The sequence below is a fragment of the Elaeis guineensis genome, chromosome 1, assembly GCF_000442705.2.
Source record: "Elaeis guineensis isolate ETL-2024a chromosome 1, EG11, whole genome shotgun sequence".
Taxonomy (NCBI): Eukaryota; Viridiplantae; Streptophyta; class Magnoliopsida; order Arecales; family Arecaceae; genus Elaeis; species Elaeis guineensis.
Genome location: NC_025993.2, coordinates 171170730 through 171314908, shown reverse-complemented (window position 1 = coordinate 171314908; position 144179 = coordinate 171170730). Strand labels below are relative to the sequence as shown.

Here is a 144179-nt window from a genome sequence, read left to right as displayed (position 1 = left end):
AGCTTGATCCATCCAAGGTCATGCAAATGAAGGTACATCTAGTCTATTTTTAATTAATTGATGATGGATGAATTTAAGATTATCAGCCTTCAATTCTGTTAAATTAGTTATCAATTTTTGATTGTGCTGATTTGTAAAGATACGTATGATTATTTCATCCTGATAAGTGATGAGATTTGCTAAATTACATGACCCAAATATGCTTGAGAAAATATCCTTTGCATTGATATTTAAAGAGATTACAAAAATAAAAACCCATATCAAGTTTACATATTTCAAAAAAGAAAAAGAAGAAAAAAACAAGAAGACTTGTATCAGGTCGGTACATCCCAAGAAGAAAAAAAACTTCTATTGAATGATCACCGATGCGTCAGAGCTCTTCTTAGTTGATTCCTTCTTGGGTTACTTCGGCTTTTCGATGTCAGTGATAGCAGGCTCCGTGGTTGGGGTGGGCTCTGGTTTCTTGCCGACCTCGAGTAGTTCAGTCTTCGCTGAGGGTACCATAGATATGGGCTCCACAGTGATGGCTTCTGTTGCATTCACCTCGGTAGAAGACTGACCCGATTCCTTTGCTAGCTTCTCTGCCGCTTTGGGAGATGATTCAAGATCTCCCTTCATGCCCATCTCGATGGTCACCTTTGGAGTGACCTTAAAAATGTCTACCTTGGGATATAACTTCTTGATCTGATTGCGGCACTGACTGAAGGCGTAGTCATACGCACCCTCTGAGCTTTCAGACACTTCATCCTCGAACTCCTCGAAAGCCTTGTATAGTTATACTGCCTTGGCTATCTTGTCTTATTTTTTCTTGATTTATCTTTTCAAAGCCTTGATGGCCTTCTCGTGAGCTTCATTGGCCTTTTCCACCTCTTTAAGCTTCAGTTCCAGTTCTTTATTTTTCACAGTAATAGTGTGCAGGTCAAAGATTTTCTTCTCCTGCTCATTTAGTTTTCACTGAAGGTCCAACAAGTTTTGGTTCTTCTCCTTCAAGATCTTCAGCTTCTCCTCGAGTTGATGTTTGAGTCCGACAGCGAACTCGGACTCCTTTCTCTTCTCCTCTTGGAGGATGATTAAATTGGCATCCATGACCTCTTTATTCTTAAGTAGATAGACAATATTCTCATACATGACTTTAAAGTCAACGATGACCCGCAGGACAAAAGATTCAGTTCGGTCATTCATCAAAGTAAAAAAAAAGGAGAAAAAAAATGTTAACATGCATGAGTTGCTTAAATCCATGGTTGAGGATCTCCTCTGGTTTATTCTTGCAACGTGCCTCCAGATCGACGGTTGACATTATTGATTTGAGGAGATCTCAGTCTAATCGAGGTTGCTCCAAGAGTGATATTCTTATTACAGCATCCCCCTCAGCCGAATTTGATGGGGCCCCAGAGACTGTAGTCAGTTTGTACCCGAGATCTTTGGAAGGCAGTCTAGGCTGGGCATTATTATTCTTGATCCTCACCATGATGGGTTGGCGAGGTGGTTCCAGTGATAGTGCCCAAAGAGAGTTCTACGATCTCCAGGAGGCTTCACTTCTCCCCGAGGTGGCTGGGAAGGAGTTGCCAATGAAGATCGGGATGGCACCAAGGCAGGAAGAGATTCTGCACCCTTGACTCTTTTTAGCATGGGGACAATAGCGGACGATTTTGGTTGGTCCTTCCTTTTCCTTTCCCCCATCTTTATCTGATTGAACCTCATTTCTGTATTAGATATACACTTCAGAACATTGAAAATAAAAAAAAGGAGAAGATAAAAAGTAAAACACTTTGCTTTTCCCCCAAGGAGAGTACAGACTGATGCCGGCATCATACAATACTTGATCATTTATCAAAGAAGAAAGCTTGGGTATTTTGATAGTGATCAGGGTTGAATGAGCTATGATGTGTCTTAAATTTATCGCAAGCACATGGTGTGCAATGTAGCACATCCGATGAGTATAGATCGATCCCATGAGGAATTGAATTTTAAACTGTATTCAAATACTTACTCAGACAAGTTTTTAAAGAAAAAAAAGAGATTGATTGTTGAATTACGAACGACCAAAATAATAAACTAATCAATTATAAATGTAAATTATCTCAAAGATCTAAGACTTTTGAATCCACCAGACCAATAAATTAGAAAGCCTTTGTATGGTTTCTCTTATAATGTCTCTTGATTAAGGTGTAAAATATGAACAAGCATGAATCATGAAGAGATTTAACTTAACTATGATCTATTAAATATTTTATTTTCACCCTAATTAAGAGACTCTTCCTTTCTTCACTTCTCTTGTGTTGTCCAAATATAGGCTATGAAGGGATTCTGACCCAACTATAACCCATCAAGATTTTCATAAGAAAGAGAAAAAATAGTTTAAAAAATTATGAGCCTTCTACTAATCATCCACTTTTGCATCAAATCAAGTATGGACTATGAAAAAATTCTGACCCAACAATAGCCCATCAAGTCTCTTGGCAAGAGAGATGAAGGGAGAAGGATTTTAAAAATTCAAAGTTCGAAAAGAGAGATTCAATGGAGAAGGCTTCTATTCATGATATAGCTTCATCGCAAATCCCAGAGAGATTGTTTAGCCAGACATAGTTGATTTAAAGTTCGAATAAAATAAAATCTAATTCTACTTGCTGAAATTTAACTTGTAAAAATTAAAAATTACAGAATTAAAAGATGCAAAAATTTAAACTATCCTATTATAAAAATTAAAATTACAAAAATTAAATAGAAAGAGAACAACTAATTTATTACTGAATAAAAATTTTGATACAAAAATTTTTAACTTCTAAATCATTAACAAGGCTTGGAGTTAGAACAAAAATAAAATTTCTTATAGAATCTAGCTCCTCTCTCTCTCTTGGCTTGTGGCCAATCTTCCTCTGACTGACTCTCCTTCTCGTGTGTTGGAAAAGTAGAAGAAAATGAGAACAAGGTGGCTAAAAAGTTTAAAAGATGAGCCCTGCCTGTCACACAGACCCACTATAAGAATTATGGAGTGGAAAGAGATATCACTAGAGTAAAGATATTGGCCTTTATTTATAGGTGTTAGGATGGAAAGAATTTTTTATTTTGCCGATATAGGATTAAAAAAAATAGAAGAATGTCTCTCGTTCAAAATATCGGAATCCCGATTGATTTTGGTTTGAAATCCTTCTAAACTTGATAAGATCTGTTTCCAGCTTTTACGATCATGCATCAAGCCGCATCAGCATCCGCATGCCGTTTAGCATCCGTGTGCCTGTTCACTTCACCATGGAGTCCTACATAGCACGTCCAGCCATATCCACATGCGTTAAGGACCAAAATCATTCGTTTAAAGACTCAGGCAACCATTCCATCAATGAAGCCCACCAAAAACTCTCCCTAAGCCATTAAGATATTGCTTTTTACATGGCTCACCTACCTTTTTATGGACCACGTGGTCCATGGTGGACCACTAGCTTGTAAATTGGATTGAATTTACTTTGGGCTTAGAATTTAAATTCATTTTAACTCTATTTTCGATTCCATTTAATCTTTTTAAGTCTACAGATCGGGCTCTTCATGTTGGTGCACTTTTTTCTGTAAAATATACGAAGAAGTATCAATTTTAAAAGAATAAAGATAATTTAATCCATAAATTAATATTTTTATAGGTAAATTTATGCACTTATCACACCCCCCAACTTATCTATTGCTAGTCCCTTAGCAATGCAATATATATAATTAATTATTTTTTTAATAATATTTTATTAAGATCCTCTTTTACAAAAGTAGATCTAGGATTGAAAGTCAAAGAGTTTAGCAAGTATCACTAACTAAATATTGAGTTTTAAAAATAAATTATAGTTAGCACAATTAGATACTTTCTTAGAATACATCAAAAGATCTACAGCACTTGTGTTTGTGATAACCAACTCAGCATTTGAGTGCTAGCTTGTAAAGGACAAATATATCTTCCCTTATCACATTATTTTGATTAATTTTCTATACACTCTCAAATAAAGTTCATGAACTAAGATAGCTTTCATACTGCCTTCTTTTTTTTTTTTTTTTTTTAGTGCTGAGTATCCTGACCTTCCCTTCACCGTTTGATGCAAACTTTCACACTTGATTTAGGTGTAGAAATCTGGTTACTAAGCTTAAGACAATTCACATATACTCTGTATTTTATATTTTTATTTTAGGTAGATGGCTCTTTTCTCAAATTAAAATTTTTAATTGAAATGTATATCAATCATCAATTTTAAGTGATAATTGAGTCCTTAGTTGGCCTTTTAATCAGCACCTATTTTGTCTTGTCAGTGTACATGTGCAATTAGAAGTGCTAATAGGCTTTAGGTAATTTAAGTAAGTTGCTAAAAGTCTGTCCACTAATCTACTTCTTAACTCGCTACAGTCATTAGTAAATATTTTTAAATTATTATTATTTTTTTTCTAATCTTTTTTTGCTTAAGATTTTGTTTATTCAATTTTTTTTAAAAAAAAAATTTAAAAGATTTTTTTTTACCCTCTAACTTAAATATTATTATTTCTAATGGAGGAAAGATAATGCAATGCAAGAAAAAAAAAGATATCACCTGATGAATATATATTTTTTGTTGAAGATAATTTGGTGCGATGTTGGCTTGAAAATCAAAGATTGGTATCTTTGTTTATTCAATAGAAAGGATATTAGTTTAAAAAAAAAATTTTGGATTGTCTCTCAGAAGTGCTAAGTTTAATATCTTCAGTCAGACAAAATATTTCAAGCAATTTAATCGTGATAAGTTGGCTTATAGAGAATCATGGCTTCATCAATAGATTCTTTGTGTAGTTCCAAGAACAGTTTTAATCTTTGATCATTAACTTTAAACACAGTATCATTACTTGAATTTTTAATTTTTGTAGCTCCATATAGGAAGATTTTTTTAACTAGAAATGGTTCTGTCTATCTAGACCTAAGCTTAGAGAACTTTTTGTCCAGGAGTAAAAGATTTTCTCATAATTGCTTGATCATAAAAAACTTTAGTTCATTCCTTGTACATCCTAGTATTCTCGTAAGCTTCATTTATAAGTTCTTCTAATTCATTAATTTGAAGCTTCCTATGAGTTTCGACTACGTCCAAATTCATATTTAAATTTTTAAGGGCCCACATGACTTTGTGCTCTAGCTCAACAAGCAAGTGATAATATTTTTCAAATACAATCCTATAGGGAGACATTCCTAGGTTGATCTTGAAAGCGGTTCGATATGCCCATAATGCATCAACTAATTTCAAGGACCAATCCTTTCTATTGGCATTAATAGTTTTCTCTAGGATTTGTTTGATCTGTCTGTTGGACACTTCTACTTGTCAACTAGTCTGAGGGTGATAAGGTGTGGCCAACTTATGGGTGATATTATATTTTTTCATTAATATGGCAAAAGATCGATTGCAAAAGTATGTTTTCAATCACTAATGATTGTTCTAGGAGTGCCAAAATGAGAGAAAATATTTTTTTAAAAAGTTTTATGATCACTTTGCTATCAGCAGATCTACAGAGAATAGTTTTTACCTACTTTGAAACATAGTTGACAGCTATTAAAATATATTTATTTTTAAATAAATTTGAAAATGGACCCATGAAATCGATCTCCCATACATCAAAAATTTCAACCACTAAGATTGGATTGAGAGGCATCATGTTTCTCTTGGTGATTCACTCCATTTGTTGGCATCGAGCACAACTTCTACAATACTCGTATGCATCCTTAAATAAATTGGGCCAATAAAATTCATATTGGAGAACTTTGACAGCTATTTTCTTGGACATAAGTGACCACCACATGCTTGATCATGACAGAAAGATAAAATATTTCTAACCTCATTGTCTGGGATACACCTTCTAATGATTTGATCAGGACACTGCTTAAAGAGGTATGGATCATCCCAAATGAAATACTTCACTTGGACAAAGAATTTATGTCTGTCTTGAGTGGTCCAGTGAGAAGAAACTTTATCAATGGCTAAATATTGATAATATCGGCATACTATGGTTCAGTAGACACAGACATGAGCTACTCATCAGGAAAAAGTTTATTGATGGATGGTTCATCAGATGGTACGACTATAATTTGAGACAAATGATCCACTACTGCATTCTCTGTTTCTTTTTTGCCCCTGATTTCTAGGTCAAATTCTTGAAGGAGTAAAATCGATCGTATCAACCGCACCTTGACGTCTTTTTTTGCTAAGAGATATCTAATGACTGAGTGGTCAGTATAGACAATAGTGTGTGACCCAACTAAATAGGACCTAAATTTTTCTAGGGCAAAGACAATGACAAGAAACTCCTTTTCAGTAGTAGTATAATTAAGTTGCGCATCATTTAAGATTTTGCTTGCATAGTAAATAACTCTAGGCAACTTATTAATTTTTTGATCTAAAACTACGCCCACGGCATGATCGGACGCATCACACATAAGTTCAAAAGATTCAGACCAGACAGGAGGGTGAATGATGGGAGTTGAAATGAGTGCCTTTTTAAGAAATTCAAAAGACTCTAGACACTCAGGAGTGAATTCAAACTTTATTTCTTTTGCTAAGAGATTTGTTAATGGACGAGCCACTTTGCTAAAATTGACAATAAATTTTTTATAAAATCCAGCATGTCCTAAAAATGAAAAGATTTTTTTGACAGACTTGGGTGGTGGAAGACTTGCAATCAGGTCTACTTTGACTTTATCCACTTCAATTTTTTTTTGAAACTATATGGCCAAGAACTATCTATTCTCTAACCATGAATTGATATTTTTTCAGTTAAGAACTAAGTGCTTCTCTTTACATCTTTCTAAGACTAATCTTAGATGCTCTAAGCATTTTGAAAAAGTAGGGTCAAAGACAGAAAAGTCATCCATGAAAATTTTTAAAAATCGTTCAACCACATCCGAAAAAATACTGATCATGCATCTCTAAAAGGTTGCCGGTGCATTACATAATCCAAAAGACATATGCCTATAAGCAAAAGTTTCAAATAGACAAGTGAATGTAGTCTTTTTCTAATCCTTGGGAGCTACGAAGATCTGATTATAGCTGAAGTATCCATCGAGAAAACAATAGAACTATTATCCGATTAATTTTTCTAATATTTGATCAATAAATGATAGTGAAAAGTGATCTTTTCTTGTTGCAGCATTCAATTTTTTATAGTCTATACAGACTCTCCATTCTATTTGGATTCTAGTTGGGATAAGTTCGTTTGCTTCATTCTGGACCACTGTTATCTCTGACTTTTTGTGTACCACTTGTACAGGGCTTACCCACGAGCTATTAGAGATGAGGTAAATAATTTTATTATTATGTAGCTTTAGGATTTCTTTTTTGACTACATCCTTCAGGGCTGGGTTAAGTCGTCTCTGAGCATCTCTAATTGGTTTGGCCTCTTCCTCTAGGTGTATCTTGTATTAAACTATGGAAGGGCTTATTCTCTTAATATCAACCATGGTCCAGTCTATCGCTTCACGATTCTCTCTCAGAATTACTAACAACTCTCTCTCTTATCTAGGATTTAGGTCAAATGCGATAATTACCGACAAGATTTTCTCTGGACCTAAATATACATAATCAGAGGCTCTTATCTCTGGCTATTTCTATTGTCTATAGAAATTTCATTAATTTTCTTAGGTTCATTGATTGACCAGAAACTAGACTCGAAATTGACTTCCTCATCGCTAATGTCAATGGGTTTATAAATTTTTTCTTGAATTATATTTACATCAGCATGTTGGATGGATTCCTGTTCTAGATTGAATATATTCAGCTGAATGATCATATTTTTGAAAGATAGCTTCATAAGTCCATTCCGACAGTTAATTTCAACATTTGCAGTAGCTAAGAATGGTCTTCCTAAAATAACTGGGATATGATCCTTAGGATTCGATCTCTAAGATGATAAAATCAATAGGAAAGATAAAATTATCAATCTTGATTAAAACATCCTTTACCATTCTCTTAGAAATCTTAAGAGATCTATCTGCTAATTGTAACGTGATCTTTATTGGTAGAAATTCTCCTAATCCTAGTTACTTATAAACTAAAAATAAAAAAATATTTACATTAGCTCCTAAATCTAGCAAGGCTTTCTCAATATGAGTCTCTCCAATATCACATAAAATTATCGGAGATCCTGAATCCTTATATTTTATTGGCACATGATTAGATAAGTACGAGCTCACACTTGTCGTTAAAAATACTCTCTTGGGTACATTGGTGGTTCTTTTCTTGATATAAAGATCTTTTAAAAATTTAACATAGGTCGAAACTTGTTTAATCATATCTAGAAGAGGAATATTAACCTGGACTTGCTTAAACACCTCTAAAATTTTATCCAAATATTTTAATTTTTTATTGAATCTTAGTCGATTTGAAAAAGGAGCTCTAAGAATTATGAATTTTGGACTTGGTGTACTATCAGTTTCAGGAGCTTAAGTTTGTAAGATAGGTTATTCATAAGGTGACTTAGCAAATAAGTTCTCTCTGTCATTAGATATACTTACATTATTGTCCACTTATTTTCTAGATCTTAATGTGTGAATAGCATTCACATAATTGACTTGGTTTTCTTGTTGGGGTCATGGACTATTTTGATTTCTCGGATTAGGTTCGGGTTGGCTAGGTAGCGTGCCTCGTTCTCACTCACTCATGGCAGAGGCTAGTTGACCTACTTGCATTTTCAAATAGAAAATGACTTCGATGTTAGTGTTTATGAGTTGGCCCGTGGTTTGCATGAAATTGCTCAGTGTGGCATTGGTGTCAATACTGAATTTGGCTAGAATTTCTAAATTTTTCTCTAGAGAACTAAGTTTCTTCTCATTATTATTGAAGCCTGGTGGATTGTTCATCACAGGATTAGGCCTTGGATTTTGTTGGTTGAAGCTAGGACCATCTATATTTTGATTTTATGATCATGAAAAGTTTGGATGACTCTTCCATCCTGAATTATATGTGGGTGCATAAGGATTATTCACGGATCTCTGGTATGTGGCATTTACCTGAACACATCCATTTTCTACTGAGTTCATCAGGAAGGGACATTCTTCAAGGACATGGTCGGTTGCACTACATGCGTTGCACATGGGTGCAGAAATTTGATTTATATTGGTTGGTCTCTGTAACTCTAAAGCCTCTAACCTACGTGCTAAAGTTACAATTTTAGCCTTTGCAGCTAGAAAATTTTGAATTTGGTGTATTCCTCCTCTTGAAGGTGTTGGTCTCTCAGGTTTCTTAGTTGTTTCTCATTATAAATTCTTCTCAGCTAGGTCTTCTAGAAATTGTCAGGCTTCAGTGTGTTCCTTATACATGAATTGATCCTAGCACATGGACTCTAGCATGGTTTTAGAATTTGAATCTATCCCTTCATAAATTATCTGACATAGCCTCCAAGTTTTTATTTCATGGTGTGGGTATTGGGTCAAGAGGTTCTTAAAGCGATCGAAGTATTTTCAGAATGATTCTCCAGCTAGTTGGTAAAATTAGTTTATCTCATTTCTAATCCTAACTATTTTGTGATGGAAAAAAAACTTTTTTAAGAATACTCTTACAAAACCCTCTCAGGTTGTGACAGATTGGTTTAGAAGACTATAGAGCCATTTTTTAGCATTATCCTTAAGGGCAAAATTGATCAGTCTTAACTTAACCTCGTCTTCTGACAGTTGTTGCAGCCTCATGATTGCACAAATTTCTTCAAACTCTCTAATGAATATGAATGCATTCTCTATTCCTGTGAATTTTGGAAGCATGTTGATAATTTGATGTTTAATTTCAAAGTTATTTGCAGTGGGTTGGAATAACTTGATGCAAAAAGGTTGGACAGAACTGACTGAATAACATAGATCCTTAAGGGTTTGGGGTTGATTGGATTCTCCCATTGTAGAAGTTTTTGGGTTTGAAACAGGAATCTAATTAATCAAAAATCGACACCCTTCTCCACGAAGGAAGTGAACAAAATTTTTTTTTTATTTTTTTTCAATCAAGTTTTCAATCAAAAGAAGAGAAAAGAAAAGTCCTAACTAAGGTGTTCCTAATTCTAGACAGCTCCTAACTGTCAAAGTTGCCTTCGAGCACTCCAAGTTCGAAATCGGCTAACCGAATTAGCCAAGTGTATGATTGGTGAAAGATTCTCCATACTTTCACAACAGATCTAATTAGATAACCATCTTTCTTCGAAACGTAGTTCTTGAACTACTTTCGTAGACACCGATAGGTTAACCAACTGGAACCCGATCTAACTCTTGGGTTTTCTTGTCCTAATGAGCTCAGATATCCCTAAGGCGGGTATCTAATTAATTTTATTTAAGGATTAGATTATGTAGATGCAAGGAAGTGATTTGTGGACTAAGAAAGGATGATCAAATCTCTATCTTATCTAATTAATAGGTAATACCCTTAAGATATATTATGAAAATATAATGCAAAAAATGCAAAGTGACCAAACAAAGTGGAAGATTTTTAAAGTTTAGGTACTTCTTTATATTAGTTAAATCTTATGCGATTAGTATTTTTTTTATGTTAATCTAATTACAGAAACTAAAGTAAATATTGAGTTTTGGATTAGTGAGTTATGAAAGAAATAAAAAGATTCAACTAATAGAATTTAAATCAGCTAATAAGAAAAGGAAACTTATGCAGTCTAAATATAATGAGAGAAATCTAATCTATATTAAAGATAAAAAATTAACTAAGCAAATAAAATAAAAATTAAAGGAGAAATCTAAAAATTAAAAGTAATAAATTTTTTTTTGATGCAAATCAAAATTTATCCTAGGACAACCATACAACGTAACTTCTTGTTACGTCAGGGCAACCTTATGTTAAGACAGATTTTGATTTGGCTAAAATAACTAAAATAAGATAGAAAAGAATTACTAAAACTAAAACTAAAAGTATGAAGAATAAGAATTTGAAATACAATTTAAACATGCCAAATTCTTCAGCAACGGCATCAAAAATTTGATGTGTCTTAAATTTACCGCAAGCGCACGGTGTGCAATGTAGTATGTCCGATGAGTACGGATCGATCCCATGAAGAATTGAGTTTTAAATTGTATTCAAATATTTACTTAGACAAGCTTTAAAAAAAAAGAAGAGAGATTGATTGTTGAATTATGAACGACCAAAATAATAAACTAATCAATTATAAATATAAATTGTCTCAAAAATCTAGGGTTTTTGAATCTACTAGACCAATAAATTAGAAAGCTTTCATATGGTTTCTCTTATAATTTTTCTTGATTAAGGTGTAAAACATAAACAAGCATGGACCATGAAAAGATTTAACTCAACTATGATGCATCAAGCATTTTATTTTCACCCTAATTAAGAGACTCTTCTTTTCTTCACTTCTCTTATGTTGTCCAAGTATAGGCTATGAAGGGATTCTGATCCAACTATAACCTATCAAGATTTTCATAAGAAAAGAAAAGAAATAGTTTAGAAAATTGTGAGCCTTCTACTAATCATCAACTTTTGCACCAAATCAAGTATGGACTATGAAGAAATTCTGACCCAATGATAGCCCATCAAGTCTCTTGACAAGAGAGATGAAGGGAGAAGGACTTTGAAAATTAAAAGTTCGAAAAGAGAGATTCAATGGAGAAGGCTTCTATTCATGATCTAGTTTCATCGTAAATTCCAAAGGGATTGCTTAACCAGACATAGTTGATTTGAAGTCCAAATAAAATAAAATCTAATTCTACTTGCTAGAATTTAACTGGTAAAAATTTAAATTTTATAGAATTAAAAGATGTAGAAATTTAAACTATCCTATTGTAAAAATTAAAATTATAGAAATTAAATAGAAAGAGAACAACTAATTTATTGCTGAATAAAAATTCTAATACAAAAATTTTTAACTCCTAAACCATTAACAAGATTTAGAGTTAGAACAGAAAATAAAATTTCTTACAGAATTTAGCTCTTCTCCCTCTTTTGGCTTGTGGCCAATCTCTTCCTGGCTGACTCTCCTTCTCGTGTGTTGGAAGGGTGAAAGAAAGTGAGAACAAGGTGGCTAAAAAATTTAAAAGATGATTCCTGCCTATCACACAGATCCTCTATAAGAATTATAAAGTGGAGAGAGATATCTCCAGAGTAAAAATATTGATCTTTATTTATAGGTGTTAGGATGGAAAAATTTTCTGTTTTGCTGATATGAGATTAAAAAAAAATAGAAGGATGTCTCTCGTTCAAAACATTGGAATTTCGATTGATTTTGGTTTGAAATCCTTCTCAACTAGATCAGATCCGTTTCTGCTTTTACGATCGTGCATCAAGCCACATCAGCATCCGCACGTCGTTCAGCATCCGTGTGCCTGTTCACTTCATCATGGATTCCTGCATCGCACATCCAGCCACGTCCATGTGCGTCAAGGACTAAAATCATTCGTTTAAAGACCGAGGCAACCATTCTATCAGTGAAGCCCACCAAAAACTCTCTCTGAGCCATTAGGATATTGCTTTTCACATGGCTTACCCACCTTTTTATGGACCACGTGGTTCATGATGGACCACTAGCTTGTAAATTGGATCAGATTTACTTTCGACTTAGAATTTAAATTTATTTTAATTTTATTTTTTATCTCATTTAATTTTTTTTAAGCCTGCAGATCGGGCTCTTTATTTTGATATTTTTTTTGTAAAATATATGAAGAAACATCTATTTTAAAAGAATAAAGATAATTTGATCTATAAATTAATGTTTCTATGGATAAATTTATGTATTTATCAAGCCACCTCATCTCCGAAAAAAATTTCATCATGAAAATTATGTTTGGTGTCTGGACGCCCTCAGAAAATTCTAAAACCCCATGGAATGGGAGCCCAGACAAAAAAAAAATGGCCTTTCCAACCTTGAATGGAAGAGGAAAGGCTAGGTCCAAATTTACAGTCCTTCCAAAATGAGAAGTACCATCAGTTTTTCTCATTCGGATGCCTTTTCAAAAGGACTAAAGATCTGAAAACAAAGAGATCCTAAGGTCTATATGAAGGAAATTGCACATGATGATGAATACTATAATCATCCTCATTGTATTTAGAGTTATTTGAGTGGGTGGACCCTATAGAAATCAAATACATTACAAAAAATGGGGTGCAATGAAAATCATAGGTCGGACCGAAGAGATTCATCATACAAGGCTATGCAGTCTTCGGAAGGTTTAGATATCCGACCTTCCAGATCTGATACTATCATTTTATATTCATCGGGTATGTCGTATTTATCCTTAAGGATCGTGAAATTCTCCTCGATCAAAGTAGATCTCTCTATTTCTGGATCGAGATAGTCCGTGAGACCACGCATAGAATATTCTGCATTGTGATCCAAATTTTTCTCACCTAACAAGCCAATTTCAGGGTCCTCTCGGAATGGATTTTCTACCTCTATGGCTGGTGGGGACTGGTTCAACCTAACCTGTGGGTCAGCAATGGTCTCCTTCCTTTTTCTACTTCTATTGGACATATTTTTTGAAAGAAAAATATAGAGAAAAAATAAAAAGACTCAAAAGAGTAAGAGGGGTTACCCTATGAGTGAAAGAGAATAAGGCTGAAAAAGAGCGAATGAGGGAGGATTGGTACCTAAAAGAGAAACAGATGAAATCCTCCCAGGAAGATGAATGGTGGACTTCTCTCCTCCCACTCTGATGAAACTCCTCACTATCTCCGACAACCATTCGATACTGAGAAACTTTTGAAAATATTTCGGCATCACCTTCGCATGGTGATAGAAAAAATAAATAGTGACTGAGGGGCAAAAGCCTTTTATAGGCGATCCGACGATTTGGATTAGCTGATCTCCTTGTCAATTTGTGACACCTGGTGCTAATCCAATACTCGGTCAGATGGTGGTTAAGTGCACCTCCCTCTAGATTCTATCACGACAGACTGATCCATGCCTAAGCTGATAAACCAATCAGACATTGATAGTTGTCACACTCTTATTTGATATTTTTAAATTGCCTATCCAAGCAATGATGAGGAAAAATTGGGCGGATTATTTCTTTAAAGGTCAAGTCCCTTCATTTTCAATCAAACAATTAATTTTTATGCTCTCAAGATGCGGCATATTTATTCCAAGTGGTGACGACATTAGCTTAAAAAATTTTGAGATAAAACATGGAGATAAGATCTCGTAACTAGTGAAAATTGAAATGAAAATTCAAATACAAAGATAAGATCTTCTGATCAATTAAAAATCGAGTCAAAAGCTAAGTATGGAGATAAGATCTCTTAATCGATAAAAATCGAAACAAAAATTTAAATACCAAGATAAGATCTTCTGGTCGGTTAAAAATTAAGCCAAAAGTCAAGTATGGAGATAAGATCTCCTAACCAATGAAAATCAGAATGAAAATTCAAGTATAAAGATAAGATCTTTTGATCGATTAAAAATCGAGCCAAAAGCTAAAGAGATAAGATCTCCTAATCAGTAAAAATCAAAATAAAAATTTAAATAAGGAGATAAGATCTCCTAGTCGGTGAAAAATTGATCTGAAAGTCAAATGCTAAGATAAGATCTTCTGATTGATGAAAATCGACAAAAATTTAAGAGTGAAAATAAGATTTTCTGATCAGCAAATAACTGAATCAAGAGGCAAACATGGAGATGGAGTCTCTTAGACGGTAGATAACCGAGTTAGAAGTGGCTAATTCAGAAATTAGATATCCCGACTGATAAAATCTGATCTCTATAGCAAATGCTTCCCATATTGGTGAAGATCCTACTTTATGAAAATACTCTTACTTTCTAGTCTGATCAAAAAATTATCACCTCGAACATAGAAAGTGGGGACAAAATGTTGGTACATTAAACCAATCTCGAGATACGTGATGTCATCGTATGAGATCAAAGAAATATCAATCTTAAAGCATTAGATCCCAACATATCAATCTTTCTGTAAGTAGATTCAGCTTGATATTTTATCGGACTGAATAAAAGGCATTCTTATGTATTCTATTCGAACGTCTCAACTAATAGAAATGTTCAGGTCAAGTATCTACCGACTTGAACCTTGATATCTTTATCCGAGATGAATGTTATGGCATCTCTATTTCATCCCGATCATCTACCATGGTGAACCATTATTGTGATGAACTTAACTATTTTGCAAATGACATGGTGATTTCTTCAATCAGACCACAACTGATCACGATCTCATGTCCAGCTCATATGCATAGCTATACATCAGCTCATTTACAGGTAGCTTTCTAACCATCTAACAAAATTTTCTAATGGCCTAACAAACTCTGGAATGGCCTTCTCAATTCTTCTATAAATAGAGGGTCAGGGATCCTTCATCTGTAGGTTTTACTCTCAAAAACTTGGAGAAACTCTGTCAGTAGAAAATTAAGACAGACTTTTGGCTCCTATCCAATTCTCCTCTAATTTCATTCAATTTCTCTTGCTCTTTCACTCTTTTTCATCCCTGTTTTCAAAATTCGAACTGACTTAAGCATCGGAGGATTAAGAACCAGAGGATCTCTATTCGATTTTTTAACTGATTTTATAAATTGAAAGAGTTTTCGTCAGATCGTGAGGATTGCTCCAGCCCAATCTCATCCAAGTCGATTCACTCTACTCCATATTTCAAGCCCTGCAGCAATAGTTTCAATGGAAAAATCATTCTCTCTAAGAAGGACAGTTGGATCTATGACACCTCACTTCAAGTTGTATTCCCAAACCTCTTCAAATTTCATAGAAACAAAAATGGATTGGTTGCTGATTGTTTTAATGTTAGAAATTCTTCTTCAAATCTCGAATTACCTACTCAACCATCCCAAGATGTTAGAATGCAATTCATTCAACTCTCTCATCTTCTAGACTAGGTAAAGGTAAACTTGCATGAAGATAAGGCAGTGTGAAAAATTGATAGAAAAGATGACTTCTCCACTAGATATATTTATCAATTCCTCTATACTAGAGGAGTTAGATGTTAGTTTGGTTCTTCTATATGGTGTTCGATCAGCGATAAGAAAGATTTCTTTGAAACCACCCCAAACAAATCTCTCTAACAAAGGTAAAAGAAGAGAGTGGATTTTCGAAAGTAGGGCTTGAGTCCCATTCTTTCTCTTTATTTATTAAGTAAAAAAGGAGGTACACATCCTCTCTATTTATAATGGTGATATATAGCCTTGCTTAATTTAGTCGAATTCCTCTTCTTAGATTCTTGAAAAGCTTACACCCTTGCACAATTGGGTCGAATTTAATTTTCTAATTCTAGAGAGTCTCTGATATCTAAAATAGATATATCTAGTATAAATAATATAGAAAAAAACTAAAACTCTTGAAAAGGTATATCTTGACTTTTGCATCAATTACACTTTTTATCATTCCATCAGATCTTCTCATATTGGAAGTTACGCACAGCTAAAATCTTATCTAAAAGTGAAATTTTTAGTTTGACCATCATGTTTTGGATCCCAAATTAAAGAATTTGGGCTTGATTGCTACGAGCATCACCCTCCATTGTAGATTTGAAAAATTACTTGATTTAAAAAAAAATCATCAAAATTAAATATCGTGTGACTAAGTTATAATCTCTAAAAATTTAACATACGATTCAATTTTTTAATATGATAAATCTTGCTCCTGGATCTTATCCAGCTCTATCTATAGTAGCCAAAATAATGCACATCGAGTTTACGGATCCTTCTAGATCATCTGGAGTCTTGATGTGTCTGTAGAATGCAAATGTTTTCTCAGGCTCTCAATGGAAGAAAAAAAATTAAATCTCACAGTTTTGATTAGAAAAGAGACTAGTACAGAGCATAGGAGGTTGTATTTTATGTCATCAAATACAAGCATTAGTGGATCATTTATTCTCTTCTTGCTCTCTTTTCTCTATCATTTGGAAAGAGATATGCTACTCTCTTGGAGGGTTTTATGCTTAAATGTCCTTTTGGAACCTTTATATGGAACGGAGGCTCAGAAATTTTTCAAGACAATTTCAGCCTATTATTTTTATATTGTTTGTGGAGAGAAATGCTCAGATTTTTCTTAATAAGGAATAGTCCATCATTTGTATTGCTTATGCTGGTTTTCAAAATTTTAAAGAGTGGTCTATTCTTTGCGGTCAAAAAACAGCTATAAGATATTAGGAGAATTTAGAACAAAATCAAGAACATACCTTACTCTCTTCCTATTGTTTGATTTGCATTGGGTTCTTATTGTTCAACCCTTTATCTCTCTAATTAATCTTGTTCTCTCTTCTAACATATAAATTCTTTTATCTTTTTTAATAAAAACTGGGTGGCTCCTTTTAGCCTCCCTTTATTATCAAAAAAGGAAGAAGAAAAAAAGACTTTTGTAGCAGTGCTTTCTATGATGGTGCCTCACAATCGACCATATTCTCTTAGCTTGCAATTTTGCCTCTTGGTTTTGGTCATTCCTCAATGATGTCACCGGCGCTACATTTCCTCCTGATGATCTTTATTCTGCTTGGTACTCGGAGAGTTTTCCTCTTTTTATGAAGCCAGCTATTCTGAAGCTTTTAGTGGCTTTTAACTAGAGCTGTTGGACTAAGATGAATCCTCTCATCTTCCTCCACAAAAAGCTCCACTTTGGCTGTTGTCAAGAAAGATCTGAAACTATTCTCTTGATTTTTTTTTTTTTTTGGATACAAAAGGAGATTGCCAGAGGAGTCCCCATAATTTATTCAAAGCATAGAATATTTACAAGCGTGAGAAGCTCTGAAACTATTCTCTGGTTGGTCTATTCTGTGCCTTCATAAAGAACTCCATGGCTTCTCTACTCTTCCCCTGCTGTCAACTTGAAGTCTGACTTGCTTACTCCCAGGCTAATCATCTTTGAAGCTTCTACTACCGCCTGTAAGTTGTATCCTTTTGAGCTTTCATATTTCATCCTACTGTAACTCCGTAATCATCCATTTTTCTTCCCAGCTATCTAATTCTTTTATCTGAATCAATAAATTCAGGTGGTCCATAACCTCCTCTTTCATCAAAACATAAAAGAATTATTTCACAGGAACAGATGTTACCAAGCACAGCGCTTGTGGTACGCAGACCTAGCGGAAGTGAGGAAATGATGCCTCACGAAATTGAACCCCTCCTTCTCACCAAAGAGACCAAAAAAAAAAAATGGTATTATCCGAACCAAAAGTTGATGGTCAGACACTTTCAGGAGGCTTCCTTCTGGCATACTCTCTGGCTGCAATCCACAAGTCAGATTTCACGGGCACCACAAGTTCGGGCTGTATCTTTCACGAGAAACAGTGATTGATCTTCTTTCATAGCATCAACCATTAGTTTTTTCGTGAGAAAGAATGATTGATCTTCTTTTGTGATCCCAACCGCTGGATTATGCATTATACGGATTGCAAAATGCTCTAACTGCTGTCTTGATCTTGAAATGGCCATCCAATGATGAATGTTATGAAGGATGGTGAATCATTCAAACACAACCTGAACCTAATTACATGAGGACTGCTTAGCACACACTTTACGGCATTCAGCAATATACTATTTTACTTAATGTGAGTACTTCATGTGGCCTTCACATGTCATCAGAAGGATATAAGTTTTGAAGTTGATAAAAGCTGGTGCCTTTGGGTATTAGCTCGCTATCATTCTCCTTTAAAAAAAAAATAAAATAAAAACGACCAATGGCAATACAAAGTACAAAACCCTGCATTAGAAATATAGGATTTGTATCCTCTGCATACCATGGAGATCTCAAAGCATTCCAAATTCCATCACTCATCTACCTGTATCGATCTCAAAGTAACCAGCACACCATCCAATGATGGATTTGTCGGAAGGAAGATGAATAAAACAAACCCCAACCCCATTAAAAAGGATGGAAGCTCAAGATTCAACCCAATGCAACCTCAATCTACCTACATCCTCCAATGGCATAAGATATAGTTTCTTCCAACGCAAATCTAATCCATCAATTCAACCCAGACCTTTCCATGCCCAAGGAAAAAGTAATGTTTCGGATCATGAGAAATTGATTGAATATCGGATCAGAATTCCCTCCAGTTGGTACAGAGCCTGGAGAGGTCCAGTCTCTGAACTCAAGACCATCTGATTATTACTTGGGCCTCTCGTGATGATACAAGAGCTGGTACATTAAAAACACATCTCCAGATATAAAATGGGGGGTTAAAGATTGGACCTTTAACATCAGAAGGAAGGGATATGACAGAAAGCCCATTGTGAGACACTATATCTAGAATTTGGATAAATCCGTCTTCGAGTCACATCTATGTGTCCTGAAATGTTCAAATAATTGTATTCTGGAGGCAATGAAGACAAGGTTGTGAATCCTCTAAAAACAAGCGGATATAATTCAGGTTGGGCCTACCGCCACTTTGGCTCTCTCTCTCTCTCTCTTTTTCCGTCTCGAGGTAGACTAGTGATCACGATACTATTCATCCTTTCCAGGTTCAATAGCCTCAAAATTTAAAAAGAAGGAAACAAAAGAACATGGCTGGCGGAGTGGACGAGAGAACCATAAGGATAAAGGATACGAGCTTCTTGATGGAAGATTTGTCCCACATCAACGCCAGAAGAAGGTCGAATAAGAACAAGTGTCAAGATGAACGAAAGCCAACCAAGGCTTATAAATGGGAAGACTGCTTTGGCCATGGCCTTCTGGATTCCGCCAAGGACTCGAAAGATTGATGCAAGCCGCCAAACTGGGCTTAGCCGGCCGGGGCCACAAAAAATACCTTGACTTTCCAGTTGTTCTCCTCCCTCTCTCTCTCTCTCTTTCCCCCTTTTTTTTTTTTTTCCTTTCTTTTATTAAAAAAAAAGCTCTTTTCTCTTTTCTCGTCACTCATTTAATCAGAGACCGGTCGTTTCTATCATTTTTGTTTTTTCTCTTTTATTCCACTGCATATGGACAGAGGTGTTTATGTTCTTTTCCTTTTTTTTTTTTTTTCCCCTTCGTCACCCGTTTAGTAAGAGATCCTACACTTTCCCTATATGACCTTGGGATAACCAGGACTGAACAGAGACGAATCCACTTTTTATTAATTTTTCTCATCGCCTTGGACCGTCCATATAGCCTTTGTTTCTCCTCTGTTTTATTTTCTGTGTGAAGACACCTCAGTTTCAAAAGAATAGCATGAGCTATTTATTTGCTATAGAGAAGACAAAGAATAGGTTAACATATTTCTTCCACCTGTAGAAGGAGACAAGATCTAATATATGCATGCATATATTTTAAGGTAAATAATTTACTTTTTTAAAAGGAAGATGGAACTGGAATGTGCCAACTTCCCAAGTTGATGAAGCCTTTCATGAAGATTGAATCGTCCTTATCAACATCTGAAGATCAGATATACTAGAGAAATAGCTACCTCTTTTTATCTCCAAACATAAAAGAAAAGACACTTGGACAATAATAATTGTGTGCAAATTAGAGGATTTTTCAGTTGCCTTATTTCTCTAGATAATTCTTTTATTTTATTTTATGTATTTGCTATTGATTCTTTCTCTTAACGAGAAATAAAGTTTATCTAATAAAACAACAAATGAGAAATCTTAGAGAACCAAGTGTATCTATTAATAACGTTGATTATTTCTGAAAAAATACTGATAAGATAGATTAAAAATTTGAATTACATAGATTACATCTACTTGTCAAATGTTCTTTGTTGAAGCAGTCATCTGTATCTAGATTTCTTTTTATGGTAATTTACAAGCAATCATATAGGTCATGAACAAGAGAAACTTATGTGCTCTACTTCGTGTTTTCTTGGAGTCAGGAAACTTAAATCACCTATCATCTACAGTAGAGGTGGTTTCCAATTGATCAATAGTGTGTGATTGACTAAAGAGAAACGTGAATGGGAGAGGATTCGGCCTCCACTACATTATTTTTTAAAAAATAAAGGAATAAAGGCAAAATAAAAGAGAAGACAAGATTCGATGATATAGTCAACAGATTCGAGGTGCTATTTAACAAAGTTGTGTACAGATAAAAGCAAAGGTTTTCTTAGCTGTAAACAAATAGAGGACTACTGTTAGATTAATGTAAAGGCATCTGTCTCTGTTCACATGGGTTCAAATGGATACATTAGATTTTTCACCATCCTCTGGTGCCGGTGCATGCTAAGATATTCTCTTACGGTATGCATACAATGAAGAGGAGTGTTAAATAGGAGTGTATTCAATCTAAGCCGAACCAAATAGTTAAAGACTCGAGCTTGGCCCGATTCAATATTTAGTAAATTGTTGAATGTATTGGAATCCTAGGTCTATATCAAAATTGATGTAAAATAATTTTGATGCGATGAATGTGAATTACATGTGACATGTTTATTTAAATGGATTGGAATGAAAAGTGAGCCCATGAGGCATTAACATATCAAATGGTTTAATGCATGTGGATAGAAAGTCCACTCACAAATTTTGATTTTTCAGAAAATGATAAATAAATTTTAATAGCTTTGGACTCCATTTAGTAATCCGGTTCGAATTTAATTTACACATCGAGCAAATTTACTCGTGACATACATATCTTTGTAAATATAAATAGAAAATTAATGACTCTCTTTTTTTTGGGGGTGAATATCACTGGCTCTATTGAAAAAAGAGGGATTATAAGTGATTGTATGAGGGTAGCTAAAATAACAACGCTCTTTTTTTTTTTTTTGGGTGTAAAATACGAACTCTATTGAAAAGAGAGGGATTAGAAGTGGCTGCATGGGGATAACTAAAATAAAAACCTTGCCTACAGGTTTTGCTAACCCTTCAAAGGAGGGGGGAGAGGAAAGGGAGCCTGGGGGTTGAGTAAAATTCAATTATGGGAATAAAGGGCGAGGAAAGCCTCAATCAAACTCCACGAATCTTGTTTTAACAAAAAAAAAACTCCACCAATCTTGAAAGATTTTGAAGATTTTGACACCGAATTCGAAGAAGATGCTCGGACCCTCTTCACTTTCCGGTTGTACCGGACAGAGTCTACTTTCCATTCACGGCTATTATGATTTTGAATAGTCTTGTCACGTATCATCGCATTCTTCATATGTGATGCGCTTGCAAAGGTAAAATTTTTTATTTTAAAAATAATATATATTAATTTATATTTTTTAGTCTATAAATTATTTTGTATAAATCTGATTCAAACAAAAAAATAAAATAAATAAATAAATAAATAAAATTTTTATTTATATAAAAAAATTAGAGAACTTGATAGGACAGAAAAAATATTCTCTTATGATAAAAAAAATCTTAATCATTTGAAGCTCATGGTATGATAATATTTTTATAATATTTTTAAAAATTTATTATATATATAAATAAAAATTTAAGTCTCCGACGACATATAAATATTAAAATAATAAATTATTATTAAAATTTATTATTATTAAAATTTTAATAATAACCATGCTAGCGTTTGAATTTTTGTTTAGTCATTGTTAAAATTTATTATTTAATATAAATAAAAATAATAATTTATTAATATATTTTATTTAATATAATTTATTATATTATTTAAATATATTTTAAAAATAAGTAAAAAAATTATACCTGTACGTTGTAACATGGTGGTGTGTTTTTTAGACTTCGGAGGGTGCGGACTCGCTCACGTATCCGTTTGATGTTTTCTGCCTTGTAATCACAGTCGTGTCAAAACATGCTCCCCTTCGGTCTCAAGTTGGACTGGGAGTATCTGACGCCCAGCGGTAGGTGGGCGGAGAATGGGATTCCGCGATGTGACGCATTTGACGCCCTCCGCAGACAGGACCTGGACCACGTTCTGCGTAGACCAGTAAAATTCTACTGCAGATAACACGCCACATAACCCTTGTATTTCACGAATTCCCGATTGCACGTTCTCCATCGTCCACGTTCTTCGACATTTGCGCCGGTCTACGTAGGCGTGGTCCAGGCAAAAATTTCTCCAATCCCGGGCGATGGGACGCGGTTGACGCCCCACGCTGTCGGGATTCCGCCGATGTCCCTCCATGTTGGGCAGCATCTCACTCCCGGTACTCTCACCGCACTCCGACACTTCTTTGTAATTTGGAAACGCCTAGAGCTTTTAGGGATTCTCCCTCTTTTGTTGGCATCCACCCAAGTGATCTCCGGCTGGCATCATTTGTCCTCTTCCTTCTTGGCTTGCGTGGAGGACTGGGGACTCAGCCCCTTGGTCTCTATCTCTTCGTTTTTTCCCTTGCCTCACCTCTCACCAAGGCTGCCAAAAGTAAAATTATATTAAAAATATTGATGACTCAACATATAAAATAATTTTCCATAAAATGAAACAAATTCATCCTTCCAATCCCTATTATTTAATAATATAATATAAATATATTATATAATATGATAATATAATATAATGATTATATTAGATAATATATATATACACACTAAAATATAATATAATATAATATTTATAATACAATATTAACGTTAACATTGTAGGAAGTTAAAGGTCTAAGTGGATTTTTTTTTCTCTGATAAGAGAGAGAATAAGGAAAGACATTTAAACCAAACAATATCGGATTTGAATTTATATTGTATATAAGTTCTTATGTATAAATTATAATTGGCATAAATATAATCCTAAGAGTGACTAGATGAATTAATTGAGCTAATCCGACTGACCTCTCACTGCATTTACCACTTATTTTAAGGATAAACAGTTGAATCCTCAAGCCTTAAAGACAGGCTGAATAACTAAATTGAAAAAAAAAAAAATATAGTATATGTTATTCTGTCTCGTTGATTTTATTTTATTTTGTAGCCAATAATTGATTTTATTTTGTTCTTAGTCAATTAAAAAATAATCTTTGCCTGTAATTTTTGTCCATGTACATATAGGAAAAAAAAGATTGGAAGAATAAAAAAACTTTGTTCTCTGTATAGTTAATCAAGCTCTTCCCTAAAAATAGTTATTTGGCAGCATTTGATTATAAAATAAGATAGCACTAAGGCTTGAAACGAGCTCTATATGTGCCAAAAAAAATTTATATCGGATATATATAAGTGAAAAATAGTCATGTTTGTTCAACTTGTTTATGCCATAGGTACTTTTTTTTCTAAAAAAATATTAAGATTTGTTGGTACAATAGCCAAACAAAAATATTAGACTAATGAATTAGTCGGTTTCAAATTAACCAAGTATTCACATCAACTCTTTACTGGTGACTCAATGTCGAGAATTGACCGATATCCCGACAAAGAGATGTTTCTACATATTAATTATACAAGAAGCCAAGGAGCCCAATATTAGGATCATATTATCACTGAAGACCTTCTATTGACGTCGGAGCTCCTACCATGAAGTTTCATGAAGTTTTAAAGGAAGACTCTAAACGGCTAGATAGACTCTTTATCAAGATTTGGGTCAGAAGACCACTAACCATAAGTTTGGATATAACCCAATCTTGAGAATAATATCTCAAAATATGTTCAATTGATTTTCAACCATTACAAAGATCTACCTCATAATGTCATCGACCATCGACCCACTTGACAAATGGTTTAGTCTAACCAGACCTCTTAAAGTATCGGGATAGTTTCTCTCTAATTTTGCCTATGTAGGTGGATTACCTCATCTAACACCTACAGATAATGTGCATAACCGACATTTTAGATAATGCGCCCATGAATACTATATGAAACTAATGCCCATGACCTTCAGATCAGTAAACGTTGATTTTCCGATTCTGTTATCGCATTCGCAAGTAACATTTGACTACTCCTCTATATATATATAAAAAAAAGGAGATCCTCAAATATGTAAAAGAAGTAAAAAAAATATTCTTTTTCATTCTCTCTTTTTTTTATTATTTTTAAATTTTGAGTTAAGTATCAGAAGGTCTTCTGTCAAAAATTTTTTTGATGAATATAATTTTTTTTTTAAACCTTCAAATAAGAGCTCCAACCGACCACCACAGTATTGATTCGGAGTCTTGTAGCAACAAACATAGTATTTACTGTTTTCAAGAGGCCTCCAAAGAATTGATTTGGATAGCTATTTGTAGTTTTTTTTTTTTTTTGGTAGAACAATAGCTATTTGTAGTTTATTCCCGCTCGGTTGACCCTGTTTCCGTTATGAAGAATAGAACTCGTTCTAAATGCAGTCACAGCTAACATTACCGCGCTAACACATGTAATTACAAGGAACTCTCACAACGATCTACTTTTGGAAAACGTCATCACGTGCCTCATGGTCCTAAAATGTCATCTGTGGTCCTAATTCTTTTTTCTAAAAGAGGGAGAAATGTGAGGTTGTTCTTTCATCCCCTATATTCTCTCTCCGCCCTCAATTTTTTCCTTTTTTTTTTTTTTTGGATGGCGTAACTTGAGACCGCCCTTCGCCGTTTCCGTCTTCACAGAGTCAGTGTCACGACTTACGTGAATTTTTTGGACGCTAATGGTCCTTTTCACCTGCAGAACATGTCTAATAGCGTGCCTCGCGGAGGTCGGTCTTTTAAAGGTTTATACTCGCGGCTATTCTCGTCCATCAGTTCAGATTTTGCTATCCAATTTAACGTGGACCGCGGACCATCATAAATATGCATCGGGTCGGACGGATGAAACTAACGTTGGGGACTCGGAAATCATGCGAGAAATAAGCGTCCGTGGAGGTGTTCAAAGCGTACACATGGCGGTATGCCACGTGCCACGTTTTAGTCATCTCCGCTTTTGCAGTTAAATAAGACACGCGTCATAATCTCGTTGACCAAGCAGCGCATCCGGCTGTCTCAGCGGAGCCACACGAAGTTTCACGAGGACAGATTCGAAAGAATCCCTTTACCAGCTCGCTCCACACTCCGCGATTCGAGGCCGGAGGATTCTCAGCGGAAACACGTTTCCGAGAAAATTTCGCGGCTATTTATTAATTAATTATTTCGACTTTGCTACAGGAAACGTTTCCCGAACGGATCCCAAGGTGTCACGGGCGTAGCGGGAACCTTTTCCGTTTAGGGCTAGCGGGCTAAGGGCTTACGTAACGCCGAACCAGTGCTATAAATAGCGGGCACAGCTGGCCAAGTCGCTCGCCCGCGGCTTCGAATTCGTCCAGAGACGTCTCCTTTTTAAATCCCCTCTGTTCGCTTCCGAGTTCTCTTGCATCCATCTCTCGCTAGGGTTTCCGAGTTCTTCTGCGGCCCTCGCTCTCTTAATCTTGTTCTATTTCTTTGCAAGATTGTTGGAGCCTTTGGGTCTTCGCCGCCGCCTTCGAGGCAGAGCGTTTTGTCATTGAATAGTATGTTTCCTCGTCTATTATTCTCTGTTCGTTGGTTTCTTTTTTTCTCTTTTTGTGATGAGATACGTTGGAGGTATGATGGATTGATTGATTTCATATTGTCTTTCCGGGAATAATCGCATATGATTTAGATCTCGTTTGGTTTTCTTTTTCTTTCCTTTTTTTTTTTTGTTGTTTGAAGTAATCTCGTTTGGCTTTCGGCTTATGTTGTTTTTCTTTTTGATTCTTTTTTGATTCTTTCTGTTTGATCTTTGAATAAGGACGAGAACTGGTTTTCTTCTAGGTTTTCGATTTGGTTACAGATCTGTTCTTTAATGCGTGTTTGTGTCTCGTATATCCGTTTTGTGATGGATGTAGGTGTTGAACAGATGGCCGTTATTGATGGATGCGGTGATTTTTCTTTTTAATCTTTAGGAAAGTAAATCTTGGTGTTCTTGTTGATAGTTTCCGGTAACTTTTTCTTTTTCTTTTTCTTTTTTCCCTTCTAAATCTGATACCTCCTTTACGCTTGTTGGCATTAAACAAAACTATAGCTTTGTTGTTTTTTTCACCTTTGATGCTCTTCTTTATTTACAGTTCGATTTTTCTGCAGTTTTTGTTTGATGTAGATCTGGTTGTATAGGGAATAATCTTTGTTTTTATTTGCTTCAATAAATGATCCTATATGGTCGGTGTTCTCTTTGCGTTTCCTCTGCTCTTAGATCCTACGAATCCCTTGTGTTTTTTTTTTTCCCTTTTTTTTTTGTTTTTTTTCGTTTTATTGTCAGCTTTATTCCTCTCGGTTTTCCTATATTTTCTGGTACTTTCTTTTTTAATTTTTTTCTCTAGAATTAGCGGTACACGATAGGATAGCCCCTGTTTTCGGTGGATATGTTGACTACTTTTCATTCTTGTTTGTATTCCCACACACACACAGATACATATAAATATCATGTATGTTTGTATATGTTCTCTGGATCTCCATGTTTTGTTTTTTCTATAAGTTTTTCTCTATCTTTTTTATTGTTTGATAGGGTATTTTCCCTTTCTTTTTCTTTTTGGTTAGATTAAAACATGATCTGGGCCGTATAAAATTTGTTTCTTGTATGTGTCTATTAGTTTTGTGATTATTTCAGCAGATATGTCTTACCAACATTGATATTTTGCAACTGCTTTTTTTGGTTAATATTTGTTGCGGACAAGGGCTCGGTCCATCATGTGACCCATGGGCTTCACGGTTTTGTCCGTGCCTCATGTGAGAAGGATTTTTTCTCATAAGTGCGAGTCTTTCTTGACTCACAATTAATGCGGGCCTATTGGTGCCCTCCACGTTATTAGAACAACCACAACAGAACCCTCTAGTCAAGGGTTGCGGACAAGGGCTCGGCATGATTTTGTCTTTTAAAAGATGACTCACAATCTATTGGTGCCCCCCACATTATTAGAACTACAATAGAGTTTCTCAGTCAAGGGTTGCGGACAAAGGCCTGGTCCGTTACGTGAGGTGTTTTCCGTTTTGGTCCATGGGCATCGCTATTTTATCTTTTAAAAGATGCCTCACGTGAAAAAAAATTTTCTGCACGAGTTTTCCTTGACTCACAATCAATGTTGGACTATTGGTGCCCTCCACATTATTAGAACCACAACAATATTCATTAAATTGGTGAGACTAACCTGTTTTTTTTATGGTGCTACAGGAGGTGTGGATGTTTTAATGGAGTCCAAAGGTGGCAAGAAGAAGTCTAGCAGTAGTAGTTCATTACAGTACGAAGTTCCGCTCGGCTACAGCATTGAAGACGTTCGACCGCACGGTGGGATCAAGAAGTTCCAGTCTGCTGCATACTCCAACGTAAGCAGAAGAGAACTCAAATGTTCAATTTTCTGCCTATCTATTTCCTTTCATTGGTGTACTGGCTACTAATATGTTGTTCTTTTGATCTGTTGCAGTGCGTGAGGAAGCCATCTTGATATCCTTGTGGATGCCTTCTTCAGTAGAGTAGGTTTTTCCAAAGTTCTTGTTTTGAATTCTGCTTTAAACCAACTTCTCTGGCTAGCTGCTTTCTAATAAGCCAACCTCACTCTCAGTCTCCCTCCTTGTCTTCCTTCCTTCTCCTCCATCAACCACTCACATTCTGATGCTTGATTCAATGGCAATCTTGCCGGTTGATTCCCCAGACCCTCCCCTGGTCTCACCAATTGGGTTTGAGGGCTATGAGAAGCGCCTTGAGATCACTTTCTCTGAGGCGCCCGTCTTTGTGGATCCCCAAGGCCGGGGCCTGCGTGCCCTATCACGGGCCCAGATTGACTCTATGCTGGATCTGGCACGGTGCACTATCGTGTCTCAGCTCTCAAACAAGGACTTTGATTCTTATGTCCTCTCTGAATCGAGCCTTTTTGTGTATCCATATAAGATAATCCTGAAGACCTGTGGGACAACGAAGCTCCTCCTGTCCATTCCTAGGATCCTCGAGCTGGCTGAGGAGCTTTCGCTCTCTCTTCTGTCTGCAAAGTACTCCCGTGGGACCTTTATCTTTCCTGGTGCCCAGCCATCGCCCCACCGCAGCTTCTCGGAGGAGGTTGCATTCCTTAATCAGTTCTTTGGTGGCCTCAGTTCGGGTGGTAAGGCTTATGTGATAGGTGATCCAGCAGTGCCCAACCGTAAGTGGCATATATATTATGCCACCCAGAAGCCTGAGCTGCCCATGGTTACTCTTGAAATGTGCATGACTGGACTGAACACTGAGCGGGCATCGATCTTCTTCAAAAATTCAGTGGATGGACATTCCTCTTCTGCCAAGGAGATGACAAAGCTCGCTGGAATTTCTGATATCATCCCTGAAATGGAGATATGCGACTTTGAATTTGATCCCTGTGGGTACTCAATGAATGGGATCCATGGCCCTTCTCTGTCCACAATCCATGTGACCCCTGAGGAAGGTTTCAGCTATGCTAGTTATGAAGCCATGGGGTTCAACCCTGGCTCATTGGCGTACAGGGACTTGATTGAGAAAGTTCTCAGGTGTTTTGGCCCTTCAGAGTTCTCTGTTGCAGTTACCATCTTTGGCGGGCGCGGGCTAGCGGGCACGTGGGGGAAGAAGGTGGAATTAGATGGCTATGCCTGTAATGATCTGGTGGAGCAGGACCTGCCAGGTGGTGCTCTGTTGATCTACCAGAGCTTTTCTGCTTCTGCTGTTACTGCTGTGTCGCCAAGATCCATCCTGCATTTCTGGGAAGGAAATGATGTGGAGAAAGCTGGCAATGATAAGAAGATGATATACTTTTGAGAAGGCGAGGAGGTGATGGAGGAGGAAGATGGGAAAGATAAGGAGATGTTCTGAGAGGATGGTTATGGTAGTGAATGCAAGCTTTCTAAAATTTAGTTGTCGTGTGTTCTTGTGTTCCTGTTAGGCTTTTAGTGAAGCAGCCAGCCAGTCTATTTGTGTTTGCTTCTGTTATTATATGTGGTATTTGAGTCTCTCTGTGGTATGCGACTTTTTAAGTGTTGGAGTCTGAACAAGAGCTCTGGGTGGCTTGCTCTGTCTGCCACAATGAGCGGTCTGGTTAGAGTTTAAAGGTTTTGGTTTGGTGATGTTTGATGTGGTACTCTCTGAACCTTAATAAATTTATAGAGCTTGAATAAAATACTTTTGAGGTTGGTTACTTCTGGTGTGCCGCTTATGTTAGCTGCCACTCTTATCCTTAGATAGATATGGTAGCTTTTTGTTATATTTCTGGTGGTGGTGGTTACATGCGAGCTTCAGGTGATACAATGATTGTGTTTTTTTCCCTCGTGTTAAATGATTTTGACCTGATTGGTCTGTTTACTGTTTGCTGGGGCCTTTTGTTCGTTCTTAATGAGCACAAATGTATTTTTTTTTCTTCTTTCCAAGTGGTGGCCCTTTTTAGCCATGGCATCTTCTGTGCCGTGTACCTTTTCTTTCCCATCCTGGTTTAGTTACGCCTTTGATTGCGATGCTGTATGTGCTGTTTAGTGTGAACGGCAGGTTGTTGGAACCTATTCTTTAGTTCCCGTGAAAGGCTGCTGCAATCAGTATCATGTGGACGAATACTTACCATTTGGTTGTGGAGAAAGAGAACTGCTGCAAACAGCTATGCTGTTGAGAAATAGAAAGAGAGAACAAAGAAAATGAAGGAAAAAAGAAGAGAAGAAGAAGATGACAATGTATAGATATTATCGGGCAGTGGGATTTGGTTGAACTAGAATCAACTTGCAACTAATCAACCAATCTAAGGCTAATCCTTGTCTGGTGCTCTTTAGATCCTTGCTTCCCAGTCAAACCTTCTCGCCCCACTAGATTATCAGTAGCATGATAGAATTCTTGAAAAATCCTTCAATGCCTTCTTCTCTGTCTGCTTCTCCGGCTTGCTTGCACCAGGCCTCTGGTGTGACAATCCATGGATGACCATCCTCAAGATCATAGGCTCTCGCACATTTTGCTCAAGCTTGTTAGGTACATCCTCTAAAGCCAGTTTGGACTTCTGCCGGGATTGCCTAGCTTTCTTTTCCATCTTCAACCTTCCAAAATGTCTTTTCGTTGTTTTTTCATCTGTCCATGTCCCTCAGAGCATTCACGAACCTTTCAATGCCCACATAATGCTAATCTTCAGCCCAACCACCTCCCATCCCATGTAAAATTTCTGTCTTTGCATCTGTCATAGAACTTATTCATGCTTGCCATTTATGTTCTTATGGACTAATTCATATACGTTCATACATACATATGCAGACACTCATATATGTATTTTTATATACTATCTACATTCCCACAGTCATTTCGACTCAACATATTCGACAGACTGATGGAAGAGGTAGCAAATATTCCAAACTGTAAGATTGAAAGTGGATGAGAGGCAGCAGTAGTTGGAACATCATTAGTTTCTAAAGTATGTAAGCTAGGTGTTTATTGAAACCATAGATTCCAGAATGAGTTGTTTACTGAGAATGGGTCATCAAAGCCTAATCTGCATACAAGGGAAGGCCTCTGCTCATCTTCGTGACATGCAGACATTACTATAGCTGGATTTGAATAAACATGTGGTACACCGAATGGGTACAGGCATGCTAACCCCATCAGATAGAGGGGAGCACCAGTGCATGGATGAGCAGCTGATTGAGCTGGGTAGGTGCACATAGTAAAATTTAAACTAGAAAAATAAATAGTTGAGTGAAGCAGACAGCCCCATGTACATTATGTGCTGCATTGACAGGCAAACAGTCATCGGATGCACAAAAATCACATATTTAGTTACATTTCCACATAAAAGACCAAGTATTGATCAGGCCCGAATACAGTGTGTTGTACCTGTCTTTTACATCCAGGAGCAGCTGCCATCTCTGTGCAAATCTGATGTATGATGTATGATCTACTGTGTTCACGTACTACAGACCTGTAGTCTTACTTGATGACAGACATCTTCCCTTCTTTTTCAGTTCAGACCCCACTTATTTTAGTACAAACATCATTACTTTAATATGTAGATTATGCAAGGATATCTAACTCTACATCGGATGATATCTTCCCGCTAATTAGTTGATTATTTACATACTAAACTTTCAATGCTTGACATGTATAACTTCAACATTGTCTGTCGTGATCACTGCCATTCTAGTGCGTGTGCAACAGGTCTTGATGTTCAGAGGATTCTACTCTCTTTGAAATAGTTCAATCAATTTTTTATTTTAAATTATGTTTCTAAAGATTCAACTATTTGCATATCCCTTCCCCATAACCTAGTTTGATCTACTAGTGCTAGTTGGTGTCTATAATCCTTGTACACAACTATCATTATGTGTGCGGCATGCGTTCACCACACCGCATGCCAAGACATTCAGGGATATACACATGTCCTTTCACTGCAAAGTGTACCTCTCGAGCATTGATACATGTATTCCTACCTTTGTTTCTATGGGCTTGTGCACCATGGTGTTGGCAAGTAGTTATGTCCAAACTCTTAGGAATTGGATAAAAAAACTCTTGGACCATGTTGACTCGTCAACACATGCGCACCCACATAATTTTTTTGTGCTTCTGTACAACATGTAGCATTGTTTTTGATTGTGGATACAAGTGTAGATGAGTAGTTTGTTTGCATTAGAATAAAATTTTTAACATCTAATCTGTTGCCGCTAAATCACGATGGATGATACGTCCGGAGATCAATCAGACGTCTAAAGAATATGGGTTGTTCGCAAGGATCCTACAAAAAATATCCACGTGTTGGAATGCGCCTAACAAAGAACCTTTTAATGATTAAGTTAGCCGAAATTTAAGAAACAATTGGAAGAAAAAATCATAGGAGAGGATTAGAAAAAGCTTCCCCTTGGTCCTCCTCTCACCTCTCTTTATATAGAGTTATCTCACAAATTTCGCCTCATAGGGCATAGAAGTTATGGTATTGGTAGAGATTGTAGTGGATAGTTAATATCCTCCTGATCATATCATCGTGAGCCGTTAATATCACCATGATCATGTCATCATAGATGGTTAATGCACCTTTTACGTTCCATAACTGCATCCATGATCCTAATTTTTCCGAATCATCAGTTATAGAACGAGGTTGGCCGGAATCTAAGTGCCCAGTTGCTTGAATACTGAGATCAATCTTGGTTTCTTGCAGCTAACTGCATAGCATGTTTCCATTTTGGGCCATTAATTAGTCGGTTCTTAAGTCGGTGTTTCTGTGAAACTTTTATAGTTGAAGAGTTATCGGCCTGTTCCCGAGTATTCCTATCAGGAATTATCCAAGGTCAAAATTCCGAGTAGACACCTCAACATAACCAAAAAAAGGTGGAAAACTCTTTCTCTAGAAATTCTTATGATAGTTTTGGCTATCAAAAAAAAAAAATTTCTAAGGCTGTTACGATTATTTTGTTTCTATAAGGCACTGTTCTTCCATGTTTGAATTGGGCTTCTAAACTTCTGTTAGCTGGTTAATAGGAAATTAACAGCTGTCCTGGAGAAGGATATTGTGATCATGAAATCTGTGAAACAAATCTATGAACAGGCACACACAGTACCTAATTAATAGTGAAAGATACGAACAATAGGGTCTTAATAAAATGATGACTTACAGTGCCTATAACAATGATGGTCCATATTCTCTCTAGAGGTTCTTCTGATAATTTTAAGAGAATTAGTTGCATTTTCTAAACAAAGAGAACACATGTCATTGGTTAATAAATCATAATCATTACCAACAAGCTTTGACAATCAAAAACTTTTCTTTTGGATTTCTTTTTCATTGTTTATAGATACTGAGACTGGATTCGTGATCACATCAGCCTTTTAGTTTCTATTTGCAAATTCGGTTCTTTTTTTTCCGTTGTATTCCTCTGTCTATGTAAAAGGGTGGATTCCACAAATTTGAACCATCATGTTCTCAAATAGTGTAACACTATAATCAGACTAGCTTAAAACTACCAACAATTTGTTGAATTAAAAATCTAAAGCATGGGGGCAGAAGAAGAAAGAGTTCGTGTTTTGTTGAAAGGTTCACCGATACACAAAATGATGTACATAAGCTTGATAGAAAATCGTTCAGAACATGCCAAGGGCCTCTTCTCAGCTTCATCTCATCTTAGCTCGCATACATGGATTTCTCATATAAGTTTCAAGAGGTGTAGAACTGTTGTGCATGGTTTAGAACTAAGGGATCATGGAGAATGGCGAAAGGTTTCATGAAAAGAGGGTCATTAATGAGGTGGAATGGGTGGCGAACAACAATAAGCTGGAGATAAGATGAGTGGTTCACAAAGTATGAAGTAGGAATTTGAACTTGGTGGCACGATAATGGAGAATGGGAGGGATAATTACTGCAGTAAATGTGGGGACGATGAATACATCTGCTAAGAATTGCTCTGCAGGCAAAATTAGCCGCCCTTATGGTACCACTTACTATAACTAAAATAAGCCAAGTTACCAGCTACATGACTGCATGACCGGCTGACTGCATGGCTGATAGATATCCAATAATGCATTTCGACAATTCTAAAGCTTCGCATACCATCGCAATCTTAAGTTCGGAGGTGTGATACTTGCTTGGACTAAGATAACTTAATGAATAAAACCTTGTTTTTTTTCCTTTTTGACCTTGAAAAAATGACTGCTATTGGAAGCATCACACGCAATGCAACAGTAGGGTGGGAAATTGTACGTCGCGCTGCTGGATTAGATTTCTAAAGAAGTTCTTAGAGAATATATCAGTTTTGGTTATGAAAGTATAATCTACCACTTCATCCTCGATGAATACGGAATATGATGTTTCTGATTTAGGGAAGAGACTCACTTCTTTGGTGCAAGTAAAGGTCCGAAGGATTTGAAGCAGGCAGGATGTAAATTCATCAACAAATGTTGTTGGAATGTTTCTACCTCCATCCCAACACATTGGATGGAAGATATTGGACTCAAATCAGAAAATCTTAGCTTTGCAATTAGCTTTTATCAAATTTTGGCTTCACATCAAGCTCTAACTGATTTGGCAATAATTTCTCCAGATATCAAGAGAGGGGTTGATGTTGTAATATGTACTTTCCATATATGGCATCTCACGGATGATGGAATTTAGTAGCAGTCGATCTAGCAAATGATCATGGTGTTTGTAAAATGGCATGCTACCTATGTAAATCGGACATTAAATCAGCCAAAAATAGTGGAAGAAAAAACTCGGGAGAGATAATGTTACTCAAGGGACAAGAAAGCCAACAATAATTTCGGCTTCTTTCACAAAGAAGCTCCAAGTTTCTCCAAGACATCTTTCCTTATCAAAAAAAATTCTCTCTTATTTTTCATGCAACTCCTTCCTGTTATAAGATAAAAATATCACCATCTCTCACTAAAAGACAAAAACATCTATATCCAACTTCAACTAAAAAAAGCTTAACCTAACGTAATTTGGACTAAGAATCTTGATGAGACTAGTATTAAAAACAAATTCTAAATAAAATAAGGATTTAGCAATGAATCTCAATAGTATTTTTTATTTTTGGGGCGTGTGTGTGGTGACATGAGGATTATAGTGAGGCTAAAAGAAAGCTCAGGAGTTAAATGTTCTCATCAGGATTTAGCAGGTTTGATTATTAGAATGGATTTTGTCTATGGAAGTGGAAGGTGCAGCTTGACTGTAGCTACTGCCTACTGTTTGAGTTGGGTGTCATTTTAAGAACTAGGTTTTTGTGGGCGCATATTTTGCTTCCCGTTATAATCCTTTCTCTGCTCATATCATTTATCTCAAAGTTCGAGTCTCAGAAAAATCAATGATTTTAAATATAACTGGGAAGAACTCATAGCATGCAAAGCCGACAAATTGGATAATTTGTGCATATCAGAAGGATGATAACCAAATTGGAGGCTTGGTAATGCAGAACTGACATCTGAGGAACAGGCTGCTGCATGATAAATTCTCAGAACAATCAGTTGGAGACCTTTTTTGGCGAAACTCGCGTTAATGGAAGATTAGTGCAGGTGTCGATATCGGCAGTGGACCTTAGCACTGCAGCTAGATGCTATGGGTGGGGCATCACAATCTTTTCAGTCTGGGTTGATAACGCCGAGATTAAATTGATTTAGGTTAAGGAGACCAACAAAACAAAAACCTATGTGTATGCTTCAAACACATGCATAACCACTAAAAATAGCAAACCCTTTTTTGGTTACTACAATGAGATAAACTCTCTTAGACCCTCTGAACCCATTGTATCACACAAGAGGGCTTGCCAGGTCTGGAAGGAAATTAGAATCCCAAAATCGAATATTCTCTATTGCAGCTCCACAGCCTGCAGGACATCCCTTCCCTGATCATCTCCAACGACAAAATCGGCTCCGGCATGGTCAGCTTGTGCACAGATCCATGGAAATGGACCTTAATATATCCGGGTTCTGGGGGTTTGCTGGGAGAATCACGGCAAAGTTATTCTTGGATCATGGTGAATGTTTTGGGTCGGCACATATGCATACAAACTTCTAAATCCGTATTATTAAAAAAAGAAAAAATATAGCCAAATTAAAACTTCTTGATTTTAAATGTTCAGGGTTCCCTCTCTTTCTGTTAACTCATGCATAATGCATGGGTTCTGCACAATCTCTCTCTCTCTGTAGAAACGATCCTCTGGACTGTTAAGAGGCTCCAACTGATTCTATGGTAAATATTTTAAAAGGTTCCTTTCCATATGTTTGACTGCTAGAAATGCCTAACAATGCTATATCTTCCATATATAAATGCTTTGTTTAGGTGATCCCATTTTCCTGTTTTCTATATAAGCAGGGGTATATACTAAATCAGAGCATGTTTCTTTCAAAAAAATATTCATTAATTTGGTTTGGCCAACATATGAAGATGACAAGGATGGGTATCTGATCATAGAACACGCACATCTCCACCACCCTCCCTCCCTCCCTCCTAGTCTTCAAATGTGGCCTAGTTAGAGATCAGAGGAACATTGGAGATTGGAATAGTCCTCCAGATAAATTGGTGGTCTAAGCTCTATCATGAAGCTTTGCAGCAGACCACTCTTCTTTAGTTGAGGTAATGCGTTTGTTGTCTCGGTAGTTTTGACAAGTTCTAGGGGCATTTGGGGCCTCTGTAGAAGATATTTAAGTACACATTGGATGTCTGTTTCCATGACAGGAAGTCTTGACGTGGTGGGCTCGAGGCAAAAAATGAAGATTTAACATGTATACAACCGATAACAGTCAACAGTTTCGTTAAGCACGGCACAATTCGACCGAAAATGGCCTCATTGTAGATCTACCGACCAAGGATGGCAATGCTTAAACTACCATTGTAGACCGAGTTAGTTCATTTGTTTAATAAAATGATCAGATTTCCATCTGAATTTTTGATCTGTTTAATTAATAAACAGATTTTTCTTTTTTCTTTTTTTTTTTGTCTATATCCGATCTTATCCATATCTCATCCGATCCAATTGTCGTGCCACCCCTACTATTGAGGCTGTATCAGATTAGCTGAGCCATTATGTGCTAGCCAAGTTCACAGGGCTGCAACAGCCTTCCAACAGCAACATGGCACAAATTGCACTTGCTGCAAAGTGAAAGCTTTATTTCCACAACAGCAAGGCCTTTGCGATCGGCGTCACGCACAGCGAGGTTTTGTTTCTTAGTTTCCAATTTTTTTTTTTTTAAATGTAGCTGGTTCAAAAAGTTTACACACTTGAGATGCACATCAACTGATCAAACCACCAGCGCCACACCCACAAGATCACCTGGAACAATTGAAATCACGGGGCTCAGATCTCCCAGCAACCAAGAAATTTCCCGTCCTCTGATCAAAGTGAAAAAGCTTCATCTCCGCAACAGCCTTCCACCTTATTAGCCAGCGGATATAAAAAAAGACAACCCAATCCATCCTATTACACACTAATATATCAGACAGGGTAGATTAAAAAAAAAATTATGTACACATCTCCACTTGTCGCCATTGGTTGCAAAAGTAAAAAAATCTGCGCTCACCTCTACTATATTCGACTCTTCTGGTCACTGAGGACAAGAGGATGGCATGTATGGTGGTGTTAGTGGTGATAGGAGATGATAGTTCACCATCCCCATGATATGGTCTGTAGGCCTGGAGTGGAGGCAGACCTCCTTGTCCCCTATACATCCTAGTCTTGTTCCAACATGGAGGCTGGGCCTCCATCAGAATTTGTTGCATGGTGGCCAAATGTAGCAGCCAAGCTACAACAGACAAGAGAAAAAAAGAAAGAAAGGAAGGGAAGGAGACGACATGCCAAACAAAGCATCCAATCTACGATGCAAAATGCAAGCAAGGGAAAGGAGATGTTGAAGCGAAGCCAAAACCAACGAAAGCCGTACCCCATCTTACCTTCCCATTCCCACACAGCATCACCATCAACCATTCCATTCCATTTATGTGACAACATGCCCGCATCTCATTCACATGAACAAACCAACGCTAGGGAACAAAAGGGGAAGACAAAGTAGAATTTAAAAACAAAAATAAAGCCAAAAGCTACCAAAAATATATATGTGAAATGTAGACAAGAAAACAAAATAGATTTTGAAAAAAGAAAAGAAAAAAAAGGGTGATTGAGCCTATTACGCCAATATCCCACTTCCACAAGCGAACATACACGTCAAAACAACAACAAAACCTCGTCATCTTGTGTATGTAGCCTTCCACCACCACCACCACCTCCACCACCACCAGCAGCCCACCATCATCTCCTCCTTTGCCACCGCCACCGTTGTCGACGCCTTGGCGCCTTCTCTCGTGCCGAGGGAAGCAAATGCCTTAACTTGAAGACCAAAGCTTTCTTCCACTCTTTCTCTAGCTTGGCCGTAGAGGCCGGCCTCCCTTTTTGGGGAGGAGACCCCTTCTCCCCTGTTCCTTTCTCTTCACTCTTCTCATTCTCCTGGAGAGAAAAAGAAATAAAAGCAAGGGCAGTAAGTCTCTCACCCTTTTTTCCCCTCTTTTATAACTCTTTAATATTTTACCAACCCCAGATTAACTGTACTTGTTCCAACTTCCCCCTCTCCTCACCTCTCGTCTCTTCCCCCACTCTTCTCTCCATCCCACACGCAACAGCTCCCCAACCTGAAATATTTGTACCCAGACACCTCAAAATGACGGGAATGTCCCTCCAGCCAGCTTCGACGAGATGATAGAGTGGCCAAGAAGTGCAGCTTTGAGCCGAGGGCAATTCGGGGACGCGGACACCAAGAAACGTACTCCCCCGGGTTTCACGTATCCATAGTGGAAGCTCCGGGCCACTCCTCCATGACTTAAAGAGCGGCACACCACCACTGAGAGCCGCTGAGGACTCAAATAAAATAAAACAAAATTAAAAAAAAAGTTGCAGCAAAACAAGGAATTAAAGGGACTCGGGGCTCCTCTCCTTTCCCATTCTCCTTCGTCATTCCATTAATGAGAAGGAAGGGAGGGGGAGGCGAGTATTTAATGGCCCCATTAATTTTGGTGACATTTACTATTAAATTATAGGGTCATTTTGATCCTATTTTATGCCATACTTTACAATATTTTAATATTTGGAAAAAAAAATTATAATCGAAAACGACCTGGGGGCAAGAGTTCTCAATGTATGTAGCAGCGCTGCTGCAGCCGCTGCCGCTCCCATGTGCCTGCCCTCTGGCGACCAGAAACCAACAACGCTACGAAGAGATCTCCCCCCATACGGGACCACTACACGTCACCCCCCCTCACCATGATTACCAAATTACCCTTCGAGACCGTAACAGCGGTAAGGGCAATCTGGTCATTTGGGATGGTGAGCAGCTTCGTAGGGCAACACCTGCTGGTCTTCAGGGACACTGGGGGTTTAAATATAGAAACAAAGACCATGGAAGAGGGCAGTTGGTGGGAGCCGGATGAGATGGATATGGGAGCGTGTGAACAAGTGTTTTTGAGGCTGAAGCTTGGAATCGAGCTTCGAAACCACTACCATGGACCAGACATGGAATGTTTGAGGAAACGGTCAAGTTTTTTAACTTATATATTTTCGGAAACAAATACAGATAGGAGCCAAACAAGAGTGGTTTAAAACAAAATCCAACGGTTCCTAATGCATCTTCACTAGAATGAAGGGATCAGCCAAGACAGGATCTAACCTGGATCCTTGTTATTTATTTTTTTTAAGCAGTAAAAGAGGGGATCTTTTGGGAAGAAGGATATGGCTGTTTCATGAGAAGAGGAGCACAGAAATCTAGGAAAGCTGAGAGGAGAAAGGAGGAGGAGGGGCTTAAAGGAGGAACACTGATAGATTGATAGATAGAGATAGCCTGCTTACCTTTCTTCCTTGTAATCCTTTTTTTTTACTTCTTCTCTGCTTGTTTGCCTCCCTGCAGAATAGACCAACTCCACTCCCGTCGAGAATATGTCTCAGAACTCTTTGGACCGATCGAAGCGGCGCTCTCAACCCCCTCGATTAATCGTACTCCCGCCCAAACCCCAACCCTCCTTTGTACCGTTGCTTTCCCTCTCTATTCCACAGGGGGAAGCAGGCAGAGAGAGAGAGAGAGAAGGGGGGTCGGAGTGCTCTTGTTTTTTTTTTTTTTGAAGGAGACGAGCTCTCGAAATGCGAGAGTGGGGGGTCTTTTTCTCTGGGAACGGTGTGACGGCTCTTACCGTGGAGCGGGGTTGGGGGGAGTGAGGGTAAAAATGTCAAGAAAAGATGACATCTTTTGATATTTTATCTGGGAAAAAAACTTAAATAGGTGGCGTTGAATGGCCAGTAATAAATGAGACTGGACGTTGGTACTAATCGCATATATGCCACTGAGGCAGTGGAGCTGCGACAGTTTATTAACTGGAGGCTGGAGCCGTCGCAGTCTTTGTTAAAAATGACCGTTTGACCGAGATCCCGTCACCGCCAAGTAGATTTACCTGGACCTGGTTGCTGCTTACCACGTACACCAGTGGTGCACTCTTCTCCACGTAGTGTATCGGGTGAGTTGATGTGCTTCGTACCGCTTAGGCAGTTATGCGTTGCGCTTCCATGTCTGGTCCTCAGCGGCGGGGTTCCCCAATCAGCAGTGACTCTACTGTTCGCTGTTCGGATAAATACAGTATTCAGTTTTTACCGGTTTTAAGAAGTAAAAAAAAAAATACAGCCTTCCATTCTGACTTGGCAGGCTGGAATTGGAGGATAAGGTAGGACCCGGTTTAGATGCGGATATTCACGTGCACCGCCAGGGCCGACCTGCTGCATATGACCTCGAGTCAGCCACGTCAAACCGCAGCGACACACACCCTACACTGGTTGCACAAAGTTACTGTGTATCACGCAAATCAACTCGTCTTTTTTTTTTTTCCAGACTAAGCATCAAAACAAAAGTATGAAATCTAAAATTTATAAAAAATAAGATGGTTAGCATGATACTATGATGTATACAATATAGCATATAATTTCTTCAATAATACTGCTGTATCAACTTGTTAAATTATCTTTTGATTATCTAATTATTGAAACATGCTCATAATTGCTTGAAGATAGCTTCAGTTTGCTTTCTTGGAAGCCGGGTCAACATATTTTTGTTTAGGTCATGCCTTAAATTTTTTCTCAATCCAATATTTTTTGGGAGATATGAAGAAAAACCCACCACATGATATTTATCCAGATCTTCATATTTTAGTTAAGATGTGTGCCATATTTTTGCCATATATATTTCTGTCAACCTTATTTTTATCATTTGATATAGTGTGCTTTCATATGAATAAAGTAAAAAACTGTGTTGCATTGCGAAATATAACTTCAAGGGTATGTATATTTCTGCGTGTGTGTGTGTGTTTGGGGGGGGTGTGGGGGGTGTTAATTTGGTGGGCAGAGGTGTTGTTGGTGGAGCCGCACATATATTTTAGAAACTGTATAAATATGATGCATATTTAAAATAAGGAATTATTAAACAAGAGTTTAAAAGATTGAAAGATAAAAGAGATAAAATAAAAATAATAGCAATATTTTTTAAAAAATTTTAAAAAAGAGTCTAATAGATTGGGATGTGGATAAAAATGGGTAGAATTTTTTCAGTAGAATCCATTTGGTTTGAAATGTCCAGGAAACAAACAATGTAGATAAGAGGTAGATCCCCAGAATAAATAAAATCACATGCATACATTATATATCTAACTTTCTAATTTTATTAAGAGATGAAGAAATTACATGACGGAAAAGGGAAAGATCAAGAGAAAAAGCATCAATACAAAACAGCCGGAGGACAGAAGCAACAGCAATTAGACTAATTAAAACTCCTCTAATTAAGTCTTAATTAATCTACTAGCATATATAGTACCGCACAACCTTGATTTTGTACACTGTGGGGTTACACATTGCCATGAATTCAACTCAGCTATTTGACTACCCTGCCAAATCCTGACATGAGTGCTTGAAGGGTATGATCCCACAAGCTGCTCCATGCCTGATAACACCAAAAATGAACTCACAGGCCTCGATCTTTATGGTGGTAGGCTCCAAAAGGAAGCAGTAATAAAGAACAAAATAAAAAGGAAAGCAAGTCACTGCTTGGTACTTTTAACCCCACACACTGCTCTCCGTTTCGTTCCCCACCCACGTGCACTCAACATGGGAGCCAATAAGTTCCAGTTAATACCACGTAAGAAAAAGCAGGAAAAGGAAATGAGATCATGTCCTTCCCATATAATCGCAACTCCCACGATCACACCGCCAAAGCTTTTGTTTATTGGGAAAATCCCAGCTCCAATCTGTTTTTATTATGGATATAGTTTTCTAACAGTGCACGTAAGGAGGGCTATAACAAAAGTTGTTGGAGATACCAAGGCTGGAGATCTCGTCAATGATGATGGCTGTTTCTCTTATTTAGAAAAAAAATTTAAAAAACCTAATCTCCTAATGCATATTAAAATTTAAAAATCTAACGGCTAAAAATTTTTAAATTTAATTAAATTTTTTTTAATCTATCATACATGCAATAGATCTAATCTATTATGATCATAAGATCTATCACATGCAAGATTAAGATGTTGAAAATAAAATAATCAGATTTAAAAGGAATAATATCTTTACATGGTAGTCGAACTCCGTAATTCGATGATCGTGGATGCCTGATAAGATTCTAATAGAGCCGTACAATTGTCCGACCTCTTCGGATATCCACTCGAGACATATTTGAATCGTTCCTTTCGGATCTGGATCCTTCTTCTCAAGAAGATCTCCACATACTCTCAATCTGAACTTTGGATGACAATCAACTCTTGATCGCAGTGCAGTCTTTTCTGGATCGCGCAGCCTTTTTTTTTCTTTGGCATAGATCTGAATCGCCAACAATTGGACCCTCCAGATGGTGGATGCCCAACACCTTGGGTGTGGAGGCTTTGGGATGTATGAGAGGAGAGGGAGAGGAGGTGGCATGGAGGAAGGGCAGGGGTTCTCTTGTGGGGCAATGAGATGAGATTGTTTAAGCTCATGAAAAATCAGCCCTTTAAATAATACCCTTAAGCTAAGAGTCTCTTCTTATCTTCTAAGGTTTAAAATCAAATTAGCTCATATCACATAAGAGGCTTAGGAGCCAAAGGATTCTTGGATCTAAATTTTTCTCATAAAAATTCAGAACAAATTCCATGTATAACCCATTAGTGCGCGCCCCATTGGATGTCATCCAATGGTTGCCATGCGCCCAACCATCAATCCAACATCCAAGACAAGGAGGATAAACCCCTCCTCCTATCCAAACATTTGCGCCCTATTGAAGATCATGCCAAGGGGAGAAAAAATTGGGGCGTGGCCCCTATCCAATCTTATCCAAATGCGGCACCAAGGGAGGATAAGGCTTGAAGTGTCTTAAAGCAGAAGGACTCTTCCTTCTGACGCCTTAAATCTGATTTCTTCATAACATTTACGTAGAATTCTAATGGAGAGCATTTAACTTGATCAAACTCTATCTAATAGGAAGTTCAAGTTCAAGAAGATTTGGGTTTAACCATATACTAGCATGGCTTGCCTAAACTCAATAGGATTTCACTAAATTCTAACATAATTAGGACTCCATGAATCCAATTGAACCATCCAATATCAAATCCCTTTATTGTGCGACCTCACAGGTTCAATTATGTCTGATAGTAAAATATATTATGATCTCTAATATCAATATTATTGAAATCCCTTTCAATGGATTGAAACCTTTCCAATTCAACTAATTTAAGAATCATTAATCATCAAAATAATTCTTAATTGATCTTATGATCCATTAGTGACACCTAGTAGTATGTAGTGGCAATCCAGCAGAACTAAATAACGAGCCTCTAGGTGAATTTATCATGTGATTCAATTCTTCTATCATGAGTTTTGACAAGACAGAGGTTAAGGATAACTCATCAAATCTGATTCTTGTCATATGTTAAAATCAATCGATTTGAGTCCAATGTGAAACCTTATAGAAACACCTTTCCATCATTTACAGTGCCATGGACTTTAGGACTTAGTGTCATGATCTACATAGAACTACTCTTCATCTACCGAGGTCGATAGATTTCATCTAGTGTGCACCCTATTCCTACAATGAGTTTACTACAGCCAATATATACCTCAAAATTTCATATGGCTAAGAGACTGAGTTACGGTGTAGTCAAACTACAGATACCTCACTGTGAACAGCTGAGGCACTGTAGGTCTAAGAACTAAATATACTACCACAGCATCAAGATAATTACTGATGAGAAGATAGACATCTGAGTAACTACTCATATTTGGTCATGCTCAGTACTCTAGTTCCCTAACAAGCACTTGCACTTTGCTTCAATATTCCAATATCATAGATTTAAGACTCATCTATTCTAAGAAAGTGAACGTGCACCTCTCTCCGAATCAAACATCATCCCCATGATAATCCTACGATCAGAAATAATTTATGAATTAATTATTAATGACACATATCTCAAATTCTCAACTCTTGAGAATATGTCATTATAACCATTAACTCAATGGATGATTCATAGATACTTAAAATACAAATATGAATAAAAATAACTCTAGTTTTATTAATTTATGAGTCAATATTACAAAATATATCCTAAAAATATTTTACAAGTATCGATTAATCTGACTTCTAGAGTATAATCTAACAATTTTTCACTTGACTTAAAGTCAATTAGCTACAAATCTATATTCCATCTTTTCAAGGTGGACTTCAATCTTTTACTGATTCAATTGCTTCATCAATGGATTAGCCACATTGTCTGCAGTGTCGACTCTCTTCACCTCGATGTATCCTTTATTGAGATAATCGCGGATGAGGTGGAATCGTCCTCGATGTGCTTGGACTTCTGGTGAGACCTCAACTTCTTTGCTAGGACTATGGCACCATTGTTGTCATAGAAGAGTGAGACGGCATCCGATGACATCACACCCAACTCTGCAACGAACTTCTTCAACCAGAACGTCTCCTTAGCAGCTTTCGATATGGCGATGTACTCTGCTTCCATAGTGGAGTTTGCTATAACAGATTGTTTGAAACTCTTTCAGCTCACAGCACCATCATTGCACCCATCATTGTACAAGAAAATACTGTCTGATATTGACTTTCGATCATCAATGTCAGATATGAAGTCTGAATCAGTATATCTCTGCACTTTTAATTCTTCATTTCTAAAGATCAAAAATATATCCTTAGTCCTTTTCAAGTACTTAAGGATATATTTTATAGTCATCCAGTATTTTTCATCTAGATTCGATTGATATCTGCTCGTAACACTCACAGCATGGGCAATATCAGATCGTATATAAAGCATGACGTACATAAGGCTCTCTATTGTCGAAGCATAAGGGATCTTGCTTATGTATTCTATCTCTTTCGATGTGTTGGGGCACATCTTCTTGGAAAGATAGATTCCATGTCTGAAAGGTATAAATTTTCTCTTGGAGTTTTTCATATTAAACCTCTTCAGCACCTCTTCTATGTACATTCTCTGTGATAGGCTTAGCATCCTTCTAGATCTATTTCTATAGATCTTAATCTCCAAAATAAAGAACGCTTCTCCTAGATTTTTCATGAAAAATTTCTTGGACAATTACAACTTGATCGATGTTAATATGAGAAGTTTATTTCTAATTAGGAGGATGTCATCCACGTACAATACGAAAAAAATGACAACACTTCGATTGATCTTTTTGAAGATGCATGGCTCCTCTTTATTTTTGATGAAATCAAATAATTTGATCATATCATTAAAACGTGCGTTCCACGTCCGAGATGCTTGCTTGAGTCCATAAACGGACTTTTGTAGTTTGCAAACATTATGATCTCCATCACGAAAAGTGAATCCCAACGATTGCTCCATATAGATATCTTCCTCAAGATATCTATTAAGGAAAGTCGTCTTCACATCCATTTGTCATACTCATAATTGAGATATGCTGCAACGACAAGTAATGTTCGAATGGATTTTAGTATAGCAACTGACGAAAAAGTCTCCTATTTGCATTGACTATATCCTTTAGCCACTACCTTAGCTTTAAATGTCTCTACTTTTTCATCCGAATCTATCTTTCTCTTGTGGATCCATTTACATCCAATAGGTATAATACCTACTGATGGATCTACTAATGTCTAGACATGATTTGAGCGCATCGAGTCAATTTCTGACTTCATTGCTTCTAACTATTTCTCAGAGTCGATATCTGATATCACTTATCATAAGTTTTGGGGTCATCACCATGCACTCCATTCTCAATGAGAAATATTTCTTCAACATCCTTTGTGATGATACTTAAGTATCTCTTAGGAGAATGAAAAATCCTACTAGACTTACAAAGTGGAGGAGGAGATGCACGAACTGGCTCTAATTAAATCGGGTCCATAAGTTTCGAAGTTTGTTGCTCTTCAGAGACTATTTCTTCGAGCTCAATCTGTCTCCTCATACCTTCATCTTGAATAAACTATTTTTCAAGAAAAATGATATTTTGACTCATAATCACATTGTGGTCCTTCGAAATATAGAAATAATATCCTAAAGACTCCTTAGAATATCCAATAAACCAAGCTTTTAGGGATCCAGTTTCTAACTTGTCTATCTGTTGTCGTTTGATATAGACCGGACAATCTCAAATCTTGAGATGACTCAAACTTGATTTCTTATCATGTCATATCTCATACGGTATGGTAGGAATGATTTTAGATGAAATCTTATTCAGCAAATAGATTGCTATTAATAGACTATGATCCCAAAGAAAAATAGGAAGATTTGTGAAGCTCATCATGGATTGAACCATATCCAATAGGGTTTGATTTCTTCATTCTAAAATCCGTTGAGTTGAGGCATTCCAAGCAAAGTCTATTGTGAGACAATGCCATGCTCCTTAAGATAATTTAAATTTTTTTTACTAAAGTATTCACCTCTTCGATCTGATTAAAGAACCTTAAGAGACTTTCTAGTTTGCTTCTCTACTTCATTTATGAATTTTTTGAACTTCTCAAAGGATTCAGACTTGTACTTCATAAGGTACACATATCCATACCATGAATAATCATCAGTAAAAATTATGAAGTGAGGATAATCTCCTCTGGCTGACATATCGAATGGGCCACATACATCACTATATATCAGAGCAAGTATTTTCGTGGTCCTTTTCCCATGTCTCACAAAAAAAAGCTTGATCATTTTTTCTTAAATGCATGACTTATTGATCGGATATGGCTCGAAAGTCAATGGATCCAAAAGTTTGATTTTTTCTAATCTGTTAATCCTATCTTCTCCTATATGATCTAGCCTTAGGTGCCACATGTATTTTTGGTTAATTATATCTCTAGGTCATTTATTTTCTATGACATTCACATCATGCTCGATATAATATACAGATACATCCATATATAGTTGAAAGAGATTGTTAATAAAAAAATTACTTTCAATTTTATTATTTTCAAAATAAATATGATAGTGTCCTTATAAAAACTAATTTCATAGTTTTTTTGTGTCAAACAAGAGACAGAAATTAGATTTCTGCTCGTAACAGATACAAAATAACAATCTCTATGTATTAGACTAATCCCTGATGGTAGTCACAGAAGGTACATTCCCACGGCTACAGTAGCAATCTTTGCTCCATTTGTGACTCATAGGGTTATCTCGCCTTCTTTCGGTCTCCTATTATCCTCAAGATCCTGCATAGAAGTGTATAAGTGAGCACTAGCTCTAGAGCCAATCACCCACTTGGATGTAGAAAAAATCGTTAAATTAGTTTCTATAATGAGCATACCTTCAGAAGGTACACCTTTCTTCTTGTTCTTTAGGCTCGTCAGGTGGCTAGGGCAGTTCTGCTTCCAATGGCTGTCTTTATTGTAGTGAAAATATTTTTTCTTCTCGATGGCTTTCTTCTTCGGAACATCCTTTTTCGATTTGTTTTCGACCTTCTGCTTCTTCATAGATTTTTTTCTTTCCAGTAGACTTTCTCTTGGAAGAAATCTGTTCCACAGTGAGAACGGAGCTCTTTGAACTCTTCAAGATTTTCTTAGTTGTCATCAGTATGTTCACTAACTCGGTATTAGTGCATTGAATCTTGTTCATATGGTAGTTTATGATAAACTACATATATGAATTCGTAAGAGACTGCAGAATGAGGTCAATTTGCAACTCTTTATCCATCGATATTCTGAACTTCTCGAGCTCTTCTAGGTCCTTGATCATTGTCAAATAATATTCGTGGACCTATTGTCCATTACACATCTTCGCTTTGAAGAGTCACTTGGATACTTCATATTGGGCTGCGTGGCTTTGTTCACCATATAACTCTTGTAGGTGAGTCAGCATCTACTTGACAGTCTTCATATTTTTATATTGGCATTGCAATTCATTAGACATTAAAGCCAACACGCAGCACTTGACCTTATTATCATTGTCCAATCACTTCTCATTAGACGCTCTTTATTCAGCAGTGGACGAGTTGGCAAGGGGGTGAGGTCCTGATCAATTATATAGGTTATTTTTTTGAAACTTAAGACAATCTTAAAGTTGCGGAGCCAATCCTTAAAGTTAGATCCAGTCAGTCTGTTTGTGTCAAGGATATGGATAAGGGGGTTTGAAGCAGACATTTCCTACAAGAGAGACAAAGATTCTAGTTAGACTTTGTAATTGACTCGATCAGTTTGTTTTAAAAAATTTATTTTAAAAACAAACCTAAACTCTCATTATTTCTTCAAATCATTCACACTCCTCGGATGGAGAAATGAAAATCTTCATGATTTAGAATTTTTAGTGGATGCACGGTCCCACCGATTGGCACACCATCTCACCTAACAATTATTGATGATGTGTCAGTCGATGAGTGAATAACTTTTATTCAATATTTCTCTAAACATGTTACAGCCAACTTCAGTCTCTAAGTTCTAAAACCTCACCTAACAGTTATTGACCTTATTTTTTAGTTAAGTTGGATCCATCGCTCACCCACAAAATAAAGTCATCTTTAGATCCCTCACCTAACAGTTATTGGGTCCAACCTCATCTTTACTTGAAGCAACTTATGCTATAGAGTGGTTGTATTTTTCTTGATGTAACTAAACTACTGTAACCAGTTGAGAATAGTCAACATCCGGAAGGGCCCGCACATTTATAGCGATGGAAGATCGCTAGACTTAATATTTTATGAGGATATTTTAATTTAGATTTCTTAGATTTAATTGTTTACTACATCCCATGTAGATCTACAATTAAATTGGATCTACTAAAGAAATCATGATTTGGTCTCACTAAATCCCATGGTGCAACGCAAATTGAAGTGGACTCAACTTTAAGCACCACAAAATCAAAATTAGCCTCCAAAATGATCAGATAAGATAAGATGTGTGGGAGGCTCCCCACTGCCTTTGACAATGGTCCTAATTAAATAACTGCCATCTATGTTCTTGCCTTAAATACCTTATTGGTCAATCAATTCGAGATTGAGTTAGCTTCAGTTCCCTACTACGAATTGCAATCACAACCATTTCAATTTGAGTTCATGATACACCCTACATCAAGAGTTGTAGTGATTCGGTACGATCACTATTTGTATCAATGAACCACACATAAAACTCAATTATCTTAATTTTAAATATTTAATTCTCAATTTTAGATCTTAATTAAGTACATTATGAAATCAGATTAAGTTTATATGTCAAAATTACTTTCATATCTAAATATTTAATTATGCATCTCATACGTAACTACATACATTCAGATTCGTGTTTAGATCCTAAACGATTTTGGATCTAGGATTTTGCACAAAAGTAATTTTTTTTTCATAGTTCTTTTTGATTCATACAGGCACCCTTCTACCTTAGTCCTCTATAGCAAGACGGTCTTTACTATGATTCTAAAAGAGTATTAGGCTATTAAGAATTTAATCTATATCTACACATATCATATATGCATAAATTAAAGTAGATTTCACGCATCTCATGTTTAATCAGGATGTAATCCATCACATGTTTTAAATTAGATCTAATCTAATTATTAAATTTGATTTTCGGATCAAATCATGCAATATAGATCTAACATACATCTCATATATCACATAAAAATCAGACCATAAAACATGTATATCAAATCTATACATCTTATGCAACATAGACTCATATGATCATTTCATAACATACATCTCATGCATCACATAAAATCATATCATAATCTCATGCATCACATAAAAATTTAGATCTGAAAATTTGATTAACATATTATCAAATAACGTTTAACGATCATTCTGGAACAAACTTCTATCGGAACGATCTTGAACTTTAATCAAAAATTTTCAAATTTATAAATCTAAATATCAGATCTTAATCTAATGCATGTGAAATGATCTAGGCTCTGATACCAGCTGAAAGAAATTTTAGGAAACCTAATCTCCTAGTGCATGTTGAAATTTAAAAATCTAATAGTAAAAAAATTTCAGATCTAATTAAAATCTTTTTAATGTATCATACACACAATAGATCTAATCTATTGCCACCCTAGGATCTATCACATGTAAGATTAAGATATTGAAAAAAATAATCAGATTTAAAAGGATCAATATCTTTGTACGGATAGTCAAACTTCGTAATCCGATGATCGTGGATGTCTAATGAGGTTCTAATAGAGCTGCACAATTGTTCGGTCTCTATGGATATTCACTCGAAACAGATCTGGATCGCTCCTCTCTGATCTGGATCCTTCTTCTCAAGAAGATCTTCATGTGCTCTCGATCTAAACTTTGGATGACGATCAACTCTTGATTGCAATGCGATTTTCCCTGGATCGTGCAACCTTCTTTTTCTTTCGCCAGCGTAGATCTGAATTGCCAACAATTGGACCCTCCAGATGGTGGATGCCCAACAACTTAGGCATGGAGGCTTTGGCCTTTGGGATGTGTGAGAGGAGAGGGAGAGGGGGTGGCGTGGAGGAAGGGCAGGGGTTCTCTTGTGGGGCATTGAGATGAGATTGCTTAGACTCATGAAAAATCAGCCCTTTAAATAGAATCCTTAAGCTAAGAGTCCCTCCTTATCTCCTAAGGTTTAAAATCAAATTAGCTCTTATCACACAAGAGGCTTAGGAGCAGTAGGACTCTTGGATCTGAATTTTTCTCATAAAAAATTAGAACAAACTCCACGCATAACCCATTAGCACGCACCCCATTAGATCTCATGCAATGGTTGCTATGCACCCAACGATCAATCCAATGTCCAAGACAAGGGGGTGTGATGCGCCCCTCTTCCTCTTATCCAAACATTTGCACCCCATTGAAGATCACGCAAAGGGGAGGAAAAATTGGGGCATGGCCCCTATCCAATCTTATCCAAAAGTGGCGCCAAGGGAGGATAAGGCTTGAAGTGCCTTAAAGCAGAAGGACTCTTACTTCTGGCACCTCAAATCTGATTTCTCCATAATATTTACATAGAATTCTGATGGAGAGCATTTAACTTGATCAAAACCTATCTAATAGGGAGTCCAAGCTTAGGAGAATTTGGGTTTAATCATGTGCTAGCATGGTTTGCCTAAACTCAATAGGATTTCACCAAATCCTAATCTAATTGAGACTTTATGAGTCCAATTGAATAATCCAAGATCAAATCCCTTTGTTGTGTGATCCCATAGGTTTAATTATGTCTGGTAGTGAGATGTATTATGATCTCTATTATCAATATCATTGAAACTCCTTTCAATAGATTAGAACCTTTCCAATTCAACCAATTTAAGAATTATTGATCATCAAAATAATTCTTAATTGATCTCATGATCCACTAGTGACACCTAGTAGTATGTAGTGGCAACCCAGCAGAACTGAATAACGAACCTCTAGATGCAGTTAGCATGTGATTCGATTCTTCTATCGTGAGTTTCAATAAGATAGAGATTAAGGATAATTCGTCAAACCTGATTCTTATCATATATTAGAATCAATTGATTCGAGTCTGATGTGAAATCTTATAAAAATATCTTTCCATCATTCATACCGCCATAGCTATGGACTTTAGGACTCGGTGTCATAATCTATATAGGACTACTCTTCATCTACTAAGATCGATAGATCCCATCTGGTGCACACTCTAGTCCTATAATTATCTACTACAGTCAATATACACCTCAAGTCTCCGTATGGCTAGGAGATCGAGTTACGGTGTAGTCAAACTACAGCAATCCCACTGTGAATAGTCGAGATACCGTAGGTCTAAGAACTAAACACACTACTACAGTATCGAGATAGTCACTGACGAGAAGGTAGATATCCTAGTGACTACTCGTGTTTGGTCACGCTCAGTACTCTTATTTCCTAACAAGTTCTTACATTTTGCTCTGGTATCCGCACACCGTAGATTTAAGATTCATCTATCCTAAGGAAGTGAACATACACCAATCTCTCTGGATCAAATATCGTCCTCATGATGATCCTGCGATCGAGAGTAGTTTATGAATTAATTACTAATGACATATGTCTCAAATTCTCAATTCTTGAGAATATGTGTCATTATACCCATTAACTCAATGGACGATTCATAGATACTTAAAACATAAATATGAATAGAAATAAATCTAATTTTATTAATTTATGAGTTAATATTATAAAATATGTTCTAAGAAAGTTTTAGAAGTGTTGGTCAATCTGATTTGTAGGACATACATCTAATACCCATATGATGAGAAAAAAGAACATGACTTAAAAGGGCAATGCCAATGAGTTCAATAGTAGTTCTTCACTGATTGCAGTCACTCAATAATGAAAAGAGAGTAGATTAAAGCCTTCAAGTTTAATTCTGATATATTCAGTAATAATTCGTAATAATTGTTTGGTAGATTTTACGTTTCGAATCTTCGTGTTTAGCTCAATGTCATTGGGTATCTAAAATTTTGCCTAATTGAGAACATACACAATCAAGATGGTTGCATCGTAGATAACTACATTCATTTGTTAAAAGGCCGCTCAATTAACGCTGCTTATGGTAAAGAGAGTGAGATGCACCATCCACATTCTGCTATAGTTTCCGGGGGAGATGAAGGAAGAGAAATTTGCTACAGTTAAAAATGAGAATACTCAGCCAATGGACAGTGTGTCGCATTATGATTTCCACCATTGTAAAGGTTTTGCGCAGATACCAAGTACCTCAGCTATTATCATATTGAATATATTGTGCAAATAATGATGTATGAAAAAATAAAACTCAGAGTTAGCATTATCTCCTCTTTCAGGTTAACTAACATTAAATAAGGTACAAGAGGATTATCCCTATCACTCCTATCCGTATCACCATCACTTTAGCATTATCTCCTCTTTCAGATTAAAACTAACAAGATGCAAGGATTACCACTATCACTCACTTCTGTATCACTCTGATCACTTTTGACAAAGCCAAAGCCACTTTACACTTTCGACCATCTAATTTAGGAGTTTTTTGTCACAAACAAGCTTGAGCAGCATCTTCCACAAGTGTTTTGACCCATGTAATCCTAGCAGTGATGCTCTCAACTTTATTCTGGGGAAAATAAGGTAGCAACTTTTGTATAGGCAGCTACCAACTCAAATTTATATGAGGGGACAAAGGAAGAGCCAAAAAAAAAAAAAAAGGAAAAATGAAACGATGCACTGTCCATTGGGGAGGATCAAGACTTCCCTACTATTTGCATGTTAGTACTAGTAACACATAATGTTTCCTTAACGGGAAATGTACATTTGGTTACCTTAAACAACTCTTGAGAGGGCATTTTGGGCTTCGATTAGAAGGTTTGGAACGTGCACATCTTGTAAGCCAGCCTACAAAAGCTAGGCTCCTTGGTGCATGGTCCCCTACTACAAGATATGGTCCCCTACTACAAAATCGTCGCCATCGCCTTTAGGCGCCCAAATAGGGTTGGACCAGACCCAAAGTTTCATACCTGGTCTCATGACCTTCCTTTTATCTTTTTCTTTCCCCCAATGCTGTTCTCTGACGGGTCCATTCCTTGGTGACGATTGCTCGCTTTCATTGGATAATGATCACAAGTAGTGCTGTGGGGGACAACTCTGTGCACCAATTTGGTGTGCATCAAATTGATATGGATTTTTGTGAATAGTGCATCTGATTGATGCTGGGATTAGGGGCGGCCGGAGGACGGGACCACCGAAATCTTTCAGATGGATTTATTACAACTGGGTCTCCTGTCGTGGTCCTCTTCTCTTGGTTGGAATCAGCATGCTTCACCTTTGGAGCTTCACAGAATGGGGTGCATTGGTGGACCACCTGGTTATTCCCGGCATAGTAAGTTTTGCTTTGGAGACTATATTGGCAGCAATGGCAATGTCGGGGTTGTCGGTGATAAATTCGGCGATGCTGGGCATGAGCTTGCCAGGGAATGCAGCCTTGCAAAATTAACAATATGCGCTTCAACCACTCAACCTTGGATGTGATTGAACGACCAACTTGAAACAAAGGTGTGCAGGATTGATTCCAAAGAGGATTTGGGTCGTATCTTTTGCGCGCAAAAGAATGATTTATCTTCTTTTGTGATGTTAACCATTGGATCGTGCAGATATTGCTTTGGATCTATGTAGTAGGAAAGAAGAAAAAAAATTAGAGTGTTTTGAGATCTGTGCATGACATGATCCAATGATTGATGTTGCAAGAGATAATCAATTATTCTTTCCACAAAAGATAAAACCTAGATCTTTCCCAAAAGCATCGGCTCTCACTTCAACTTTCAATCATGCAAGTCTCGATTCCATGAGTGATGGATTGGTTTGCCTGCAAGCTTGGGCTTTGGCCTGGATAGGGTTGGGGTGAATAAAGGATAGAGGGTGGAAAATAGCCTCTTTTAGTCTTGAAAAAGAGAAAAAACGCTTACTTCAGAAACATATTACTTTAAAAAAAAAAATAAAAAATTTCGCCGACACAGGTTGCGGGGGGAGGGAACTATCTTGTGTTACACGACAATGAATATAAACAACGGTTGCATCCTTTTTTTAAGAATAAAAGCCTTTTTAAAGAAAGGAAAAATTTATGTTATAGAAGATAAGTCGTGAACAATTTGATATTGTAGACCCATCTTTTGCAGCAACGAGTATTTATCAGTTTTGTTGGGACATACCGACTCCGTCCGACCGACCGATTTCATCCGACCGACCGACTCCATCTTACCGACGGTGGGCGACACCAACAGCAACTACCGACTGTGCCCCGATCGGAGTGGATCGGCTTAACGAGCCTACGTCGCCTCCGATCGCCTGAGAGCCGACCCTCCGTCACCGACTTCCTATCGGGTGGGACACCGCCGACTCACCATCAGTTTGGATAACTGATGTCCCACCTCTACAGGCCCTCCTAGACGCCGAATGAGCGGCATGGGCTGCAGTCCCATCAGGTAAACGCCGTACGAACGCCAGGGGACATTGTCCTGCCAGGAAGCCTGGGGCGCTGTCCTGCTAAGGACGTGAATTAATTTCTAGGACCTGTCAGCTTTGTCAACGACGTGACAACCTCCGACGATTTGACAACTCTCCAGTTGTCTACATCACCGACGGCGAGGCCATACCACCTCCTACTATAAATCGGGAAAGGCAACAGTGCTAGAGGTCCCTTCGAAAAACTCTCAAGCTCTCCCTCTCTCTCTCCCTCTCTCTCTCTCTCGTAGAGCTCTTTGTCTTCTTTTCACTGTTGCCTAGTCTCCTCTCTGACTTGACCGTCGGAGGGTCCCCGCCGGAGCCACCTCCGGTCAGCGTGGACTTTCTTTTGCAGGCACTCGTTTCCGACGACCAGGCAACGAGGGGATTGGCCGCAACAGATGGCGCGCCAGATAGGGGCAGCGTAACGGTACTTTATCCCCATGAAATTCGAGATGACAAAGATAAGAGCTCAACGATCGAGGGTCACTGGATCGGCGAGGCACTCTTCCCGTCGGGAAGAGGCCTCCCCTCCACCCTCCATGGCGGAACCCAGCTCTCCGCGTCCCGCAGTGACCACAGAGGCACAGATCGCGGTAATAGTTTGGCAGATGATCATGCTGACAGACGCGATCAAAAGCCTTCAGCAACAACTGATCCGGCTGCCGCCTTCACCGGACGAGCAACCGATGGCACGTCCGATACCCTCCAGGAGCAGCCGTCGGTGCCCGCACCGATCGCCGTCGCCTTCTCCGGAGCCCCTGTCAAGCCGCTCCCATCGGGAGGAGGAGGAGCACCCACGGCGTGACGCCCGTCGGTCTAGACGGCCCTCCCCTTCCCAGTTGGAACGAGCAAGGAAGGAGAAGCGACCGCGAATGCCGTCCGCCTTTCTCTCGGACTCCTCTGGAGACTCCACTCCTGGGTCTCCCAGCACCGACGGATCGATGACTACGAACGCAGGTTCGATGAGATCGACCATCGGCTTGCCCAGTTGCAGGTGGACGGGCAGAAGTCCTCGAACGACGTTGACTTCCAGACCGTCCAACCTCTCTCCCGACTCATCCTTGACAAACCGATCCCCAGTCGGTTCAAGATACCGCACGTGGAGCCCTACGACGGCTCCACCGACCCAATCGACCATCTGGAGAGCTACAAAGCTCTCATGACGATCCAAGGGGCAACCGATGCTCTCTTTTGCATCGGCTTCCCCGCCACGCTACGCAAAGCTGCCAGGGCCTGGTACTCCGATCTTCGATCGGGAACTATTCACTCCTTCGGACAGCTTGAGCACTCATTCGTGGCCCACTTCAGCACCAGCCGAAAGCCACCCCGAACATCGGACAGCCTTTTCTCTCTTAAACAAGGAAAAAATGAGACGCTCTGACACTTCGTGGCGTGATTCAACGCGGTCACGCTCGAGGTTCGGGACCTCAATGAGGACATGGCCGTCTCGACCATGAAGCGTGGGCTGAGGGCATCCGGTTCACCTACTCCCTAGACAAAACCCTCCCCCGAACGTACGCTGAGCTGCTGGAGCGCGCATACAAGTACATGCGCGTAGACGAGGGAGCTTCCGATCGGCGTCTGGCCGAGCCCAAAGGCCCGAAGGAGAAGCGGAGGAAGGGTCGGGACCCTGCTGTGCCTAGAAGGCCCCCGACCGACAGTCGAGTCTCACCCCCACGACGGAACCAGAGGTCGCCCTGACGGTGGAGCCCAAGGCCGACACGCCCCAGGTATGATTCCTACACTCTCCTTTCTGCTCCTCATGCGCAGATTTTGATAGAGATCGAAGGAGAAGAGTACCTGCGACGGCCTCCGCCTTTGAAGGCAAAGGGCCTCGACCGGCGCAAATACTGTCGATTCCACCGGGGCCACGGCCACAATACCGAGCAATGCATTCAACTTAAGGATGAAATCGAAGCTCTCATCCATCGGAGATATCTCAGTAAATTTCGGAGGAACCCACCGACCCAACCAGTTGCCGACCGATGACCCCAGCCGACTGAAAAAGCGACTAATAACCGACCTACGACCGGGGTCATCAATATGATTTTCAAACGACTGGGCCCAGGGACGTCTGCTGGAGGGGAGCCGGCGAAGAAGCTACGCTCGGACGATGTAATTACTTTTACAGAAGAAGATGTTCGGAGCATCCAAACCCCCCATGATGACGCTGTTGTTGTCTCGACAACAATAGCGAATTACGATGTAAAAAGAATCTTTGTAGATAATGAAAGTTCAACGAACGTTTTGTTTTACTCGACCTTCTCCCGGATGCGACTATCGGCCGACCAACTCAAGAGAATCTCTACGCCCCTGATAGGCTTTATTGGAGACGCTGTCGCGGTGGAAGGAGAGGTCACCCCGCCCATGACGGTTGGAGCCGAACCACGAAAAAGCACAGTCCACCTGACTTTTGCGGTCGTCCAAGTGCTCTCGGCCTACAACGCCATACTTGGAAGACCCGGACTAAACGCCCTCAAGGCGATAGTTTCTACGTATCATCTCCTGGTTCGGTTCTCGACCAAAAACGGTGTCGGGGAGATACGCGGAGATCAACACCTCGCCCGTCGATGCTTTTAGATCTCTGCTCGAAGCGATGAATCGAGGGGCCCCCTGACGGTCGATAAACTGGACCAACGGGAAGAAGAAGAGCGGGGCGAGCCGGCCGAACAGCTCGTTCCCATCGCGATAGCGGGAAACCCCGACCAAAAGGTGTGGGTCGGGTCTCAATTACCCGACCCCGAGCGACGACATTTGGCAAAGCTACTGAAGGCAAATGCCGACGTATTCGCCTGATCGGCGGTGGATATGCCGGGAATTCCTCCAGAGACGATGACCCACCGACTAAACATCGACCCAGCGATGAGGCCGGTAAGGCAGAAGAAAAGATCTTTCACTCCAGAAAGACAGAAGGCCATTGACGAGGAGGTGGATAAGCTGCTCGAGGCAGGCTTCATCAGAGAGACCACCTATCCCGATTGGCTCGCCAACATCGTAATGGTGAAAAAAGCCAACGGAAAGTGGAGGATCTGCATCGACTACACCGACTTGAATCGAGCCTGTCCAAAGGACAGCTTTCCACTTTCGAAGATCGATCAGCTGGTGGATGCGACGTCCGGTTATCGACTGCTCAACTTCATGGACGCTTTCGTAGGGTACAACCAAATCTGGATGGCGCCCAAAGACGAGAAACACACTGCCTTCATGACCGCCAAGGGCCTCTACTGCTACAGAGTAATGCCTTTCGGACTGAAAAATGCTGGCGTCACCTACCAACGACTAGTCAACAAGGTCTTTAAAGACCAGATCAGGCGCAACATGAAAGTATATGTCGACGACATGCTGGTGAAAAGTCCGCAAATTTCGGATCATGTGCGGGATCTCGAGGAAACCTTCCGCACTCTATGACGACACCGAATGAGGCTGAACCCGACTAAGTGCACCTTCGAAGTGACCTCGAGAAAGTTCCTTGGGTTCCTCATTTCACAACGGAGAATCGAGGCCAACCCCGAGAAGATCAAGGCCATCGTCGACATGCGACATCCAGACGCTAAGAAGGAGGTGCAGCGGCTCAACGGAAGGATCATCGCGCTCAGCCGATTCATTTCTCGGTCGGCTGAGAGATGTCTCCCGTTCTTCAAAACCCTGCGACAAGCCAAGCATTTCTCTTGGCCGGACGAGTGCCGACAAGCCTTCGAAAAATTGAAGAAATACCTAGCTTCTCCGCCGCTCCTTGTAAGACCAGAGGTCGGGGAGATCCTGTATCTTTATTTGGCTACCTCTCCGGAGGTAGTTAGTTCGATGCTCGTCCAAGAGAACGAGAACCGAGTTCACCAACCGATATATTATGTCAGCAAAGTGCTTCACAAAGCTGAGACCCGGTACTCGAAGGCAGAGAAAATAATTTTTGCTTTGGTCATTTCAGCGCAGCGACTCCATCCGTACTTCCAGGCACACGCTATCGTGATCCTCACCGACCAACCCCTGAGAGCCATCTTGCACTGCCCTGACACATCGGGATGGCTGGCGAAGTGGGCTGTGAGACTGAGCGAATTCGACATCCAATACCGGCCGCGACCTGCTCTCAAAGCTCAGGTTCTGACCAACTTCATCGCCGAATGCCCGACGACCGACCTACCATCGGGGGAGGGGAGCCCCGTGGAAGTCAGGACCTCCGACTGTGACCCTGATTCGGCCTGGGTGTTGCACATCAACGGAGCTTCCAACGCTCAAGGGAGCGGGGCCAGTTTTCTGCTCACCAACTCGGAAGGAGTGGTTACCGAGCACGCCCTCCGATTCGGCTTCAAGGCCTCCAACAATCAGGCCGAGTATGAGGCGCTCATCGCGGGCTTGAAATTGGCACTGGAGCTCGGGGTCGACCGACTCAAAGTCTTCTCCGACTCCCAACTGATCGTTGGGCAAATCAGAGGTGAGTTCGAAATGCGGGATCCGACCATGGCCAAATACCGCCAAAAAGTAAAAGATCTCGTGGCGTCCTTCAAGTACTTCGAGATCTCCCACATCCCCAGGGTGGAAAATGCTCGGGCCGACGCGCTCTCCAGACTCGCGACATCCGACTACGGCACCTTGGGCCGGACGTTCGTGGAAAGTCTTGAACGGCCGAGCGTCGACCAGGTCGAAGAGGTGCTGCAATTGGCGGCGGGGCCGAGCTGGATGGACCCGATCGCTCAGTACCTGACTGACGGATCTACCCCCGAAGATCCTACGGAAGCCAAGCGACTCTGGTGGGTGGCTTCCTAATATGTGATGATCGACGGTCGACTATACAAAAGGTCGTTCTCCCTTCTCCTGCTGAAGTGCCTGGGGCCGTCCGATGCAGACTATGCCCTCAGGGAAGTACATGAAGGAATCTATGGCAATCACTTAGGGGGCAAGTCCTTAGCTTACAAAGTCCTGCGACAGGGCTACTACTGGCCCACTATGAAGAAGGACGCCACCGAGTTGGTTCGAAGGTGCGAACCGTGCCAAAGGTATGCCAACGTACAACACCGACCCGCCAGCCAGCTTGCTCCGATCATCGCCCCGTGGCCCTTCGCCCAGTGGGGAATCGACATACTCGGACCTTTTTCTCCGACATCCGGACAACAAAAATTCATCGTCGTCGCGATCGACTACTTTACTAAGTGGGTAGAGGTCGAACCCTTAGCACAAATCACTGAACGGAAGATGGAGGACTTCGTACGAAAGTCCATCATTTTTTGGTTCGGACTGCCAAACACCATCGTTACCGACAATGGGCGATGGTTCGACAACCAAGACTTCAGTGACTTCTATGCAAGATTTCAAATCACGCACCGACTGACCTCGATCGGGCATCCATAATCCAACGGCGAGGTCGAGGTGACCAACCGGACCATACTGCATGAGCTTAAAACCCGACTGAATGAAGCCAAGGGCCTCTGGGTCGAGGAGCTGAACTCCATCCTGTGGGCGTACCGGACGACACCCCGAGTTCCGACCGGAGAATCGCCTTTCAGCCTGGCCTATGGAACGAAGGCCATGATCCTGCTGGAGATCGGGCTGCCATCAACTAGGGTTGAGCAGTATCGTGAGACGGACAACTTCGAGTGTCGGAGGGCCGACTTGGACCTCTTACCCGAGCTCCGACGTGAGGCACAACTTCGTATGGCTTCGTACCGACAAAAGGTGGCCCGATATTACAACACCAGGGTGAAGCCGAAGCTCTTCCGACTTGGAGACCTGGTTTTGAGAAAGGCGGAGGTCTCAAAACCCCTAGACCGGGGGAAGTTATCCCCGAACTGGGAGGGACCCTACAAGGTAGCCGACACTTACGGACCGAGAGCTTACCGGCTGGAGACCCTAGAAGGGATGGCCATCCCACGGACTTGGAAAGCCGACAATCTGAGGTTGTACTATCAATGAACTCTGTATCTCCCCATTTAGAGTACGAACTCAGTTTTAAACTTCGGAGTCTGAAATTTCGACTCTTCGACTGTTGTTCGACGCCCGCCGAGGGATGCGAGTTCCCGACGTCCCAACTCGGACTTGACGGTCCACTACGGACCGACGGAGCGACCGCCAACGATGTATTGGACACTTAAAGGATCGACGCATCTGCGACGGTGGGAGTTACACTCCTTCTACATCTAAAAATCTCGGTCAAAGCGATCGAACAAGAACGATCGGCCGACTTGCCGACCCAGCTCCGATCGAGAAAGGCAAAGCGCCGACGCAACCAACGTCGCGTTCGTGACTTACCGACCAGGTCACAACCGGTCGAAGGGTATTCGACTTACCACCGTTTATCACACGGTGCGACGTAAGCACCCGTCCTAAGTCTGGGTAGTGGAAACTCGACTTACCATCGCTTTCCCGACCAAACACATCGATGCAGTACGATGATGTACCAGACACGATCCGACTGATCGCATCGGACGACATTTGGGTCACCGGAGTGCGCCCGAAGGTCGGTCGGCCTTCGTCCCTGCGAACGACCTTCGACCCCGCTGGCACAACTGACTCAACAGGCTTGTGCCTGGAAGTCGGTCGACCCTCGACTCATACCAAAACGACGTATGTTCGACTCTGGCATCCGGTTTACGACCTAACGACGGGCGTTCGGTTCGGGTCCTAGGTCAGGCGGTTAATGGTCGGAGTTCGTCTTGCTTACCCTATGACGTACTACCGACTATCTCGACTAACAACCTGGGATGTCGTTGAGTGTCCTAATGCGGTACCTCGGGACTGCGACTCTCCGACCTTATGACCCCACGACTACAAGTACATCCTGACAGGTAAGAAAAAGAAGTCGAAAAGGAAATCAGAAATTCCTTAAGTCCATTTAAGTCTACAAAATCGGGTCGAAGCCCAGTTACAAGTGCGCAAAGAAAAACAAAAAACAACAAAGGAAGATAAGGCCGCGATCATCCTTCGGAGTCAATCTCTTTGACTGATGAAAGCTCGGGGATGATCGGTGTATCCACAATGATCGGTACTGGGTCGACGGCCGACGCTGGATCGATGGTTGGCGCTGGATTGATGGTCGGCGCCGGGTCGACGGTCGGCGCTGGATCATGGGTCGGAGCCTGGTCAACAGTCAGGACCGTCTCTCCTTCGGTGATCTGCTCTGGGACGGCCTCTCCCACCGCAGCGGCGTCTCCCGACGACGGGTCGGCCATCTCTTCCGTAGCTTGGTCCTCGGCCCCCGATGGAATGATACCGCTGAGGTCCAGCTCCGGGTACAGGGCTTGGACTGCATCCCGACCGTCTTCGTACCCCACCCGGTACGATGCAAAGTCGGTCTCCAGCAGCTCCTCCCGATACCTGTCGGAGCCACGGAAGTCGTCCACCGCCCGACTCAGTGACTCCTTCGCCGACCTCGCCTCCGCTTCCATCCGATCGAGAAAGCCCTTCGCTGACTCCGCCTCTGCCTTCGCTATGTCAGCATCGGCCTGGGGAATCGACAAGTCCTCCTCAGCCTTGGCGAGGTTCTCCAGGCTGACCCGGAGCTGCTCGCATTCGGCCTCGAGCTCGACGGCGACGCCGTCCCGTTCGCATCGCAGACGGTGTGCAGTCTGACCCTTGCGCTTGGCTTCCTTTCGGGCCGACTTGAGTTTGGATCCGAGATGAGAGACCTCGTCTTCCAGCCTCGCCTCCCGGTCGGTCGACTGCTTTAGGTGTTCGACCAGCACCGCCTTGTCAGCTTCGACGGCCGTCGCCCTGTCCTTCCAGGCCGCTCGGATGTTCCCGAACCTCCGGTATCCGGCCTCAAGTTCGGACATGGTATAAATCAGCTGCAAATGTGAACGCTACGTCAGGAAAATGAAATAATGAAAACAGTGAGAAGGAAAGAGATGAAGTGGAACTTACCCCGACCATGGTCGGGTAGAACGAAGATAGCATCTCGGTCACCTGCCGAGACTTCAGGACCTCCACGTCGGCTGGGAGCAGGATTCCCTGGCATAGCCTTCTGGCCAAGTTGTGGTCGGCCAGGGCCGACGCTCCTTCGGGGGCCTTAGCGCCAGGTGACGCGGTGCGACTTCCTGACCTTGGGTCGTCGGCGGGGGCCATCGGGGCTTTCCCCCGATCGGCCGCCCCGGCCCGTAGATCGGGTAAGGAGGGGATGCTCGAGCTTGACTGAGCACCCCCCGTTGCAGCTGCAGACGCCGTCGGATGACGTTCGGGTTCCCGAACGGCGTCCGACACCACTCTCATCGGCGAAGCCGCCGACGTTCCTTCAGCCGCTTCCTCTGCCGGCTGCTCCTTCGGTTGCACCGTCGGAGCCGAAAGTGCAATCACCGGCTCTGACTGATCGATCGCCGACGCTGCGACGGTCGGCGTCGCTGTTGAGGGTTTCTTCGGCGGTCGTGAGGGCCCGGCCCCGGACGCCGGCCTCTTCCTCGCCGCATATTGTCTGATTTCAGCATCGGTTGGCCTCATCCTCGGCGGTGTCCCTGCGATTCCGATAAGAGGATCAGTATATGCTCGAGAACAAATGCCAAATAAAAAGACAACCGATGGATCGGACGATACCTAGACGGGGGACCAGGCTCAGGCCAGCATCATAGAGGGCTTGTTCGGTAACAAGCTCCCTCTGCTTTGGGACCGACATGTCCTTGAGTCGGTGGAAGTCCTCTCGGTCGTCCACCTCCACTCGGCTGTTCTCGTTTACCTCGGTTCGAGGCACGCCCCAGTGAGAAGGGAAGCCCCAAGGAGAAGAAGAGAAAATAAAGAAAAACTGGTTCTTCCATCCGTGGATGGACGATGGAAGACCAGTGATGAAGGAAAGACCCTTCCGGGGGTTGAAGAGCCACCACCCTCGGGCCTTAGGGTGGGGTCGGAGGACAAAGAATGTCCGGAAGAGAGAAATCCGAGGGTTGGTCGGCAGGAGCTGACATAACAGGGCGAAGCTGATTATCAGCCGAACCGAGTTCGGCGCCAGTTGCGCCGGATAGAGTCCGTAATAATCTAGCAGATTCCGAACGAACTTCGAAATCGGAAGCCGAAGACCAGCCTGGAGGTCCTCGACGTACAATGCCACCTGGCCCGCGGACAGGTTGTTAACCCGACCCCCGGCCCCTGGGGCGAAAAGTCGGAACTGCTCCAGGATATGATACTGATCCCGAAGCCGATCAACATTCGACCCCGAAAGTGAGGAAACCTCAACTTCCGGAGTCGATCGAAGGTCATCGGTCGAGTTTTTCGATCGAGCCTCCTGAGGTGAGGTTCTGGCCATGACACCAGAACCAAGAAGAAGACAAGACCGAAGAAGAAGGAGAAGGAAAAGAAAGGGTTTTAAGGAAAGCAAGAGCAAAGCAGAAGGGGGCACGAACCCCGGACGAACCCTTGCGAGAGTGGGGGTGGGGGCAGCTGCCGGCGACGACGGAGAGACCGTTTGGGCAGAGTCTCCACAGCAAAACCGTCAGAAATGAAGCTTCGAGTACAAGTGACCCCATATATATAGGACTGTTCGACGGTCGGGATGTCGCCGCACCAACCAAGACTTCTCGGATGGGCGACATGTGGCAGCATCCGGGCCCTCTTTCGGTCCGGTGGTTCGGCGCACCCATCCCGGAAGGGCCACGTCGCCTTCATTAATGTGAAGGATGCCGGCCCAACAACCTCTGACGCGTGGCGGAAGGGCCGCGATTCGGGATTAAATCGCCCGCGGGGATTCGCGTCCCCGATGGGACGCCTGGCAGCGGCCCGCGCTCCCAAAATCGACACCGGATGATGGTTTGCATTCCCCAAAAGGTGCCGGACACCCGATCGCCTGACACCGGATCGTTCGGCATCCGATCGCCTGACACCGGATCGTCCGGCACTCGATCGTCTGACACCCGATCGCCTGACACCGGATTGCCTGACGTCGCATCATCGAACAACGGGACACTTGACATCGATTTGCTCGGATCGTCCGTCGGTGAGATCAGCAAACTCGGGCCAGGACGCAGTAAAGAATCCACTCCTTTCGCCCAACGTCCCACCCGCGTGGAGAAGCGGGCCAATGCGACATCAGGCTCAGGAGTGGGGGGGCAACTGTTGGGATATACCGACCGACTCCATCCGACCGACCGACTCCGTCCGACCGACCGACTTCGTCCGACCGACCAACTTCATCCGACCGACCGACTCCATCCGACCAACCAACTCCACCCGACCGACGGTGGGCGACACCAACAGCGACTATCGACTGTGCCCCGATCGAAACGGATCGGCCTAACGAGCCTACGTCACCTCCGATCGCCTGAGAGCCGACCCCCCCGTCACCGACTTCCTATCGGGTGGGACACCGCCGACTCACCATCAGTTTGGATGACTGATGTCCCACCTCTACAGGCCCTCCTAGACGCCGAATGAGCGGCATGGGCTGCAGTCCCATCAGGTAAACGTCGTACGAACACCAGGGGGCATTGTCCTGTCAGGAAGTCTGGGGCGCTGTCCTGCTAAGGACGTGAATTAATTCCTAGGACCTGTCAGCTTTGTCAACGACGTGACAACCTCCGGCGATTTGACAACTCTCCAGTTGTCTACATCACCAACGGTGAGGCCATACCACCTCCTACTATAAATCGGGGAAGGCAACAGTGCTAGAGGTCCCTTCGAAAAACTCTCAAGCTCTCCCTCTCTCTCTCTTCCTCTCTCTCTCTCGTAGAGCTCTTTGTCTCCTTTTCACTGTTGCCTAGTCTCCTCTCTGACTTGACCGTCGGAGCCGCCTCCGATCAGCGTGGACTTTCTTTTGCAGACGCTCGTTCCCGACGATCAGGCGACGAGGGGATTGGCCGTAACAAGTTTAAATGTGCAGACTACAGTATCACCTCCACTGGAGGATGTATCTGTTTTCTTCTAGCTTGCACACTTTGCAGCGCAGCCAAATAAGTAGGGCCTATTAGGCCCTTGTCCATGGTTAAATCACCATATCCCACAGAAATGTGACTCAGAGTCCAAAAATCATTTTCGAATAGAGGTTCAAACTTTTCACAAAGAGAGAGAGAGAGAGAGAGAGAGAGAGAGAGAGAGAAAAGAAGATTCAAGCTTCATTAAGAAGAACAGCTTGAATTTATATCCTAATGCAAAGTGTGTAATTGCATGCAGAAGATAGAATTTGTAATTTATGTTTTATGTTATAAAAGATTGGATGTGAAAAATTTCACCCTTCCAGTTCAATTAATACCTCAGTAAGATATGGGTGTTTTGAATGGTACTCTAGATTTTGTTGCTACCTTTGATGAAGGGTGCGGCCATCCTCTATTGGCCTACTGGCGTAAGCGTTAGCTTTATGAAGGACAAGGGTTGTATCATTCGCGCAAAAGAAGAATTCACTTTTCTTTGTGCAAATCATCGTTGGATCATTCAATAATCGTTTCATATGTTCATAGTATTTTGAGATCTGTATGGAGCATGATCTAACGATCAATGTTGTGAAAGAGAATTACTCATTCTTTCACACGAAAGATGAATGCAACCCGAACCCTTACACCAGAAGGGCTTGCTAAGTCAGACTCTTTACCACTGGACCAAGAAGCACCACATCTTGCGGTGATGCAATTTTGGGAGTTTAACAAGCATTTCCAATGGAGTTGTGAGCCCGACTAAGAAAAGCAACTTAATAAATGAATTATGGCAGCAAAAAGTAGATTTTTTTTGGGGGGGGGGGTAAAACAAAAGACTTCATTTATAATGATAATAAGAGTATAATTGAGAACCAAGCATGCAGGCTACTTTGAAAGCAAAATAGCGGGCAGTTACAGGAGCCCGTGATACATAAGTACGAAAGAAGAAGATTAGTAGTATATGTGAGGTACCAAAATATACTGTAAAAAAACCAGGTAGTTGAACAACCACAGAGCAAAATGTAAGTACATGAGAATGACAACATGATCAAAGGTGCACTTACTTGAGCCAACGAACATGCTGATCATCTAGTAACTGGCCATAGAGGAACGTAAGGACGAAGCCTCCAGAATATCCATTCACGCAGAAAGCTGAACAGCTGAAATCACAGGTTGAGCAGAGGCTTCAAAAAGTAGTTAATGACAGTATGATACGGCACTTATTCTGCATGGCTAGCTGGACGTATCCTGTTGCATTGCCTTTTTTTTTTTTTTTTTGGTAAGGTACTGTTGCATTGCTTTGGTAGCCATGTCACATGCACAATTCCACATTTGAGGAATTAGGAAAGTTGTTCACTTTAATCGTAATGCATAATATTGACTTTCTTTTGCTATTAAGCCGTCCTAGAATTCCAATGCTTGTTCATCTGCAACACCACACCTCAAGATATTCCAATCTTCTTGAAGAAAAGATAATGAAACGTAGAGATCCATATTATTAATTTAAAGAAGCTAAATACAGTATCCTGAAATCATATAAGTCACGACAAGAGAGAGTTTGATGTTTCTAAAAAGGAAAATAAGAGAGTCCATCTCTCTATCTTCCCTTGAGGAAGCCTTTGCACATCTTCTCCCAAAACTTCCTATCAGGTTCAGCAGCCTCCACTGCTGCCTTGGCCTCATTGGCAAAAGCTCTCTGTTTCATAGATTCAGAACCATTCCTTCAGGTCACGAAGTGGATTTCAAATTGTTCAAAGAAAGAACAACGAGAGAGAACTTACATCAATGGAGTCGCTGCAAAGAAGACGATCAATGAGATTGCACAATATATCTTTTGTGTACTCAGGATGCCCTTGGATGCCCAGTATATGGTCCCCAAGACAGAAAATCTCCACGCCAGTCTTCTCTGAGGAGGCAATCACCTCAGCACCAAGTGGCACCTCCAACACCTATATATTTGAGAAGCAAAATTACACCTATACATTTGAGAAGCAAAATTTTCATAAATATTTAGTTATCACACCATTAATCATCAAGGTTAAGATCATGAAGTGATTTCATGAAGTGATCAATAAATAGTGGAACACAACAAGTTGTGCACACCTAGCTTGCACTAAGAATACTCCATACCTCATCTTGGTGGCATTGGATGATAGAAGCATATGGAGGAATCTCCTCTAACCTGTCGAAGAATCTATGTTGAGGCAGGTCCTCCACCATGATCACCTTCTTAATCCCAATGTCCCAACCCTTGTAAGCCTTCCCAACCCGACCGCCTAATGCCCGGCATAGCACCTAAAACAAGCATATAGAAAGGATTCATTATAGAAACATTGAAAAAAGAGCACATGAAAGTGTTCAAATGGTCGCTTACTTGGTGGCCAAAGCATATCCCTAGAACTCTCTTTTGCGTTGCATCCAAGGTTTGGAGTAGAAAGCAAAGTCTTAAGATCCAAAGGTCGTTTGCATAGGCATCGTGGGGGCTACCACTGATCACGAAGCCGTCGTACTTGTGGAGATCTTCTATATTTGGAAACTGTCCTTCCACCACCCTGAACAAATCCCAGTTCTCACCTTCTTCTCGAAAGGCTTGTAAGAAGACATTGAAGTAGCCGTCGTACACCTTATTGACGTAGTCGGAGTCCTTGGCGGCTAAGAGGAGGGCGTATCTCTTTCCTTCCACTAAATCCATGGTACTTGAAGAAAGGACAAATGGGTGGAAAGAGCAGGGAGATAGGGGTGTGGTAAGGGGGTTTTAGTTCTGAAATCGATTGAGGTGAGGAAGCTCGTGGAATTTATATTTATAAGGATAGTAGTTTGGAAAGGCAAGTTGGCTTTCGAAGCACCATGTAACGGAAAGTGTTTCTAGGTCCAGAATCCGGATGCAAGCCAAAAGTGAGAGAGATGCCACAAGGCATGACACTTGGAAGGAAAGCAAGGAGATGTATCCTTCAAGCCAAAACTTGAATCCACATGTCCGGTGTACTGCACCACCAACAAAGCTTAATGGCTTGCTTTTGCGAACCAGCTGTTCCTTGTATTGGTCTTATGCCATCTATGCTAGCTTATGTTGCCCAATTTGGTGAAACATATTCTTTGGTAACGGAGACATTTTTTTGGTAGGCAACGGAGGCATAATTCATAAGACAAGGAGTTTTCTCCTCCCAGGAGGGGATGATGACTAACATTCTTCAAAATAGGCTTCCTGTATCTTACCAAAAAACAAATAGGCATGTTGTATATATTCGTATATTGCATTCACTTATGTGAAATGTCAAACAACCAAACTCAAATGAATGCTAGCAGAAAATAAAAGGTTCCCCTTGTAAGCACACAGTTTCTATCAAGTTGGAAAAATTTTGATGGTAGATATAAAAAGGGTGGTATTCAATGTGGAACCCATTAACAGGATATAAGGGTATAGATATATTTCAAATTTATATCATAATTTTTACAGATGTATATGCTATGGGTGCAGTGGATAAGGGACAAGAAAGAAACTTATACAGGATGGAAGAATAGGAAAACAAAACTCCTCTCCATGAGCTGTAATTCATCTTGTTATCCTCTTCGCATCCTTGCGTATCAATAGCACTTTTCATGCCGTAGTATTAAGTGATAGTGAAGATCCGAAACCACGTCCGATCATTTGTTGGGAGTTTATTGCTTGTCATACCTATGCTAAGATTTTATTCCTAGTTTATTCTAATTTCCTACTCCACTTCTAGTTGGGATAATTTGTATTTTAGTGCTCATCCAAGTTAAGTTATGTTGAGTCGTAGACTCAATATATAAGAGTTAATTTATCTTATAGCGAAAGAGATGATATTTGGGTTTTGTTACGGTGCTCTTTTAATATTTTTTTATTACGAAAGATATTTAAAGCATTACATTACTTTTTTTATATATTTTATTATTTTTTTAATCTTCTTCCACCTTCTTCTTCGTTTCTTCTAGCCACCGCCCGCCAACTCCAGCCCGCCTCCCCACCTCCCGCCCGCTGCTCGCCTCCTAGTAGTCTTCCCCCCTCCCCCCGATGCTCCTACTCCCTCCGGTTCCTCATGCTGCCCCCTCCCTCCCACGACCGCACCGCCTCCCCTTCCTCTCTTTCTTCTTCTCCGCCGCAGACCCCCCTCCTGCGACCATGCCTCCTCCTGTCCCTCCTTCTTCTTCACCGCAGGCCGTCCTCCCATCTTCTTCTCCACTGTAGGCTCCCCGATTTTTTTCTCCACCGTAGGCCATCGCACCCCCCCAGGCTTTCTTCTTTTCCGCCGCAGACACCCCTTCTGCCTTTCTTCTTCTCCGCCGCAGACCCCCTGCTTTTCTTCTTCTCCACCGTAGACCCCCCTCCGTCTTCTTCTCCGCTGCAAGCCGCCCCCCCGGGTCTTCTTCTTTGCTACAGGCCGCCCCCTCTCACTCCTTTCTTCTACTCTAATGTAGGTTGCACCCCTCCCCTCTCGCGACCACATCACCTCCCTCCTCTTTTTTTTCCTCCACCGCAGACCACCACCCCCCGATACTCGTGCCCCCCACCATCGCGACCTTCATGCCTCCATCCTCGGTGATGACCCCATTGGAGTGGCGAGAAGGCTTCTACAAAAAAAATTATTATTTAATTAATTTAATCTTGATTTTTAAGATATTTACTGTACTAGCCATGCACATCTGGTGCTCCAATCGATTATTGATAGAGAAATCTAAATCATTTATCTTTAATCTGGCAGTCAAAAATAAATCAATTATAAAAGGACTAAACTATCTTTTGTCTTATATATAGTGGGAAAGAAAGAGTAGTTTTATAAAGATGGATAGAGAGTGATGTGAGGAGTTAAAGATTTTTTTTTTGGTTCTCCCAAATAAGATATCTTTGAAAATAGGAGTCAAATTAATTATTTTGATTTTTATTTTTTTTAAATAAATTTATTTTTCATACTCTTTTTTTTTGTTTTAAATTTTCCATTCCCACCACTGTTGCTTGATTTAATTAGTTTTTATTCCAGATCTTAGATCAGCACATTTGATCTACTCCAAGTTGCGTGCCATTCTACATCATTGTCAAGTAGGTGAAGTGCCAAATGCCATATCTAACCAAAGCATCTTGTTTGGCACCGCAATGCCAATATGCATGGAAGTTGGAAGGAATAAAAGGCGGTGTAAACTACTTCAAGCTAAAAGCATACGTATCGTTTGGTGAACTTGTACTAAGGGAATGCTGTTAATTAAGGTAAATTAGCATACTGTGAATTTTTCTTCAATCACGTAGGTGGCCACATGCTTTTTCTGTTTTTCACATTCTAATTAGATTAATGAATCTAAAACGTCCCATACTTCACCCGACGAAAAAGGGAAATATGCCTTTGTTTAGATACTTATAAAATGGTTAATCCAAAGGTTGCAAGGCTGATCATACCTTGCTTGTGCACTTATTCCCTTACGCTTAAGCTGCTAACATGGAGTCATCCACCAGTGCAAAGCTCTTCTTTGGTTCTTAGCAAGAAACGTGGGATTCTTTCAGCCGTACCCAGTAACACATTTTTCAACTCGAATCTCACAGCCGCCCATTAATCATTTCTTTGGAAGTGCTCATCCATGCACCTTGTTCATTGATCAGTCTAGGTTCGGGGATTCTGAGGCTGCTGGTTGAATTCATTAGAACCAAAAAAGATCATGCAAGCCTCAGTATCTTCCAAAAGGAATCGGAATAAAGGGTTCAATTCCCACCCGCCTGGTTCTTGGTTATCGGTTCTTTGATGTTTCCAATGGTATATATTTTCATTCCATTCTCTGTTTACTAAGAATTTCAGCTTTATAAGAGCGCAATAGGGCAGTATTAAATTGTTTTTCTTTTAAAAAGGTCAGGGCAGTATTAAATTGTTATTTTCACGTTTAGTGCATTTTGTTTGAGCTTCCTTTCATGTTTTCTGCTTTGTTTAGAGCAAGCAATGGGCATATGCAAACATATAAAATGCTTTAATTCGTTTTAAGAACAAAATCTAATCTAATAAGGAGATTATTATGAACTAAAAGATTTTATTAGGAGTCTATGATTTTAACTAATTGGGTGCATCCAACAAACAGGGATTCGTAGTAAAAAATGAGATTATCGATGGATATAAAAATAACTTCTATTCTCTAATTTAGATTTATTTTTTTATTTTGATTTGATATTTTTTATTATTTATATTACTACATAAGAAGGCTAGATAATTTTTTATTTTCCCTAATTCTAAATCCTTGGAGGGAGAAATTCATTTTTTTTTTAATTCGTTGGTTTTTGAGCATATTTGCCAATTACACATAAGTGGATGATATGAATTACTAGCCTTCTCTCAAATAGACAAGGCATGAGCACCTGTGGAAACAAAAAGTAATTAAAAGTTGATACTAAATGCCTCTAGCTTTTATGGAAAACCTCATTTGGTTGGAGGTATGAGCATATATACCAAAAAGATAGGAGCATCTACACTGAAAAGGTAGAAAGTTAAAATAAAACTAGAACTTTGCATTTTTTCCTCTTAGAGCCGATTTGGTTGGAGTTAATCTAGTATGAAAAAATAAATTACACATCAGATTATCATATTTGATATGAAAAATTGACGAGAGAAATGAAAAAATAAATGATGAATGCCATGTCTATTTTCTTGAGAGAGAAGATAAAATAAATACCACCAGAGGGGTGGTATTTATTTTTCCACACTAGATTATTGAGTGAAAATAATTTCAAAATATCATTTCTTTATGAAAATACCCCCACTCGTATTATATTAATTATATTATATAATTAATATTAATTATGTTAATATTATATTAATATATTATAAATATTGATATAATGATTTGTAATATTTATTAATGATAAAATATTTAATACATTGGTATATTTACTAATAAAATATTAATTATTGATAAATAATTAACAAATATTTATTAATTATCAATAACTCTGACATAGGATTTATTAATAATTAATATATTTATTTATGTATTGAAACATATGACATTTATCTATATTAAGAAATTTTTAATATATAATTAATTAATTTAAAAAATATTTATTTACTCACATAAATAAATTTCAATATTTGAAAGAGTCAATATTAACAATATTTGTGTAAGTGGACCATAAATGCCCATAAATGGACTAAAAAGAATATTATTTTTTGAATTATTTATTCAAGGAATTGCCATAAATTTGGTAATATTTGCATATAAGATTATCTCTAATTAAATATAGCAATTTTTCTAATATAATTTTTAAAAATAATTTTTTCACTAAGCAAAACATGGTAAAATGTATCTTCCCAGCTATCATTTTATTAAATAAATAATTCTTAAAAATTGTTAGATGATCCTATAATTTGACATACCCAACTAGACGAATCCTTATAGAATGTCCATATATATAGGTATTTAATTATCTATAAATCATCTAATATTAAAGCATTATATGTATAGAATTTGGTACTGTAAACATCAGCTAAATTTCACGCCCACCCCATCATATCATACATACATACACATATATAATAATAATAATAATAATAATAATAATAATAATAATAATAATACTTTATGAAGAAGTATTGGAGTGTTGCCAACTCAGCTTCTCAAAAAAATTTTGTTGTACCATTTGGAAAGAATATCTCTTCACATTAAATTATATGATTAACGCCTGATATTATTATATTCTTACAATTAAAGTCTGACACCTCTTCACATTAAATTATGTTATTAATATATGATATTATTATATTCTTACAATTAAAGTCTAGTTATATAAATAGTTGAGAATATAAAGTGATCTCAAAAATTTAAATGAATATTTATATATAATTTTTTTCAATCTAATCAGATCTAGAAAAAAAATTATATTCATACTTACATCCGGTTCCACGCAATGCGTGGATCTTCGACTAATTGTAAAAGAAAGTAATTGACGTGTTTGGGTTGGGAACTGAGGCAACAATTATAAAGGATATTGAAGAATCTCTCTCCCCTCAATAAGGATTAGGCATCAGTGTGTATCAGAGCATATTTTTATTAAAGAGAGAAATCAAAAAATTAAAAATATATTTAATTGAAGAGAATTGGATTCTAAAATGAGAATAGAAATAAGTAATTCTTATATTAGTCGTTTGATCGAGGGAGTTCTGTTGCATTTCAACTTCAAAAAAAATAGAAATGTGGATATCCTAAAATTAAATTTTTATTTTGTTTTAAGATTTAAATTTTATTTTAATTTTAATTTTAATTATGAATCAAATATGTTGACGGATATAATTATTTTATTTTTTATTTAAATTTATTTAATTTTAATTTAAAATTTTGATTTTAATTATGAACTAAATGCATGCCAATAGTAATGGATAATTTTACCCATTTGCTTCGGTATGATGAACTGAATAGACAAGATATATCATGTCATACTTATCGACAATCGTGCCTCAGGTTATGCCCTCTAGCTAGTGCATGTTGAGTAAAATCTCATTATCTTATTGATAGCGCGTGCTTATGCTGATGTGGTGTGCTTGGCCGCGCTGCGAAAGCTTATTAAACTAGTGCATTGATACTATTGTGGTGCACCGAGAAACTATTGGTTAAAATTATTTTATCATATATATTTTAAATTATTTAATAAAAAATTATCATATTATTTATTATTGAAAAAAAATATGTTGTTACCCTAACTTGATTGAAAATTTTGAATGAAAAAAATTTTATTGTTAATTATGATTGATCAGCTAATAACTTTTATTATTTTAAATAAAAAAATTTATTTTTTTAAATGATGTGATGGCTTCTTATTAGATAATCAAAAATACATATGGTAGAATAGTTCTAATCAGAAATTTTTTTGATGCATTAGATAAATTTTTTATATAAAAAACCTCGTGAATAGAGAAGTTATTTGATCTTGAATGAGTAATTCTTTGTATGCCGCATCCAGTATAGAAAAAATACACCGTTCTATTTGATTGGACCATGTAGTCATAGTTTTTCAATGCACATTTAATGCATGCATGTCCACTTTTTTATTCAAAATTTTGAATGATAAAAATATTTTTTTCTTCTGAAAAAATTATGACATCCCGTAGCTATATTATGACATCCTGCTATCAAATTATGACTTTCTGCACATAGGATATCATGAGAGATATTTTTTTTATTTAAAAAATTCATAATTTTTAACGATAAAAATATCTTTATCTTTTTATGATTTCTAAAAGAAAAATTATGACATCTTATATGCAAAAAATTATAATTTGATCACGGGGTATCATAATATTATCGTATGATATCATAACTTTTTTTTAAAAAAAATATTTTTATCATTCAAAATTTTAAATAAAAAAATAAAATAATATATATTAAATATATATTAAAAAATAATGGGTACGTGTTGGATGGTGCACTCCACTGTAATTTTATTACACTGCATGTGACTGGTGTATAAAGCCTTTCTCGATCTTGAATTGTTTAGACGCGAGAGGTAACTTGGCGGCTGACTGTTGGGCTGATCCACGGACCGGGTCCGTCTAATAATTAGAGCCCACGACCCCACGAATTGGCCCATTCTTTTCCCGCCTCCTCCCGATATTCCGATCCACGAGATATCCCCTCGCTCGGCTCACGCTGCTGTCGTTCTAGGGATCCTCGGCTTCCCTCTGCTAGGATTCCGATCGGGGGGCACGTTCCTCCTCTCGGCGCCTCCACGGATGAAATGAAGCTCACGGTGAAGACATTGAAGGGGAGCCACTTCGATATCGGGGTTCAGCCCATCGATACGGTGAACTCCATCCTTTTTTTCTCTGTCTTCTCTGTTTTTGATTACGGTACCTGAATACCTGATCTTTCTTGCGTGAAATATTCTTGTTTCCTTTCATCCTTTGGGCGGATCATTGATGTCGGCGTTTTTGCAATGATTACTTGAAGGCTACATTCTTTGGAAGTTCTTCAATCTTGGTTTTCTTTTTTTCTCTTCCTTTGGGTCTTTCTTGGGGTTTTCCTTGAGACTTTATTAGTTCCCTCTTTCGCATAAATCCAGGGTTCTTGTAACGTTTTGTTTTTGGTAGGCTTGTAACGTTTTGTTGAAAGCCACATTCCTTTTTTTTTTTTTTAAGAAAAAGACATTTTCGGTTTCATATAATAATTCTTGGTTTGCGTCGAGTTGTTGGCAGAGCGTGGGATTCGTAAAAAAACTTTCGAGGGTAAATAAGGCACCTTTGGTCAATAGTGGTTTATGGAATCCTAATTTTTCTTTTCTTGTTTTTCTTTCCCCTTTTTTGTTGAAGGATGCTGCTTCAAAACTTGGATGTCTATATCGAGCTTTCATACAAGACTTCTTCTGTCTGTTGGAGGATTTTTAGATTTGAATTTTAGGTCAACGATATAGAGGGGACATTAACATTAGGATTAGATATGGGAGAACTAATAGATGATTGAAGACGATTCAAGAAGATTCATTAAATGGAAAATTTTGGTGTAGTTGCAAACTGAGATGGAGTTAGACATAGGAATAATAATAACATTTGTGCAACCAATCTTAATCTTGATCTATGTTATGATCACAGTTGCTTATTCTTTGACAACCATTATAGTTGAAATTTCTCCAGTTATCCTTCTACATGGTTTCAAAAATCTCCATCATCTGAATCCTCTCATGTTTCCCCTCACCCACACCACGCACACAATTTCCTAACCCTTGGAAAAATTACTGTTCCACATCTCATCCTTCTGTATACCTTTTCCACACCTTTTACTTTTAGTCCATGATCCAAGTCACTTGACATTAACCCTGTGGTCTCCACCTTTTCCACCTCTACAGAATTTCTTTATTCACCTTCTAACTTATTTGCACCTCCTTATATGCTCTTCACATATCTTCTTACAACCTGGAGACTCCTATCAGTAATTGTAAATTCTTGCTGTCCTCCTTTTATGAAAAAAAGAGTTCAGCATTCTGACTTCTATTAGTCTTCTATTTCCTTCTTCAAAGCCATATGATGATCAACTTGTGAATTCACTACAAAGAGCCAAAGACTTCCTACACCAATGATTATGATGCATCTAATTTCCTAAGTTTTTCAAACTCTTTCACCTTGAATTTTAGTTACTAAACTAGGAGTAGGTGTTGGAACAATTCTATATATGGAAGCAAGCTTAAAAAGCTCAACTGGAAAAAGAGGGAGTAGCAAAACACTAGCTCAAAGATCTCAAAAAGCAGCTGTCATTTTGCAGGCAGTTAAGGTATAGTGCCTAAGCAACATGCAGCTGTTTAGGTGGGTGCCAGTGTGATTCATCTACAGAATAAAAAAAAGAGAAAGACAAAAATCAAGATAATTATAAAATAACAGAAAATTTAAATAGCTTGATAAAATTTCAGAGAAAATGAAGAAAAAAAATATAGACAAGGTGGAACAGTGGGGGCTTGGGCTTATATGCACCACTTAGCACCCATTTTGCTGCTTGTCTACATATGAAGGTAGCCTTGATCCTATGTGTGGTCGCCAGGAGGCCCCAAATGTGTGTGTGTGGCTGCACAGATGGCCATTTTAAAATAGTGCTTAGCTCTTATAGATTTACAGTCAACCTTAACTATTTCAATCATAACTTTTTTTGTCTATAAAAATTATCATTGGACAACCAAGACTTTTCAATGCTCTCTGAAACAACTTGCACATGCCTCTGACTGAACCTTCAAACATAATGGGATCGTGAGATTCAGCTTTTCTTCAATCTATTATTTGTTGATCATGCGAATTCAATTCACAGTGGACATCCTTGAAATTCTGGAAAGTTCTTGCCTATCATTTTTGCAGCAGTCCAAATCTAAATTTTATTTTACTATTGATTAAAATATCATGCAAGCATAATTCATCTATGTCATCTATGTTTTCTATTTCAAAATCATTTGGGACAAACTAGCGGCTACCAGATGTCCAATATCTGGTGCTGCCTAGGAAGTATTCTGGGAATGATGTAACAATGGAGCCTGTTTGGATATTTCTATATGATTAGACTGAAAATCCTGCAAAAATTGGGCCTGTTAGCCTATCTAGTTCACATCTTCTATGAACCTGTCCAAATGCCAACCTTTGGTCTGTAGGAAGAAAATAAAACCCATGGAGGTCTTTTTTTCTTCCCACTGGATTTGGGCTGGGAGGTGTTTGGTTGATAAATCCATGCTTAAATACGCAGCTCAATCCACAGATTTTCAGTCCATTCCTATAGGAAAATCTAAACAAGCCCTGATACTTAAATAAAACCTAGGTTTGAATAGGACTAGATAAAGTTCGACTGGGCTCTAACTTTATATCTTGTTGAGATAGATTCAAATTTGCAAATTTGCATCTGGCTGGATTTAGATACAAATCCAGGTGGTTAGTTATAAATTCTGCTGCATAGTGATCTGGATTCAGATTTTGTTGTTTTATTTTTTCCCCTAGATTCAGATTTGAAGTTAAATTATAGATAAAAGCCCATTAAGCTTGCTAAGCATTGCACCCTTAAATCCTGATTGTCTCTTTTTTCTCGCCTTTTTTCTTCTTCTTTCTCAACCACAAAGCATGCCTTATTTTCCCTTTGCCTGCACCATCCAAGCTCTGTGAGCTGACAGCCATATCCTCAGAACTGATTGCCAATCCCTGAGCAGTGGCCGTTGAGCCTGGAGCACCAATAATTGCTGCCATTGACTTCTGCCTATGAAGGGCTAACTGGTGTCTACTGTGCCTTGAGTGTTGATAGGCAATCTGAAGAGCTGACCTTTCGATTCCTAAGCATCAGTTATGGACCCAAGTACCAACCACTGCCACCATTGATTTTAGTCCTAGGTTGGGCATATTGTGGACCATCACTACCACTGATCTCTGCCCTAATATGCATTCCCCTATCCCTTCTCCCCCCACTCCCCCCCACTCTCTCTCTCAGTCTCTCTCGATTTTTTCTCGCTTCTAGCTATCTATTTAATTGTCGTTTTCTATTCTTGGTATTTAAGACTAAATATTGAATATTTATTTTTGTTGTTTTAGTTGCTTCACTGTTTAGGGCAATTTATATTTGATCCATTCTTTCAGATACTATGGAGACCCGTGAGCTTTTCTATAGTTGTGCCATATGATCTGCTTATTAGTTGCTTGAAGAATTTTTGGGTATATTAGACAACAATTCTCCACAAATTTCATCGAGGTGGGGACACTTAAATTATAATAAACATTGTTTGGTTGCCTCTTTAATGACCTATCTTTTTTAAAAATCTCATGAATCTTGATTACATGGCAACTACTGCTTGTCTGTTTCTTCAGCACCACGCAAGCATTGTCTCTTTTAAAATAGCAGGTATTAGCTAGAATTTTCATGAATAGTAAAATTCCCTCCTAAGTTACTTGTCATATAATAAGTTGGTTGGTGAAAATCTTGGTAAAAGTTAGCAAAGGAGAATTATTACTTTCTGGTTTTGTTTGTCAAGTGTGCAACTTATTAATTTTCCAAAGTAATCAGTTGTTGTTATTAGTCTCGTCTCAAAAATCCTATTTAGATCTGAACTGATATCCGATTCTTATCCCTATCCATGTAGAATGTAACATAAATAATAATTATGTCTAATTTGTATAAAATCTGTTTAGAACAAATTTGGATATTGGGATATGATTCATATTTGATTCCTATCCACATGCATTTAAAACAAATTCAGATACAAATTTTGGTATTTTTTAAATATTTGTCTCCACATTCATAGCTACTGAATAAATATAGATATACGAATATGTGATCCATATTTGATATGCTTTTAGCCCCGACCAAATCTAAAGCAATTGCCTATATAGATTAAAGCATATAACATGTATTTGGATGTTGATCTGGTCATTCAAAATTGATGAACAATGGGTCTATGTCTAGATGCTGAGGAGAATGTGGATGTTGTTCCTATCAAATGGTAAAACAAAATCTCTTCATTTATGCAAGCAAGCAATTGTAGTCAACTCAAGAATGTAAATTCCCTTTCTTCATGTGTCTATTAGTAAGCAAGTGAAGACTTAGCTATATTTTGGTTTTAGCTTCCTTTCCTCCCTAAGGGGCCATTGCTTGGTGTACATGGTAAAAAACTTGGTCTGACAAATGGAATGGCACGGGCTTAAGTCCTGAGGCAACAACTTTGTTCAAAAAAATGCTAAAGGGTAGGTCTGTCCCCAGGACCCTGGATTGCCTAGACCATATGTAGGTAATACTGAAAGCTTCCTTTAGTCCCTTGTAAACAACTAATGTACTGCTTTGTTTTTGTTATTGACTTCAAACACTGATGTAGAACTTGTCGCAGCACATTCATTTATTTTCCTTTTTTGTCAAATTCGATCTCTTATAGGATGCAAAGCAATCCTGGAACCATCATTAATGAAACTACAGTTGTTATTTTTCAACTTGAGATCTCCATGTTGGTCATGGAACCATACATGCCATAGATGTTTTTGACCTAGGCTCAAACAACATCATGCTCCATGCTCCTATGTCTTGGTAGTGGAAGGATAAATGGCTAGACACTTGGTTGGAAGCAATACATACCCACATTCTAAAAGTCATGGTATGTAATGTAGTCTCTCTTTTTTTTTTAAAATAAAAAGCAGTATGATTTTTAATTTAGAAAGAGTAAAATACCTTATAGTTCAAGCATTAAACAGTATTTAAGAGACATATGATAAATGGACTCGACTTCTTTCACTCTTGACTTAAATAACTTTTTACTTAAAGGGAGAATTAGTTAACAAATTAAATGCTTCACTCAATCAACAAACAAGGCATCTACTCAAGACAAAGTTGGTCCCTAGGCACTGTGATGTTCATCTTGCCTAGAGGCCTAGGAAGCTCTAGGTGCCTAGGTGGTTGGCTGGTCGAAGTGCCTAGGCAGCCACCTATGGCAACATTATACTTAACATTTAGACTACACAAATGCACTTCTTTTCTGCTCTTGCCAAGTTTATACTATATCATTCGAGGGGAACAACTTTATTGGGTTGGTGGATGGTTGGCTTTTTGATATTCACTTAAGACAATTGCAATCTATGAGGCAAATTTGCTACTTTTTCTCTTTATAGTGAAATCCGGTATTTATTGTTTCTGAATAGTTATATTTTACCAACAATCCACAAATGATATCGCCAAAATAAATAAAAAAAATTAGGGATTAAGTGAAGCCTGCAACAGCATTACCGACTTCACTCGATTCCCTAAAAAAATCGAAATAGGGGCTTTTGATCGGCCTCCTCTGGCCCTCCAGCAGCCTCAACGAGCCTCCAAAGGCTCTTTCTCCCTCTTCTCTCTCCTTCCCTCCTCCCCCTTTCTTTCTCTTTCTCTTCTTCTCTTTCCTTCTTCCTCTCTCCCTCCTCACTGGTCCTCCAGCAGGCACAGCGGCCCTCCGACAGCCTCAGTAGGCTTTCAGAGGCTCTCTCTCTCCCCCCATCCCTCTCCTTCCCTCCCCTCTTCCTGCCTTCACTTTCCTTCTCATTTCCACCTTCTCGTCGATGTCTCATTTCGGACGCTGAAACCATCCCGGTCCGCCACCGGTATGGTTATAACTAATCTATGTCAACCAAGATTTCATATAAAATATTAAAAATCTTATTTTGTGACACTTTCACCGAGTTTGTATGTCTTGTGAATATCTTATTTTTTAACTTATACTTTCATCAAGTTTGTATATCTTGTGAATTTGACTGGTTCTTGCTTCTACAATGTTCTGTTTTCTTGTACTATTGTCTTATGAAGAAGATAAACTAAGCAAGTTTTGGGTATATTCCGGTCCTGATACAATTAAGTTGTTGTGTTATCTGGTGATCTGTTTCTTCCTTGGAATTCATCATATTCAATATCTGTAACATGATAATTATAATTTTTCTGGTGATTTTTTTGATCAGTCTGAGCAGGAGATGTCCCATACCATCAGCGATACACCTGCTGAGCAAGAAGCAATTGCACAAGTATGTCTCTCTTTATCTTTTAATGCACCTTGACTTCTCATTTTGCTATTTTATACTGCCTTAATATGCTGCATTTTAATAGATGGCTTCGATCATGCACATGTCATAGAGGCATTCTTAGCTTGTGACATGAATGAGGAGTTGGCTGTGAATTATTTATGAGAACATGCAGGTGATGAAGAGCAAAGGTATCTACCAGATCTCCATATTGTTGTGTTCATCCTATGTTCATTTTGCGTTATGTGATGCATCAACTAAACCAATATCTTCCTTGGTCCAACAAAATTTCTGCTGTGCATGACCAACTTGCCCCTATAGCTTTGCAATCTCTTTTAAGCATAATAGGACCACGAGAACTTCAGTGTAACTTCACATGTTTAAATAAACAAAGAATGAAGTGGATCGGTTTATTTGTTTATTTTATTATTTTTTTTTAAGAACTGGCAAGCCAATTACTCAAATGACGTGTAGAAGGTAATCTTCTCTAGAGCTTGTGGGGCTGGATGGACTCTGGTTTCTTGCTTATAGTAAGCTGGATTAATCTTGAAGGACCTCAGATTGGTTTGTGAGTTAGTCATCTGAGCAGAACAACTATGTTTAAAAACTTTAAACGAAAAATTTGTTTGGTCTTGACTGAACCAAAGAGTTCTGTTTTTCCCCATTTTGGTTGTCTTGTACCTTTGGTGATCTCTGGTTCCAATTTTAGCAGTTTCAGTTCAAAATTATATAAAAAAATGCATAAAATTAGATGAAAAATAAAGGAAATTAAAATAAGTTCAGGATCATTTAAATTATGTTGTATATTGTTTTGGCACGGCACTGTTGGAATTCTTTTAAGATCATCTTTGGAGTGTAATATGGTTGGCAATGCAAAGTATGACATTCAACACCTATAATAACTGAATTTTATTATAGATGACTGATAAGCTATTGAAAGAGTTAGTTTTCTTTCAATCTCTCTAGAACATAATTGTGTGATTCTTCCAAATATAATTTAATAATGAGAATACTTTCTGATGTTTAAGGAAATGAAGTAATGGTAGGGAAATTAACTAAAATAGATTGTATATACGATGACTTCGCACCATAAGACAATCCCATCTGAAAACTCCATATATGACCTAGTTTTGGATTGCTTCTGGCTTAAACCAATGTATTTTGTTTCAGTTTTAGACTGTGATTCAGGCCCTTTTTTGTAGAAAATGCTTGTATCATTTTGTGGTCCATGTAAAGACATTTTAACATAATGGGAAGGCTGGCTGGACTTGAATGGCGCCACAATTGTCACAAAAAAATTTATTCCTTTGACATAACAAATGGTTTGTATCAAGTTAGCTTGATGATCATTGTTGATGCTAAAATCTTGCCCGACTATGGTGGTTTGGAGGGCGTTGGTTGATTTGTAGAGATATACTGATCTGCACATAGAAATATGAGAAAAGCTTGCTGAATTGGCTTTGGTCGAGCTCTATGATGCTTAAGTCATGAAGGATTTTGGAATAACAGTGGTGAATAGTAAATATAAGAGAAGATTAGAATAGAATGTTGCTCTGTTTTAAATGGTTTGATTCTAATCAGCTTTTTCAGATTGGTCTTTAGGTACTCAACTTTCTCAGATCGGTCTAGACATGGGCACCGGACTGGTTCACTCGTTACATGATCTGATTCGGCATGAACTGGCACGGCCCATTTGCTACAATAACGGCTGTGCCAGGCACGGCACATATAAGGGGGCCAGGCTGGGTTGGGGGTTTGCAGCCCGCAGCCCAGGTCCGGCACGGTTCATAAAGGTCTAGGCTGGCACGATCCACAGGCCCAACCCGGCCTGCATGCCAACCCGACCTCCTTAAGTAGTCCCCTATAAATAGTCCCCTCTTCCATTCTCACCACATCAATTCACCATTTTCTACCGTACCCACTCCAATTCTCTCTACTATTATTTCTTCAATTCAATTGTAAAAATTCTCAACAATCCGCTATTTTTCTTTTTAATTTTTAGTTACATTATTTATATCAGTCATGACATCTTCTAATGATGGTAATACTTTTAAATATATGTCATGTTCAGAAGATGAAGTCAATTCTAATGCAATTAAAATTCGGCGAGAGGATGCATCAACACAGAATTTTAAGTGAGTGAGGCCATGCAATTACGAAGAAGATTTTCTTCAGGATGAGATTTTAAAAAATTCTGTCCCAAAAAAGCATGCCCCTACTAGAAGAAGAGGAATTTCAATCAAACAAGACTGGCCTCCTGATTGTGGTCCTCGTGCGAAACAAGATTCTCATCATGTTTCTAACTTATTTGATCTTTTAATAATTCTAAGAAATAGAATTTTTATGTTTTTAATTTTGAACAAATTCATCATTCATTGGTTTTTTTCAATTTTTTTCTTTAATTTTTTTAAATTTTAACATACATTAATATTATGAGTATGAATGGATTGAAGATGCAATTTTCTTATTTTATATCTCCTATCTCTCGTATACTTTTATTACTTAATATTTTTTATTTTATATTTTAAAAATTAAAAAAAAGGTCCGTTAGGCCTATCAGGCATGCGGGCCTAACGGGCCAACCTTGGGCCTAGGGCCGTGCCAGGCCAGGGGTTTTGTTTAAACGGACTGTGCCAGCATGGCTAGTTAAACCTTCGGCCCAGTGGGCTTGGGCCGTGCCGTGCCAGGCACGACCCATTACCCATCTCTAGATCGGTCTTTAGGAGCTCGGCCTTTAGGAAGTTCGATTTTGGAGAGCTCGGCCTTTTAAGAGCTCGGCTTTTGAGAGCTCGATCTTTGAGAGTTTAATTTTTGAGAGTTCGACCTTTACGAGCTTAACCTTTGGGATCTCGGTAGTTAGGCTCTCCGTCTTAGCATTGGCCTTGGCTTTCACTTTTGCCTTGGTTTTCACCTTGATCTTGGCCTTCACCTTGGCCTTTTCATAAGCCTATGGATCTGTAAGAAGAAAAAAAAAACTAAATGATATACGAGGCTTGAGATCCTCTCACCATGAGATCTTTGAGCTATGGGAATTTCTCTCCTTTAGAGTCTGTTTTTTTAGTCTCTTCGTCCCTGTTTATATAGACACGAGAGCATAGATCCATTATGATTTGGAGGCAGAAATCAAGGGATTGCCATAACCTCCTTCCTTATATGGGGATTCAAATCAAAGGATTGGCCTGCTTGTTTTGCCCCAGACTTCTGGATTGTTACAGCTTGCCTTTCTTATTTAGATCCCCTTGTAACCACCTAGAATTCAAATTTATTTGAAATCTCTTGCGACGTCTCCACCCAAGATAGGCAGGTCGCTATTATGCCACACCAACCATGAAGTTGAACTACATTCCTGGAAGATTCGCATAGCTTTCTTGTGGTATGTCAAGCACATTTTCCAGTTCAAGACAGGTCATCATGCATTTCTGATGGCAATGTAATCTGAGTTGTTTCCTTGCACAAGCCAACGGCCCAAATAGTTTGTCTTGAATGCAGAATAATTAACAGATAGAAGGAGGGACAGATTATCGATATCTCTCTTTTTTTGATGGGTAATGGGGGAAGTGAATCACTTCCCCCACATTAATTAAACTTATATCTCAAAATTTCATAGATGCAGCTTCTTTCATCACTTCCCCCACATTAATTAAACTTATATCTCAAAATTTCATAGATGCAGCTTCTTTCATCAAACTGTCAGCCATTTTCTCACGTACTTTGTTATTCTCTTCTGCGATTGGTATGCAACCAGGGTGCCATATAAGTTGAGATGTCTAGGAAAAAAGGATTTTTGTGGATGGTCTTTGATTGATATTTATTTAAAAAAAGAATTTGTCGGTTTGCCTATGATGCTTGTAAGCTGGAGTATGTTTCATGAAAATGAACAAATGTTGGAGACTCTGAATTGTTGATAATACATCTCTTGCTTGCGTATTTTGAATTGTAATCGATGTGTTGAGCAGGTTTTTTAGATGTATAAATGCCTGGATGAGTTTTTGAGATGTGTGCTTAATTATGGTTGTTGCGTGTAGGACACTTTCAGACCTCGGTGGTTGATGAATTTTTGGTCCGCAGCTTGTACGACCTGTGAACAAGTTTGGATCAGGTCGTATTTCAATATTTCATATTTTGTTCGTTAGAGGTCCTTATATTGTTGCACCATTCACCATGGTCCAGTGGATAAGGGTGATTAGGTTGGATAATGGGGGCAGCAGGTTGGTTTGAATCTTTGGACCACATATCTCGTTGTCCATGCAGATTTGCTAAAACATCTCATTGAAGTGTTTAGATTTCTGAGAACCGAGCCTGATGCAGAGCTCGCTACCATTTTATTTTCAGCAAAGAACTATTGCATCCAGATTACGAGACAGGGTAGGTGTGTTTGGTGTCCTATTTTAGAAGCTAGAAAGCAGTTAGGCATGCCTCCAATTTCCTTTTTTTTAAAAAAAAAAAAATAATAAAATCATAAAAATCAGATCAAAAAAATATGCTAGGTGCTATTATTTTTATTTTGTATTCTTAAAAATTATTTTTATCATTTATAGAGAGAGTAAATTTTTTTTACTTTCACCATTTTCAAAAAAAAAAAAAACTCATTTTTTTATCATCATCATCCATATTATTTCTATCGTTGCTACTATCGTCATCGTCATTGTTTCCACCACTATTATCATTATTATTATCATGGCTTCTATCATACACTACCGTGATAATTAGTTATTGCTACTATCATCGTATAGTCGGTGCACTCGTGATTATCACTATTATCATATTGCTAGCATTTTCATTGCTATTGTCACTATAGCACAACCATCAATATGCCTGCAACTGTATTTGTCATTATTATGACTATTTGGGCCATCATCTTCATGTTTATATTTGTTTTACAATAATTAATTATATCAAATATATTTATATTTTTAAATAACTGATTTATTTTTTTAAAAAATAAAAGTGAGGCCAACCAGGATCCAGATTTTCTGGTTTTTCTTGAAATTACTTTTTTGACTTTTCTTCTTGCAGAAGGATTTTTACTAGTGTTAGAAAAATCATCTTTTCGCTTAAGTTATAGAAGTGCGGTGTCTAAGCAACATTAAACATGCTATCATCTTATGGTGAAATTATATCCAGAAGGAATTAATGATCAGGATAAGAAGTCCCTTTTACTTTGAAAGGATCTTAAACTTAAATCAAAGGCCTAACAGTACATCATGTTCAAATCTGGAATGCAATGGTTTGATCGGCCAGGTTAGCAGCAGCAACTATATTAATGGTTGACACTAAACTTCCAAGGAAACTATGGCCAAGATTATTGCTTAGAGAATTCTGTAATTAACAAACAAAGAGTTATGTGACAAAGGCTTCTGCTAATTATTCTCACATTCCTTCTTCTTTTTTTTTTTTGCCAATAAAGCGGCTACCTCAAACAGCGCGGCTGTAGGGGCAACCAATACATCCATCATGAAGAATCATTACCTAAAGCTCTTCAAACAATTCAGCAATCCAAACCTCTGGTCTCATGATTGAAAGAGGTGATCAACCATGTTTATCCGATGCCCTAATGAAACAGCAAGCATGATTGGAAATAACCATTCAATCTTCACTCCCCTTGATCATTTACACTCATGCAAGAAACACGAATCTCTCCTTCATCGCCTGTCTTCACTCCAATGTTTGTAAGTTTCACAAATGACTCCGCCCAGCTTGCAAAAAATCTTTCCTGGCTCTCAGAGAATGCCTCTACCTTTCCCTTCGTTCTGGAATCATTGACGAGAACCGAGTCTGATTGGAAGAGCCCCTTTCCAGCCAACAGGTTGCGGTAGTACTGGTTATCAAACAAAGAAGCAGTCACCGGGTCATTATTAACAGTCACAGTGGCACTTGCACCAGCTGGGCATTGTTTGATCAGCTCCATTGCGTAGTCTTTGTCCAGGGAGCTGTCGATGGGCACAAGATTTCCCTTCGGTCCCGCTTGGAACCGCTCGCTGAATGCACTGCAGTGAGCTGAGCCAATGGTGTGAGCTCCTAAGACACAGGTGGGAGACTCCGTGAGCTCAGAGGAGTGGGGGAGCCAGCTTTATTTTCCATGGCTACGAGGATTAGAGATTGAGATATTTGTTACCTGAAAGGATTACCAGGTCGTCTATGGAGAGTCCTTTGGAGGAGAAGAGCTGAGCCATCTCACCAAGGGAGAAGCTGGTGTCTATCATGTTGGGTCTCACGTTCGAAGACGATGAAACCCGTCCATCTCGTCTTCCTAGTGGGACCTGAACTGATGGTCCTCCAGCCTGTGAATAAAGTTGGTCACTGGTAAAGACTATTCCTCTTCTGCCTTTGCTGAATGTATTGAATTACTTCGTTTCTCACGAATTAAGATTCTATGGATCAGTGAAAAAAGATACTTAGGCACCAATTATATTCTGCTACACACTGGTAGCCAGATGGTTTTGAAGTGTCCACAAGTAGTGTTCCATCTGCCTTCTCTTTTTTGCAGCATCATAACATTTTGAATAGAAGATGGTATAATTCAAGAAAGATTTAAATTTCTTATACAGCCGAAAATTTACATGAGTAACCACAAAGCTTTTTTTTTTTTCTTTTTGCTTTTTTGTTTTTTGATGAATTTTGATGGAAATGGGAGGCCCATCAGAGCTGCTTAAGACAGTACATTCTTGTGTTCAGGTGCATATCAGGAATTGCCATGCATGAAATCATGAACAGGCAAGAAAACATTCACCAATTTATAACCAAACTTTTGAGAACAGCAATCTGAAAGAATAACGGCATGCTGGGGTTACAAGCTACAATTGCGCATCACAAAACTAGCAGGGGCGAAAAACAGAGGAGGGGAAAAAAAAAAAAGCTTCTCCTAAAATGCTCTCTCCTTGGGACAACCTTAGATCTAACACAGCATCCATACAAACTTCAAAAAAAGAATCAGAGTTTTGGGAAATATAAGTAGGTATTCGAGAATAACAAGTGAAAAAGATTAAGATAGCCATCGCTAATAATTTTAAACTTACCATCTCCACAGCATCTCTTGCAACCATAACCAACACATCAGCACAGGAGACAGTCCCAGGGCACAACACTTCGAGCAGCCTCTTTGCTGACTCCACCACTTCGAATCCACCGAGGGATCTGTTTGCTGGATCGGACCTCTCAGTCCCATTTCCTTGCACCAACACGGAGCCATCGCAGCCCTGAGATCACTTAACCAATTACAAGGCTATCTCAGGAAAAGCTGGTGTTGGATCTCCTAGTAACTAACCATAGGGTTAAATTTTAAACCATGAGATGAGATCCATCTACCATGCTATCAAATTACAGGACTATCTTAGGAATAGTTTCTGGTGGTGGCATTGGAACGTACCTCAACGATACAATCATGGAAAAGTAGGCGAAGAAGTTTTCCGGAGAGGGTGGGGTCAAAGGCGACAGCCGAGCGCACCGTGTTCTTTACAAGCAGCTCTACATTTGGGCAAGAAAGTGAGTAGAAATCTGTGGACAGTTGTGAAGTGGACGAAGGAAAGAGAGACGCAAAGAGAAGAAATGCAAGAAGGGTAGAGAGAAGGCAGTACTGGGATGATTCGATGAGTTTTGGGTCCATGGAGGACTAGGAGTCTGCGTTGTTTCAGCGAGAGAGAAGTGAATAGGGACGAAAACTAGCCAGCGAACTGATGGTTTTGGGTATTTATTGTGGAGGTGGTAAGGAGGTGGGCGAGGGAGACGTGGCTGCATTTAGTTTCGGTGAATGGTGCATTGGTTGGCAGGAAGCAAGGCATTAATACATGCCTCGTAAAAAAATTGCGAACTATACCACACAGGAAGCAAGGCAATTGTTACTGTTCAGTGCGGCCACAATTCACAGACCATCAATCTCCTTGTTGACTGATTATTGAGCAGCCAATAAAAAAAAAAAAAAAAGACATGTCGAGGAGAATGGGAGGGTTGGTGTCCAGCTTGATATGCGTTGGAAGCCGATTGAACTTAAAAGCTTGAATTATTAAATTTTTGAGTCCACCTTCCATTGGTTATTGCATATGAGGTTAAATCCAATAAAATTTTTATAATCGGATCAATCAAGAAAAAAATTATGATCGGATATATTTCAAAACTACTCATCAAAAAAATAGATGATCATGTGTATTTACACACGCACGTTAACATACGAAAAAAATAAATAAATAAATCCAATGAATATTTGAACGGTTTAAATAAATATTACATAATTATTTTTTTTATAAATATTTTAATTTATGTATGTAACAGACGATGACGATCCGACTATAATTTTTTTTATGATCGATTCGATTATAAAAATTTTTTCTAACTAAACCTCGTATATGATTCTCTTTATTCTTTCTCTCCACACGCTGCTCAATTCCAAATCCCTTTTGAGTCCAATTAACCACTCTCCAATCAAGCTCCATACCCAACCATTCTTGTGTTATTGTCCTACTAGCCCAAGCACCCACTCTCTTTAAAAGCCACACTTCAGTATAGTGTATTGCCGCTCAAATCCAAGACTGACCGGCTCTCCAAAAGCCATGTGTTACAATGTCCCTACAAGAGTCCGCTCTTCCAACAATCATACCCAAGTCCATGTTCAAATCCAGCATCTTGTTCCACCAAGTCTACTTGCGATATCAACTTCGCACACTGCAGACACCATGATTCGGTCTACCAAACTGTGTACTATTCTAATTTAAATGAGCCATCAATTCCAACACTTCTATAACATCAAGATCTAATACTTGTTGGGGAGAGAGAAAGTTTGAGTCCAACTATGAAAAGAGCTTCAGATATATTTAATTTGAATCCAATTTAATTTAAAAATTAAGGCCGTTGAGTTATGAACCCAATCATCTATATGAATACCATGCTGACCATTCGACATAAGACTGAATATCACATGATACTCAATGAGACAACCTTTGCAGATTTCCCACGAAAGTCACAAATAGGTTTAATCTTGAACTGTTCAGGGTAAATTGGAGTGTTGTCCTGAAATTGACTCCAATCCTGAACATTTTATTGGATCAGATCTTTCCCTATGTTAACTCTTGTGTGAACCAAAAAAAATGTCTCCCAAAAATAATAGTAACACAAAAAGCTAGGCCACCCAAACCAGGCCCCGGTAGCCTTTCTATGCAGGCCGTCCACTATTGTTTTAAGCTTAACTAAAAACTATTTTGGAGTCTCGAGTAGCTATTCCGGAACTCTACAGAAGCTCAATTTTGATCCCTTCAATGTAATGTTTTGCTTTGTCGAAGATGTCTAAATAGAAAATAATGCGACGTTGTGGAAAAGATTTGTCAGCATGTGGAATTGAAGAGGTAAAAGAGTGTGCTTTGGGCTAGGAACAGATTTATCACCATTCTAAACAAAATTGCTTTTAAATCTAAAAAGGATAAGCGCTCTTTGCTAGAAGGGCAACTTCAGTCGGAGTCAGCCCTGAAGAGGTGAGATGGATAGAAATTAAAAGATAAAGATCTGGTTTTTTTTTTTCTTTTTTTTACTTTCGTGTGGATTGTAAGTAGAAGCTGGAAAGCTCTAAGGTTATATTTGGTAGCTGGCAACCTATTCAGATTGCTGGTAATTTAATATGATAATCTGGATTACTATATTTGACATATTTTTTATGATAATGCAGATCACCTTGACAATTCAGATTGCTTGGGTTGTAATGCAGATCATCTTGGCAATTCAGATTGCCTCATGGGAGGCAATCTAGATTGCTTTGCAGAGGGGTGGCTATTCAGATTACCACTTCTTTGACAATATTGCAATAAAAATTTTGGACAAAATTATCCTTCAAAAACATCACATAAAATTTATTTCCCAACCCCCCTCCTCACCCCTCTCCGTATGCGCCCCTAGCTCGTGGCTCCGCCGTCTCCCTTTGTCTGTCTGTGGCTTCTTCGCCCTTGTCCCCCACCACCTCCCTGTAGCTCCTCCACGTCCGTCGCCACCACCCCCACGACTTCACATGCATCTGCCGCCTCTCCATCCCCCTAGTGTCCGTGGTTTTTTACATCCCTCGATCCGCTATTTCTCCGCACCATCACCACATGACCCACATCACTTCCATTACTTTTCATCAAAAAAAAAGAAGAGCATCAAAACAAAATTATTGGAGGTATTTTAAAATTTTGATTTCATATTATCGGTAATATGATTGTCATACTAAATATGTGAATCAAAATTTTTAATAATTTTACTGTAACATTATCTATGTGTATCAAATATAATAATTAACATTACTGACAATTTAATGATGACAATCTATTCTAATCTATATTATCTTTCAAGATTGTATGGTAATGCATCAAACATGACCTAAAGAATCTGAATAGGATTCAAAAAATCTTGTGGTTGATGATTGACAAAACTCCAAAGCGCGAGAGATGTAAAATTAGTGCGAGCCATGAGAAACCTTGAATATGAATATAAGTTGTTCTGCAACTTAGTGACCCTCTGCAGGGCATCACCTAAACACCCGATGAAAGCAACTCTCAGTCTAGTGATCCTGGGAGTTATATAAAGAATACTTGGTATAGGATTTGCACGAAGGAAGGTGAGGACATTTTTTTATAGTAAAATAGTCCTATAATTTTGACACTTGCTACGTCTCAAATCTGAAATATAATACAACTATATCATCAAAGAATGCAGAGGTTACAATCGGATCGAATCGGATCATAAACAGATCAGATCAACTACAGATTGGGTTAGAAAATATCAAATCTGAATTCGATCTGTGTAATAAATGAACCATCCGACCTGACTCGTTTAAGCTGTTTATTAAACAAATAATCTGTTTAACCGATCCAACTCAACCTATTTAACCTATTTACTAAATAAATAACTTATTTATCAAAATCAACATGATTTGACCTGTTTAACCTGTTTGTTTAAGAAAATTGATTGTTTTGGGCCTAATACTATTTGAATTTTCACATATTTAGTTTAACCTTAACAACAAATTTAAATATAAACATCAAAATTAGAAATCAAAAATAGATAAATTTAATTTAATAGAGTTAAATAATAACAACAATCAAATGATCAATATAATATAAAAAATAATAACTATTTTTTTATACAAGACTATAAAGATTTAACAAATATAATAGCTTGAAAATGTCTAGCACGAAGAATTAGATATCTATCATTCAATGTTACATAAAACCCAAATAGAAAATTAAATACAGAGGAAATCCAGACCATCCTAGATTGAACAAACATAACTAGCTAGAAATAAGTTCGAGCTAATCTCCTAAAAAGAACTCATTTTAGTTCCTGCATGAAAAATTTGGATTTTAGCAATGTTCAATTGAGTATAAAATATTGATAGAGAAAAAGTCAAGGATACAAACATATGGTATAACTTCAAACATATGGAACTGCTTATCCAGATTCTCATGCATCTCAAGAATGACAACAAGATTATTGCATCTAAAATCATTAGAATAGCAAAGAATGGAAAAGAAAAATCCATGCATATCTAGAAGAGGAAGATGAAGCTCAAATCTGATAATTAATCTACACCTAAATCAAAATGACTACAACCGGTTGCATATATAAGAAGGTCATCCAAGATTGTTGCCGTCATCAAATATATATCCAAAAATCATTATAGCCTCCATATACAAATCTTAAAGTAATCTCAAAATTACTTAAAATTTAAATAAGTATTTAAAATTTCAAATAAAAACAATATAACAACATCCATTGTTCTTAGTCAAAAAAAAAAATTAAAAAGAAGTTCCAAACAAAATACAACATAATAAGATCTCAGCGACGGCTATTGGGGAAGAAAGCACCGGCCATTTAAAGAGAAAAAGGAGAAAAAAATTCTAGATCTCAAACGACCAAGGCACCAACCAGCACAAGGCCCATCAGCGACGACCGTTGGAAAGAAAAGGAGAAAAAAAATGGCATAGATCTGGACTCCCTCAGTGATGGCCGAGTGCCAACGAATATGGCCACCTCATCTCAAGCACCGACGATGATGGAGGACCGAAGGAGGAAACCAAAGAAGAAAATCGAGGGAGGTTTGACTTCACAGTTCGCCTGATCGTTATTAGGAAGGAAGCTAAAAACACCAACCATCGAAGGAGGAGTAGAGTACCTTCGGCTATCATTGAAAAATGAAAAGAAAGTTGGAAGCACTGACCATCGAAGGAAAAGTGGAGGATAGAAGGAGGAATCCAAAAACCCTAGATTTAGAAATCGGATCGGAGGAGGAAAGAGAGTAAAGAGCCTTTTATACTCAAGATGGGACCGAGGGCGAAGGATCAATGGCAGCAATCAATTTAAACTATTTAATGCTTTAAGCTATAGTATTGCGCATTTACGAGTTACAACTCGATCCGATCCGACCTATCCCAATCCATTTATTAAATGGATTAAACGGGTCAGTTGTCTGAAATCTGAACCCGATCCATTATTAAATAGGTTAAATGGATCAACTCGTTTATGATCCAAAATCATTTAATCCAAACTCAAATTTGTTTAAGGTGGGTTGAACGCGAGTCAAATTGGCAAGTCGGGTTGATTTTTGCCACCTCCGAAGGATGCCGTGCTCGATAACACAAAATCAATATTCATAATCATTAATAAAATAAAAGATCTACCATAGATAAAATATAATAAAGAGGTTCAATTTTAATCATTCATTCAGTAATTAAACTAAAACCAATTCAAAGTATTTAAATCTAAAATCAAATACTAAAATTCATATCATAAAATTCATAAATAATTGACTACAAGTTCATAATCATCCAATAAATTAAATTTAGTTATAAAATTTTTAAGTTTACTAGCACATATCCCCAAACTTGGATCATCCATCCTTCCTGGTAGTATTATTCTGTTAGAAAAGGAAAATAAAAGCAAAATAAGCTATAGTAGCTCTGTAAAAATAAAGCCTATACTTTCTTACTGAATTAAGCATTAGTTTTTTCATATAAACAATACATCAATTAGAAAAAATAATAAATATTATAAAAATAGAGCATTTCATAGTATAATATATAAAACAAGTCATAAAGACAACATGCCTTTATAAATCATGAATATTTTACAAATATGATTCATAAATCATTACCATCATATGTTTATATAATATTTTAAAATATTGCTCATAGATATTCATATTATCACTTTATACCCATGATAAGATCATGCTTCTCAATCGATAGAGTTTTATTTTTCACACCAACTTTAAATCCACTAGCGGGGCTATATTTGTTATAGATACTAACTTCAAGTGTCGATCTTCCTCAATTCTAAAAATCATGCATAGCTATCTGAGAGCATTTAAAACTTTATATCTTTTTTAAACAATATAAATATATAGGTAGGAAAAATAATAAAAGATACGATAAAATTTATATTTCATAAATATGCTATTTTTATAAAAATATTTTTATGGAATCATTTTTATCATAATAAAATATATTTTTTATTTCATATTATTGATCTTTTACTTTATAAAAAATATGATTTCATCAATAGCAGATTATATATATAGAAAACATAGTAATTTAAGTGTAAAATCTACTTTTCTAATCCATTCTAGATTTTTAGACTTCCTTAGGAAAATCGGCTAATCCTATTTAAAATATTAAAGACATAATCAATTTCTATTTGATGAATTCAATAGAATTAAATTATAAAGAAAAAAGATTGTTGACCGGATGGTTAGTCTGAAAAGCTATCCGGGCACTAGGGCAGTTAGGGCCTCCTAGCCAAGGCTCAAAATGGATCCACAAGGAGATGGGACTCAATACTAGAATCATAAGTCTTCTTAAAGAGAGAAAGTGGGTGAAGAGAGAGAATAAGAAAGAGAGAGTCCTCATCTCTCCTAGAAGAGGAATACCAAGATCGAGATCATGCCAGAAGGCTCGACCAGCAGTCGATGGCAATGACCAGCCGACAAAAAATATGAGAGAGTGATTCAAAAATAAGGGATCCACCTTTTCTCCATGATTTTTTCGATCATTGGCCAATCACTGACCATCATGACCTTTGAAAAGGATGGTAAGGAGGTCGGACGACATAACCCAAAGTGTGGTTTCAATGGGTGGCAACACCGGTGGTCAGAAAAGAGGAAGAAAGCTCGACCAAAATAAGGGTTGAACAAGGATTTTTGTTTTTCAATGGATTTCCAACGAAATCGATGATCCTAGGCAATGCTTGAGGCCATGGAGAGGAGAGAAATGAAAGAGGACAAAGGATCAGGGCCTTAGATTTGGCAAGTTTTCATCACCAGCATAGTGAATCCGATGGCAGCTACCAAGAAAGGAGAGAAAAAAGCGACGGTGGCTGGCAATCAGTGATCTTTCAAGGGGGAGAGGATTCTGGTAGGACAGGAGGCCTTTTAAAGATGGAGGCAAGCCTCTAGTTGGCTCAAGAATCCAACTCCCATCGAGAGTTGTTGAGGAAGAAAACTCCCTTCTAGTCCTTTCTTTCCTTCTTTATTGTTGTTTTTTGTTCTGGATTTGTATTGGGCTGGTCCAATTTGAGGAGCTGGGCATTGCAGCACTAATCTCAAATAATGAAAGATGCTGACCAATATGCATCCTTGAAGTGAATCATGTCTCACTGGAGTCCCTACCCCATAGCTTTTAAAAGCTGCGTGCAATTCTGCAAGAGGGATTATTTTTGTGGGGTACTTGTCGAGAAGCTACCTTCAAGACCAGCTAGCGATGATCACGGACAAGATAGCCCACACATGTCCTACTTGTTTTCTCTTGTTACGAGTTCTTAAAGTCAGCAATCAACTCCATATAACCTTTTTGTAAGCTCAGGGAATGCCTAATGTTTGTATGTTCTATCTTGATAAGAGTAATTTTTTGTGCACCACGTGCAGCGCAATAGTAGCGCACCATCAATAATATTGGGGCATGTAGTGCATTTAGATAGAATAGATATTTAATGCCACTCAGTTTTTTTCTTTCCCTAATTTTTAGTGATGAAAATATTCTTTCTTTTATATAACAAAAAAAAAAGAATAGTATTATTGCTTTCTAATGCTTTATATGATTTTTTATGAATATATATGACGTTCTGAACCATATATGTGACTTTTTGTATATTTATGACATCTTGAATAATATATATGGCTTTATGATGTCTTGTATGACTTTCTGTGAATATATATGACATCCTGAACAATATATATGACATCCTGAACAATATATATGGCTTCCTAACTCTTATATAACTTTTTGTGAGTATGATATTTCAAACAATATATATGATATTTTGAATAATATATATGACTTTCTAATGCCTTATATAACTTTCTGTAAATATATATGACATCTCAAATAATATATATGACTTTCTGTGAATATATATGATATCCTAAATAATATATATTACTTCTTAATACCTTATATGACTTCTTATGAATATATATAATATCACGAACAATATATATGACTTTCTGTAAATATATATGATGTTCTAAAAAATATATATGACTTTTTGATGTCTTATATAATATCAGAAAATCATATATATGGTTAGGCTGGCAATTCATGTTCACAGATTATAAACGGATTGTATCGATCTGAAGGTATAATATAGGTTAGCTCAATCCGAATACGATCCATTTAATTAAATAGATCGATCTATGAAACACGAACACGATATGAATATACACCGGTTGACACAATATGACCTATTTAACATGATTAATAATCGTGTTGGTGGATCAAATGAATACATGACCTGTCTAATGACCCACCTAATGATCCATTTAAGAGGATCTATTAATCTGTTTAACTTGTTTTAGCCTATTTTAATCTATATAATCCGTTAACTTATTTTAACCTGTTTAATTGAACGAACCAATGTGGGTCAGCCTGTTTAAGACACGAATTTATCGTGTTATAAACGGATCAATCCGTTTATGATTTGAACTCATTATTCCAAATTCGAATTCGTCTAAATATGTATCGTATCGTATCTATATCAACAAGTCGTATCGAAAATTGTCAACCCTATATATAGTTAGGATGCCATATATATTCATAAAAAGTCATATATATTATTTGGGATATCATATATATTCACAGAATATCATATAAGATATTAAGAAGCCATATTATTTATTGAAGACGTCGTATATATTCATAGAAAGTTATATATATTGTTCGAGATATCATATATATATATATATATATATATATATATATATATATATATATTCACAGAAAATTATATAAGATGTTAGGAAGTCATCTATATTGTTCAGGATGCCATACATACTCACAGGATGTCATATATATTATTTAGGATGTCATATATATTTATAAAAAACTATATAAAATATTAAGAAGTCATATATATTATTTAGGATGTGATACATATGTATATGGTTTAGAATATCATGAATATTCACGAAAAATCATATAAATTATTAAAAAATAATATTATTATTATTTTATTATATAAAAAATATTTTTATCATTAAAATTTAAAAATAAATAATATTAAATATATATTTTATTATTAAATATATTATATATTTTAAAATAATTAAATAATATATTACATATTAAATTTATTGCACCGCATGTGTGCACAGAGACTTCCTCATCTCGATAAAAAGGGTTTGTGCTATTCTTCGAGGAGGGAAATTAAAAAAAAAAAAGGAAGGAGACACGTTAGTTGGTACTTGAGCCATACCACACTAATGGAGGCCCCATCAATGATAGGACGGGCAATTATTAAACAAAATGGACTGTTAGGTAATCAAATACGTGACCGGGAAGAATTCTTTTTTGGATAGATTTACATTACAGACAAAGTCGATAAAAAGAAGTACCACATCAGTATGTTCAATTCAACACATCTCCGTCTAACCATCCCAACAAATCGTTATTCAGGTGGTTATAAAATTTTTCGATTCAAAATACTGAGATGATATTTTTTGTACAGCTTTATCTACAGTATGTATGGTACTAAATCTATCCAAAAATTTCCCACTACATGGGACCAACATAAACAGGTTTCCAGCCCATACACAGCCAGTGGGTAGGTGGGTTAAAGGAAAGCTCATTTTCTACAGAAGAAGAAGAAGAAGAGAGAGAGAGAGAGAGAGAGGAAACCTCATTACCTATTTTCGTATTTTACCACCGGTAAATCGTGAGACATTGAGAATCCGGACAGGCATGCGCTGGCCCGAGTTATGCCAACCATTATTCTCAAATTAAAACAGTACATATGAAGTATTCTATGTATTTTCTTGACCAAATTGTACAGTTTGTTTGTTCCTTTCTTTCAACTTTCTTCCACGACCACCAAGAGTAAGAAGGGAACAAGAAACGTCTAGTGATTGAGAGGCCATCCTCGACCCAAGTGTCACACTTATTTGTCTGTATCTCTCCCATCACCCCATTTCAAGTATGACATTTCGACCCATTTGTGTGGTCAGGAGATGGAGGCAGGCTGAACATGGCGATGGAATGGAGGAGGAGAACAGTAGAACTCGTATACATAAACACCCTTGGAAAAGCTCCTTAGGAAACTTAAAAGATCTCCCCATCGCTCCCTCCTTAATTACGAGGGGAGTATCTCCCACCATGGCACTCTTTCATCTCTCGTCTCTATGCCTTCTCTCATTCCACAAAGCACTGGACTCCTCTTCCTCTGCTCTCCCCTGCAAGCCCACTTCCATATATCCAGTCTCCACGACCGATGCGGCTCCCTTTGGTAGTTCTAACATCTACAAAACAAAAAAATTTCCGAGGAAAAGGAGACGACTGGGAGAGTGCTGGGCTGCAGTGGTGGAGGATGTGGACAAGGAGATATTGCTACCAGCGGGAACAGAGGAGCAGCAGGAGGAGGAAGCCGCCGAGGAGTACGACTGGAGGGAGGAGTGGTACCCACTCTACCTGGCGGCCGAGGTGCTCGACGACGCACCACTCGGCCTCACCGTCTTTCACAAACAGGTCGTTCTGTATCGAGATGGTGGCGGCGTTCTCCGTTGCTACGAAGACCGATGCCCCCACCGGTATGAAATTTTGCTAGATTCGTGATCATTTCAGGCATCGAAATCAACTTCTTAATTTCATATCAATCTTTACGTGATGGCGGCATGAAGTAACTAACACTCTCAGAAGACATCACATATCATGCTTTTCTGTTACTCTGCTTTCGTTTCATTTAATCTGCACTGACTAATTGCTGAAATAATGAGATGGTGAATCGAGTCTGGAAACCTTTTCAGATTAGCAAAACTCTCCGAAGGACAGCTGGTTGATGGGAGACTGGAGTGCCTCTACCACGGTTGGCAATTCGAGGGCGATGGGAAGTGCGTGAAGATCCCACAGGTTTGATCACCGGAATTCTCTCCATTTTTCATTTGCTCTTCCGATATCCAGACGATAACTAGATCTTGAAGCAACAAATAGAATAACTTCATACGATGTCGATTTCGTTGCAGTTGCCGGAGGGTGGCAAGATTCCGCTGAGAGCGTGTGCTAAAACCTATGAAGTTAGAGAATCTCAAGGAGTGGTGTGGATCTGGATGTCGGAGAAGAACCCACCGAACGTTGACAAGCTCCCCTGGTTCGAGCACTACGACAGACCGGGCTTCCAAGACTTATCCACCATTCATGAGCTCCCTTACGATCATTCCATCCTCCTCGAGAACCTCATGGACCCTGCACATGTGCCCATCTCACACGACCGAACCGACTGGACTGCCAAGAGAGAAGATGCCCAACCGCTGGTCTTCAACGTCACCGAGAGAACGAGCAGGGGATTTGCAGGGCAATGGGGCCGATCGAAGAATCCGGCGCTGATGAACTTCCTTCGATTCCAAGCACCCTGCGTCCTTTCGAACAACTTGGAACTCGTCGACAAGAAAGGTGAAAAGCAGTACTTCTCGGCTCTCTTCCTCTGCAGGCCATCAGGCCAGGGGAAGTCGATGCTCATCGTGAGGTTTGGAGCGAGCACGAGACCGGTCCTTGCCAAATTGGTCCCTAAATGGTACTTCCACCAGAATGCCGGCAAGGTTTTCGAGCAGGACATGGGCTTCCTTTCATCGCAAAATGAAGTTCTGATGAAGGAGAAGGTGCCCACGAAGGAGCTCTACCTTAATTTAAAATCCTCCGATGCTTGGGTTGCGGAGTATAGGAAGTGGATGGATAAGGTCGGACACGGGATGCCTTACTACTTCGGGCACAAGTCTATCTCGCTGCCCCAAGAGCCTGCAGTGGTGGAACAAGCTCCGGCGGGGCTGGTTGCTGGGATCTCAGCTTCGTTCCCTGCCAAGGGGGGAGTGGGAACTCAACACGCACCGAATCCGGCAAATAGATACTACCGCCACGTCGTCCACTGCAGGGGCTGTAGAAGTGTTGTCAAAGCATTTCAAGCGTGGAAGAATGTACTGCTGTTTCTCACCATCGCAGCTGCGGGAGCTGCAATTCTGGCAGCGGCTCGGAAATGGAAGGTAATTGCACTGGCATCAGCAGCATTGTTCCTCGCTGGTTCATATGCCTGCTCTTCTGCAGTTTCTCTCATCACAACCAACTTCATTAGGACACATCGAAGATTGTGAGGCAGCAGAATTTTATGATTTTTTATAAATGTGTTTGCTAAGATAAACACAGGTGATATGTGCAACTTGCTCTAATATTGAAATTGGTTCCTCCAATTCTCAGCCGCCAACAATTTTGGGGAAGAATGCTTGGGCTGAAAAGAAAACAAAATGATCAGAGATTGGGTCGAAATAAAGCCTTCAGAACGTTGCTTATGTTTAGAATAAATGATCATTTTATAAATGTTACCAGATTTTTACCACAAAGAAAAAGGAACAAACGTTACCAGAGTGAAAGATCTTGCCGGTATTTAGTATCGTACCGAAAATAATTTTTATTTTTTTCTAAAATAGTGAGCCGGATTGCCAGTAGTATATATTATCTAGTTTGGATGATACATGTCGCTTATCAAACAATAAGAGGTGATCCTATTTGGTTTCAGCAGCATTGTTCCTGGCTGAATCTCCTGTCTGCTCTAGTGCAGTTGCCCTCATAATAATAAACTTGATTAAAGAAAACAGATGAATTTAGATAATAAGGATCTCAACCACATCTCTCTGCACTTTATTAAATGATACATGTTATTCTATATGATTTTGAGAAACCTATAGAAAAATGAGAAGCATGCCTGCTGCAGTGTAGATCCCTTCCCAATAACCAACTTCATTAGGACAAGCAGATGAGTGAGGGTACCATTTATCTACTTAGACATGTTAAATAATACAGATTATTCAATATTGCATAAGATTTTTGGGTTCCTATTCGTACGGAATAGGGACTGCGAAGAAGGTTGGACCAAAGTTCTTGAAACAGTTGTCCAACTTGGAAGAATGATCGGTCAGGAAAAGGAGGGACGGGGGTAAAAGGAAGCATCCAATTGAAATTTGGATCAACGTTCATTTTATTGATACTGCTGTATTTTTGTGGAAAATATATTAAGAAACCATCACCAAATTGAACGATCCTGCAGTTGCCAGCCACAAACCAGAACAGGATGGGCAGTAAGCGCTTTTATGGATGGTAAACAGCCAGATAATTCCCCAATATATATCATCCACCTCATGACCTCTGCCGCCTACTGCTCATTATCGATCAAGACTTAAATGGTAATAACAACTGTTATGACTGATACAACACCAGAACAACATGCATGATGAATATACTCCAGAACCGTAAAAAAAGACATGCTAAATCCATGGTTAAGAAGCACTGTTCGGAAGTCCAAATGCTGCTAACCTGGAATCTCCATACTGAAGCACAGATCGCAATCTCAAAATTGTTATAGTGGCGCTGCTCGTCTCACAGGTGCCAATTAATTGTTCTTTCTAAAGCAGCTAATGTTGCAAGAAACAATCAAGGGCAGAGCTGCAAGTCACAAAGAAGGGCAAGGTTTAGGTCTGCTGTGAAGCTGAAAGTAAGATTCTGCTAGCAGCTGCCTGTAATGTATGGTGGATTTTATAGTTCTTGTTTGGCATCCTATACTCAAGCAGTGCACTTCAAAGTCACAGAGTGCTGTACGTTTCTCAAAGTCCAGTGTACTTCCTACAGGCAGGCCCTAGTGGAAACTAAGTTTTTGCTCCAGACAATCTAAACTGCAACTTACAAGCTAATAGGTTTCATGCACACATGGTATCATGATTCCTTCTAATCTAAGTTGCTATTGAAGAGAACTAGAAATGAAATCACAATGAGATTCAATTTCTGTAAGAAAGGAGGTTCTACATTTTATGAAGACTTCCAAAAACCATCAGCACAGGAATATGCCCCTAATTGCATTCTCTCTGACAGCTCACTTTGAATTGTATGAATCACCTTGAATACAACTATATACCGAATCACCAATAACATTACACTTCTCAAAATAATACAACACCACCAGAATCGGGGAAGACTGCCAAGAAGAATATTAAATGGAGCCAATGTTAATGAATGTTATGCTGCCTAGCAATACAAAATGATATGGAAACCAGTGTTTTCTTCTGTTGCCCGCATTTTGCATTAAAATGGTAAATCAATTAAATGACAAAATTGCACCTTCAAATAAATGCTTATTTACTTGATGAACGGGTTGCAATAACAGATCTCTTCCTTTTGCATCCCCAGCTTGAGGCCACCTGGTTTATCTTTCTCTTACTCCCCAGATAGCCTTGGCAGTTGGAAGCCTTACTCCCCAGATAACCTTGGCAGTTGGAAGCCCCACAGTAACACTTGACCATAGGCCCAAAATGCACAAATCTACAAAAAAATGCATATGAACTTTCTGTATTATTCTCTCCAGATTACAGATTTGAATAAGACATTCCATGGAAAGTTGAAGGAATTCTATTTTCGAGCAACCCAAACAATACTAAAAGTTAAAATGAACTTAATGAGACCCTTAAAACAAATAATACATTAAATAAATTCATAGATATTTGAACATTCCTTCTAATACAGATCTATACAAAATATTGCATCAGGTTATATAATTTCCCAATAGCTTTCGTAGGCAATACATGTTATATTCAGGTGGTTAATATCATTGAACACCAAATTATTCAAAAAAGACACCACATTTACAACTTCAGGCATAGATTGGCATATTTCCTGATATATTGTTTGAAAGAAACATGGATCAATTTACAGGTTATCTGGGAGGCATCATATGGAAATTCTTGTTGATGCAAGTTAAAACACAATCACAGGCAAAAGTGTATCAACAAAGGGATTTACACGCATAAATTGACCAGCAAATCATGAAACAAATTGATGAAGCGAGGCATGATTAAGAAGACGCCAGTTAAAACCAGTCACAGGCAAAAGTGTCCCAAAGGGATTTGCGTCCATAAAGCAACCAGCAAATCCATGAAAATTGGAGGCATGATCAAGAAGATGCAATGACTCAAAGAACTTTATACAGCACACCATTCATCAGAACACATGGAGGTACATATGGCTGAGGCACCAAAAATCGAGGCTATTCCTTGCACAGGCCAAAACATCAAAGACTATTGTTATTTTAAAAAAAAGTGGGGAGGTAGGGGGAAATAAAAAGATATCTTTTTAGGGTCCATTTGGTTAGGGATAATCTAGCATGGGCAAATGATTCCCATGCCAGATTACCATGTTTGATATGAAAAGTAGAAGAGAGGGATGGTAAAAAAAATTAATGGGCCCCATGTTTATTTTTCGGAGAGAGAAAGTAAAATAAATACCATGAAGGGGTTGGTATTTGATAAATTTTCGAATGGTGGTAATTCATACTTGACAAAAATACCCCCAATAAAGCTGCATATAGTCTCATTGAATTTGTTTTGATGCCTTTTCAAATTCATTCAATAAAGAGCTTTTGCAAAGAAAATAAGATGGAGATGACATTATGTAAAGGACTATGTAATTATAGTCATTATATAAAAACTAATTGAAGATGACAATACTATCTTAGTATTAAAAAATTATTTTATATTTAAGAATATATTTGTAAATTTGGTCATATTCCTATATAGATTTACCTCCAACCAAACATAGTAATCTTTTTTCAGTATCATTTTCTAGAGTAATTTTTCCACCAACCAAACATCATAAAAATTATTTTCCTCGGTAATCATTTTTTCAAATAAATGATTCCTAAGAATTATCAGATTACCCGGTAATCTAACATACCCCAACCAAACGAGCCCTTAGCTTACTTTTAAACCTTCTAATTTTCATAACCAAACTAGAGTACCCAGACTCATTCTAGTGAATTATATCCTTTTTTTCTTCAAAAACTAATGAACTTTTACCTTGAGGTATACATCACTGTATCAAATTGAAGCAACAAGTATTTCAGGACCCATGATAATTTACGACCAATAATAAAGATCGCTCCTGCTAGAACTATTACAGCATTGATATATTCACCAGAAGTTCAGTGTGCTATATAGTTCCTCTAGATATACAATAAAAACCTTAATAAAACTGAAATTCCGAAGAATGTCTGATGGACAAGAAGTCGTTGATCTTAGCAATCTAACAGTTCATAACAACAAAAGCAAGATACTTCTATAACCCTCATAACTGTCAACATCTACATACTGTTAGATTGTTGATTGGGTTCTTAGTTCTCTAATTGACAATTGCAGTGCTCAGAGGTGCAACTATGACCAGTATGGCACCATGTACATATTGAAAATTCTGAGGAATTTGATGCACAAGAAGCAGTTGACTTTCGAAATTCAACAGTTCATAACAACAAAACCAGGATACTTCTACAACCATTGTGACTGTCCACCAAGTCAGATTGTTGATGTGATTTTCTAAACGACAATTGCAGCACTCAGAGGTGCAGTAATGACCACTTTGACATCATGTGCATATTGGGCCGAAGACAATAAAGTATTAGATACATTATCATCTAGTAAAATACAAATATCTGCGAGGTCACCCTGGTGGTCAGTATACTGCAGTATAACAGCACATGTAAACAGTTACATCTAGTAAGTTACAGTGTGGCTATGCACCAAGTCTTTACCATTTAATATTATCAGCAAGTTGCAAAGCAATATATCAAATTTTCTCATAAATGATACATGCTGCATGCAGAATATAACACATAAACATGCAAAATACAACTATATAAAATCCTGTATACACTACATGTTTCACTAAATCACACTTTGCAAATAAACATTTGATCCTTTTTCCACATATGAGAGATTTAGAATGAGCATAGTAGCACAAATGGGCATAATGCTTAAATTAATCATAGTGGGACTGTTTTTTAAAATGAAGGCCAAAAATAGTCATAGGAGACAATCATTTCAAGTGCAGATTGCAGTGTCAGAAAGAGGAAGAAAGATAAATTAATATCAGTAAGAACAAGTCATTTGTTAGTAAATTCATTGATGGCAAAGTACAATCCAAAAAGCAAAAACAAGAGATACCATCTGTGCCTATGTAACATGCATATTGAACTTTTCCCGATTATTAATTGACAACAATGGCCAACCAAGGATCATCAGATAAAATCAGTCCAGTAAGCCATTCCATGTTTGTACTGACATGTACAAGGCAAAAGAGGAATATCTGACCGAAGATATAATAACACCAGAAATAATTGATACTTTTAGATAACCTGAAATTTAAGCAGAAGAAATCAAGAAATGAAATCACATGATGACAACAAATACTCAGTCATTAGATACCTGTAATCATATGTCAAAGGCTCCCCAACTTCTATGGAGCGAGAAGCAAACACACCAACACGTGTCTCCCCATCAACTTGCCTTAAAAAAAATTACAAAAAAAATGATCAGTCATAGCATGATCCGGGAAAAAAAATAATTTCCTGCTATATGTGAAAGACCTCAATCAATATCTACCAAGAACTGACTAGCTTTGGAAATATTGTTTAAAAAAAAAAAACTTGAGCAGAAATTTGAAAGACGTACCACTTCTCTAGTTTGCAATTAGGATTACAACTGTGGTTTAAAAAACGAGAAGCATTTCCTTTAAAAGTTGCATCAATTGTGAAATCTTTACGAATCTCACACATATAAAAATTTCGATCGCCTCGATGCTTCATGTCCCAAAGTCTTTGCTCACACAAAGCATCATCAATAACTGAAACAGAAGAAAGGAAATAAAAATGTACATCCAAGGACACAAATTCAAATGAAAAAAATGTTGAATGTATTATTTGTCTGTTAAAGAGCATTCTTAATCCAAAACTTACAGTTTATAGATACCATTTTAAAGAAGTCGAACTTCATCTAACAAATTACACAGCAATGCATGCATGAACAAACAGTTTTGCAATGGAACAACAAAAGAACAAACATCAGAATATTTCAGCCAAATTATCTCAAAAAAGGAACACAATAGAATAATTCATTTGAAAAGGCATCCAGAAATTATCTAAATTACATAAAGAGGTGCCATGAGCATCCAGACTATATATTAAATCGTTCAAGTGAATGTTCATTCTCTACCACTACCAAAAGTGGAAACATATGAAGAAGAATGGATATTTCCAACCGCCTATATATGTAAGTCATAAAACTTGCATGTCATTAGCCTTCAAAAAAAGGGAATTTCATTTCACTGCGAGGAAACCAAGCTTCTAGACTATAATTAACTTCAGCATGGGTCAAATGCTTCATTGCCTTCACGCATAGTAAAGCAGACTAGATATCGTAGAAACTGGATTGCAAACTTCAGTTTCTTAGAAGGTCAATCCTCTACAAGCATAATTACAACAGTAATTCAATCCAAAGTAACTATCAAGAATCTCATAACAAGATATGGATTGCAATTTGCAAATGGAACGATTTAAACATCACATGAAATTGCATGCAAAATAGATATAGCATTACGATTGAGGAATTAGCATACTATGTTACATATTGTGTCAACTAAGCATAGTAAACATCATAATGATATGTTACATACAAATGTCAAGGGAGCATAATAAACATATGTGATGTCCATCTACCTTCTCCAATATATTCGATGACAAAGTCTCCCTTTTCCATTGCCTCTAATGCCACTACTCCCCATCCACAAAGTTTTGTCTACAAGAAGATATGCGATATACTGCACAAAGTTAATGACATGGAACAATGAAAACAAAAATACAATGCAAAAGAAACACTAAATTATAATCCATGTTCCCATAATTTCTTTGCAATATTCCTTTTTAATGATAACAATTATTCGGGAAAAAAAAAAAAAAAAACTTTTCACAGATAAAAGGGAAAATACCAGCATTAGCACCTAAGATTCGAAACATACTAACTTCAATGAAGCTACTTCAATCTTCACAAGGATGGCCCTGTGCATATTTATATGGACCGTAATGATATAGTGTGAAAAATATAGATTTCCATTTTACATTATTATATAAAGTAACTAATCTTTAAATCTGACTATAACTCATACAAATGTTATTTACATCCCTGATACCACTGTTTAACTTGAGAAACCTATAATATTATATTGTACAAATATAATGCACAATCTAATCCAAACTATTGCCCTTCAAATAAACATATAAACAAGCTACCCTTGCTTTATCTAAAATATAGTTATATCATTTAAAGTGCATAATTTGATAAATAGAAGGATTTAAGGTACACTTGTACAGCCTTCAGCAAAAACAAGTAGGGACAAAATTTATAAGCTCAACCAAAATAGATGAATAAAGATTGTCTGTCTTGAATACAATAGATGTGTATATCAAGTATTAGTTATGTTGGTTGACATGTACAATATAGATATTGACTTTTAAGTCAATAAAACCTGCAAAAATTATAACAGACTAAATGAATTGCCTCAAATAAAATATTACTCAAGGATTTTACTTTGAAAATGAACTACAAAAACACTCTTGTGAAGGGCAATACAGTATCGTCCCCATAATTAAAAATGATTGGAAAATGGTCAATTTGAAGTTACAATATCAAAAAAAATGCCCATTCATGAAGCATGTTAAATCTTGAATCCTTTGAAAAGTAGATCGTCAATGAATAGCACATACAAGAACAAAGAAAATGCAAAAAAAGAAAAAAACCAGACGAAGGCAAAAATAACATGATTGAGCTTTTAAAAAATGCAACTCGAAAAGAACAATGTGTTGCATGAATATTTGGATCAACTAGAACAGAATTATCACATGAGAGGATTATATTTCCATCCAATGGAAATTTCATGAGTACTTATCCAAATCTTAGAAGGTTGTTTTTAAGTATAGGTGTATTTAACCTACTTTGTAGTATTTTCTAGTTGATTTAGCTGTTAACATCTTGTGAGTACTTGATCATTCAAAGTATGAGATCATAGATATTGATGCCCAAAAGGCATACAGTTTTGTTCTTGTCATAGATAAGCATCTCTTTTCTTCAACAGGATCCATATCCTCTTTCAAAGAGGGGAGTGTTGAACTTTTTCTGTGTTAGAGGAGAGCTTCACCTCTTTGCCACATTATATGACAACTTTGAATATTGACTTTACCCACATAAAATAGAACAAAAATAAAAGTCTTAACTATACCTGATCGATTTAATACTCCAAACACCAACATTTCTTATAAGATGTGAATGAAAAATCCAAGTCGCAATGTGTGTATGCATATATGTGCATATATACATGTCTAATATGCTTGTAACTTTAATTAATAGTCAATACTGAAAGGTTTCAGGGTACTATTATACAACTAACTTCACTAAAATGAAATGTTTGATATGAACAATAATATTGTGCAGTGTGTAAAACTAGATGCTTAAAACATAGCCTCATGAGTAGAGTTGTGGCCCAATCTCAATAAGTTATGGAAGTCCAATTAATAACCAAAAGGATTTATCAGCTCCAACAATAAGGGGAAAATGAATAACATAACCAGATTGTGGAAATGAAAGGTGAACAACGTGCTTTGTTTCCAATAAATAGATAAAACAACAATTACAAGTAACGGTGACTGGTATCATGAAAGATTGAGTAATAATTTAGAAATTAAAGGGAAAAGAAAACTAACAGAAAGTGCATTCTGACGAAGACATTATAAACATCAAACACCCAAGTCAAGGAAAACATATTGGCAAATCTAATTTTATTTAGAGATAGGTATCTAACAACTATATCAGGAAGGAGACTAGAAGGCTGTGATCGCCACCACCTTGGATGATAACAATTTAACATAATTACGGATCAAAACACATGCACAAGGCAAGTGCATTATGCTGACATTGATATTAAGCACATAAAAATGCAGATACACGCAAACACAATCTTAATTACAAACCACAACTAACAATTGCAGCAAACTTTTACCTTGACAATTTTTATCTTTCTCTCCTTGCGAAATGGTCTGTTTGTGCACACGTCTGAGCAATGGCAGGCCTTGGAACAGCTGATTGAAAGACCCCTGTTGAATCATGCATCCACATAAATCATTTAATGCTTACCAAAAAGCAATTTATACAAGGATTGTGGGGAATACTGCAAGCATTTACTCATGTGCCTATACACACACAATAATTTTGCAGTACACATATGTCAGATTAATAATAGCTCCAACTCCAAGCTTGACAACACCTGTGATCAAAGTATTTCACTAAAGAAATGGCTCGGCTATGTCACATCACTGCCATCTAAACATGTTGACATACTATGTAAATCAGAAGTAGACTTAAATAAGTGAAGGAATCGGAACAGTGTTGAAAGAGATTTTCAGTCTTCACAAAGTAAATTTATATTATTATTAATCAACTCAAGGATTTCATGTACCCAGTTACTTGACACTAAAAATATGAGCATCACAAGACTATAGATAAAAAATTATTACAAAATCTGTATTATGTTTTATATCATGAATTGCTGTTTTCAACTAGCCCATTTGAGACACAATTTGAATTACACAATGAGTCCAGTCATGAGTTTATCAAACAGCACATTGACTAAATAAGTTGTTTATATTTATTTTATTTTTTTGCCAACTAAGCTACTGAGAAAATAGAATCACATGAAAACCGATGCATCAAATGAAACAACATTGCAGCAGTTTATAAACAACAAAAGAGTTGCAAATTTTGACTAATCAAAATATTAAATGTACCAAAAAAAAAATCCAATCATTAACAATAGACTGATATCAATGTTTCGTAATTAAATCAATAAAATTCAAGCAACTGATTGTGATAAAAAACGTGCCAGTACCTGCATTCACAATCGTCCTTACATATGGATTCAGCACGGCAATTTGTGCACCCAACACCAGTTTCCGCAACATCACGCTTCTTCTTAACTAAATAAATGTCTTTCTTTGTTAAGGACACAGAATATTAGATCAGATGAGATCTTTTCTTTCATAAATAGATACTAAATCTAGGTATATAAGCAAAGTAAAGCTGTTTTAGCTGTAGCTCATACAATAAATTTCTGCACCATAGCAATTTTAACAAGTTCCAAGCAGTATTCAAGACTTAATAAAGGATACTGCGCTTGATATGTATGTAAGGAGACGGCTCATTTTTGTTCTCCAAAACATCTTTCAAAATGGAACCAATCTTATACTCTTCATCAACATATGGAAGTGGCAGGCGGCTAAAGATCTCCTGCAAATAAAGATAGAACAGTTGCAACACCACCCGAACAAGCAATTTAAAATAATATAGAAACTCCTAGAAAAATTATTTATTTGAACTAGCTCATTTAGCAGCTTCTGAAACTTTCTCTGTAGTCCAAGTTCATTATTCTTTAAGTTTTTCATTTAAAAATTTCTAGATCTACAGGAAAGCAAAAATCTGGGGAATCCTGTTCAAATAAAAATTTCAAATTCTGTATGATACAAGGAATTTTATGAATCGTCACAAAACAACCAAACATCATTTGCCTCAAAGAATAGCTGAATCTTCACAAGATTAGACAGCATGCAAAATCACAATGTACCATGATTTTACTGAAAATCCAAATTCATCCCAAGAAGAATTATTTAATTTATCGGATATAACCAAGTAATTAGAGCCAAGAAACAAAATGAGGAACATCCTTGGTAAGAAATCCAGAAATGAAAAATAGTGATAATGGTTCTGACTTCTGACCTCAACATCGCTTGTGGGATCTGCATGCTGTTATCCAATCAAATAAATCAGTCCTGTCAGCCAACCTAATCAATAAAAAATAAGAATAAAGAAGCATAATTCTAGAACAAGAACATAAAAAAGCACAAGAACAGACTGCAGGCCATACAGAGCAGCAAGGATACATGATTGCCAAATTGTTTATTTCATGAATTTCATGATTCAAGTATCTGATTTGGATATCTATGGCAATAAGGAAGCAGTTAAAATTCATAACAGAAAAGACAATATAAGGCAATCAATCTGCAATGAACTGAGAGGTATTAAGGAACTCCCGACCCAACCAGTGGATTTTTCTGTATAGATCATGAGGTGGAAAGTTTAAACAAGGTACTTGACTTATTAGATAGACAGAAAGACTAAATCCTCTTTGAGTTAATTATTTAGGTGGAAGAAGCTGAATAAGTAAATGCAACCAATCAACACCAGCATGAAAACCTCTACTTCATCACCTGATGTGAGTACAAGAGAAGAGAGATAAGTAAAGAATCCAATAGTACTGGTAAAGCAAAAGTGGAATTTATCATACAAGCAGAAAATTGTCGGTCCCTTTAACTTAAATATCCGGCAATCCTAAAAGAGGTAAGAAAGCTTTTTTTCTTTTTTTTTTTTTGTACATAGGAGGTAAGAAAGCTTTCATATCACAAAACAACAAGTAAAATGATCATTATGAAATTTGCCCATTGACCAACCACTGACTCAGATTTTGCATTATTTTGAACATTGACAGTGAAAATATGTTCCTTTTTTATCATGCAATCATGTGTTTTTTTTTTTTTGGGAAAAAATGAACTTTTGTGACACAGATACAAAAATGAACCCTTTTTTTTCCAACAGCGAGGATGTGGCCCCTTAAAAACAACACATTACCAGTATAAATGAAGGGATGTATCACTTGTCTGCATATATATACCATGGTATACCACTAATGAACCAGAAACCTATTCCAAAATGTGTAGTTTGAAAGACATTTTTTTCCTGATACAATCATGTTCATAAGGATAGAAAACTTATTAAAAATGCATGGGCTCTCCTATTATAGCAAAATGAACTTATCCAGGCAGTGAGGAGGTCAATAACTCTTATCTTCCTTTACTAGCTTATTTTTAATTTATATATCCATGCAGATTGCTTCCAATGCAATGCAAGGTCAAGAGATGTAGGTTCTTCTAGGAAGTAGATATGCCTAAAGAAAGAAATTTCTGACATGATTTGCATATGAAACCTCTAGTAAAGAGATCCCATGATTCCACTGAAGAGTGTAACTGAGCATGACTAGTAACTTTTAAAAAAGAAGAAATTCAGTGGACAGCAAATTTGTCTAATTAAGGAAAGAAGAGATCGACCTCCTTCTCAAGCCTCCAATCAGAAGGATGCCTCCAACAAATTAATGTCCCTGGTCGGTCTGTTAGATAGATGATATCTTCAGGCCATGGTGCACATTTGGGATGTGCAGCCATTGTGCATCGTACACAACGCCAATAAAATTTCTGTTTGCAAAGGAAACAACCCTGTACGACAATTAAGAAGAATCAATGAGTAGTTCATGCTACAGTTAAGTGCAATCAAGATATGTTGTATAGCCATACTTCTGATAAAAGAAGAATTGGAAAAACCAAAAACAAAAAAAGAGGGAAAAAGGATCTTCAAATAACTAATAAAATCTATGAATTTGCACATACACTTAAGAGAGAAGAGGTAAATAGAAAGCTGGTAGGCATTTATATGGTTTATAACCACCCTTAAGTGAGTGAATAATGTCGAGGTACTTGTAGTGGTAATAAGAAGAATGCATATGATTTTATAATACATTGGTGTCCATCTATCTATAACATGTAAAATTTGATTATTTTGCAATATAATAAATGTAAGAGTAAATTACAAACCCTCCCAAAGATTAGGGGTAAGTTACACTTATATCCAATAGTTTGAAAAACCTATACTTACCCCCTGAGGTTTTTTTTTTTTTAATCCAACACTTTAACCTATAACTTAACAAAACATTAGTCAAACCTTTGACCGTAAATGGGACTCAAATACCATGTCAGAAAAAGTTTCAAAAATGACGACAATAATCTTAAGTGACACAACCACCCAAGGATATAAGAAAATGTGTACATCCTTCTTCCCCACCTAGGGGGGCAATTTCGACTTTTCACATAAGGAAGTGGTTTCACCAACACCATTGATTTAACTGGGTGTCAACATAGATTTTACAAACTATTGCACGTAAGTGTAATAAACGTAAACCTCAATGGAGTTATTGTAGTTTACTCTAAATGTAAGTATCAAAGTGGCATGTTATCCTATGTGCTTTGGTAAGGGTCTACTAAAAAAAGGGGTAATATATAAGAATAAACTACAAATAGCTGTATGTTGCGGTTACTTTAATGGAAGGAATGGGTTTCAAAGAAGAGAAATAGCTTTACTAAAAGTATGTCTAGACCACAAGTTGTAGTTCCACCAAAATATATCTTGAGACATCCTTCCCATATTGCTTTTTCAAATAGAACAAAATATGTACATAAATAACAAATGATAAAGCAAAACAATTCCATAACATAAGTACAATAAGTAACAAACAAAATCTGCAACGATTAAAGCAAGAAAAGAAAAAATAAAAGACAATCTAAAACTAGATCAGCTGATAAAATGTGACTGAGGGCAGAGATAGCAGTACCAACACCATTAGAGCAAGAGAAAAGAAAGGAGAGGGAGGCAAACAAGAGGGTAGTAGGCTTGTTGTTTTAGGACTCGTTTGGTTCCAAGAAGAACCTTTCTTCCTAGGAAGTTACTTCTTGAGAATAGGATTTTGACATGTTTGATTGATCATAGGAAAGCGACTTATTGCAGAATGGCTTATATTTGGTTGAGCACTCATTTTCTTAGAAAACTTATGTAGAATAGATATTATACCCTTAATAGATATAAGACCATACATTTTTACTCCTAAACTTTATATATTTTTATAATAATATTATATTTATATTAACATCAATATAATATTAATATATTAAAATATAACATTATAATATAATAATTTATTGTATTAGTATAATACTACTATATCTTAATATTATATTGATATAATATTAATATTTTAATATAATAAATCTATTAATATAGATATAAATATTATATTATATTAATATTAATATTAATATATTAATATAATAAATAAATAGTATAATATTAATATAAATATAAATATTATATTATATTCATATAAATATTAGGATAATATTAATATAATATTATTTAATATTTATAAAGATAATATTTAAATGATATTTTTGAAAATTTATATGCTCCACAATCATGCTAATCATCCATTGATATTTTGTAAAATCTTAGCCATAAATCTTAAAAGAATATTTTTGAAAAAAAAAGTACCATCAACTCCCATCCCATAGGAAGTTTCAAAATCCACCTCCACCATGGATTTTCACTTCTCATGAAACATGAAAAATATCTTCCCATAGGAAGAGATTTTTTCGTTCTCTCTCCTCTTAAAACTCCAACTAAACAAAAGGCTCCCTATCTACTTTCCAAGAATTGCCTCTTTCAACCTCCACTTCTCGTGAACCAAATAAGTCCTTAATAAGCTCCCTTTTCCAGCCCATAGGGCTCCTTATATAGAACCTTGCCATAGAAAAGAAAGAAAGAGTAGAGAATAATAGAAGACAAGACTGATCCAAAGGGAAGAGAAAAAGAGTAGAGTACAAGGCTGATCCAAATGGAAAAGAAAAAGGCAGAGGGGCTGATTGAAGAGAAATAAAGGAAAATGAGGGATAGGAAGACTTGTACAGAAGATGGCTATGTGAGAATGAGAAGAAAAAGAGGATACGGTGGTTGGTCAATAAGCATTAGGTATTTGACTTTGACCATCATCCCTGGTATGGATGATGATCTTAGAGCCTTAATTGACTTAACAGCTTTCTAGTAACCTCCAAGCCCCCATCATAAATGCCATCTCACTCAAATTATCATGTCACTGGCACATTACAGAAGAAGTGAATGTGGACACATCCCACGGGGAAAAAATGTAACCAAAAATCATAGGAGAATAATGCTTCAAGGCAGCATCAACTATTAGGATCCCACTGCAAGATATAATTGGATCACCCCCTTTTAAGACAGAAACAGCAGAGGAATATAGATCAACAACTAGAGTTCAGCATGGACTTATGCGAATGAAACCTAGAGAAAATAGTAAACTTGTGGGAATGAAGACATTGTCTGAAAATTCTTAACCAAAAAGAAGCCATATTTAATCACCTATGGTAGCAAAAATCATGGACTCGAGGAATTCCTAGAAGCAAATAGAAGTCTCTGGTCTCCTTTAAGTTCTGCATCCCAGTAAAATCGGCTGTCTGCCTTTCTTAGAACCCAAAACCAGGTAGCCACATACGACAGAAACCAATCACTAGGTATGCGAACTCCTCAAGCATTGGTTAACGGTAACTTAAATATCAGGCTAACAACTGATAGTAACATGACAGGCCAGCTAACAACTAAAACCAATTCAAATGACATAAAAATATAAATGTGATATTCCTTTGCTACTTTATTATTCCAAACTGTAAAACCAATTGCCTTGAATATCGACCCTCATATATATGGAAGCAATACATAATTCATTTGGCCAAGAAGTTGGAATGTGATCAGCGCAAGATCAAATGATCAATACATTAACTAGGCATCGAAATGGTGAAGAAAGCAATCCTTCCCAAGCAATTGAGAACTGAAAAATCCAAGTTGGCCCAAAATTCTCTTTATCTAGTTCTACCTGTTGAAACCATCCATGAAATCTGACTCAAACTGTCTTCATTCAATCTGTTCATTGTTCTTCCAATGGGAACAATTTCAGCATCTAAGGCTGGTTTTAGTATTGGTTGGCTTCCTAGATCAAGAAGCACTTTTTACTGAGCTGACAGCAGTTAGGCCTAATATGAAAGGGATCAAATCTAATTTAGCTATTAATCTAGCATAAGAAACCAAGTTCACCCATTTAATAAGCTTCAAGTTAGAGTCCATAGAAGGCTGTCTTCGGATCTGAATTGTACATATCTAACTTACACAATATGAGGTCCATTCTATTCCATGTTAAGGAGTTTGATCCACTTATGTTAGCCGTGCATCCAATTTCATTCAGGTTTAAAGTGCAAACAAAGAATTTGGATGTCCAACCCACGAGTTCAGTTTTTGCTGAGTAGAACCCATAATGAGGTTGATTGAATTAGGATTTAGCTAATCCACTTGCATTATTGAAAAATTTGCTTTGCACGAGGTAAAGCCATCAGTTATAAGACACAAAATAGCATTTTTGAATAGGCACAAGACAAAAATTATTTTTTGTTTTCCTAGTTTCTCTAAAAAGCTGCTTGCTAGTTTCTACTTGCTTAATAAGTAGTTTTTATTGGATAACTCCATACACAAATATGTATGTGCATGTACTTATATGAAATTATTTTTGCTTTTAAAGATGTAAAAGAATTTCTTGGAACAACACCAAACATGTCAATACATGGTATATTGGCACAAGTCCCTTGCAAGGATAAACAATGCTAACTGCGAGCACACACTTGGGGTTGCCTGTATATGTATAGCCATGAATTCCTATGTGTTTGTAAGAGAGAGAAGAGAGAGTATTCAAGGCAAGAATAAAGTATTAAAGCATTCACAATCAAGGGAAAATAAAGCCATAATATAAGACCTGAAACATACAAGAATAAATATTGTATGATTAAATTCTTCCCACACAAAAGCAAGTAAAATAAAAAGGTATAGCTGTAGCCATAGAAAAGTTACATGTTGAGGGCACTTGAAAGGTTTATGGTTAGGGAGTCCAATTTTTTGTTTAGCACACATCAGATGGAAAGCTTGTCGACAACCTTTAACACAGCATTGTACTTCTTCACCAGGGTAGATACATCTATTGCACATCTGACAATCAACCTATTCAAGAAGTCCAACCAAATATAAGCAGCAGAAATAATTTTAATAGGCAATAAATCAACCATTGTGTTAGCATCAGAAACATCAACTATCTGGTTTAATATCACATAAGGTGAATGCAAGAATACAAGTATGAAAAAAAACAACCCAAAGTACCTCATTGCATTAAGTGGAACTTCATTCAATTTTATTAGTCATCATTTTCCCTTATTGTCGCAGAATCAGGAATAATGAACAAATTTCCTGCTTTTCTTACACTGCAGTTTTTGTATTTGATTGAACAAAATGACCATAGCACAGTTATAAGAATGACATTATTGAATAAAGGGAAGGATAAAAAATCAATCCTGCTTTTGATTCTCTGTTCAAAATTTTAATAATTAATTGCTGGAAACTGGATGTCATGAAATGTTAAACTTGGAATAGGCATTCCAGTGGCTCTTTCAATCATGCAGCCAACATTGGATAGATTGGTTATACATTCACCTAAGCAACTTTCTTGGTTGCCCCTACATCAAGAGTATTTTTTAAATTTAGTTATTTTTTAATATTGGAAAGCAAAGAGTTAACAGCAAGCAAGCAGTACTCTGACTAAATTATAAAAAAGTTTCCAATGGTGGTTTGATCTGTTTACAAATACAATATTTCTAGAAGAAAACTTCATAAACCAATATTCTCCTTCAAAATTTATTTTAGATCCCCGAATATTTCCAGTCTCACATAATTTTCTTTGTTCCTCCTCCAGACTTGTCCTACCGATTACTGTTTTCTGATATTTTCCAATTTTTCATCATTTTTTCCTTCTAAAGTATACTTCCTTAATGCTGGCAAATTTACAACAATCATAGTACAGAAATGATCCAAACCATACTCCAAAATCAGAGAAATAAAAAACCACGAAAAGAAGGAAGATGGTCCGAGAAAGGATGAAGAAGAAGCCAAGAAATCAAAGAGAGGCCTACAGCCTGACTAAACTTCTAAAAAGTTTCCAATAATAATTCGATCAGTCGATGGCATAATATTTCAGGAAAGACAACTTAAAAATTATGCTGATAATTTCACACAAACCCCAAATATTTCCAAAGTCTCGCAAAATTTCGTTTCTACACCTGAGGACTTTCCTATTGATGGCTCTTTTTGTGTTTCCGATTTTTCTCGTTTTTCCTGCGCAACAAATATAGCCTTTCCTAGCGTGGCGAAATTCCCGATCATAAGACTGGTACCAAGATAATCAAAAGCTTTACACGATCCTAGAAAACAAGAAAACCAAGGACAAAAAAGAAGACGGTTCAAGAAGGCATACAGAAACCCTAGAAGCCAAGAAAGTTGAGGAAAGAGGCATCAAGAACTCACCAAGTTCGGAGCATTGGTGAGGAAAGGTAAGAAGCACTCCCTCTCTGGCACCCCGGAAGCCACCTTCTTCTCCACCCAAGCCCTGACGTGCTCCGCGAGCAACACCCCGCCGCTGGCCTTCTTGGCCCCCCTCCTTTCCCGCTTGAGGACCGAGCAAGTCCCGCGCGTGGAGATGGGGAATCTGAGGCGGCGGCTCCACCGGCAGTCGAGGGCATCGCCATCTAGGGTTTCGGGTCGGGAGGAAGAGGAAGAGCAGGACGGGTCGCAGGGCTGCAGGACGGGAAGAAGAGCAGAAGAGGAGGAGGGGACGGAGGGGAAGGGAGGGGAAGGGGGAGGGAGGAGGAGATTGCTTAGATCCGGCATGGCCGAGAGAGAAGATTAGGTCATGGAGGGACAGGGAGGCGGTAAAGAGGAGCGGGGGGAAGGTTTTAGTTCTTGATCTGGGGTGAGCGCGTTCCTCTTTTTATTTCTTTCTTTTTTTTTTCACAGGGGGTGAGCAGACGGGGAAAGAGAAACTGAAGGGGGAACCGAATTGAGACGTGGGCGGGAAAATGGGGGACCTGCGGGCATTTAAGAAGAGCCCCGGGTGGGCCAGGGGACGGCGAAATTACGGACGGATCGCCGTGGTGGTGGGCAAATTACCAGACGGCCATCACCGCCGCTTCTGAAGCGATCACCGACGCTAGAGGAGAGACCAAACGGTAACCGAACAGAACAGTTTTGATGTATTAGACGGACGGATGGTAAGAAACTGCAACCTCTTCTTTTTCACGTGGAATTAATTCAGTAGTGAAGCACATCTTCGTAAATTGCGGGATAAATGGATGAGTGCGGAATGGGGAGTGGCGGAGGATCAACTAACCGCCGACATGGCCGGTGAAAGGAAACTTAGCTCATTTTTGGGCTGTCTGGATACAGTTCTCATTCCACCTGTCTGGAAACCGCACCAGTCTGGAAACAGCAAGTTTGGTGCTAGCCGTTGTCTAGAATCAAGTTTGGTCCCAGCTGTTGTTGGCGCACAAAAGCCTCCGTATCAGCTCAATCAAGTTTGGGTCCTACCGTGTTAAGACCCATTCTTTTTAAATTAGGGGAAAAAACCTCAAAATTTAATTATCCATTCTGTCGGCACATTGTTTCATAACAATGATCATGGTCTTTTTATTCCCTTCTTGCAGAAATCCTTCAAGATTAATGCTAAATAGCTGATGCTATTCAGACAACCATTATACATAGATATTATTTAATTAAAGCACCTCCAATTTGGTAGAACATTTTTCACAACAGAACCGTTACTTTAGATCATCGTCAATGATAGCAATCATCTAGTTATTGCACAGCAGCACTGTAGAGAATTCCTGTTGGCACTGCGATCACGTGTCATATGACGCAAACGCAACAGTCCATAATTCCATCGGAATATCACGACAATGTTGAAATTGGCATAATATATCTGCCAACAAACCGAGAGATAGGTTGATCCGGAGCTGGAAATAGAATAAAAATATTCCAAAGGAAGAAAGGAAACACTTCGGTGAAATGCCACAAAACTCGTTATGCATGCTTCTTTTTTTTTTTTTTGAGTTACTGTTGCACGAGAGCCAGAAGTCTCCCTCCACCAAAAACAAAGAAAAGTCACCAACCAGACGTTGATTGGGGGACCAACAGGGCATTGGCCACATGCATTCACCAATCATACTGCAACAACGCCGCTGCTCTTTTCGTACCATTGCCTCCCAAAGATTTCAACCACCCCTGACTAAGCAAACAGTAGACATATCGATGCAAATTAATTCCAAGATCTAAAGCTCAGATGAATGGAAATAAAAATTTACCAACAAGTGATTTGCAATCTGCGGAAAAACGATGCAAAGACAGAATGAGCATGCCATTGCTCAACCATGAAGAACCATGTTTGTAACTCCACATATTACAGCAACCGCTTTATCATTCTCGGATCGTACAAAGTTCGCACTCCATCCATATAACAGATTCCACAGAGAGCACGTACATGGACACATGTACAGTAGCAGTTAGGGCTCAGTAATCCTAGACTTGGGCCCCATTAATTATTGTATCCTTCCATTCTTGGAAGTCAGAACTCCCTATCTGGGAAGAGAATGGGAGCAATTAGAGACCAGATGTATAGAGCTGCTGTGGCCCACTGAGTAACAATCCTGACCCACACAGAGGACCAGCCCACATCAACAAGCTTTCCACTTTCACCAACCGAGGTTGACCAGCCAGTCAGAAGCATCGCCGCGTACATACTGGCTAGAGAGAAAATGAGATAGAAGAAAGAGTATGAGTAGGAGACTGGCTTAGCCTCATCATTCTTCCTGTCTTCCTGCTGCTCTACCGTATCAAAGGGAAGCAGAGGCTTCTCAGCACCTACACCAGGTTAAACACACGAAACATGTAAAAATTCAAAACCCCTCTAACAAGAGTCAATCAGTGACAGTTTAGGCAGCAAAGACCGAGCACTGACCAGCACGTGGGGAGCTTGGTGGCGAGAGAACGGTTGTTGAAGAACCAGCACGAACAGCAGAATAGATAACCGAGAGGACAGTTGTCAGCAATCCCAGGGTAAGACTTCCGGTTGAAACAGCTTCCGAGTGATTATGGAGACCATTGCACTCGTAATCCCTAGGTTCGCTTGATAGCCCGCTGTAACAGAGGTAAGCGCAGTAGAGAGAGAGCACTGATGCTGGCAATAAGCTGCCATTTACCTGCATGCATCAATAGAAACAATGTCTCAGATCTGGGAAAGCTTTCTATATGAATGAAACATTAATTGCCCATGCTTGGCCTATGCTACCATGTGGAAAAGACTATCAAAATTACAACAACAGAATCAACATAACAAGGAGGATGGAAAGTCGGCTAGCCAGTACAACCAAGGTTTTAAATCTCATGGGGCAATTTCTCTATGGAACGGGACACCCTCCTGTCCCATTCCATCCCGACAATAGTTTTGATCATGTATTCCGATAGATATCATCCATCTTTCTCACCTTCTTCTTTCCTTTCTTTCTTCTTTTCTTTTTGTTTTTTCTACCTTATTTGCTTTTTTTTTCCTCTACCTTCCTTTCTTTCCTTTAATTTTTCATTCTTTTCTTCTCTCTACCTTTCTCTTTCTTTCCTTTTTCTTCTTCTTTCCTTTCATTTTTTCCTTTCCTTCATCTTTCCTTCATTTCCTTCTTTCCTCTTCTTCTTGTCTCATTGAAAGAACATTTAATTGAAGATGGCTGATAAGATGTTAAACCATAAGGCACCTTGCTTCTTCAATCAACTTTCCCATACTCAGTTACAAGAATATAGACTTTGTTCTATCAAGCAAATAGCAGCTCAAAGTTGCCATTTGAGGCCCAATTTCATGCAATATAGCACAACCACCAGCATGAGATGAAGATAATATTTGACAAACAAAAGGTAATAGGGGAAAAGGATAGATGGTTCTGTTAGAAGAGACCCATCTTCTTTATCTGATTAAACTATAGAAAAGTTTCATTATACTTTAGGGCATGGTGTGATTCTAAAATAAGTATTATAGCTGGTACACAAAATCAAGTCATAGGAAAACAAGACCGACAATCAGTTGAAACCCATTAGAAACAAAACCTTCATCACTTTAAATCCAAGTTTCACCAGGCCATCTTTTCAGCACTAGACACCTAATTATGGAAGTTGATATGACAACATAACTATAGAGGAATAGCAGAATACGACTTGGGGCTGGTGTGAAATGAGGCTGAAAAGGCTTGAATGGGAGGTGGTACAAGTCATGGAGGATCTCACCTGAGCACTGAAAAGATAGATAGCCATGCGACCTATTATCTTGGCCAGGTGAAGTACTGTAGACAGACAAACTCAAAAGCTGACCACATGATGACACCAATTACCACCGCAGTGCTGAAAGGGCCAGCCATATTTATTTCATCAGCACTCCATGAAACCATATCAGTAGCAACTTGGCTAGCAGCAACAGCCAAGGAGATTAACTACCCCATGAGGCTGAATATCAAATTTATTAGTTAATCTTTCATAAGTGATTACTCAAATACTTCTTACTCCCCTCAAGAAGGTCGCATTAACTAAAGCCCACAATTTTCATATTTACAAATTAAAAAGAAGTTGTTGCTTGAGTACAAAAAATGAAAGACCATATGACAGTCTTAAATCAACTAATATATGGTTTCACTATTTTCAAAAATTCATCAGACATTAGCAGTAAAAATTTCAGAACAGTTTGCCCTCTAACAGCCATTGCATATAAGAGTGCAAATGAGCCGGGCTGCTCAAGCTCGACTCAACTCGACTATTTCTGAGCTCGAGTCAAGCTCGAGTAACTCAAATAATTTTTCAAATCAAGCTCAAGTAGCAAAATACTCGACTTGAAATCTCGTGAGCTTAGTTGAGTATATATATTTTTAATAATATTACATTTTAATTATATTTTATTTATAATAGATATTATTATTTTAATATTTTAAAATGTAATATTGTGTTATATTGTGTTTTAACCATACTTTTTAAAATTATGACCAAGCCTTGAATTCGAGCTCGAGTATGGCTCAATCTTGAGTCAATCTTAAAGTATAGTTTTTCTTTTTTTTTTTCCTTTTTTTTTAATCATTGGGTCAAGTTCGAGCTTGAATATTAAGGATCAATAAATCTCGAGTCGAGCTTCGAACTCATGTATTTTGAATGCAGTCAAGCTCGACCATTTAGCTACTCGACTTGGCTCAACTTGATTACACCCCAAATTGCATATAAGAGACAGACAATGCCTTTCAACCTTCCAAATATTCCTTAGACATCAGCAATCATGACAACCACAATAGTTTGCTCTCCAACACGTTGCATGAAAGTGGATGGCTTTCACAACCAAGTTAGCCCTCTGGCAAGGATATACGATACAAGTTTATATAAATTTAAAAAAAAAAAGAAAAAAAAAAAAAGAAAGAAGACTAATGAGCCTAAGTTCCTTAACTTACTATGTAGACATGAGCCTTTTCAAAGGATTGTAGAAATGCAGATAACAGCTATGTACATCCCAGAATTCAATAACACTGTCCCATGAACAACTTTTGGTAATGGAAAATACAGATATCTTCGGCCTATCTAACGCAGATGAACGAACTTCTTTCCTCATACTAACGAAGGAAAAGAAGTTTGTCAACTGTATGGAAGTTTTCATTGCAGAAAATCATGCCTCTCAATTTTAAGTTATTTTTTCTTTATTTCTTGCTAATTTAAGTGTTATTTTCCCCTTCAAAGTATACAAGTATTGAGGTAAGACGGCTGCTTGTTTGCTAACTCTTGCTTCTTATCTGTCTTCTTTCAACATTTCTTTTTCTTGAGGGAGTCATTTCTCTTTGCAGGTTTATGTACTGATATCTGATGTTCTTAGCTAATTCCACAACTATAATAAAAAAAAAAAGCACATTTTATTTTCCTCTAGCTAAGATGATATTTACTTTCGAGTGATTCGAGATCAGGTTTCCTCAATCCAGTGTATAATCATCCTTTGCATTCCTTGTCGGAGAATTCAGTATATCAGATAGAAACAATGAACTGAGATGAAAGGATGAGAGACTACCTAACTGAAAAAAGATTATCGAGGAGAAGTCACTATGCATTGCCTCGCTAAGTGAGATACAATCACTTCAAATGAGACTATAGCAATACACAGTACAAATTATCGGGTATTGGTATTGTTTCATGATATCATTGCATTTCTGTATTGCTATTACGTAGGAAAAAGGAATTTGAATGCCCAGGAACTAGTGCAAAAGATGATGCGCATGTTGGAGATTAGAGATGCATAAGTCCTTGAGTACTAATAGCGAATCAATATTTTACTAAATTGTCAATTTTCTGGACAGATCAAGGAACTTAAAATTGAAATTAAGCCCCATAATGGGAGAACAGGCTTTAGATGCCTGGGCTAGCAAAGCAGAGAAGAAGGTGCAGCAACCAAATCTGCAGATGGAAAATGTAGGTATGCATTGATGTTTGATCGAACAATAATATATCTCATACATTTCAGTTTTCTATCTTCTACATCTAGTATCTCAGGCATGTTATAAAAGCACTCATTCTGTACTGCATCTTTTAACGAGCAATCAACCACCTAACATAAGTCAATTATTCTTTTCCAGCCTGTCTCATTTAAGCTGCAGAACTACATTTTTTTTCTAGCCTCCTAATTTACATTCTCTAAATCATGTGATAGTTGCAAAAACTTTTAAACAACAAAATGCTTTCGATACTAAAAATTTCAGGGAAATTATTATCTTGAAGGAAGTAAGATATCATCAAAGGGGTTAAATAATAGCCAATTAAATTGACTGAGAACTAACTACTGTTTTACTAGTTCTAGTCTTCTTAAAAACTGGACAACAAAGCATAAGGATGTTGAGCAAAAAAAGGACTTCTGGATGTTTTTAATGAGTGAAGTCAGCTGAAGGATAGCAAGTCATCCTATCATCAAATTATAGGAGTTCCCATACCAATTAAGTGAAAATGGCAAGGGAGAACAAGGACATACTACAGGAAAGAACATAGAAATTTTTCAAAGTATTCCTAAATTATTAAACTACTATTATGGTAAAATTTACATCATACTTTGCTGAATGGCTCTGTAAACTTAATGGTTATGGCAAGCTCATCATACCTTTGGATGCAATGCAACAACCGCAAAAACAAACACGAGAATCAATGTCAAAACAATAAAAAAGGTGTTGAGGCCACAATCATGTCCTGATGGAGTGAACCAGTGAAACAGCAGTCCTGTAAATGAAAACGTGGCCACATAGCAAACAAGCGAGACGATGAACAATGCCACATACCTGCCATTGAAGGATACAAATAAAAGTTGAGAAATTATTCAGCCATACACGAATAATAATTACCAAAAGCCTGGAATCAATTGCTAATGAAGAGCAACGCAAAGAAACACTTAGATAGTTATACAAACCAGAACTGCTCATCCTTAGAGACCCAGCTGTCATTCCATCCATGGACAAAGTCCAACAAGAGAACAACCTGGACTAGAAGAAACAATCCCGATCCAAATTTTGATATTGTCTCTGCAATTATAAAAGTACTAATGTCACTGCCACAGTGCCAAATCCATCATGCATATAACTTTCCAGTTCAATCAATACATCATAACATAATACATCACATAAAGGCTAAGAAAAGATCAGAAAGATCAGCCTCTTACTAGTTTGTCAGTTTAAAAATAATTGGCACCTCCAATGGTGCTGCAAGGACAGAAAGTTAGACATCATGGTTAGAGAGAGAGGAGGAGGAGGAGGAGGATGAAACAAGAAGAACTACATGCCTTTGAAGGCACAATGAAAGCAAGCCTCACCTCTTCATAAATCTCTCAAACTTACATAAAACAGTGATTCCAAAAATTTCAGGAACTTGATAGTCATTAACCAGGAAGCATGTGAGTTAAAAACATAGAAAATCCAGGTCAAAAGATCAGACAAGGACCAAAAGGCAAAGGGTAAAAGCTAAATTTCCAGTCTAGTGTTTGGTCATCTTTCCGAGTCATAAACACAACAACTACAATTAGTAATTTAATATACTCCTATGAAAGGCATTCATATCCAAGGGTCTAATCTTCCAATAATGGGAGCTATCCAGGGATTCTTATGACGGCTGCTGTTCTGATTCAATAAATTTGGCTCACACTTCCACCAAACTCTGAGCCCCGTCCTCACCTGCACCATCTCTATCCTTCACTTCACCATCTCAGACAATGATCCATCACCTATTACTTCATCCTATATTAGTGCAACTTAAGCTTCACACAATAAACACTTACTGGCTTTGCTTGACCATAATTAAATCCATCCTATCCTGCTCAACTCACCAGATTGTGCAAAATTCACATTTAAAGATGTCCAGTTAAACTGTTAATTGCAATCTTCCTTGGTCTAGTTGAAGATATAATCACAACAAAATTCTAACAAAAGATTCAATTTCTGCAAAATTGAAGATAAATTCACAAACCCCGATCAAGAGGTGCAGAAATTAAATTCCATGCAAACCCTATAATTTTGCCTTTTCTTTTTGACAATTTCTGGTGACAGAAATATCATAAGGACAAACTTTTGCTGCAACTTTAGAAGCTAGGATGTTCTAATTCAAAGACAGAAACCAATCATAAGAAAACCCAACATACTTTCCATCAATTTCACGATAGAAGGGCATCAATTATAATCATCGTCTTATCTTGACCAAGTTGCCTCCTTTATTCGTTTCAAATCAACATAATTCCATTAAAATTAAAATTGAGCGCAAAATCGCACCATAGAAGCTGACAAGGCCATTGGGAACGAAGAACATAAGAATCACCAGCACAAACCAGCACACGATCTTCGCCATCCACCCACCGTGGTGCAACCGATCGCGTGGATCCTTTTGATCCTTGATCCCCACCATCATAAGGGCCAGGATCGTAAAGAAGAGGAAATTCCCGAGGCTGACGCGAAGCACGGCATCCGTCTCGAACCACTCTCTATCAGGCGTCCGATGGAAATGATTGATCCCTACAAAACGCCCAATAATCCGACATCACCCACCTAAATTAGATCAACGAAAATGAAGAAGGATCAATAGGGGTTCTAGGGTATACAGGGAAGTTTCTCCATGAGGGGAGCGGCGACCTCGCGCAGAATCCAGGAGACGATGAGGGAGAATGCGAAGAGTCCACAGTAGGCGATGCGGGAGGAGCGGCGGCTGATCCCGCCGACCACCGACCGGCACGCCTCGCAGGCGCAGGCCGCACAGCACGAGGCGAGGCACGACGCCGCCCACATCTCGCGAAGATCTCTTCTTGCTCTCGTTCCTCGAGATGGCGAGAAACCCTAATCGCTTGATCTGAGAAACCCGGGACGACGTGGGAGGAGACTGATTGGAGAGTTCGCCCTGGAGGCTTTAGCTATTTTTTAAAACATGGATTAGAAGAGGACGGGGAATAAAAAGGCGTCGAGGAAGCCCCCTCAAAAGAGCCGGGTCCTCGATCATAGAGTCGGCAACCATTTGGCGACTACCTTGGACGTAGATTATTTCAACGTAGACTGCCAAGACGTTTCTAATTGAATACTAATTATCTATCCATATGTCCTGATGGAGACTTTGTTGCGGCCAGTCTCCGACGGGATAGGCATCCAAGAACCGAATCGCTGCATCCAAGCACCGAACGATGGAAAATCGGAAGAAGATATCTATTTATCGTAAAAACGAAAGGGTCGAAAATAAGAGCAAAAGTTAATGATTTATTAAACTACAAATTAGATGGAGGCCAGATCAATTATAATCGATCGATGGTGTTCGAAAGCAACAGCGCGACCTGCAAGGTAAGTTCTTGTCGGAGATTGCTCCAACGAAAATCCTCCAACATTCAAATCAGTTTCTAACTCAACAGATGGAGGAATAGAGAGGCAGAATTTTGACTCTGTATTTTTTACACGTACCTATCGAAGGTCTCTTCTTACCTCTATTTGTAGAAAAAGCAAGATCAAAGACGGAAGGACAGGAGGTCATTCCGATCATATCCCATCGTACGGAGCCTCATGAGGCATTTTTAAATGGCCCTGATGGTGGGCGTGATTTTTGTTCGATGCGCAAGTGGCCGCAGTGACGGGCCTTACCGTGCGTGTTACACAAGTAATGACTTCGTAGCTTCCCATCATGATGCGCAATATGCTGTCCAGGATATGGCTTTTGGATGATGTGATTTGATGTGATCCGATGGGACGGTGTGGCGGTCATACTTGACATTCAGCTGCTCGTCCATCAAATAGTGCCATCCAGTCATCGATTCCGATAGTCGATAAGGCATCGAGTAAGTAGTCGGCCATATGCCAAATATTACATCTCATCGTAGGTGGCACGTCGAGCTAGGTCGGTTTAGTGCCGACTTGGTTAAATGCGTTGCACTTAGTCGGTCAAATATCATCGATCTCGATCAGTTGAGGGCCGATTGAGATAAAACTCATTGATCCAAATCGGACTAGACCACAGCAATCTGGTCGAAGCAGTGCACTTGGTCAGTCGGGAGGCGAGAAAAAAGGCTAGCCGGTTAGGTGATGAGGATCTGCCAAATATATTTAAAAAAAAATCGTTAAGGATCCCTTATGGAACACCAAATTACTTGCGAGTATCTGAGTTACAAACTTCATACTAGGACCTATTCGGAGACCTGCAGTCTGCAGATCAACCTACTTCTACACCAAGTTGCAGGGCAAGCCAACCCACTTGTTTGAATATCTACAATTTGACCACAAACATACATCAAGTTGCTAGAGCTCTAATCGAGCTCTATCGATGCCATAGACGTCTTGGATTGAGTTTGATTCATATTATGGATCTGTACCTCATCCTCGGCTACCATATCCTCATCTTCAGCTAACCTATGGGAGATGACGTTTACCAAGTTGAGTATACGATAGATGAAAAGATCACCAGGCATGACCCGCTAAATCAACAGCAGTTCTTACTCAGCCCAATCCTGATTCACTTCGTCCTCGGATGACCTACCATAGCTCATACATACTGACCAATCTCAACCAACTTGGGGTCACACCTACTCCATAGACTCCAGAACCTCAGCCCCGGACAATCTATTATAGCTCGTTCATGGCCTAGCTATGCTCCTCATCAGATCCGTTTCTCCTTCAAATTGGAAAAGTCTAGATAAAATAGATTTTTTCTACGATCGAGTCTCTTGTAAAAAGAAAATATCTTATCCGAATCAATCTGTATGACAAATCCAAAAATTATAAGGACTCCAAGATGGATATGACTCCAACTCCTCCCTTATAAATAAAGGAGGGGCTCTAGGACCTTCAAGGTACGCAATCGATTCCTCGCTCTCTCATCTCATTGTTCTTCATCTCTTGACTTGAGCATCGGAGGATCTTCACCGGAGAACATTCTCGATGAGGACTTCTTTGCAGGTGTTCGGGCAAAGCTCCAGCGACGGTTTCATCTTGGCCACATCTATTTCGACAACTGACCTCAGGCAGGAAGATCAGGAGCAACACTTGACGCTAGAGGAAGGATCCTCGCCTAGTTTTGAGATCTTATTTCGAGAGGAGAGAGCTCACCATCAGTAACCATGAAGATACGAAGGGGTGTATCCATCGCATCACAATACTCCAACAGTCGACAGGCCAATAATGTCCAGTCGATCAATGCACCACCATCACTGATTCAGGAGAATCTGCCACCAGCAGCATCAACGATCTTCCAAGATCAATATAATAGCCTCGTCCAATAGGTGCAAGCACTTTCGGCTATAGTAAGAGGAATGCAACAAAATAGCAAACCTTATCCAGCTCCTCAAAATCCATAGCCAAATAGAGGGAGATCAGCAGACCGACCTCCACATAGCTCGACTCTGGGAGCCAATCGTCATAGCCAACCTAACAGCCCACTTCATCATAGATCTAGGCAATCATCTACCTTGATTTCAAGAAGGGATTCTACTCCAGGTCATGTTTCTCCTCGACATCACCCAACCTGAAAGGATGATATGGAAAGAAGGCTCTGAGAAATGCAACAACAGATCGATGCATTCCAGACATCGAAGCAGCCGGATGATGATCTGGGAATCAACATCGACCCACCATTTATGCAAAGAATAATAGATGAGCCCCTTCCACCTCGGTTTAAGATACCTCAGATAAAGCCCAATGATGGAACTACCAACCCAATGGACTATCTAAAGAATTTTCGATCTTTGATGCTTCTACAAGGGGCCAATGATGTGATTCTTTGTCGAACTTTTTCTTTGACCCTGAGAAAAGTAGCTCGTTATTGGTACTCTAATCTGCAGCCAAACTCCATGGACTCCTTTCATCAGTTGAGACAGCTATTCGTCGCACACTTCGTCAATAGCCACCAATAGCACTACAACTTGAATTTTCTTATTAGCATCAAGCAAAGGGAGAATGAGCCCCTTTGTGACTTCATCAACCATTTCAACGTCACAACCTTGGAGGTGAGGAACTTGGATCAGTCTACGGTAATGACCACGTTGAAGGTCGAGCTTTAACAGAATGACCTCCTCTTCTCGCTCAACCTGAACTATCTAAAAGACTTCATCGAGATGTTGGAATGGGTGGAGAGGTACGCTCAAGCCAAGAAAACTTGGGGTCGACAAGGGAAGAACCTTGACGATGGATCACAGCAAAACGTCGGGCAAGAGAAAAAAAAAAAGACTATTGATGAGTGCAGCACCGACACATGAAATCGAAGCCTCGTCATTCTCAGACCCCACCTTAAAATAACCAATCTAGATCTCCTGCAGCACCTCACCGATCTAGGACCCTCTACAAAGGTTTTATCATTTCACTCTGCTGAATGCTTTTCGAGCCCAAATCCTCATGGAGATAGAGAGGCAAGAAGAGCTCTCCCAATCGAAGAAGATGGTCGCTCTGATGTGAGAACCTGAGGAAGTACTGTAGATATCATAGGGATCACGGGTACGACACAGAAGAATACTGGCAACTCAGGGAGGAGATAGAAGTACTTATCTAATGTGGACACCTTCAGTGGTATGTTGATGAATGGTAGATCCCAGGGAACCCACGCGATGAACCTCCTCAACAGGAAGATCTCTCTAAAGAATGACCAGTGGCAGATTAGTATAATCGTATCGATCTATGCATGCGAATCAACCTACTTTTTAACAATAATATTAGAGCCATGTTGTTCTAGCATATTTTAAATAAATTTTAGATCTGAAATTATATTCATATGATCTGATTTATAGTTCAGATATCTGATATATAAAAGAAAATCTGATCTGAATTTAATAAATTATATATCAGATATGTTAGATTAAATTTCTATTAGCCTAGTACTTGGATTGGGTGCATCATCATGGCCGTCCGATCATAAGAGAAAGCAGAGGTTAAAGTGTCTCACTTACCAAATTGATGGATTCCCTTATGATGTGTAGAGGTGCCACTTGTGATGATCTCCCATGAAGAAAAATCGTGAACGAAAGATCCTAGATGCATGTGATACACCTTTTAGATCTAGATTTAATTTTTATGCACATATTAGATATATATTTTTGATTAATTTTAAATTATAAAATTATATATGTGATATATAATTTATTGACACATGATCTGAAATTTAATTTCTGCAAAATTCTAGATCTGAAATCCTAGGATCTAATTTGTATAAACCCTGAAATAGTAGCTGGCTTGCCAGTCGAGTCGACTTGGATTCAATTAGAATCCTTGGCGAGTCGACTCATCCTTGTTGGAGTCAATTCGAAACTATGGTGAGTTAGCTCATTTGTATATGAGTCGATCCAATCCTGTAGGCGTGGGCTTACTGTTTCTATTCATCATAGATGAATCGATCCGTGTTTCAGGATGAGTCAACTTGAGTATACTGACAACAAAATTGTATGTGATGTAATCCAAATTAGTTTAGATTAGAAATTAATTTGACATCTAAACTAAACTTATGTTCATAATACACTTAATTAAGAATTAAGATTTGAAATTAAAAGATCTAAAACTATGAATTTAAGATCTAAATTTCATCGTATAAAATATGGGCTTTGGATGTGGGTAGCTCAATTAGGTCTAGTTTGAGTGGTTGATCAAACTGAATCAAATGTTGATTAGGATTAGGTCAAATTTGCTCATGACCAACTTAATTAATTGTGGTTTAGTCAGATTAATTAACAGCCATATGTTATCAATCAATTTAAGACCTAATTTGGCTCAGTAATTCGAGTTCGGATCAATATGCTAACCTAATCGATTCTAATCAACCAATTTGATATTTAAGGTAAGTATATAGATGGTGGTTATTTAATTGATTTCATATCTGATCTGACCAATTCGTTGGTGTCTAAAGATAACAACGGAGAGACCCCCACACATCTTAACTTATTTAGCTATTTTGGAAGATTATATTTTGTATTAGGTTACTTGTTTACTCGAGCTAGCCCATCCCACTAGGTAAGTCATAACCATTATGACTAATTAAGGAAGAGATCTGAATCAAAATCTTCTCAATCAAGTATTAAGTCGAGCGGTCTTTCATCGTTGTAGAGATGCAGGTGCCTTTCTGGCATTGATCATTCTCAACTGATTACAGTTGTTTGATTGTATTGAAAAAGTATAACCACTCTATGGCATTGGATGCCCCGAGATAGAGATAGGGTTGAGCTCAATAATTGTTAAGTGAGAGATCTAATAACGACTTTGCATCCGCTGGTGTACGGTGTGTCTGACTTAGAAATATATCAATAATTGTTAGGTGAGACCACAGGACTTAGAGATCGAACCTACTGCATCTTGCTTAGTGAAGTAATGGATAAAGTATTGTCCACTCATTGGCCTGTACGTTATCAATAACTGTTAGGTGAGGTGCGTGTGGATCAGTAAGAGCGTAGTACCCATTAAAAATTGATCGCGTATAGATTTTTATTTCTCCATCCGATGAGTGTAGGAGATTCATAGAAATAATGGAAATCATATTTGTTTGTTAAAATGCTTATAACAAATATTTATAAGTACAAATATTTAATTAAAAATTATTTTCGCTCTGCAATTGATTGATCATGTTAAGTTCAAACCCTCTAGCTCAAATTTTTGACACCAATAGGTTGACCAGATTAAACTACAAAGACTGACTCTGGAACTTCAGAATTATTCTCAATTCTGAGATATTGACCCATATCCTAGATCAGGAGATGCCTGTGTTGCCAGTTTGTCTATCTCCTGATCAACAAGTTGCACTTAACAAGTGGATGGATGAAGATAACAGGACTAGTTGCTATATTTTTGCATCCATGTTCAATGATGTTCAGCATCAGCATGAAGATATGATGACTACTAGATAGATTCTGACTCATTTGCAAGAATTGTATAATAAGCAAAGTTGTACGGCTCACTTTAAGGTCTCTCAGAGATTTTTCAGAGCAAAAATACGTGTGGGCAGTCTCGCATGATCATTATCTGACAATGATCAAGGACATTGAAGAGATTCAGAAGTTTAGAATGAATATAGATAAGAAACTATGGGTAGATTTGATCATGCAGTCTTTTTCCTGATTTGTATGTACAGTTGATCATACCATATGAATAAGATTGATAGCACCTTATCCGAATTATTGAATATGTTGGTGATAGCTGAGAGCACCTTAAAAAGTTCAAAAAAAATTGTTCTTACTTTGGAGCAGATTTTTTTCAAGAGAAAATCTACTAGAAAGAACAAGAAGAATAAAAAGCCTGTGAAAAAGTAAAAGACCAAGAGCGGAAAGAATAAGAAAGCTTCAAAGAAAGCCAACAACAAAGAAAAATCTTTCCACTTCAATGTCGAAGGTCATTGGAGAAAAAATTTTCCTGCATACCTGGTGACAATGAAGAATAAGAAGAAGAACGCATCTTCTGAAGGTACGTCTGAATTGTTCATAATTAAAATTAATCTAACGATTTCTTCTTTTTCTAGTTGGATTTTAGATTCTGATTTGAGTACTCACTTATGCACCTTTATGTAGGATTTAAAAAAAAATTAGAGGACCGAGACAAGGCAAGATCACTCTCTGAATCGATAATGAAGCAAAAATTACCATCGGGACTTACTCTTTGAAGCTACTGTTAGGATTTAGTTTGCTTTTAAAAAATTATTATTTTGTAACTATAGCCAGTAGGAATTTAATTTTTATTTTTGTGCTGATACAGGATAATTATAATTTTCATTTGAATAAAGACTTGTGTTCAATTTATTTTGAAAATAAAATTATTACACGTACCTATTTGATAAACGATCTTTATCATTTGCATGTTAATGCGAGTGTTAACCTTAACAAGCAAATTATGAATGCCGTAGGGTCTAAGACACTTTAAGCTAGGCTATGCATATTGGAGAGGACAGACTTAATAAATTGGAGAAAGATGGTCCTATCAGACTATTGACTTTCGAGTCATATTTAGTTTGTGAGTCTTATCTTCAAAAAAAGATGGCCAAACTGTCCTTCATAGGATAAGAAAAAGGACCACTGATATATTAGTTCTGGTGCACATTGATGTGTATGATCCATTTGATGTATAGACCAGGGGTGGCTATATCTACTTCATAATTTTTACTGATGATTACTCATTGTATGAATTTATATATTTGATGCACCATAAGTCTGAGACTTTTAAAAAGTTCAAAGAGTTCAGATATGAAGTAGAAAAATAAATCGTTAAACCTATAAAGGTTCTTCGATCATATCAAGGAGGCGAATATCTTAGTGAAAAATTTCAGACCTATCTTAAGGATAATGGTATAGTCTCACAGTGGACACTTTCAGAGACATCTCAGTATAATGGGATATCTTAAAGGAGAAATCGGATCCTATTGGATATGGTCCAGTCCATGATGAGCTTCATAGATCTTCTAATTTTTTTTTGAGAATATGCGTTACTTTTTTTCATTCACTTTTTAAATAGGATTCTCTCTAAATCCATTCCTACCACACCATATGAGTTATGGCATGGTGAGAAGCTAAATCTTAGTTATCTCAAGAGTTGGAGATGTCTGATCTATATCAAGCAACAGCAAATGGATAAATTAGAGGCTAGATCACTTAGGACTCATTTTATAAGATATCCTAAGAAATTCATGGGGTACTATTTCTATCTTTTAGAGAATCATAATATGATTGTGAGCCATCATACTATTTTTTTGAAAAAAGAGTTTCAAGACGGAGGCAGTGGGAGGAAGATTGAGATCGAAGAAAAAAATTTTAAAGAGCATCGAGTCTAAAAGTCTGAACCCATTAGTGAGCCAATCGATGTGATACCTCTTCTACCTCATAGATCCAGTAAGATCTTCTATTCTCCAGAAAGGTACTTAGATATTCTTACAAAAAATCTAGAGAAAGCATTCCTTATAGAAGATATGGATATTAGGAATGATCCCAAGACCTATGATGAAATGATATTAGATATAGACTCTAAAAAATGGATGGATGTGATGAAGTTAAAAATTGACTCCATGCATTCCAACCAAATTGGACTGTAGTAGATCCACCTGAGGATATTATATCCATTGGATGTGAATAAATTTATAAAAAAAAATAGATTGAATGGTCAGGTAGAGATCTATAAAATAAGACTGGTAGCGAAAGGATATAGTCAATATGAAGGCATTGACTGTCAGAAAATTTTTTTACCAGTGGCCATGCTGAAATCCATCCAGACTCTGCTTGCTGTTGTAGCTTACTATGATTATAAAATCTGACAGATAGATGTGAAAACTATCTTCCTAAATGGATATCTTGAGAAAGATATCTATATAGAGCAGCCTATGAGTTTCACATCTAGTGATAGTAATCACAAAGTTTGTAAGCTGCAAAGGTCTATTTGTAGACTTAAGCATCTCAGAGTTGGAACATCCACTTTAATGATGTGATCAAATCATTTGATTTTATTAAAAATAATAAGGAGTCATGTGTATACAAAAAAGTCTATAGGAGTGCTATCACATTCCTCATATTATATGTGAATGACATCTTTCTGATTGAAAATGATATTTCCATACTGAATTCGGTCAAAGTATGATTGTCAAAGAAATTTTTCATGAAAGATCTAGAAAAAGCTTTCTACATTCTTGGTATAAAGGTCTATAGGAATAGATCTAAAAGAATGATAGAACTTTCTCAGAAAATATATATAAAGGATGTGCTAAAGAGATTCAACATGAAAAACTCCAAAAATAATCTTTTGCCCCTTAGGCATGATGTTTACCTTTTCAAGAAGATGTGTCCTGACACACTTGAGAAAATCTAACACACGAGTAAGATCCCTTATGCTTCGGTTATAGGGAGCCTCATGTATGTCATGCTGTGTACTCGACTTGATATAGTACTTGTTGTGAGTGTCACGAACAAATATCAGTCGAATCCAGATGAGAAGTATTAGATTGCAATTAAAAATATCCCTAAATACTTGAGAAGGACTAAGAATTTTATTGAGATTTTATGATACCCTCATAGCCTTGAAGGTGACCATAGGTGGAGCTGGATTGATAGGCTCCGAGTTCACTAGGTTAGGAATGGTCCTGGGGTGGAGATGGTGCACAGCTTCTACGAGCTCGAGATTTGGTGATGAGGACTTCGAGGAGCTTGATTGGAGCTTCGGATACCTAAGATACAAGGTGGAGCGAGACACTAAAGACGATCTGCTTCTGCCAGCAAAGAAGTCGACTCGAACTTCAGACAAATCGACTCAGATCAGGGTCGAGTCGGCTCGAACCCTTAGAGAGCCGACTTGAGCAGACAAACAGAGAGCATATTTCTGTGGCACACTGCTAGCACGCAGTCGAGTCGACTCGAGGTTCGATCGAGTCAACTCGAAGTGCAGGAGAGTTAACTCAAGTCCTAGTGGAGTCGACTTGAGTCATGGGAACAGGCCTGCATGGGATTTCTGTTTAGGCTAGGATTGGTCTTTGATCTTAAGGCTTGGGCCTCGTGTTTATGAGTTTCAAGGATGGCTAACTCAAGGATTTCGATTGGGAACAAATCCAAATGATGAGAGCATGTGAGGCATGGACTCGATGAGTGCTTTCATGTATTGGGTTCTGCCAAAAAAAATTTTCAGTTGGGGTTTATTAGGATTTGTATGTAAGTCCTGGGGTATATAAACCCATGTATTGTAACTTAATACAAAAAGTGAAATATAATAGCTTTTCTCCCTCAATCTCTTTCTCCTTCTCTTATTTTTGTACGTTAAAACCCTAGCCACCATCTTCAAGGAGGGATCCTTGTAGCCGCCCCTCTTTGGTACATTGCTGGTGCATTCCTTGTCCCATGTCTTGGTGTTCGTCTGCAAAATAAATTTATTCTTGATCTTTGGTGAAGGATCGGAGCTAAAAGCAGAAGGGTACACTGATTCAGATTTCATATCTGATGTCGATGATAGAAAGTCTATATCAGGATGTATTTTTCTATATAATGGTAGATCGGTTAGTTGAAAAATTTCAAACAACCGGTCATTACAGATTCAACCATAGAAGCCGAATATATCACTGCCTCTGAAGCTACTAAGGAAGCATACTGATTTAAAAAGTTTATTGCAGAGCTGGGTGTGATGCCATCGGATGCCATTGTATTGCACTACGACAATAACGGTACCATAGCACTCGCTAAGGAGCCCAGATCTCACTAGAAGTTCAAGCATATAAACGGTGGTTCTACATCATACGCGATTATCTCGAAAAGATGTTCATTGAGATACAGAGAGTCGACTCCATGCAAAATGTGGCAGATCTACTGACGAAGTCTCTTAGCCAGCAGAAGATCGAAGGTCACCTTGAGAAGATGGATTTTAGGTATATGGCCAATTGACTTAAGGTCAACGGAGAGTTTGTTAGATATGTGCTCTAGAAGCTAATTGTTGACTGACACATTATGTAATTTTAGAGACTATTTTTATACTTATAAATTTATATTATTAATAAAAAAAATATTTTTATTTTTAATTATATTTATGTTTATGATTTATCCTAAAAATTAACAAAGATGATTTTGTATATTCTCAATATGTTGAGAATTTGAGACATATATTATTAGTGGTTAGTTTCTAAATACTCCTGATTATAGGATCGTCACAGAAGATAGTGATCAATCTATTTAAGATCGATGCATGGATCATCTTCCTTCTGGATAGATGAGTCTCGAGTCTGTAGTATAGGAACACTGGAATGAGAGTGTAGATGATTGTTATAGAATAACTTGCATTGAATGTGACCAACACGAGAAATCACTTAGATGTCTACTCACTCATCAGTGGTCTTCTCGATGCTGCAGTGATGTGAGTGATCCTTTGACCTGTGGTGTCATCGACTATTCGCAGTGAGACTACTGAGTTTGACTGTCATTTTCTTAATCTCCAGCCATTCGAATCCTTACTGTGTATGTTGGCTACAGTAGGTTTAGATTTTCTATTAGAGTAGGATGCACCTAGATGGAATCTATCGACCTTAGTAGAAAAGATGAAGTCCTATGTGATTAGCAAGATTGAGTTCAGAAAGTCTTCGACTGAAGCAAATGTGAATACTGAAAAGGAGTTTTCACAAGATTCATAGATGAACTCGAGTCGAATTAATTTGGCATATAACTAATGATAGGGTTTGACAAGTTCTCCATAATCTTCATCTAGTCGAAACTCACGATAGAGAAATTGAATCATACGGTAACTGCACCTAGAGGTTTAAATTTGTTTGTTCTACTGAATTATCACTACATGCTGCTAGACATTACTAGTGGATTGTGAGAACTCACTAGGATTATTTTTGGATCAACAATCTTTGTTGAGTTGAGCTAGAATTGTTCTAGTCCATCGAAAGGAGTTTCGATGATATTGTGATGGAGATCACGGTACGTCTCACTATCAGACAGAATAGAATCCAAGAGGTCACACATAAAAAGAGTTTGACTCAATCAATGGCTTAGATCAAATTCAAATTATCAATTTGATTGATAGTTTGAATTTGAAAACTACTAATTTGTAAGTATTACAGATTCAGTAACTACTAATTATTAGCATAGAAACTTAATTATAAATATTATAATTTAATTGAGATTGATTAAATTATAGATTATATTTTAATTAATTTAAATCATATTTAATTTAATTAAATTTGATTTAATTTAATGCTAATTGGATTCAGTTATCCAAATCAGATTTAGATTTCAATCCTGATTGGATCAGTTTTGACAGTCTTTCGAATTCGATTCGATTTGAACTCAATTTGAACTCAATTTAGATCTAGTTTGAACCAAATTAATCTTGACCCTTTGAGTCCAGGTTCTCTGGGCTTCTCTCTCCACTTGGCTGACTAGAAAAGGGGTAGGATGGTGATTTTTCTTGCTGATTTCTTCTTGGCGTGCGTGAAGGGGTATGAAAAGGTTGTTACTTGGTTTCTTGGTTAACTAGGACCCTTATCCAGATAAGAGATAAAGCCTAACTAACATAACTAATTTCTATCAGGTTTGGAATGGGAAAAGGATGAACTTTGTGCGACAAAATTATAAAAAGGGGTTTGGGAGTGCGGTGTTTTTTGAGTTGCACTAACTACCTTATCCCCTTCCCTTCATCCTCCATGCCAACCACCAACTTCCTCTCTATTCCATCTTCCACGCCCCACTTTTTCTAGATCAGATCTAGTGAAAGGCATTAACTAGAGAGAAAGAAAATCAAAAAAAGATTTTTTGATTTTTTTTGATGGTTAGGATCAATCTTCAAGATCCTATACAAGACTATTTCAAGTAATATAAGGAAAAGGAGCCTGATTCAAGCCGAAGACGAAGTCTGCATGGGAGCTAGCACCCTAAAAGTTTTAGAGTTCTGATCGAAATATCTCTATATAGATACCAGCAGAGGTTAAGATATTGCACAGCTCTGACAGCAACTCCAAACATCCGCAGGATCCGATCTGAAGAAGGAGGAGGGAATAACATTAGGTATTACTTCTTCCTTTATCGTTTATGATTTCAGATCTATGCAATTAATTTATTTATACATATTAGACGATCCTAGGATTGATTAAGATTGAAAATCTACATGTTTAGATCAGATTAAAAATTTTAAAATATGCTTCCACTGTAGTTAGTGTAACCATATCGATCTATGCATGTGAATCAGCCTGTTTTCTAACAATGAGAGATTTGCATGATCTCTGGGAGGCAGCTCGGCCATAGTACCTCTGAATCAAGCTGAGCTGAAGATAAAGAGTCAAAGAAGCGAAAGATCGATGATGAGATCAATTTTTCTGAAGCTAATCTAGATGAAATAAAATATCCACATAATGATCCTGTAGTTGTCTCTTTGAATATTGCCAATTACGATGTACATCGAGCCCTAGTTGATAATAAAAGTTCTATTGATATTTTGTTTTATGATATTTTTATTTGTACGAACTTGAATCCTGAGCTACTAATAAAGAAGAATATACACCTTTGATCGGATTCTCGGATAGCACGATCCTAGTAGAAGAAACTATCTTCCTGATTATGATAGCTAGACGAGCTCTAAAACGAGCCATCGTCAAAATAAATTTCTTTGTAGTCAAGAGCCCATCCATATACAACATCATTTTAGGTCGATCTGGATTGAACATTCTCTGAGCTATAGTGTCGACCTATCATCTGATGGTGAAATTTTCTACTCCATATAAGGTCGGTAAGTTCCAAAGAAATCAGCAGCTTGTAAAGGAATGCTACATGGCGACCTTACGTGGAGCAATACTATGAGTGTGTCTAGTTCGTCTCCCTCCACTTGGAGCTTTGGTAGCGACATTAGGGGTGCGGACCCAAAGTCCGAAGTAGCTTGTTCTTCGGATAGGCCTGAGGTTTCGGACTTCGGCCCGTTTAGGGTGAACTCCATCCACACCCCTGAGGACTTGGAGATTCTTAGGCTGAAGTATCAAATCCTAGCCGAGTTCAAGCTGGAGGTCACCATTCCCTAAGAACAGATAGCTTTTTTTCATCAAAATCGAGTAGGTCTTTATGAAGAATCACTGAAGGTCGATCTTCGACTGTCCTTCCATTTTCTCATTGTAGAATTCCTAAGTTTATATAGCATAAGCTTCTGTAACATTGCGTCAAACTTATGGTGTCAGATCTTAAGTTTCTTTATGCACTGCCTTCTCCTCAAGGTCAAGCTGACCTTCTGTCTCTTCCGGGCTTGCTTCACATTAAAGGTGTACCCTACAGAGATCGGGTGGTGGTACGTCTCTCCTTGGAAGGGGCATCATCTCTTTCAAGATGCTCTTTCCTCGATGCATAACTGGAAGGAGTATTTCTTTTTTTATCTTGGCTGAGCAACTCTGGGACTTCAATACATCGTGGGGTCGACTTCATAGGTCGGCAGCAGTTCGATCTTGATTGAGCAGAACTCCCAAAAACTTAAGTGATAGAGTTCTCTATATGAATAATAGAAGCAGTAAAAATAAAGTTACCACAGTTCTATTTATAGAAGACAAGGACGGCTCCGATCTACTGACGATTCACCACCCCCATTCGATGCTCAACAAGTGGCAGCCCATAATTGGTCAGGACATGGCTCCCACGGATCCGATGAACCAATGGTCCAGATTTGAAGATGGTTCACTTCAGGACGTCGATCTTCGACACGTGTTAGCAAAGGATCGCTCGATGAGATCAGCCTCGACCTCGGTGGAACTCTCTTTGGCTGACCTATCGAAAGCTCGACCTCAAGAATGGAGAGCATATGTTGTGGATCTGTACCTCATCCTCGGTTGCCATATCCTCATCTCTAGCTGAGCTATAGGAGCTGATGTTTACCAGTTTGAGTATATGGTAGATACAAAGATCACCAGGCATGATCTGCTAAATCGATAGTAGTTCTTACTCACCCCAATCCTGGTTCACTTCATCCTCGGATGACTACCATAGCTCGTACATACCGATTAATCTCAACCAACTTGGGGTCACATTTGCTCCGCAGACTCCAAAATTTCGGCCTCAGATGATCTATTATAGCTCGTCTATGGTCGAGCTATGCTCATCATCCATCTCTCCTTCAAATTGGGAAAGGCTAGATAGAATAGAATGCTTCTACAATTGAGTCACCCATAAAAAGCAAATATCTTATCTGAATCAATCTGTACGACAAAAACGAAAATTATCAGGACTTCGAGATAGATATGACTCCAACTCTTTTTCTATAAATAAAAAGGCTCTGGAACCCTCAAGATATGCAATCGACTCCTTGCTTTCTCCTCTCATTATTCTATATCTCCTAATTTGAGCGTCAGAGGGTCTTCATCGGAGAACATCTCTGATGAGGATATCTTTGCAAGTGTTCAAACGAAGCTCTAGTAGTGGTTTCACCTCAGCCACATTTACTTTGGCAACCGATCTCAAATGAAGAGATCAAGAGCAATAGTTCATATACGACCCCCCAAGTTCCCCAAACTCCCCTCCCTCTACAACCACAACACCACCCCCCTCGAAAAAAATAAAAATAAATTCCCCAGGCAACCTTCCAAGCTGCCCCCATCCTTCCTCTCAACCTGCTACTCTCCCCCCTCTCCATCCGCCTCCCTTGCGCCACCAAACCTTCTGTCGTCTCCTTTGCAAACGTAACCTTCCATCATCCCATCTAGGGGTGGCAAATATCAACCCGCCCAGCCAATCCGACCTGCATTTGACCCTCCTTAAATAGGTTTGGATTTGGATTAAACGAGTTCCGATCATAAATGGATTAACCTATTTGACCTATTTAATAATCGGATCGAATTCAGATTTCAGATAGCTGACCCATTTAACCTATTTAATAAATAGGTTGAGTTGGGTCGGGCTATAACATAAATCTGTTTAACCTGTGATAGCTGGAGACCTTTAAGGGCTTTAAGGGTTCAATCAT

At 38.3% G+C, this 144179-nt stretch overlaps 6 protein-coding genes and 2 long non-coding RNA genes across 10 annotated transcripts; 3 read left to right on the top strand and 5 right to left on the bottom strand.

Annotated features, from left to right (window-relative positions):
• The first annotated feature begins 27851 nt into the window (after positions 1 to 27851).
• Positions 27852 to 29814, top strand: LOC105039560 (S-adenosylmethionine decarboxylase proenzyme). The gene is made up of 2 exons (XM_010915747.3): positions 27852 to 28003; positions 28102 to 29814. Exon 2 carries the CDS (start codon positions 28290 to 28292, stop codon positions 29436 to 29438), a length of 1149 nt encoding a protein of 382 aa, XP_010914049.1. The 5' UTR covers positions 27852 to 28003; positions 28102 to 28289; the 3' UTR covers positions 29439 to 29814.
• Positions 29815 to 38131: 8317 nt separating this feature from the next.
• On the bottom strand, positions 38132 to 40298 carry LOC109505441 (uncharacterized). The gene is made up of 2 exons (XR_002163910.3): positions 39953 to 40298; positions 38132 to 38961 (listed from the first exon to the last, which is right to left on the bottom strand). It is a non-coding gene; the product is annotated as an uncharacterized lncRNA (long non-coding RNA).
• A 27493-nt stretch (positions 40299 to 67791) lies between these two features.
• Positions 67792 to 69068, bottom strand: LOC105039558 (gamma-glutamyl peptidase 3-like). Its single transcript, XM_010915746.3, has 4 exons — positions 68690 to 69068; positions 68446 to 68610; positions 68097 to 68264; positions 67792 to 68011 (listed from the first exon to the last, which is right to left on the bottom strand). The coding sequence occupies exons 1-4, from the start codon at positions 69005 to 69007 to the stop codon at positions 67913 to 67915; spliced, it is 750 nt and encodes a 249-aa protein (XP_010914048.1). The 5' UTR covers positions 69008 to 69068; the 3' UTR covers positions 67792 to 67912.
• A 6843-nt stretch (positions 69069 to 75911) lies between these two features.
• Positions 75912 to 87825, top strand: LOC105039557 (uncharacterized). Of its 2 annotated transcripts, XR_012136684.1 has the most exons (4): positions 75912 to 76102; positions 82221 to 82283; positions 82366 to 82471; positions 87688 to 87825. It is a non-coding gene; the product is annotated as an uncharacterized lncRNA (long non-coding RNA). The 2 variants fall into 2 exon arrangements; XR_830928.3 differs by lacking the exon at positions 87688 to 87825 and having other exon boundaries at positions 82366 to 82693.
• Positions 87660 to 89949, bottom strand: LOC105039556 (peroxidase 18). Its single transcript, XM_010915745.4, has 4 exons — positions 89647 to 89949; positions 89297 to 89476; positions 88396 to 88561; positions 87660 to 88298 (listed from the first exon to the last, which is right to left on the bottom strand). The coding sequence occupies exons 1-4, from the start codon at positions 89881 to 89883 to the stop codon at positions 87874 to 87876; spliced, it is 1008 nt and encodes a 335-aa protein (XP_010914047.1). The 5' UTR covers positions 89884 to 89949; the 3' UTR covers positions 87660 to 87873.
• Positions 89950 to 99724: 9775 nt separating this feature from the next.
• Positions 99725 to 101955, top strand: LOC105039555 (protein TIC 55, chloroplastic). The gene is made up of 3 exons (XM_010915744.4): positions 99725 to 100308; positions 100525 to 100627; positions 100741 to 101955. Exons 1-3 carry the CDS (start codon positions 99761 to 99763, stop codon positions 101857 to 101859), a joined length of 1770 nt encoding a protein of 589 aa, XP_010914046.2. The 5' UTR covers positions 99725 to 99760; the 3' UTR covers positions 101860 to 101955.
• Positions 101956 to 103720: 1765 nt separating this feature from the next.
• Positions 103721 to 120482, bottom strand: LOC105039554 (histone-lysine N-methyltransferase ASHR3). Of its 2 annotated transcripts, XM_073248364.1 has the most exons (12): positions 119746 to 119879; positions 119461 to 119642; positions 118246 to 118392; positions 113781 to 113945; positions 112396 to 112422; positions 111792 to 111909; positions 111512 to 111611; positions 110627 to 110720; positions 108294 to 108372; positions 107251 to 107422; positions 107005 to 107085; positions 103721 to 104074 (listed from the first exon to the last, which is right to left on the bottom strand). In XM_073248364.1, exons 2-12 carry the CDS (start codon positions 119602 to 119604, stop codon positions 103888 to 103890), a joined length of 1314 nt encoding a protein of 437 aa, XP_073104465.1. In that variant the 5' UTR covers positions 119605 to 119642; positions 119746 to 119879; the 3' UTR covers positions 103721 to 103887. The 2 variants fall into 2 exon arrangements, with proteins under 2 accessions (XP_073104465.1, XP_010914045.1); XM_010915743.4 differs by lacking the exon at positions 119461 to 119642 and having other exon boundaries at positions 119746 to 120482.
• Positions 120483 to 121615: 1133 nt separating this feature from the next.
• LOC105039553 (uncharacterized) lies at positions 121616 to 128742 on the bottom strand. Its single transcript, XM_010915742.4, has 6 exons — positions 128399 to 128742; positions 128073 to 128312; positions 126725 to 126836; positions 126422 to 126596; positions 122231 to 122471; positions 121616 to 122133 (listed from the first exon to the last, which is right to left on the bottom strand). The coding sequence occupies exons 1-6, from the start codon at positions 128580 to 128582 to the stop codon at positions 121838 to 121840; spliced, it is 1248 nt and encodes a 415-aa protein (XP_010914044.1). The 5' UTR covers positions 128583 to 128742; the 3' UTR covers positions 121616 to 121837.
• Between the last annotated feature and the right edge of the window lie 15437 nt (positions 128743 to 144179).

Bases quoted from the DNA above. Each gene is read 5' to 3' on its own strand.
- LOC105039554 (XM_010915743.4), bottom strand. From the start codon at position 120,108: ATGCCGGATCTAAGCAATCTCCTCCTCCCTCCCCCTTCCCCTCCCTTC. The intron at 113,946-118,245 runs GTAACTTTTCTA...ATTGTCGTACAG, and splicing joins CTTTCAAGTGCCCTCAACAT to GGTTGTTTCCTTTGCAAACA. The intron at 111,612-111,791 runs GTATCCTTTATT...TAACAAAGAAAG, and splicing joins TTACATACATATCAAGCGCA to ACATTTATTTAGTTAAGAAG.
- LOC105039555 (XM_010915744.4), top strand. From the start codon at position 99,761: ATGGAGGAGGAGAACAGTAGAACTCGTATACATAAACACCCTTGGAAA. The intron at 100,309-100,524 runs GTATGAAATTTT...AAACCTTTTCAG, and splicing joins GAAGACCGATGCCCCCACCG to ATTAGCAAAACTCTCCGAAG. The intron at 100,628-100,740 runs GTTTGATCACCG...ATTTCGTTGCAG, and splicing joins AGTGCGTGAAGATCCCACAG to TTGCCGGAGGGTGGCAAGAT.
- LOC105039553 (XM_010915742.4), bottom strand. From the start codon at position 128,582: ATGTGGGCGGCGTCGTGCCTCGCCTCGTGCTGTGCGGCCTGCGCCTGC. The intron at 128,313-128,398 runs GTATACCCTAGA...GGCGTTTTGTAG, and splicing joins CCTCATGGAGAAACTTCCCT to GGATCAATCATTTCCATCGG. The intron at 126,837-128,072 runs GTGCGATTTTGC...TTATAATTGCAG, and splicing joins TGGCCTTGTCAGCTTCTATG to AGACAATATCAAAATTTGGA.
- LOC105039556 (XM_010915745.4), bottom strand. From the start codon at position 89,883: ATGGACCCAAAACTCATCGAATCATCCCAGTACTGCCTTCTCTCTACC. The intron at 89,477-89,646 runs GTACGTTCCAAT...AAGTGATCTCAG, and splicing joins TCCATGATTGTATCGTTGAG to GGCTGCGATGGCTCCGTGTT. The intron at 88,299-88,395 runs GTAACAAATATC...CCTGTGTCTTAG, and splicing joins CGACCTGGTAATCCTTTCAG to GAGCTCACACCATTGGCTCA.
- LOC105039558 (XM_010915746.3), bottom strand. From the start codon at position 69,007: ATGGATTTAGTGGAAGGAAAGAGATACGCCCTCCTCTTAGCCGCCAAG. The intron at 68,265-68,445 runs GTATGGAGTATT...TCAAATATATAG, and splicing joins TCCAATGCCACCAAGATGAG to GTGTTGGAGGTGCCACTTGG. The intron at 68,012-68,096 runs GTAAGTTCTCTC...TCTATGAAACAG, and splicing joins TTTGCAGCGACTCCATTGAT to AGAGCTTTTGCCAATGAGGC.
- LOC105039560 (XM_010915747.3), top strand. From the start codon at position 28,290: ATGCTTGATTCAATGGCAATCTTGCCGGTTGATTCCCCAGACCCTCCC.